Genomic DNA, 144,179 nt, shown 5'->3' on the forward strand with positions numbered 1-144,179 from the left:
AAGCAGCTCTGATTACTAAAAGCATCACAATGTACAGTTTCATCCCTTGTATATCACATTGGGATTATAATTAAATCGTTAAAATGCATTGCTAATCTGTAAATCTGGTCTCATTAGCATAAGTGTGCTTCATAATTGCAAAACACAGTGAACGCTTGTGACTTTGACTTCTGGACTAGTAATCCTGCGTGAATGCCCCTCCCCGCATCGTGGCCCAAGAGCTTCTGGGCCAGGCTTTCTCCAATTTTGTTCTATATGCCAGGCCAGTGGTCTTGGTTTTCCTTTCTTTTGAATCAACTTTCAAACATTATCAGACCTCCAACAAACTCTCAATCGGTTTTTTAATATATCTAGTCTGAGATAGTTCTTCCCCTTCTTTTGGAATAAAGTATAAAATATAGGCTTATTGATAGGATCAATCTCCTGGGGCCTTTGAGAAAAGTATAAGCTAATCTAGTCAGTTGACATCTTTACTTGCACTGATGTCCTCGAGATTTTTTCTTACCCAAGTATTTTTTGGGAAGTGACAGGCACTGCCTCGTTGCATTGGCTTTTTGTTTCCATCCATTAATTTTTAGCTTATCATTGCTGTCCTAGGCTGTAGCCATATCTGGGCATCCAAGGATATCTGTTTTTTTTAAGATATACATGCACACACACAAGTACTATGCACTGCTCAGCATCATTCTCAGTTAGGTGCCCATGTTCTCCCCAGGCTAGCCTTGGCTTACTCCTCCCCTGTATTACTGCACACATTCCTTTCTGGGATATCAGAGCTGTTCCCAGGCCATGGGGTCTGGATACAGATACCTACTCCCCTCTATCTCACCTAAAAAGTCGTATAGTCAAAGCTATGACCTTTCCAGTAGTCATGTATGGATGTGAGAGTTGGACAATAAAAAAGGCTGAGCATCGAAGAATTGATATCTTTGAAGTATGGTGATGCAGAAGACTCTTGATAGTCCCTTGGACAGCAAGGAGATCCAACCAGTCCATCCTAAATGAAATCAGTCCTGAATATTCATTGGAAGGACTGATGGTAAAGCTAAAGCTTCAGTACTTTGGCCACCTGATGCGAAGAACTGACTCACTGGAAAAGACGCTGATGCTGGGAAAGATTGAAGGCAGGAGGATAAGGGGATGACAGAGGATAAGATGGTTGGATGGCATCACCGACTTGAAGGACATAAGTTTGAGCAAGCTCCAGGAGTTGGTGATGGACAGGGAAGCCTGGCAGTCCATAGGGTCACAAAGAGTTGGACATGACTGAGCAACTGGAGACACCATCCACCGGCCTTTTGGGGCCTGATCGCAATGCTGAAAGAAAAGGTTTTCAGTAGGAAGGAAACTTTCTGTCTACCTTTCCTAGAGTGATACTTTTCTGTCTTCTCCCTGGGAACATATAATCTGACAGTGCATGTTGGGGCAACAGTAGGGGAGGAGAGAGGTCCTCACGACTCATGCTAGTTCATTCTCCTTTTCTGCAATGTCACTGGATGGGTGGGGTAAGATTCGAAAACTTGGCTTTTCTTTCAAATATTCCCTAATAGCTGGAGAATCCTCCTTCTCTTTTTCCAACAACTTCCTCAGATTGGGGGGGGGGTAGTAATCCGACAGGAGATAAATGGCCTTTTGGAGTAGTAAAATGTTAAATACAACTTCTAAATCTAGCAAGAAATCTTCCTGAATTCTCCCTATAATGGCCAGTTGATGTGCTTCTTGCTTTAAAAAAAAACAACTTACATCCACGGGACTTCTTCTCACACTGTTTTAATAGATGCAATCCCTCCTATAGGCCTTCATTTCCAAAGGGCCTGGGCTTGGATGTGGGACTGTGATGAATTATTATTATTATTATTATTAATCTAGGAGGTGGGGTAGACTCCCCTCTGGCATTTTGATCCTTCCTTTCCCTTTATTTAAGCAAGTTAATTGCTCTGTGCTTATGTCAAAAGAGGCATGTAGCAAAGGGTGCTCCCCACCTCACCTTCTGACCCTGCGCTAACCCTGACCCTCACCTCCTGACCCTGCCTGCTGCAAGATGCCAGTGGATGAGATGTGCAGGTCTTCAAAGTAGAGGCTGGAGACCTCAACTTTCCAGTTGCAGGCCAAGAAGCCAGCCAAGACTCCACAGAAGAAAAGGCAACACAGATCCACAATGACAGGTGGGGTGCATGGGTGGACACAGAGAAAGTACCTAGAAAGGCCTCTTCTTCCTCACTTCCCTTCTTATGCCTGGGAATCTTGACTATACCTGAGCCCTTTTCAGCTCAGAAAGGCTTTGCCGTTTCAAGTAGGAATCTAGGCTGCCAGTGTCATTTTGTTGTGAACATTCCCCATTAGGACCTCGAAGACTTGAGGTGGACTCTTCTGTCTCTTTATTGGATTAAATGGACTTCCTATGGGTACTCCTCAGGAAGAGAACAATGCCCCAATTTTCTGACAGAAAGTACCAAAAAAAAAAAAAAAAAGGCACAGATGGACTACAGGACATGGACAAAATCTTCTGAGCCAGTTTATCTTAAATCTCTTTTGGCATAAAATACTCATTTTGAATCCTGGTTTTTAATATGTGGGAATTTAGTATTGAATACCTTTTAAAAGCACATTGTACAACTGAAACATGTCTTTTGCTTACCTTAATATTAAAGAATGCAATTTTGTGCAGCACCTACAGAAAGCAAAATCAAGAATGGGGGAAATGGTGTATTTGCCCCCATGCAAGGATTAGTATTTCTGCACTGAAATGAAAATATCTAGAGCTTTGTATAAACATTAAGACTTGTGATCCCAGTGGAAATTGTTATAATTCTAAATTAGTCTCAAAATCTAGCAGACGCAGATAATCTGGAAAGGTTTCAAATCCAATCGAGGCTTCTGTATAAAGATATGCTTTCCAGTATTTTTATATACTAGTTGTATTTTCTGTTTTAACTGGCTTCTTGAAGTTTGAATTTATATAGCATTAAGATACTTATCCAAAAGCCTCTAAGAAATGAAAATTGTACAAAAGAAACATATACAATTAAATAAGAATACTGGCAACATAAAATAAGAAATCTGAATTATGACACATGGATCAAATGAGTTTAGGGCAAAACCTCCAGAACTTCTCTCTACTGGTATTTTTTTAAAAGTCATATGGAATTCTACTAGGTATCATCTTAAACCTCAATAGGAAAATTCAAGATAATGCTATCTCACTAAAATAATAGTAACTATTATTTTAATGGCATATAGTTGTTTACAGTGTTGTAATATGCCAATAAAAATAATAAAATAAAATAAAAAATAAATAAAAGTCTACAAATAACAAATGCTAGAGAGGTTGTGGAGAAAAGGGAACCCTCCTATACTGCTGGTGGGAATTTAAACTGGTAGGCACTATGGAAAATAATATTGAGATTCCTAAGAAGAAAAAAAAAAAAAAGAATAGAGTCACTATATGGTCCAGCAATCCCACTCCTGTGCATACATCTGGACAAAACTGTAATTTCAAAAAGATACATGCATGCCTATGTTCATAGCAGCAGTATTTTCACAATAGCCAAGACATAGAAACAACCTAAAAGTCCATCAACAGATGAGTGGATAAAGAAGATGTCGTTACATATATACAATGGAATACTACTCAGCCATAAGAGAAAATGAAATAATGCCATTTGTAGCAACGTGGATGCAACTAGAGATTATCATACTAAGTGAAGTAAGTCAGAAACAAAAGACAAATACCATATGATACCACTTATGTGGAATCTAAAATATAACACAAACTAACCTATGAAACAAAAATAGAATCACATACATAAAGAACAGATTGGTGGTTGCCAAAGAGGAGGGGGCTGGGGTTAGCAGATGTAAGCTATTATGTATGCAATGGATAAACAAGATCCTATCATATAGCACAGAGAGCTATATTCAATATCTTATAATAAATCATAATAGAAAAGAATATTTTTAAAAAGAACATATATAACTACTTTGCTATACAGCAGTAACTAATGCAACATTGTAAATTAACTACTTCAATAAAATAAAATAATAGCAATTGGAAAGATCATTTTATAAACTACAAACTTTGATTAAGATTACAGAGGATAATGTATGTAATTGTTAAGGAAATGTTGCAATGTTATGAAAATGGAAAGTTTGCAGCTCAGAAAAGAGCAAGAAATAAACTAGTTTCAAGATAAGGACAGAATTCAGTAGAGTTAAAAGATATTTGAAAATATGAAGTTCTAACATTACTTGAAATTAAACAGAAGTCAGAATTGGCTTATTCAGCCAGAAATCATATATGTGAATGTTGTACCATTGTATATGGAACAGAACCTTGTAAACAACATCTGAAATTTTCCAACATCTTCAGGTAGACAGGTGAGTGGACCCTCCCCTTCCTTTAATTTCTATCTTCACCAGCAAAAAAGAGTAGTAAGAACTTTCGTAAAGAACTATCAACTGCTAAAAGTCAAAGTCTTCATTTTGAAAGCAAACAAATAACAGAACAAAACTATCAGACTAATTCTTATTTAACCACACAGAATGAGGAGCTGAGTGATTTTAGAATAAAAAATCTACACGTTCTTAGTGGGATGCAGCTAATAACTAAAGGAATTGTACTGAATCTTGAACTTAATTCAATAATTTTATCATTTAATACTGTAATGTTATTTCGGAACTCTTGTTTTCCAAAATTAAGCCAAGAAGCAATTCTACTTACTGTGTCAGGAATCAAAAATTTATGAAGGAATTCTATACCATTAGAAGAGAATTGGAAATATCAATATGAAATAAGAAAAAGCACATGTCCTTTCTGGCTCTGTTCACTGAAATGACCCAAAAGCAATGAAATCCCCACAGTGCCCCCTAGTGCTCAGATTCTGGTCTCCCATACTGTTTTTACACTAAAAGGAACCAGGGCTCCTTGGAGAAGAGTTCTTTGGGGCAGAAAGGCACAAGATAAGCCTGGAAAATTTTATTGTGGCAGAAAGCAACAAAATTTTCAATGATTATTGGGTCATGTGAGGAGGACACAGGAGCAAATTTAGAAGACTTCACTGGCCAAAGTTGTTACAATTTTGTATGTCAATCATACCTCAATAAAGTGATTTTTAAAAGGAGAATAATGGCTATAGTTAATGTATGAGAAGCCGTATGTCCATAATGATTGACACAAAGAAAAAAGGTAACATGATTATAAAAGGAGGTTAACAGAATAGAATGCATTTCTCATTCATGAAGCAACATTGATTATTGTATCAGTGGAAAATATCAAAAGTAGAATGGTAAATGCATCAGTTGGAGGGCATCCTCTGACTCCAAAGGAATATCAGAATGACCATGAACTGTGGCCCCCAACTGGGCAAAGCTAAGTGATTTATGTAGAACTCAATCGGTATAAATTTTAGTATTCTTAAGATTTATATGGTTCTAAGATTGGGGGCAGGAGGAGAAGGGGACGACAGAGGGTAAGATGGCTGGATGGCATCACCGACTCGACGGACACGAGTTTGAGTAATCTCCGAGAGTTGGTGATGGACAGGGAGGCCTGGCGTGCTGCGATTCATGGGGTCACAAAGAGTCGGACACGACTGAGTGACTGAACTGAAATGAAGAATATCAATGAATGTTGGAGAGTATTAACATATCTCGGGATCCCAATTTCCAAGTTTTTTAGAGTAAAAACAATACATTAACATATCATAAGGTTTTATCAACCAGATAGAAGCTGCAGATTTATTACATAATGTGTAAAACTTTACTCAGTGGAGTAGGCTGAATGCTCACTGCTAAAGTATTGAATCACTCACAGAAGCACCACAAATAGGGTTCAATACGCCTTTCAGGGTCATGAATGAGAATCTAGCCTCCAGGCTTAAATCTCTATTGGTAAATACCCTAATTTATCTGGTATGGTGATTCTTTCTGTGGGATGATTCAGAAGTATGTACAGAAATATTTAAGACAAGTAACCCATTATAGTTTTATCTTTGTGTTAAGAAAGCTGTACATATTTGATTTTTTTTTATATATTTGTGATACATGAAAGAATTTAACCATCCCCTTCTAAGACAAGCTTCTTCGGGCTTCCCTGGTGGCTCAGATGGTAAAAAATCTCCCTGCAATGCAGGATCGACCTGGGTTTAATCCCTGGGTCAGGAAGATCCCCTGGAGAAGGGCATAGCAACACAATCCACAATTCTTGCCTGGAGAATCCCATGGACAGAGGAGCCTGGTAGGCTGCAGTCCATGAGGTTGCAAAGAGTTGGACATGACTGAGCGACTAACACTTTCACTTAAGAAAGCAGTGCATATTTGATATTTTTCCATATTTGTGATACATGAATTTACCCTGTTAGTGATAGCCTTATAAATCTAATTTTAAATGGATAATTTCAAGTTATGATTTGAAAGCAAACTCTTATTATTTTCAGTGTTGAAAATCTAAGACCCTTAGGCTTGTCATTTTTATATAAATCTAAGAAATTTTTTGTTCCCAGGTAGATTTGTTTGGTAGATCACACAGCTAAAATACTAAAAAGGGACATGCTTGAGGTGACACAGCTGTTAACACTGTTCTCCCTTCAGACTGTCAGCCCACAGCAGACACCCCACTGCTCTATCCCCAGGTCCTACCTGTCCCATCTATTCGAGGGGCCCTCACTGAGAGAACACCAGCTTTGATAGCAACCTGTCTCCTCTACCCCATTCACTATATCCTCACCAAAATTCTATGTCCTTCCTTCCTTCCATCCCAGCCCAGCTTCCCATTTAAAGTACACATAGGTGTAATGGGGGAAGGGGTATAATGGAATAAATTTAAAATGCTGCAATGATATTGAGATTTTCCAATATATCATTTTCTCAGTGTGTACGTGCTACCCTCTCTGTGCTGCTTATAATGTGAAGCTGCTAGAAATGTGATATAGAACCTTCACCTACCTGCAAATTGATTTTATTGACTGTTTCCAGGAAATGGGACACTCTCATGGCTTAGCTGTGTGACTTTTTTTTATGGATGGCTCGAAGCTTTCCTCTGCAGTAGGGAGGTGTTATTACCATTGTTTTTAAAAAGTGCTCCAGGAATTTCTTCTCTGTGGAATTCCTCTTAACATGAACTCAGACCTAGATTTTTGTTTTATGGTTCAAAATTTCCAACATGTACTTAGAGCTGTAAAAAAAAAAAAAATAACATTTCAAACACATTTTCTTTACCACTCTCAAAGCTCTGGCAAAATAGAAACAAAACAAATTGTGACATTAGGGACTAAGTACATTTAGCCATGAAACAGGCCTTAAGTGACCTAAGGCCCTTCAAATTATGATGAACCTGTGAGCTGCAAGTCACAACTCAGCCTACACATAATTGTCCTCCAGCTAACAGCCCAGCCTCTTACCCTCAAATGCCAAAGAATACGTTGCAGTCTTCTCATCAAAGGCAACTGTTTACATTTCCTTTCAGAACGTGTGCAGGCTGCCAAACCAACACTGAATTCCACAGCAAGGTATCCATGCCAACTAGGAGACTAGGTCCAAGCAAAGAAATTCCAGAAAAGAAACCACCTTAAACTCAGAGGTGAAATTCTTAAACTCAGAGGTGAAATTTCTGAACTATGAAATTCCCTAGTTCAGACAGCTACCACAGAATACTATACTCCAGGTGGCTTAAACACAGAGGCTGGGAAGCTCAAGGCTCCAGCAGATTTAGTGTCTGGTGAAGACCTGCATTCTGATACATAGATGGCCATCTCCTTGCTGTGTCCTCACAAGGTGGAAAGAGGTGAGGGAGCTCTCTGAAGTCTTTTATAAAGACACTAACCCCACTCATTGGGGGGGGGGGTCCACCCTCATTACTTAATTACCTTCCAAAGAGCCAAATACACGTAAAATATATCCTTCTGGTTCAGTTTCAATCTAAGGATTTGGAGGCAGAGACAAATACTCAGTCTGTAGCGAACAGACATAGCTTTATGGTCTCCAGACCACCAGACAGAAACATATCTAATTGCAAGCCTGCCTCATCTGTGAACCACAGCGCCAAGAACTCAAGCCACAAGCCCATAAAATGGAGCAAACCTAACTCCTCTGCAAAACACAGACACAACTAAAGATCTCAGGGCCCATATGGAAACCCCTAGGTGTCCAAAGCCAGTGGCACTATTAGCCTAGAAGGGAAAAGGGAGTCATTCTTGGCATCCACAGCTCACCGAAGTGAAGACTACAGTGAAGTCTCAGAAATGCATGGGCAGGTAACCTCAGGGCTCATTACACAAACTGGGAAACAACTAAGCTAATTAATACCAACCAAAGTCTTAACCTCATTCACCTAGCTCACCACTGTAGTTTGCCATCATACACCAGGAAGAGCTTCCATACCTACTTCCACCTTGTGCATCTCCCCTGAGCATCTCTTACAGTAAGGATGAACAAGGGTAATCCTTGATGAAGCATACTCATAGCCAAGTTCATGTACAAGTAAAAATATGTGAACTCAGGGCTTCCCTGGTGGCTCAGCGATAAAGAATCCACCTGCCAATGCAGGAGACAAAGGTTCAATCCCTGGTCAGGGAAGATCCCACATGCCACAGAGCATCTAAGCCCATGCACCACAACTATTGAGCCTGTGCTCTGCAATAAGAGAAACCACAACAAAGATTAGCCCCCCACTCTCCACAACTAGAGAAAAGCCCATGCAGCCGTAAAGAACCAGCACAGCCAAAATAAAGAAATAAATAAAATTATTTTTTAAAATGTGTGGACTCACAATCCACAGATGAGAGAATATGAGGAAGAAACTAGCTGCTCCATTAAAAGGCACTGTCCCTGTAATTGAGATCTAATCTTACTGCACTGTGGTCAGAAAAGATGACTGGAATGATTTCAATTTTTTTGAATTTTCCAAGACTAGATTTATGGCCCAGGATGTGATCTATTCTGGAGAAGGTTCCGTGTGCACTTGAGAAAAAGGTGTTGTTTTGGGTTCACATTTATACAACCTTTCTGCATTTCCCGTCTAGAGAAGATCCTTTAGCATTTGTTGAAGGGCTGGTTTGGTGGTGCTGAATTCTCTCAGCTTTTGCTTGTCTGTAAAGCTTTTGAATTCTCCTTCATATCTGAATGAGATCCTTGCTGGGTACAGTAATCTAGGTTGTAGGTTATTCTCTTTCATTACTTTAAGTATATCCTGCCATTCCCTTCTGGCCTGGAGGGTTTCTATTGACAGGTCAGCTGTTATCCTTATGGGAATCCCTTTGTGTGTTATTTGTTGTTTCTCCCTTGCTGCTTTTAATATTTGTTCTTTGTGTTTGATCTTTGTTAATTTGATTAATACGTGTCTTGGGGTGTTTCGCCTTGGGTTTATCCTGTTTGGGACTCTCTGGGTTTCTTGGACTTGGGTGGCTATTTCCTTCCCCATTTTAGGGAAGTTTTCAGCTATTATCTCCTCAAGTATTTTCTCATGGCCTTTCTTTTTGTCTTCTTCTTCTGGGACTCCTATGTTTCGAATGTTGGGGCGTTTCACATTGTCCCAGAGGTCCCTGAGGTTGTCCTCATTTCTTTTGATTCTTTTTTCTTTTTTCCTCTCTGCATCATTTATTTCCACCATTTTATCTTCTACCTCACTTATCCTATCTTCTGCCTCTGTTATTCTACTCTTGATTCCCTCCAGAGTGTTTTTGAGCTCATTTATTGCATTATTCATTTTTAATTGACTTTTTTATTTCTTCTAGGTCTTTATTAAACATTTCTTGCATCTTCTCAATTTTTGTCTCCAAGCTATTTATCTATAACTCCATTTTGTTTTCAAGATTTTGGATCATTATCATTATTCTAAATTCTTTTTCAGGTAGATTCCCTATCTCCTCCTCTTTTGTTTGACTTGGTGGGCATTTTTCATGTTCCTTTACCTGTTAGGTATTTCTCTGCCTTTTCATCTTGTTTAGATTGCTGTGTCTGGAGTGGGCTTTCTGTATTCTGGAGGTCTGTGGTTCCTTTTTATTGTGGAGGTTTTACCCAGTGTATTGGGTTGGATGATTGGTTTGTCAAGGTTTCCTGTTTAGGGAAGCTTGTGTCGGTGTTCTGGTGCATGGAACTAGATTTCTTCTCTCTGGAGTGCAATGGAGTGCCCAGTAATGAGTTTTGAGATGGGTCTATGTGTTAGGTGTGACCTTGGGCAGCCTGTATGTTGACGTTCAGTTTGTCCAACACTGAGGAAACCAGATCTGAAAGAGACACATGCACCCCAATGTTCATCGCAGCACTGTTTATGATAGCCAGGACATGGAAGCAGCCTAGATGTCCATCAGCAGATGAATGGATAAGGAAGCTGTGGTACATATACACCATGGAATATTACTAAGCCATTAAAAAGAATTCATTTGAATCAGTTCTAATGAGATGGATGAAACTGGAGCCCATTATACAGAGTGAAGTAAGCCAGAAAGATAAAGAACATTACAGTATACTAACACATATATATGGAATTTAGAAAGATGGTAATGATAACCCTATATGCAAAACAGAAAAAGAGACACAGGTGTACAGAACAGACTTTTGGACTCTGTGGGAGAAGGTGAGGGTGGGATGTTTAGAGAGAACAGCATGAACATTATCTATAGTGAAACAGATCCCCAGCCCAGGTGGGATGCATGAGACAAGTGCTCGGGCCTGGTGCACTGGGAAGACCCAGAGGAATCAGGTGGAGAGGGAGGTGGGAGGGGGGATCGGGATGGGGAACACATGTAACTCCATGGCTGATTCCTGTCAATGTATGACAAAACCCACTGCAATGTTGTGAAATGGTTAGCCTCCAACTAATAAAAATAAATGAAAAAAAAAAAAAAAAAAGGCACTGTCCCAAGTCAGCAATTAGAAGAGAAAGTGTGGGCAGAATGATCCCTAATATTTCACTAGACAAACAATGTTTCTTCCCTTTCAAATTCAGGTTAACAGCCTCTTTTAAATAGCCTTTTGGAAGTTCACTAACTTATGACTTCTTACGCCCTGCTGAATGTCACAAGGTCTCACCATCTCCATCCAAAGACCACAAGAACTTTCATCCCCTGCTACTACAAGACAATTCTTAGGAAGGACTCTTAGGCTGTACTCATATGTAAAACAAAGCCTGTGATTTGAATGTAAGGGCCAGGGATGGGCTTGAGTTTCTGGCTAATGAGTTACTTCTTCACTTCCTTCTTATAGTAGCAACACACTTCTTACAAATGACCAAGACTTAATTAAAAACTGAGACTGCACTCTTTTTCCCCACAACAACTTAAATCAAGAAAGCTATCTTTTATGCACACCTGAGTTTGGAACCGAGCTCCATTGCTGTTCTGGGTGCATGCCAGCAGAATTCCTGAAGGTGGGAGAGTGGGGCAATTCCTACTGGCAGCTTCTATGGGAACCAGGCTACCAAGTCTAAAGAAAGTAGTGTGAGAAGGGAGACTCAAGACAGGAACTCAAGGGTCGCTTAAAACACAGAGGCACGCAAAACAAGGCATGACGCAGGCACTGAGAAGGTAGAATGGGGCCAAAAGGCTTAATCCCCTGAGCAATGAATGCAATGCATTTTTAGGTGCTTCCTGTAAAATTGGTTCACAGGGATTCTTTGTGCACATTTTTAAAATATTTGTTTAATTTAGTGGAGGTGGGGCAAAACTGATTTGCTATTAATAAAAAAGAGTCACTGATTACGCCGGGGGCCAAGGCTATTATAGCAGCATGTTTTCTACTTCATTCTCACTCTCCATTTTTCCTTTTGCAAATTTCTGAACTAAACAAATTCTTAAAAGTCATATGAAAGGGATTCACGTTTGGTCAGTGCATCTTCTGTTGCTATTATCTGCACTGATTAGAAGTCAACATTTCCGCCGACTGACTGACTGTAAAGCAAGTTTGCGGCGGCGGTGTTTGGGTTTTTTCATTTTCTTTTTTCTTTTTTTTTGGGGGGGGTTCATTTTCATACAAGGATGTTGTCTACTTTGAAAGGAGCAGAACCAATTTTTATGTCCCTAGTTACAAGAAGCCAAGAATGAAAACCTTAAGAAATTAGCACTACACTGCTGGTTTATCCCAGTCATATTTTAGGGCCCGGCTAGATTGGCACCATGGAAAGTTCACAACTGGCTGCCTCTTCATTGGCCACCTGGCCTCAGTGTGGGGGAGAATGCCCTGTGGGCTTGTGGGTACTTCTAACAGGCAGATACTCCATCTCCCAGACTGGCCTTTGGAAAAAAGCAAAGTGTTCTGGCCCATTTCTGCAGTGGGAAGCAGGTTCTCATGACGGCCGCTCTGACTGGTGGATGCTGGAGCTGACAGTGGCATAACCATGCATCCAGTGCCTCTTTCAGTCTGCATTCTTGCCTGGAAAATCCCATGGACAGGAGTCCTGTGGGCTACAGTTCATGGAGTTGCAAAGAGTTGGACACAACTGAGCAACTAAACTTGCTTTCATGCTTCACGAGGAGTGGAAATGAAGTCATCCAGGTTAGGGGAGTGAAGACAGGCTTGCCATGGACCTGTTATGAAAGAGAGAAAGATTTGCAAAGAGGAAGGAAGTTGGAACAGAAAGGAAGACTTCTGTCCAGAGGTTAACTCATTCAGCCAAGACTGTTAACTCCAGGCCAAATTGTAAGTCCCTCTGTTCTCCTCGAAAGGGCACTTAGGTATTTAGGGTGCTCTTAGCAGGGAGGGGTAGGCAGCAGCTTCTGCTACTGCTCCCCTCCCCCATTCCCCTCCTGAGTGATGCCACTGTCTAAATCCCCCACCAACTCACTCTCTGGGAGACAGGAAAAATCAGATCACTCTTTGGAAAAGTTAGATTTTGTACCAAGGTCAGGAGCTGGAGCATTAATCCTGGGTGGCTAAACAAACTGTTAAAACAAATCAGGCGTTGAGCTTATTATCTGCCTAGCCCGAGACAGAATATTTGGGGATAGGAAATATACATATGAAACATTAAACGAGGCAGCATGCTAGAGGCCATGAGGTGCAGACTTACTCTTAGTTACTTTTATGTGATGTGTTAACCCCCAAGTGAAATAAAGAGACAGTTCTAGAGAGGGAAAGGTAAGCTATTTGAACCCTTAGCTCAGTGGTCCACAAATGGGAATGATTTGTCTCCCTGGTGACATCTGGCAGTGTCTGGAGACATTTTTAGTTGTTGCAACTAGGGGATGCCACTGGGGCATCCAGTGATCAGAGGCCAGTGGGCAGCTGAACAGCAGAGAATGCGCAGGACAGCCCCACAACAAAGAATCATTTGGCTCAAAATGTCAGTAGTGCCTCGCTTGAGAAACCCTGCCCTAGGGCCGTGGTTGTCCATTTCTAGTAGGTGTCAGAATCCCCTGAAGGACTTGTTAAAACACAGGTTGTTGGGCCCCACCCCCAGAGTTTCCAATTCGGTAGCTCTAAAATGGAGTCTAGGAATCTGCTTTTCTAACTAGTTCCCAGGTGGTTCTGGTCTGGGGACCACACTTTCAAGAGCCCCTGCCCTAATTCTCCACTCTAATTATCCTTTCAGCTATCCACCTGCTTGAGAATGTGGTGCGACTCACCTTAGCCTGGAGTCTTCAGATTGCTATTCATCCTCACAGAATGAGGAAGCAAGAGGCTCCTCTTTAAGCAAAAAGACTTCCCAGAGACTTAATTAAAGTTTGGGAAAGTATCCTGGGAGGCAGAGGAGGGGGGGGTCAATACAATCGATCCAAATAAATTCTTTGCACATGGAAAATAAAACTCACACACACAAAAAGAAATTTGATCAATAAATTAGTAAATTCAGAGTGAGGAGGGAGTAATTAACAGGCCCATTTAAAGCGCAGAATACATTAAATACAGAATGAGTGACTCCACCGGGACCACTGAAGCAGGAAACACCGATGTGTTAGAAGATTAGAAACATATTTCAGCAAGGAGAAAAGAGGAGAGAAAAGGGAGAGTCCCAAATGATGAGGATGCCAAGGGGGTGTACATGTCAGAGTCTTTGGAGCCTTGGATTTTTAAATCCTGCAAAAAGTTTAACAAAACTGCAGATGTGCACGTGTGCACTTCCCAGGCATAGTGAAGATTTAAGTAACTTGCTGTAAGAGCTCACGGGGCCACACCAGGCCCTGAGCAGGTATCTGTCAAGTCCCTTTATTTAGGAGTGAATAAAAGGGTTATCCCAAGTCAGCTGGAGCAGAGGCAGACCTCAGTGGTCCAGAACAATTCCAAAATGATCTTGGATGCCCTGGCAATTTATAACAAGGGTCCCCAACCTCCAGGCTTACCTGGTGGCTCAGATGGTAAAGAATCTGCCCACAATGCAGGAGACCCAAGTCTGGGGTTGGGAAGGGTTGGGAAGATCCCCTGGAAAAGGGCATGGCAACCCACTCCAGTCCTCTTGCCTGGAGAATTCCATGGACAGAAGAGCCTGGTAGGCTACAGTCCATGGGGTTGCAGAGAGCCGGACAAGACTGAGTGACTAACGCTTTCACTTTCACCCACCCTCCAGGCAGCGCACTAGCACCTGTCAGATCAGCAGTGGCATTAGGTTAGCAACAAAGTGCACAATAAATGTAACACACTTGAATCACACCCCCTTTCCTAGTCCATGGAAAAACTGTCTTCTGCGAAACTGGTCCTTGGTACCAAAAAGACTGGGGCCCGCTGATCTATAAGATCCTCTGCCAGAGAAACTGAGGCCAAAGCAGACACCATCGACTGTTCAAGCCAAAGCACTTGGTTGTTGGAAGTCAAGTTCTGGGGCAGTTAACTATTGAGGGCAAATAGAAGGCCATCGTACTTCAGACAGACACACACATACTAAACACATTCTCCCCAAGAGGTGGAGCATGAAGGAAAGCAAATGTGTGACAAATGGCAGAGCCAGAAAGGTATAAATTATTGCTCAGATGGGCCAGGATATACCCAACCTTTAAGTCAGATGTACAGCAGGGTCTTGATAGATGTCAGATCCCTTGCTTTCAGAGTGATTTCAGAGTCCGGTTCCCCACTTAAGCCCCAAGTGAGTCCCTTGAGGTTTCTGTCGGTGATGGAAATTTTAAATTGGACCAGCCATGGATATGAATCATTGGGATCATTCCTTTAGACCTGGTGCAGAACCAGACCTTGGCTAAAAACTGCATCAGCAGAAACAGACTTTTCTGGCTTCTCAGCCTCCTTACCATTCCTCTGGAGACCTCTAGGACACTTGAGTAAGAGCTTATCTTCCTTTAAGGGAGCTCAGACAGCCTAGTGCCATGAATTTCACTGCAGATTAGCAAAGGGCTGGGAAGTAGTTTTTGCTTTCCACAGACCCCTAGTCCCGGAAGACCATTAAGGAGAATCTTTCCAAGCCTGGGGCAGAGGCGCCCCGGATTTCAGTTCTGAAGACTCAATCCAGTGTTCTGAGTCTCCTTTTCCTCCCAGGAGTGTGGAGCCCAGGCCTCAGCTTTTACCAGAGTGGGTGGGAGGTTGCTAGGCTCTGAGCTGCCGCCTCTGTTTTTTTTAATTTCCCTCCACTGCTTTCCATCATGCCTTCCTCATTAGCTGGATGAGAATGTTTGCAGAGCCAAACCGGCAGCTGATTCCCTCAGGCTATGTTTTAGTTCTAGGGCTTCCTGGAGCTTTGGGCATAAAGGCACCTCCCAGGGTGAGCTGACTAGCCACACGATTGGCTGACACTTGCCTATGAAGGGCAGAGGCTGAAACCACTTTCCCAGAGCAGCCCTGAAGCATCCCAGACGGTGCCGCCTTTCTTCCTGACCAGACACAGGCCCTGCTGTGGAGCTGGGGGACTCATTCTGAGTTTACTGTGCCCTTCCAACCTGCTGCTCCAGCCTTGGCTGTCACGGCGGGTGGCTTACATGGTCCTCCAAGTGCAAGGTCATTAAAAAGGCACAGAGCTGCAAATTCCCGACTCAGGGAGGGAGGCAAAGGAGGTTTGCAGGCACACCGACTACACTGGATCGCAACATCCTGGCAGAGAGGCAACCCACCTTTGAACACCTCTAATGGGAGGAAGCTCTGCACACCATGACGTGGCAGGCCTTCTGCTGTTGAACAGCTCTCGTGGTTAAAAGGCCATCCTCTTACCCCATCCCCATCTGCCTCCCTAGATTTCCTATGGAGCTACACGGAATATGTCTGCTGCTCCTGCCATCTGATGCTGTTTCCATTTGTGCACTGACTTTGCAGCCACACTAACCAGATGGTTTGTGAGAGTGGGGACCACATCTCTGCTCCTTCTGCAGCCCCATGGTGTTGGTGCGGGCTCTAAGGCTTCTGGGTAGTGTTCTCAGTTGCTCTCCAAGTCTCTCTACCTGTGACTGTCCCCTCCCCAACCCCAACATGAATCATGTTCATTCCAACTCCACCCCTCTGCTCAGACCAGGGCCACTACTGAAGGATAAAGTTCATGGACATCCTTGGGAAACATCCACTGTGAAGAAAGTGATCTGCTTCAATGCCAAGCACATCTTTCCTCCAACACACACAACCCCAGCACCCATCCTTGTATCTAGATTAATGTCAGCACAAACTTTCAGGGCATCCATGAAGCGGGAAAGTTAAAAGTAAAAGTGTCAGTCGCTCAGTTGTGTCGGACTCTTTGCGACCCTCTGGACTGTAGACGCCAGGCTCCCCTGTCCATAGAATTCTCCAGGCAAGAACACAAGAGTGAGTTGCCATTCCCGACCCAGGGATCGAACTTGCGACTGCTGCATTGCAGGCGGATTCTTTACCATCTGAGCTACCAGGTAAGCCCCAAAAATACTGCAGTGGAAAAGGAAAGTCTCAAAATGCAATTTAGAACCTGAGGAGGATGAGTAAAATGGAAACCAAGAGCACTTCTCACTTCTTGCCTTGGGGCTCTCTCAGCACAACAGCAGGTACATCTCCCTCCTGCAACCATCTGTATCTGTGAGTTAGTCTGTACATGCAGCAACAAAGACCCCACATCCAAAGAGCCAACTGTAACTGGGGCACAGCAATGCTGGTCTCCTGGGATGTCCTTTGGTATTTGCTCTCTACAAATCCAACTCCTACCACTCATCAAACCTCTTGTCCAATCAGACAGCTTCCAGAAATGCCCTCTTCTTTCCTGAACTCCGACTGCACCTGTCCATGCCAACACCTCACATTTTAAAGGATATTTGACTTTTCTACTTGTCAAAAGTGTTTATATTTTGTCTACTTTAGACTACAGCCTCCTCAGAGGCAGGAACTACGATAGCGATACTTCTACATATACCACAAGGCCTGGCACAAGGAGGGACACACAGCCAAAGCTTAATTAAATGAGTGGTTTAGGGACTTCCCTTGAGGTCCAGTGGTTAAGACTCTGCACTTCTAATGCAGGGGACATGGGTTCGATCCCTGGTTGGGTAACTACGTTCCCACATGGTGTGCAGCCAAAACAATTTTTTGAATGTTAAAAATAAAAAATTTAAGTTTAACAAAAAATGTGGTTTAGAAATATCTGGAAAAAAAGGCTACCAGTGAGTGAGTCAGGGAGGCAGGTGACCTAATATCCATGCACTATCACCATATTGAGCACCTCCAAAGTATAAGGCACCCATCCATCTTAGTGGGATAGAATCCCATTGGCAAAAGATGGCCAAGTCCTCTCCTTACAAACCCAGAACACACAAATCTGTTTTTCACTATGCTGGTTTTCACACACAAAATTCCAGCTGGTCACGTCCTTCTGGGCCCCTGTCAGTGCAGCTTCATGAGCCGTGTCTCCAATAGTGAAGATGGGTTTGCCCGTGCCAACCACAATCTCATACTTGGGACACAGTATCTGTAAAAATGACAAGTGAGGCTAAAGATGCAGCTTGGGAGAAATGCCCAAATTCAACAGCAAACCTTGTGAAGTTTTAGTGAAGGAAAAAAAGTCAGCCTAGTTGCTAAAGCTCCTTCTTAAAGTAAAAAAGCAAATGAGCCCCCCGTGTGTAAGGGAATTGGTATATGTGGCATATGTTGGCATGATGGTGTTATAATGCCTGATGAGACTTCATCAAGCTCTAAATGCATGTACAAAATGTGGCTCCTGAGGACATGGAAGGGGTGCAGCCACCCTTTGTATGCTATGAATATGCCTCGAGGCCTCTTTACACATCCTCTGCCTGGATTCCACCCCTCCTTACTAGCTTTTTCTTGATCCCCAGGCCTCAGCCTAAATGTCACCTGACTCCAAAGAGACCTATGTAGAGAAGCTCCTCCACCGATATTCCTTACCTCTGACTTCTTTCATTTGCAACTTAAAAAATATATTTACCTGTATTTTGTCTGTTTCCATATACTTGAACATAATAAGCTCCAGTGAAGATATGACTATGTCTGTTTCATTCACTGTATCCCCAAAGGACCATGCAAAATTAGTTCTCAAAAATTGAGATAAATGATTGTGAGACAGTGTAGCAAAGCCAAAAACCCAGGAAATTTCACATCAAGTGATCTGGGTTCCAGTGTTAGCTTAGCCATTTACTAGCTGCATAACATCAGACAAACTGCCTAATCTCTGAGCCTCAGTTTCTTCATTTTTGATATGAAAAAATAACTTCACCTACCTCAAAATACTCTTTGGAAGAAAACACTAAAATGAATGTGAGAGTAATTGGTACAACATAGAGTCCTGTACAAACATGAATTATTATGTGAGGCACCTAAAGAAGTATCTCTGCTTTCTCTAGGACATCCACCACAAAATCTCCTGAAAAATCAAACCAGTCATACTCTTGGCTGAATGTTATCTCAGACACAAAATATATTGAAAACCATTATGAAACTTTACTGCAACATTTGACCCATGGTTACCTGGCAGACAGCAGGCTCCTTAAAAGGGTGGGCCCAGGATAGGTGATCTCAAGAAAAGGGGAGATGGAAGGAGAATCTTAGAATGTCCTGAAATGCTTTAAGCTCAAATGACATTTAGAGGGTGAGTGCAAGCCAAGGGGTGGGGGGCAACTGAAGTGGAGGCCCTGGTAGAGCCACTACACTGAGTCGTTAGGCAGAGAGAAGACAAAAGTAGGTAGAAGGGCCAGCTACAAACTTTCTCTCCTTGGCCCTGTGCATCTCAGGGACGTTTGACTTTACAGAGTCCATGTGTGTGTACTGCAGGGAAGGGAGGGAGGCCAGAGAGCAGGGAACTGACGCCAAGGGAGCTGTACTTAATCATAATAACCATTAGTATTGACTTTGGTGCCATCTTAAAGGAGCCATTTGTTATAAGAACCAATAGTCAAAACCCCCAGTCAGCCAGGCTTTGTCTTATGAGCTCTAAAAATAATGGTATTTTGCTGTTCATCTGTTTTAATTTTCCAAATTCAAATGCAATTTGAAATCAATTCAAAAATTGATTTCTTTCTTCTAAACAAAGAGATGTTAAAAGGAGAAAGGAAGGAAGGAAGAAGGAAGGACAGACAGATCTGGCTTTTCAATGAATCACACAATAATACCCCAAAAGCAGGAACCCAAGGCAGTAATTATTCCCCTAACTGAGAAGTATGAAAGGAAAATGGGTGAGAATTATGACCACATGAACAATATATAAAACCTCTCCAGAGCTGAGACCAGCAAATCACTTACCTACAGTTTCAGCAGTGACATATAAAAGCTGGAAGAAACACAGTTAAGGTCAATTGGCTTCTGGTTTATAAAGCACCACCTCATTTTAATCAGCTTCCCATGCCATGCTGCATCTCCAGCTGGCAAAAGGGCTAAGTGAAGTTAAGAGTTGTTTGCTCTTTTTCAAGCAGCTTGAAAACCAAGTGGAAACAACAGAATGATCTTGTTAAGAGTTTGGGAAAGGTCAGCAGACTATTTTCCAGCCAGGCCTTATGAGGGTGTCTGCACCTTGGTGTGGTCACCACAATCCAGGGTCTGGCACCCTACAGCACCTTTGTTTCGTCAACCTCCCCAGCCTCCAGGGACTGGTTCACAGTAGCCAAATTCAAACAAACAGACCAATAACCTGGACCACCAACTTAGAGGGACAGACAGTGGGATAGACCTAACAGCCAGAATACTTGGGCCCACAAGCCTGCTCTCCAGGAAGGAAACTGAACTCATTAAACAACTCAAAAGAAGAGAAAACAAAGATAAACTACATTCATTTAAATCTAGGTTCATGGCTTCATGTAACTTGATTCTTTGGGCCTGAGTTTTCTGATCTGTATAAAGAATAGTGTTCACCACTTATCATTATTTTATTTTTAGGATATCTGAAAAACATTTTGTGAACCACAGAACATGATACAATTGGCAATAAGATGGCAGTTTGGTGCACATAGAATTTAAAAAAAAAGAGCTAGAGAGTTCTACAGGCAGTTTTACCCCACTCCAGTGGAATCAAAAACAAATCCTTACTACACTACAGATACTCTCTAAGGACTCAGAGCCCCACACGTGGTCTCTGTGCCTTGGACACGTGGAGAAATCTCAGTCTCTAACACCTTTTTCAAAACTCCTTCTTAGACACCGAAAGCTTCCATCATCCTGCTGTCTCCTCATGAAACACAGGCTGAAATGATGGATGCTGTCTGCAGGGTCTGTGCTGTGAATTCCCTCCGAGGTGGACACCTTCCTGGGGACGCTGCCCTACCTGGCCTTGGACACAACCGCACCCATGGTTGTACCTTCGCTCCTGTCTTGAGATGCTGCTACAAGAGATGGCACTGATCCACTCTAGGAAGATTCCTGTTGTTTTCCATCTCAGAGGGGGTGCCTTTTTCTGATCTGATCCCCCAGTTCCAGCTGGGCCCCTCTGTTAAGAATGATGAGGGGTTCTCACTCAGAGCCAGGACAGAGGGAGGTGAAACTGGGGAGGGGCAGTGACAGCACAAAATGGATGGTTCTAGACCACCCGAGATCCAAGCATTCCTCTGGGACAGGGAAAACTGGGCGTCATTCACTCTAGAAAGAAGCAGGATGAGGGACACAGGGGGCCCAAAGGCAAACTGCAGGAGCCAACTGGTAAAGCCAGCAAGGACTTCCCACTGTTCTTGGAACACAATCCAAGCTGCATATCATGGCCCACGTCACCCCATACACTCACTGCCCCCACCCCATCACTAGCTTCATCCACAATGACCTTCTTTACGTTCTTTAGACTTGCCAACTCATTCCCAGTCCAGAGTCTGTGCACCTGCTCTTCCTCCCATCTGGGACCCTCTTCTCCTATTTCTTTGCCTTGCCACCACTCAGGTTTCAGCCCAAATGTCACCTCCTTTTCTAATGGCTTTTCTACCAATATTTCCCAATCCCTCAGCCATTCTCTCTCCCATTACCATGTTTTATTTTCTTCTTGGCACCTACTCAACATTACTTTCTTATTGTCTGGTTCTTCTTCTACAAGAGACAGGACAGAGAACCAAAATAGGAGAGGCTGAAGCACTGCAAATCAGAGTAGTTAACAAGCTGTGCTGAGAGAGAGATTCTGGAAGATGGAGGAGAAATACTTTGTCTTGTGCATTTAAATAGGCCACGGTCAACATGCCTGGGGTACCGACTCTGTAACATTCCCTTTGTATCGACTAGGTCCTGCCTCCTATCTCCCTGAAAGGGGTGGAGGGGAGGCTACTGCTCCTGTGCTAAAGAGGGAACAATATTAGAATCCCACATTTACTCCTCTTCAAAGTAGAAGTCACAAGCATTAATTGAGCAACATAAACCAAAAAGCTTAAGGTCACTTCATTGAAAAGATAATGTGGGCCTGTCTGCTTTTCTCTCAATCACTTGCCCAGCTTCTAGACTCCATTCTGTAAGCCTATTTGGCTGGGGACTCTCAACTGCAAAAGAAGTCTTCCATTCTTCAGCTTCAAAACCTATAGCTAATTTGGGACATTTGTAAGCCCCGTTCTTTCTCATGCCTAAACCATATCCCTTGGTCCATTCTTTAACAGATAATGTTGTTTTAGATACTGGCAGAGGTATAACAGAATATGTGGACTTAGGTCCTGAGGTTGTTACGTTGGCTCTGCCATCTACTGAGTAATCTTGGATAAGCTATTTAATATTTCTATCCCTTAATCTTTTCCTATATAACATGGGAATATTAATATCATCTTCATAGGGTTGCTATAAGGGACAGCATGACACAAAATATCTAGCAAAGCATTAATAAAATTTTTGTTATTATCACCAACAAGAAGTAGTAAAAGGTACAACATTGATCTCCAATTAATTCCTTATGTTTGTTGTCAATTGGTTAGAGATAAGCAGGGTATACGGGTAAACAGATTAGTCTCACCAATCTCCAACATGGCCTGGAAAACTTAGGGGATAAACACAGAAAGTGCTGTTTGTGGGGACTAAAACACTATTGGGTTGGCCAAAACTTTCATTTGGGTTTTCCCACAACATCTTGCAGAAAAAGCCAGATGAAACTTTTGGCCAATCCAGTATATCAAGAGGCCAGAGTTTTTGGTCGGCCTTATCAGCATTGGTCTTTGAAGCCTTACATGTGGCTTCATCTGGGATCCTCAGGTTTGGGTCTGGGGCCATGATTTGTACCTAAAGAGAATTGTTTTTGGTGTCTGGGGTCCTACAGGGAATTAGCCTTATGAAAGAGCAAGGTGAGCTCCAGAGTCAGGAGAAGCACTCTAAGAACACTTGGACTACAAAGGCAGTAGGATTCCATGAGCTTCAGAACTCCCAGAATACTGGAGTAGGATGCCTTTTCCTCCTCCAGGGGATCTTCCCGACCTGAGGGATAGAACCCACATCTCTTGCATCTCCTGCATTGGCAGACAGGTTCTTTACCACTAGCACCACCTTGAAAGCCCAGACTCAGGAATGGCTCACCTCAAAACAAGCTAGTATGAGCATTAACTGATCTCTAGCATATGACAGTAGTTAATAGGCTCAGCTTTGTTTTGTTTAGGAAGATTCCTCCTCTGTTATATGTCTTAGCTAGAACTGCAGTCCAAGGCTTGAAACCGAGTGACTAGATTCTTTGAGTTGTGATACAATAATATGAATCTTCCCTAGTAGCTCAATCGGTAAAGTATCCACCTGAAACGCAGATTCCTGGGTTGGGAAGATTCCCTGGAGTAGGAAATGACAACCCACTCCAATATTCTTGCCTGGAGAATCCGACAGATAGAGGCGGCTAACAGGCTACAGTCCATGGGGTCACAAGAGTTGGACACAACTTAGCATCTAAACCAACACCAATGTGAAATTCAGGGCTTTGAAGTTTTTAGTGTTGGGGATTGTTAGATAGAATTTGGGGCAGCTGACATAGTGCTATTAATATCTCCCTTGATCTTGTCTGAAGTTGCAGGCAGCACCAAGGGGGAAGCCTTAAAGGGACCAACCTTGGGTCTGTTTGGAAGGTCCACAGACTCCCTGAAGCTTCTTGTCTCCCTCCACTCAATTGATTCAGGAGGATCTGAGCTTTCTGTTTTGTAGTTACCTGGGAGTAAGCAGTCTGTTTCTGGTATGCCTGTCAGGAGGCCAAGCATCATAGTAAGTAAGGCATGGCCACTTACCGACACTGTCTCCTCCCCATTCTACTTTTCCCATCTTTCTTCTATGCCTCTGTCATCTTATAATTCTACAGACCTTAAACTGAATGTTCCAAGTATTTTGCCTTGATGACTTCACTCTTTTCCAGGCCACACTCCGTAGACCCCTCCACTGCCAAAATTTCACCTCCAAGGAGATGACTCACTCACTGCATCCTACCTACAAGGGTATCCCAGATTCCCACTTCACACCTCCTACATGCAGTGCTAAGCTGTGCTGGTAAGGGTGGAGAATCTCTTTTAGTTTTTGCCACTTTCACCTCCAGCTCCACCTTATCTCCAAAGATAAGGCTCTCTCCACAAACATTCTCTTCCAACTTACCTTCCAGTCTGTCAATGGTCCCCATCAGAAGAAGGAAGTGTCCCAGGTTTCAGTTTCGTTGTGGAAGTTTCCACAAGGGAAACCCATGTGGCCTCTCTGCAACCCTTCATTCCCCTTTCCAAGGCAAGACTTGGCTGATTGGTGAGACTGACAGAGAAACTCTTCAACTCAGTTCCTACTGTGCCAGGAGCTGGCAAACTCCAGCCCATGAACCAAATCCAGCCCACCACCTGGCTCTGTAGCTTTAGTTTTATGGGAACACGGCCATACTGGTTCCTTCACCTACGGTCTGTGGCTCTCTCACACCTCAAAAGCAGAGGCAAGGAGTAATGACAGACCAACCACACAGCCTGCAAAATATCAGCCAGTCTGGCCAGATCAACCCTCCGGGAACACCACTGTTATCCAGCTGCTTAAGGATTTGTAATGGCCACCTACAGACTGCTAAATAAAGCCTATTTCTGTGTAAACAAGGAAGGGAGGATTGGGGGGTGTTAAGACTTTGTTGCTATTTCTTAGAACTTGAAATTCTTATTGAGAACAGGGATACACTTAAGAATAGGATGTTTTTAGTCTTGACCTTTTCTGGGTGGGGGCCAACTTGGGGCAATGAATACATTGTTAAATCCTCTCTGCCAGTGGCCTGGAAACATACATTACCACGTGTAAAATAGCCAGTGGAAATTTGCTGTATGAGGCAGGTGCTCAACCCCATGCTCTGTGACAACCTAGAAGGGTGGGATGCGGTGGGAGGGAGGTTTAAGAGGTAGGGGACATGTGTATACCTATGGCTGATTCATGTTGATGTACGGCAGAAACCCACACACATCACAAAGCAATTATCTTCTAATGAAAAGTTTTTTTAAATCCTCTCTGCCAAGGATGTTCTAACATAGCTGTGTGGAAAAGAGGTGAGAGAGAAAATACAAGGCTGCTTTCTGCTGTAGTTTGGTAAATTCAATGGAAATAACTTCCTGTGTGAACCAGTTTCCGAATCTCGAGGGGAGGGGGCACATGTGAAAGAGACAGTCACAGAAGTTCTAAGAGCCTTAACTCCCATTTCACTGGGCCCAGCTGGCAAGGATCAGAAAGGCAGTTCCATGCAGATGCAGAGGTAGGACTGGGACTCTCCACTGAGTTCGTTAATGAAAGAAGAGCAATACTCCTGGATGACTACAGGCTGGACTGTTAACCCTCCAGGGTAAACAGAGCAACAGAGTCTTCCCTGATGGTCCAGCGGTTGAAACTCCGTGCTTCCAGTGCATGGGACGCTGGTTTGGTCCCTGGTCAGGGAGCTAGGATACCACATGCCGCATGGTGGGGAAAAACAAAACCAGAGCAACAAATTGTGGTGTAGTAATGGCTTTGCCCAACCACCAAAGGAAAGCACAAGCCTCTCTCTCCAAGTCTACAATAAAGAAGTTCTTGTGAAGGCTGAGGATAAAAACGGCCTCCAAGAACCCAATATGTACACCAGGTTAGGAGGTATAGCACCTGGTGGAGGATAAGAAAAAATTTTATATGTAAAAAATTCTATATATAATATAGACAAAGAAAAGTGCTCTTTCCATTACTTCTTTCTCTGAAAAATAAGTCTTCCTCTTCAAGCATCTAACAAGGACTCTATTACTTGTAAAGCCTAACAGGATCATGGTTGAGCCCAAGGTAAAGAAACCTAACAACAACAAATAACGCCAGACCTGCTCTAAACTTAAGGAGAGAGGGCCCTACTTTCTTTGGTCTTGCTTTTCTGTGCTGAATTTCAGAAGAGCAGGGATGACATTGAGGGTCAAAAACCAAGGTTTGGCCCTAGAGGGAAAAAATTCAGAGAGGCTACTTGGTCTGCTTCTGGCCTAGGTGATAGGCACCAAGGACAAAGGTAGTCCCTTCAAATAGTGAGTTGACCAGAAAGTTCGTTTGGGCTTTTCTGTATCATCTTACAAACCTGAAGGAACTTTTTGGCCAACACAAGGTCTGGCTTAACAAAGCAAGGGTAGGAGCTTACCAAGGGGTTACAAGAGGCTTGCCCAAAGTAGTACAGCCCAAACGGAGCAAGTATAGCTTTATGAGGAAGGTAACATTCTCAGGAGCCAGGCTCTCCAGGTTCATCTTCCAGACCTGCTTTTTACTAGCTTTGTGACCTTGGGCAAGCTTCTTAGCATGCCTGAACCTCTGTTTCCTCAGCTAAAGTGGGGAGACTAACACTTCCAAGTTTCATAAGGTTGTTTTGAGGATTAAACAGAGTAATTCTCATAAATGTTGTAGAGCCATGCACTCAACAGATGTTACCTATTATTATAAAACAATATGCCTTCTCTGCTAGAGATATTCCTTGGCAGATATAGCAGGAAGAGCTGTGGCCACAGGGTGTGGGAGCTTCTACTCCTAGTTACAGAGACTTGAAAACCACTGTGCTAGCCAAGTGCATCTCATTATTGCTCCCTTCTCACCTTCTTTTCAATCCTCTTCTTGCTGTTTTAATACCCCCTGCCAAAAATGCCTTCCCCCTCCTTTATCTTCACCTACTCAACCCTAGCACAGTTCCATCTCCTAAAATACTGGTGTACTTACAATCAATACTAGGCAATTTAACACTTAATTGTCCTTTAGTCCTTTCACGATGCCTATGTTCATCACTCCTAAGAATTAAGGTATTAAATGTCACTGTTAAGATGAAAATGTCATCATGCTCATAGTAGATGCTCAATAAATGTGCAAGCACTCTCGGAAAAGACTCAGAACATATACGAACATGTCTCCACAGTAGGTCATTATCAGTCATTAGTAAGATATACTGGGTCTTACAACTTGGTGATTCGGACAGCATGGGCTCCAGTGCCAGACAACCTAGATTAAAATAACAGCTACACTGATGGCTAGCTGTGGGATCTTAGACAAGTCACTTAACCTCTCTGGGCCTTAATTTATTCATCTGAGTAATGGCTACCATAAGAACAATCAACCTCACAGGGTTGTTGGATGGATTTCATGAATTGATATAAAGCAAGAGCTGACTCATTGAAAAGGACCCTGATGTTGGGAAAGAGTGAAGGCAGAAAGAGAAGAGAACGACAGAGGATGAGATGGTCGGCATCACTGACTCAATGGCCATGAGCTTGAGCAAACTCTGGCAGATAGTGAAGGACAGGGAAGCCTGGCATACTTCAGTCTATGGGGTCACAAAGTGTCGGACACGACTTAGTGACTGAACAGCAACAACAAAATTAGCAGAATGCCTCTAAGGATTGGATTCCATTGTGTTTGTTGTTAATGCTACTGTAAATTGCTTTATCAGAGTAAATGAACAGAACCTCCTAGAAATGAAACACAAAGCCTATTCTGATAGAAAGGACCACTAAAAAAGAGTCAAAGTGTAGGGTCAGGCATGGAAAGAGGGCCAGCCCTCAGGGAGGGGCCCTGGGGGTCTATGACAGGCCACACTATGAAAGAGGACTCCTAAGTGTGGCACACACCACACAGACTTCTCCAGCTGCCCATGTTTGCCTTAGGCTGGTTTTCATGGTGACTGGAGTATTCTAGCCTGGCCCAAGTTGTGCTCAAAGAATGAAAAGAACTAACACTGCACTTTTGAAAGACTCCCATTTGGTTTATTAAGTAATTAACTTCCTGATGCACAGAGGACAAAACACTGAGGGGACCTCTGAAGTCAATTAAAGCCCAAATGGCTGGATTGCTGCAAAGAATGCATTTACAGGGAAAAGCCTCCCCTTTCTGAGGCTACCTCCCACCAACCTACTAATTAGAGTGGGAAGAAAAAAAGTGGATGGTGAAGAAGCAAGGAAATACCAACCTGAATAGGGGGGTGTGGAGATCTGGGAGCCAAAAGGAAATGAGGAAAAGCTCAGACTGTCCCTCAGTGAGTGCTAAGCAGAAAGAAGGCAAGTACAAAGCACCATATCCAGCCTCTGCTGGACTGGGAGCACTAACCCTCTACAGAGGCCCAGAGCCAACTTGTAATAATCAATAATGTGGATGATCCACGGTGACTTTGGAATCCCAGCTTGGCCTCCTCTGTGTCTCAGAATATTCCCAAGATCCCCAGATCATTGGTAATCACCAGAGAGTCATGCTAGTGTGAAGATGAATCAAGCCTAGCACAGAAGATAAAGCCCCCAAAAGAGCAGGTGGGGCTTGTTAATAAGTCAGAATTGTATTTCCTTTCCATAGTACTCAAAATTGTATTTTAGATACACATTGTTCTTCCCCACCAAGCTGAAAGATCAAACGGTGGAACTATCCCTGACACATTTCTCTATTCCCTACTAGCGTCTAGCACAGTGCCTGTGCAAAGTGCTCAGTAGACAAACATATTTCAGTTCAACAAACATCTCAAAAATGGCTAAGGATGGGGGAGGAACAGAACTAGGAGAACAGTTTCTGGTCATCTGCAGTGTTCCTTCTCTTTGTGGATTTTTCTGCTCAATTACCTTGATTAAAGAGCATGGGTACAGCAAGAACTATTTAGAAAGATGTGGGACAAATTATACAAGAAATACAATGCATCAGTATCCATCCAGATTGCCTTATGCTTTACTATGGCCAACAATGGCTTAAATTCCTAAAAATTGTTCTCTAAAAAGAGAAAGACATAAAATTAATTATTTTTAATCATAAGTTTCAGGTTTAGGTACTATGTAACTTGAGGTAGTGTTGTATAATAGAAAGAGCACAGACTTTGAAGTGTATGACCTTGAACAAATTAACCCCTGAGCTTCTGTTTCCTACCTGTAAAACAGCAGGTTATTAACAGTTCACGCACCTCATAAGATGTTGAGGTTTAATCCAGTTAACACTTCCAATACTCCTAGAAAATGCCTGACAATAGAAAGTGCTTAATAAATTTTAGGAACTATTTGTATAAGAATTAAGTGAAGTTAAATGAGATGAAGCATGTAGAACTAGGGTCACAGCTTGTATCTAACTAGGACTCAAACATGTTTGGGTACATCTGGTACAATCTGTAAACAACACAAAAGAAAGCTATTTCTGCCTAAGGTGAAGAAGTGCCTGGAGAAGAGTTGCAGTACAGGAAAGAATAAGACACACAGACCTTGATCAGGAGATAGAGCAGGAGGGGGTAAAATAGCTTAGTCATCAGGGATCCTTAGTATAGTGTGATGTCTGCCACCTGGATCTGTTTCCTAGCCCAATCCCACGTCTTATGTCTGAAGAAGGAAGAATGAAATAAGGACCTTAAAGAGTGTTACTCAAAGCTGTAAGGGAAGGAAAAGTGTCAAGCTAAGTAACTTTGGAGGTGAGTGGAGACTGGACTACTAAAAACAATAGTAACTGTACCTAACCACCATAGTCTGAGAAAGTTGTTTCCCACAGGGCTGAAGGTTAATAATTCTGAAGCCACTCTACATGTATACTCAAATTGAACAATTAAGTACATGGATGACAGCTGATGAGAGCTAGGTTTTTTGCTGTTGAATAGGAGGTTATAGACAATTAAGGGAAGAGGCTCGAATGATCCATATGGTAATAGAGTTGAAGACATCAGTTTAAACTCATGTTTAGCTTCATATAGATTATGGTCACATATAGAAGTATTTATAGATATATGTATATCTGTACCAAGTCATGTTTATACACATATCTCCTTACTCTGTCAGCTAAGAGGGCCTAGAAGTGATGGCACCTCAATAGCAACAAACACACCTAGGGCCCAGATCTTGGTTTCCAAAACCATTCTCCAAGAAAAAGAACCAGGGCTCCTTGGAGATATGACCGATTCTAGGAATGGGACAAGAAATTAAGGAATTACCAGAAATTAACATGAAGAAAACATTACCAGAAAAAAACCTGACAGACTGATGACAGTATATCAAAAGGGACAAAAAGATGCAAGAGTCAAATGAAAGTGTTTCCAATGGCCAAAGTGAGAACCATTTTAGCAAGAAGTTTATAAAGAACAGACTACTCATTCAATCATGGTAGTTATGTTCTATAACGTCTCCACAAGCACCAAATTGGTGAATACTGAACCACTGCTCCTAGGGTAAATATAAGACTATTTTCCTGAAAGCCTCTGATCACAATGTTCTCTTTAACCAATAATCACATAAGCTTGTTTTATGTGGGTTTCTGTTTACAGACAACTTATTTATATATATTGAGTCATTAACATTAAACTCATGGCCTGTAATTCACATCAGAACAAAGCTTATCTAACACATGTATGTTCTCTCCATCACAGCCTTCTTGTACACAGGAACACACTAGGGAGTACTTCAGCACTAAGCTTGGAATGCATTTTAAACTTTGAAATTACCAACAAAAAAAACCCCACAAAAATAGGGAAAGTGTGACACTAAATAGACCATGAAAAGGCTACTTGTTTACTTATAAAATAAGAAGGCAGAGCATCACCTTGTTCAACTTCAGCTGGAAACATGCATGTCAGGCTGCACAAGTTTTTTTTTAATTTTCCTACATATCTGCAAATGAACATGACTGTGCCACAAGTATTGATTTTGGAGTTAAACATAAATTTTAGCAAGTAGGCGAATTCAAAAATACAGAACCCATGAATATTGAGGACTATACTAGGTTATAACCCAAAGTTGAAAATAAATATCCATGAGTCCACACTGATATTAATATAAATGATTAGATAATCAAATGAGTGAGGAGAGTCAAGTCTCCTGTGGAGAAGATTCCAAATAATTTATGTCGATACTCTATCCTCAAGACACTCCCCAATCCTTAAACACTGGCTGTGTATTGTGACTTCATTCCAAAGGGTACCATATAGAAAGGTGTTTTAAAAAAGAGGAACTTTATAGTGGAGACCCCTGAAAAACACTGTCTCAACCAAGTGATTGAGTTCAACATCAACTGTGATAAGTCACATTGACAGCAGGTACACTTGATATGAGAAGGGCACTCTACCTCTGTGGTCTTCGCCCTCAAAACTACAAACCCAAGTCTAAACATGAAACACGAAAAACGTTAGACAAATCTCGCTTGAGGGATATTACACAAAAAACCTGACCAGCAGTACTCCTCTGAACTGTCAAGGTCATCAAAAACAAAGTCTTAGAAGAAACTGTCACAGCCAAGAAGAATCCAAAGAGACATAACTATTAAATGCAATGTGGTATCCTGGATGGAACCCTTTAACAGGAAAGGAACATCAGGAAAAACAGGAAATCTGAATAAAGCATGTACTTTAGTTAATAATGATGCATTAATATTGATTCATTGATTGTGACAAGGGTACCACAATAATATAAAATATTAATAGGAGAAACTCCCTGTACTACCATCTCAAATTTTCTGTAAATCTAAAAACTGTTCTGAAATAAAATGATTATTTTTTTTAAAAAGTGCAAAAGTCTGTTCTATACATCTGTGTCTCTTTTTCTGTCTTGCATATAGGGTTATCGTTACCATCTTTCTAAATTCCATATATATGTGTTAGTATACTGTATTGGTGTTTATCTTTCTGGCTTACTTCACTCTGTATAATGGGCTCCAGTTTCATCCATCTCATTAGAACTGATTCAAAGTGGTAAGATTACCAGCAGCTCTGAAGACTCCTTCCAAAAAATTATAAAACAAATGAGAGGCATATTCTCCTCTACTTTGGGGACAAACTATTCAGGAGCTCTGGTACCATGAACACTTCTGCGCTTTGCTGTCAACACCCAGAAGAAGAGCAACAGAGTCAGGAGGATCCATGGCAGTTCAGGAAAGTAGTGGCAGCAAAAACAGCAGAGCGTTAAAGAGAGATAATAAGAACAGGTGGACACCCAGTTAACACCCAGGAAGGCAGCAACAATACATGGCAAGAGCAGACTTGTTCATAATCATATAAGAGATGCCCACTAAAGACTTCCTGAAGGATCTAAAAAGACACAAGAGGGGATTGAGACCTTGCCAGAAGCAGGTAGAACAAGAGCCAGTGGTATTGAATTATATACTGTTATTGTTAAGAGGAGTGATACATGCAGTGTCTAGCCCATATAGAAGTCCTGCAAAGTTTGTTTCCTTACCCATGTGCTGAAGTTGCCCTCCTCTAGCTCACAGGAGTCAATTATTAAATGTTCAGATAGTTTGTGATCCAGTTGTTAAAAAAAAGCCATTAATGTTATGTGCCCGCCTGAATTGGGGGGGGGCATGGTTTGAGGGCGAATGGATACATGTATATGTATGACTGGATCCCTTTGCAGTTCACCTGAACCTAGCACATTGTTAATCAGAAAACACCCCAATATAAAAAGCTTTTTTTTTAAACTTCAATGATGCATAGCTACACTATACAAATTATATTAAAAGAAAGGTAATACTCCAAACCCTTTTCCTAATTCCTGTACTACATCTTACTATTTTTTTCTATGCTGTCAAGGTTATTTGTGTCTGTCTATGCAATGGAAATACCTTGTAATAGCATGCTCTTGCCCATCACTTCTGACTCCTCGTTCAGTTACTTTACAATTACAGTTTGACAATTCAGTCCAGTTAGTCCCCAGTTGTAATGGGTGGGGCATGCCTTACAACATGGAAATTTGAATATGCTAGAAATCAAGACTTGATTTATCACATGGTTGGTTGTCTAGACTTTAAAAAAGTGACAGCAAAAGTGTTCATAACACGAATTAAATTTAAGAGCATTTTGTGTTGGAGCTGTAGCTATTACATTATGCCTAACACAAAATGGAAGGACATTTTCTTCCAGTATTTTGAAAACTGTCATCTAATTCAACAAGAAGTTTGCTCACATCACTAATGAATAAATGAAGTTCTGCCCTGCTATCTCTGTTGTCTCACTTTCATCTTCCTCATTAACAGATTTGAAAATATCAACCAACACCACCTCTGGACTATATTGGTTCATCACAACCATAGGTTGGATATGGATACAATTCTTCAAGAATAAAGAAAATATGCTGCTAGGAGATATTGGTTTTTACAGTGTCCAGTTTGGAAAAATAAGTTATCAAAACAATGTAGTGAATTTGTGTATAAAAATGTTGTTGAGAATGTATTTTTATTTAAATTTTATTTTCTTATCAAGAGTGTTATAAAATGCAAAACTTTTAGAGCTATTGCTTGGGAATAACAAAGAAATTACAAGAAGCCTGCGGGGGGGTGGGGAATAAGCATTCTGTGGGAATAAACTGGCTACAGGAAACTTAAAATAAGGAGTAATATATATTAATATCTTTTTAATTGTGTGCTACCCTTCCTATGTTAGTAAAATGTAGGAATACATCCATATATCCTTTTTTTTCTCTAGAAACCATTACCAGCACACCACAGGCTCCTTGTCACTGCTGACTATACACATATATACACACACACACAAATTGTCACTATACTTCTAGTGCATTTTGCTTAGGTGTCTCCAAGTGACTAGAAAACTTGTTGAGCAACAGCTCCAACCTGGAAACAGATAGGAAAGGAGGGACTGTCTGAGGCAGCTGCACAGAGGATGAAGAATGAGCAGGAGATGCCTCTGAAAATGGAAGGATTCAGGACCAAACCTTACAGGGGTTAAGCGGTTCCAGCCAAGCTCCACTCTAGCTGTCTCTCTGCTTCCCCCACCTGGACCAGTTGCAAGCAGCTACAGCTCTTTTCATTCATCCCTGTCTTCCAAGTTAAACACATTTAATTTGTAGAAGCTTCTACTGGCAGCAGAAATTGCTATATTAAAGGAGGGGGGAGCCTTTTTCAGAGGAATGTTGTGAAGGCCTGGGAAAAATGTGAAATACCAGAGTGAATAATGTTGTACCTGTGTATATGTTGTTAACACTGCTCCCTGTCAGCTTTACCATAACTAGTGGAGAGACAAGTCCATCATAAAAAGTGTCTCAGGGGATGTACCGCCAGCATACCTGACGCTTGATTTTGAGAGGCTTTTGTTAATTCACACAGACTATTAGAGAACCACAAAACCTAGTCTTTCCTGCTGCTTTGGTATGACTTAGTCACAAAGTCATGTCCAACTCTTTGCAACCCTATGGACTGTAACTCGCCAGGCTCCTCTGTCCATGGACTCTGTAGGTAAGAGTATTAGAGTGGGTTGCTATTTCCTCCTGCAGGGGATCTCCCAGACCCAGGGATCGAACCCAGGTCTCCTACTTGGTAAGCGAATTCTTTATGGCTGAGCCACCTGCTTTGGCCCTAATTATCACTGAAAATTAGCAGCCAGCACCCATCGTTGACACAATCTTGATATCATAATATATGTGTATTAAGTCTGCAAGGAATGCTTTCCTTTTTTGCTTTTTGAGTATGAGGAGCTTTATAGTCTAATTTTGGTATTGTAGATACTGCAAAAGGACTGTATGTGGAAATGGAGAGGAAAAGGGTTATGTTAAGAGTTCAAGGCAATGGGAGATCTAGTTTACTAGCACATCAGAAGCTCAAAGGGACCTTGAAAGTGAAGTCGCTCAGTCGTGTCCAACTCTTTGCGACCCCATGGACTGTAGCCCACCAGGCTCCTCCGTCCATGGAATTTTCCAGGCAAGAATACTGGAGTGGGTTGCCATTAGTCATCATCAAATGTAACCCCCTGGAGAATACTGTGTTGGCTACAAAGATTGTTCAGGTTTTTCCATGTTACATGAACTTTTTGGCCAACCCAATACCAAAGAGGATTAGACACTGAGAAAAAGAGAGGGAAAAAGTAAAAAGGAGTAAATTTGTGAGGGTAAGGGATGTGGAAGAAACCCTGCCCTCTTACCATCCCCTCGGTCTTGGCTCTTGTTCCCTTTTCTCAGTCCTACATCAGACAGAGCGTGCGAGAGGGGCCGAGATAGCAGTTGCCATGAATACTCCCAAGTGGAGAGCCACTCAGAGCTCAGCCTGCTTGCTCTGCCTTTAGTGTCAGATCCCTGAGGGACTAAAACAGCAAAGGGGTCACAGATCCCCACCTGGTTGCCAGGAAAGCAAAACTCCAGTACAGCTCAACACAATGGTCCCTAGTTACAGATTAGCTATACAGAATTCCCCAGCTGCTCAAATTGCTAGGCTGGACTCAAGTGGCAATTCCCCAAAAATAGAGGAATTAAAACACCACACTTAGCTTCCCTGGTGGCTCAGACAGTAAAGGATCTACCCATAATGCGGGAGGCCCGAGTTCGATCCCTGGGTTGGGAAGATCCTCTGGAGAAGGAAATGACAACCCACTCCAGTACTCTGGCCTGGAAAAATCCCATGGACGGAGGAGCATGGTAGGCTACAGTCTATGGGGTCACAAAGAGTAGGACACATGAGTGACTTCACTTTCTTTCTTCATACCCACCACTTCGGCCCCTTCTCATTTCCCCTGGGCCATTCAAATGCACACTCAGCAGGGGCACCCAGCATTCCCAAAAGCTCCTTCATTGCCCCTGCTGAGTGTGCATTTGAATGCATTGACGACAACGCAGAATTCCGAAACTGCTCAGGAAAAGCCGCTGTCAATGCTGGATCGTGGTGATCTAGCACTCACTGCGTGCAAATGGTTGTCGCCATCTAGCACTCACTGCATGCTCTGCGCTCACCAATCGGGCCTGGCTCTGTACACTTACTGAAGTCTTCCTTTTCAGGCAGACTTTCCAAACACAAGTATTTGGAGTGTTTACCATGTGCCAGTGATATATGGATGCATTTATCTAAAATGATACCTGGATGGATAAGGCATGGACTTTGCCCTGTCAGAGTTTATAACTAAACAAAGAAGACATACATATGTTACTCTAGTATTACACAAAATGAAATTTAGTGCTGACGGTGGCAGAGGTCCAGAGATATGTAAGTCCCTGGCATCTGGAACGATTATGGCCAAGGAGAGTTAAAGTGAAAAAGACTAGCTGATGTTTAACTTCACATGTGCCAGACTGCATGATAAGCTCTTTACATAAATCACCTCACCTAATCCTTGTGAGGAACAATCAAGATAGGTAGCATCATCCCCACTTTACAGTCTAAAAAAATTTAAAAATTAAAAATATTAAGGTATAAAGAGATTAAATAATTCACCCAAAATCATACACTAGTTAAAAGTTGGAATGGGGGTCTGCTATAGACTGAATGTATCTCCCCCCAAATTCCCAAGATAAAATTCTAACTGCAAAGTATTACAAGGTGGGGCATTTGGGGAGATGATTAGGTCACAAGGGAGGAATCCTCATGAGTGAGATTAGCACCCTCGTAAAAGCAACCTCAAAGAACTCCCTTGTCCCTTCTGCCATGAAACAATAGAAGTCACAGTCTGAAAGCCAGAAGCGGGCCTTCACCAGAACCCAACCATGCTGGCACCCTGATCTTAAGCTCCCCAGCCTCCAGAACTACAAGCAATATTTTTCTGTTGTTGATAAACCACTCAGTCTATAGTATTTTGTAATAGCAGCCTAAAGAAACTAAGACAAGGTCTATCCCAGGTCTTTCTGATTCCACAACTCGAGGCAGGACTCAAGGGAAGATAAAATGAGGTGTCATACTCTTTTATAAAATGATCTCCACATTCTTATATAACTGTAAGTGCTATTAACAGAATTCATTCATTCTGTCAACACGTCCCAAGTACTGTTCTATTGGAGTGAAGAAAACAGACAAAATTCCCTGCTTTTGTGAAAGTTTTAGTACAGTGAAAGATAGGTTCGTTTAGGAAGAAAATTGCACGTATAGAACAAATACTTTAATAAGTGCTTGGAGCAGTGGAGCAGATAAAGCAGTGGCTTTATCACCATAAAGCCCATTTGATAAAGATAGCCACCGACTCCCTGGTAGTCAGATATTAGCTTTATTAACTTGCTATAGCAAATGAGATTGCACACTAGAGAAACCATGATGTAACCTCACCAAACAAAGGAAGGGACAGCATTATTTTGGATCAGGCAAGCAGGATGTGGGAGAGAAGTGTGTAGGTACAATGTAAATGAAGCCATGGTTTGATGGTCTCAAAATAGAGCAGGGCTTGTGTATAAAAGGGTGAACCTTAGTCCTGAGCTGACAAGTGGACCCACGGTTTTACCTCCTTGGTAACTACAGAATTAAGATAAACGTGGACTGGTGTTCCCAAAATCCCATGAAGTTCTGCAACTGGACTGGAAATCATGGTGGTTTCCAGGTAAGAATGGGATATTCCATTATTCCTGGTCCAATTTCAAACAGCAAAATACTGTGAGTCTAAGATTTTAGGACAACAAGGTTTTTTAGCACTAGATACTTTTGTTAATGAACAAGAAGAATGTTTTTAACAAGTTCACAAAGATGATCCCAACCTGAACAACCCAAGTGTTAACCAGCAACAAGGACACAGAAAAGTGAAGTGGCTGCTCTGCCAGTATAGAGGAGAAATTTAACGTTGTCAGGACAAAATAGGAGGGAGGGAGGTGAGGAGCTGAGATGGGAAAGTAACAGGGCAAGTGACATGGAACAAGTCTGTGGGGGTGAGTGATGATGTGACTCTGCCCACATACATGCTGAAGAAAGTCTACTGAGCTCATGGGTGGTTTGGCCGGGAGACGCAGAGCCTGATGGGGAGAGAGGCAGAGCCTATGTTTCATGTGTTGTGTGAAACAGTTATGTTTGACTCTTTGCGACCCCATGGACTGTAGCCCACCAGGCTCCTCTGACCATGGGGATTCTTCAGGCAAGAATACCAGAGTGGGTTGCCAAGCCCTCCTCCAGGGGATCTTCTCAACTCAGGGATTGAACTCAGATCTCCCTCATTGAAGGCAGATTCTTTATCATCTGAGCCACCAGGGAAGCCCATACATACTCGGTATGTTTCAGACCAAGTAAATATAGTGTGTGACAGGGTCAGCAAGAATGACCAAGAAGTATATGAGGCTCTCCTGGAAGTCACCCAACATCTTTAGGATGTGTTTGAATTTCCACAGACCATGAAGTAATTTCACATCTTAGATCACAGGGGCAGGCCAGGCAAACACAAGACATATAGGCCTCTACGCATATCTAAGATATGTTACTTCAATCCACAAGGAATAAACTTAGAGAACACATTCCTTCAAGAATGGAGCCACCTAGATTCGAGCTCCACCTCTATTAGTCAACACCTGACAAATTCAGAAGTCAGTCAGGAGGATTCAAAAGGGCCAAGAAGCAAATAGTTGAGACAAGCAAGATGTGAAGAATTTTAAGAAAGCCAAGTTGCTTCCTCAGGAAGCAGAAAGTTCCCAGGGTTCTTGTGGCCTCACTCTAAAGGTAAAGGAAGAACAGTTAGCTGCATGTGCTAATGGAAATCAGGTGTCTACAGTTGGGTTCTGCCAGAAGGAGCTTAGTGAGTGCAGTGAGACAAAGATCATCATAAACCTGACTTTTGAAAATAAAATCTTAATATCTGGTTATCTTAAGAATATACAACCACATCTTGACTGGCAGAGTCATCAAATGTCACCAAGTGAATCAAGAGTTGTGGTCCTGGGACTTCCCTGACAGTCCAGTGGTTAAAACTTTGCCTTCTAATGCAGGGGGCACAGGTTCGATCCCCGGTTGGGGAGCTGAAGTCCCACATGCCTCCCAGTCAAAAAACAAAATAAAACAAAACAAAACATGAAACAGAAGCAAAGTTGTAACAAATTCAGTAAAGACTTTAAAAATGATCCACATCAAAAAAAAATTTGTTTTTAAAAAGTTGTGATCCTGAGCAAAGAGCTCATTAGAGTTGGCATTAGAGCTGGTATTAGAGTTTAAGACTTAGTGAGACAAATCTTTCCTTCTGGGATATTTTGTCCCTCATAGTAACTTAAAAAGTTTAACTTTCCAACATAAAAGGACAGAAATGTTGTGTTAGAGAAAAAATAATCATATACATCCTCTTGAAGAATCAAAAGATCTAACAAGATTTGGCCCATGTTCCCATGTGGCAAGAGGAGGCTGGTGTGGATGAGAAATGTTTCTTCTGCTTCCCAGAAGTCCCCACCCCTCAAGAATGTCTCCTACACAGCTAGTTTTGCTTATTCAATTACCTAGCAGACTCCTGGGGTCTTCCCTCATAACTCAGTTGGTAAAGAATCTGCCTGCAATGCCAAAGATGCTGGTTGGATTCCTGGGTCAGGAAGATCCACTGGAGAAGGGATAGGCTCCCCACTCCAGTACAGCAGACTCCTGGAGGAGTTTGTACTTCCTGAAGTACCAAAGTTCATAGTATTTTGCTTAAAAAAAGTGCACACACCCCATCTGTTCACTCACATACTCCACACTTGTTCTGTTGTTGTCAGTCATGTCCTATTCTTTGCAACCCCACACTTGTTTGGCTGGCTTTTTTTTTCCAGAATATTGTGCCTGTAAAGCTGCTTTTTCTGGACTGTGTGAAGGGAATCACTTCCCCTCATGCCAGTTTCCTCACTTCGTTCACTGCATGGCCAGCTTGGGGTCTGTTTGGTTACCAGTGTTTGTGAAGAAGGACAGCATGACCTCTGGGGCAGGAGGACCCTTGGAGTGAAGAAAGTCGTTAGCAAATCAATCCTAAAGTGATTTATTTCCAAGCAGAAGATAGCAAGGAGGCAGTGTATATTTATCATTTGGACAAGGCCTTAATAAAGATAAATTCAGAGTTTGAGTTCCTCTAAGGAAGTGGCTTTAACTTCTGACATATGCCAAAAATGCATGTCACAGCTAATTAGGTGCTATTCACGTACAACTTGCAAGTGGGTATTGTTAGGCAGCAGAGGAATAATGTGTTTGTCTGCACTGAGATGTGCCACTGATGGTCTGAAAATTCAAGGGTCTTTGAGACCAATGTCAAGAGTTAAATCCAAGGAGAGCCCCAAAACAGATAATGAATGTGTGCTTGTTAGAAGTCTCTGTCAAGACTTTCTTTAGCTACAGCATGGAGGGCAAGTGAAGAGAATGACAGTTACATTCATGTGATGAATAAAAACATGATTGCTGAGCTTTATTTTTAGTGTCTCCTGTCTGCATGTGGAGAATCCTTGCATTTACCAAAAACAAAGGGGGTTAAAGAATGGACTCTACTCTCCAAATAATCTCAGAAACACTGGTACTTCAGGGTCTCTGGTTTGAGAGCTAGGACCTGAACTAGAAGGCCAGACAGGCTCCTAAGCACAAGATTTCAGAAACTCTCACTCTCAGGGTCTGGCAAGAACAGGGTTATACTTGTCAAGTGAGCATCTCCTTAAATTTTCCTTCCTAGGGACCTGACATGTCTCACCATAGTCCCAGCCCTGTTAGGAACATTTTTATTTTTGTGATGCTATAAGGTCTCACCAAGGATGGAGAAAGGCTAAAACATGTAGAATACTTACAAAATCCTGTACAATAACATGCAATAACTTATCAAGACACGACATGCAGATAATATTGTAAACCCTTACATCATCACAGTAAGGAAAGTGAGGGGTCAGGAAAAATGAGTAGCGTGTCTGAATATTCCTTTTTCAATTCCAAAGCCTACTAATGGAATTAAGGGCTAAAAAGGTACTGCCAAGGAGCAGGCAAGCCTTGCAGGTGACAAGTGAGGACCCCCCACTGAAGTTCTGTGCTTTGTGATTGCTGCCTTAGTCAATTGTGGGGTGGGGTTAAGAGAGACTAAAACTCATTTCTTCAACTAGGCTAAGAATCTCTAAGATCTTGACAACGTGAATCATTTGCCTGTGAAATCTTTTTGCGTAAAGCCCCAAAGGGAAGCTTCAGTCCTGTCTCATGTACAGCAATTTCCAGGTAGAGGTTTCATCCTGCCTGCAAGAGAAGCAAGACAGGATACTTCAGGTCTTATTTCGCTCCATGTGGACCGAGTGAGATTACCAAATGGCCTCAGTCTTAAAACCCCAGCCTACCTCATGCCCTCTCTCTTCTTCTACTCCAACCCTCAAGGCCTAGAACATGAATACATATGTCAGGATTGAGAAAAGAACAAGCTAACATGGTGCCAAGCTGAGAAGGGTCATTCTCATCCAGTCTTCACTGGAGCCCAACTAGAGACTTTCCAAATGAAAGATCATTGAGTGCTTCCAGGTGGAAAAACTGCCAGTTCAACAAAATTTATCACACTGGCTTGTGAGGCCCTGTGGGAATGGGGATGTGCACACATGAGCACATGCACACACACACATGAAAACAAACAAATGAAAACAACCCACTCTTGTTAGAGAGAGACTCTGGAAATGAATTCTAAACACAGGTATTAGCATTTCCCTTGAAATGGTCGCAGCACACAGAGGGGGAAAGTCCTTGATAAAATGTGGTCTCCATTTGCTAAATTCCACTTAGTTCAGCTCTCTGGCAGCTTCTCCCTGGGTTTGGCTGGGCTACATGGGCGTGAGGGCTTCCAATAAAGCATTTCCAAACAAGTGATTGCACTAAGCATAGTCCAGAACTTGGCACAAACAATGCTGCTTTTTGAAAGTTTATGCTCAACATTCTGAATTACTTGACACTGCTCATCAATTATTCAAATATTTATTAAGTACCTCTAAATGTACAAGACTATTCTTGGTGCTGGAGGGAGGCATGGTGAGAAAGATGCTAACGAGATCTCAAGCCTACTATGAGAGTTAACTGTCTAGTAAGGAGGTTAAGATATGCACAGGAATAGCTAGTATGAAGCAGGAAAAGTTACATCCCACAGATGGGAAACAGAAAATAGGTTTGAACCTCCATACTCAAAGTATGTTCTGCTTACCAGTGTGTGGATATCACTGAGGAGCTTGTTAGCAGTGCAGACTCTCAGGCCCTGCTCTGATTCAGACTCATTTTTTCCCCTTCTATTTTCGATCTTAAATCTTTTTATTTTATCATAATCTACAATGTTGTTAAAGTACACAGCTAAGTGATTCAGTTATATATATATATACTTTTAGATTCTTTTCCATTATAGGTTATTACAAAATATTGAGCACAGTTCCCTGTACTATACAGTGGGTCCTTATTTATCTATTATAAATAGTAGTGTATATGCTAATATCAAGACTATAGTTTAACAAGAACCATGGGAGATTCTGATACACTTGACAGTCAAAAGCTCCAGGCTAGAGTAGTTCAAAAGATAAATGGTTTACAGCTGAGGGGCTCAAAATAAATCTGAAGGAGACAGCATGTGAGTCAGATTTCAACAATGTGACAAGCTTCTAGCTGGCCGCCAAAATTTGCCCTCCATTTCTTCCACATGTGTGGCTAGACTACATTGCCTAGCCTCTCTCGGAGTGTGTGGCTAATTTCTGATGGAATCTGAGAAGTGGCATGTACCACTTCCAGGCCTCCACCTTGACAGAATGGACATGCCTTATTCACTTTCCTCTTCCTCCAGCTAGATCCTGGATGTGTGTGGGGGGGTAAGTGGGGCAACCTCGACCACTCAAATGAGAATCACATCTTAGGGAATGCTAGAGCAGTAACTTGTTGAATTGACAACTTGTAAAGAAGCCTAAATTCTGGAATGAAGATGCAAAGCAGAGCCACTATCGTTCTGAAACACAACAGAACTTTCACGTGAGAGAAAAGTGAACTTCTGAATTTGTAAAGCCATTTTACTCTATGGTCACTTTTTTTTTTAAACGGGGGGAGGGGAGGAGGCCCTCTGTTTACCCTAACAAATGCAGATGCATAAAATGCAGATGGAGAAAGGCGGTGAAAAGAGTATTATTGGAGATTGAAGGAGCAGCCAAAGTAGACACAGGGGTACGTATGAACGTGCATGGACAATTCCTATTGTCAAGAAATCACAATAGTTAGGCTGGCTGGAGCATATGGTATGTGAAGTCATAATAGCAAATAGAGTTGGAAAGGTAAATTTTAAATTCAGATTATGGGATCTGGCATTCCAGGCCAGTGGTAACAGGGAGCCATTGCAGACCTAACAAAGGAAAGCAATGTTTGGGTGAGATTATTCTGGCAATAGTGTGTGTGATAACTTGACGTGGGGAGACGAGAGGAAGACCAGTTAAGCTTTTGTAATAGTCCAGCTGAAGGATGGCAGTAAGAACCTCAATGAGGTTAACAGTAGTACAAATATAGTGATGAAAGCAGCTATCCTCAATTTAGGTATTCCTCCCAAAAATATCTGATAAGCTTTGAGCTCTTAGAGACTGAACTAATGATAGAGTATCTAGTGTAGGGTAAAATTAGCTGTTCCAAATTACATAGAAAAATAGTAAATCACCATAGATCTTTGAACATGCACTTGAGGGGGGAAAAAGGAAAAAATTTAGGATAGGGGGAAATTTTTCAAAACTAGAAAAAGGCATTATATGGAACTGTATCCAAATATATTTATTATCTGCATTTCTAGAATTTAAACTAAAACTGGATTTTTGTAAATGAATTATTGTCTTCCCAATGAGCTTATTTCTGAGTTGTGTCCTCTTTGACTAATTGTCCACAGTAAACACCTAACATGTACTTTTAGTTTCTTCACCCCAGACTATTATACAGCTAATGGCATGGGGAACATTTCAATAAACTCTTCACTAAAGCCAAGTAGATTGTTTGTTGTTTAAATTTAAAAGTGCTCTTGTAATTTGGCTTTTCAGAAAATTTAGAGGTCATATATGAGTTATGCCTTAAAGCATGGCCCAGCTATACTAAACAATAAATGAGTTTAATGATAAATATACTCCAAGTTGGTGACTGGTTAGAATCCCGGGATTAAAACAGGATATAACCGAAGCAGTCCTGAGGGTGTGAGCACACAAATATTGAACTTGAAAATCACAGGCTTCAACAGTGTAGAGAGTGTGCTGAAGAAGTTGATTGAAATCAATTATCCTCCTGAAAACTGGGAGGTATTCAGAGAACAATTAGGAGGAGTCCAATCCATATTCATTAATACAGAGTGGGTCCCCAAATGACAGAGATATCTGCTGTGATTAACAACGAAGTTAAAAAAAAAAAAGATAGCTTCATAAGAAACAGGCGTGGGAAAGGCTTACAGAACACAATAGACAGTAACTTTCTTAAATTCTGTTAGAAAGAAGCCGCAATCTAGTTCATGATGAAATATATTTATTAGTAATAGGAGCCAAAGTGAGGGGGCTCTGATTCACATGTGTTACCCAACACAGAGAAGAAGTGACGAAGTCTCGTTTGCCCTTGCCCGTGGCTTATTTGATAACTTGATAATAATTCATATGGTAGGTCAGGCTTCAAACATAGGCAGAGGAGGGAGGCTTTGACATTAAGAAGGAATCCAGAGCTCTGGGTTCCAAAACAAAGGCCTTTCACCATTGCTGAGGATCCCTGAGGGGCTCATCAACCCCCACATAAAATGATGATAATATCTGTCCTGCCAACCTCACAACAAAGGTATTTAACAATCAAACATGACTGTATGGAAGTTGATCATTGCTGCACACTGCAAGGAATTGGTTACTGTTTCACTACTTTGTTCATAATAGCAGCTGACTGTGTGCTAGGTCCTGTGCTAAGCACTGAGCATTCATTAATAACTTACTCTTTGTAACTACCCTATGGCAACGGGTTCCATTATTATCCCACTTTACAGGTAAGGAAACTGAGCCTCAGAGAGTTTAACATACAAAATGACACAGCTAGTAAATGGTAACACCATCATGTGAGGCCAAGCTGTTTGATGACAGAGCCTATTCTGTAATCCAGGGGTCCCCAACCTCTGGGCATGGACTGGTACCTCCTGTCAGATAAGAGGTGGCATTAGATTAGAAGTGCACAATAAACGTAATGTGCTTAAATCATCCCCAAACCATCCCCCCTCCCCTGGTCCATGATAAAAATGGTCTTCCATGAAACCCATCCCGGGTGCCAGGAAGGTTGGGAACCACTGCAAACCACTGGATTGCAATACCTCTTGACATTAATACCTGATATTTGCATATTATTTTGCCTCTTCCAGGCTGTTATCCCTCTGATGAACTCCTTCTGCAATTCATATATGTTCTCATTTACTTTCAAACACCTTCCCATTTAATCAACACCACAGTCCTATGAAGTAGGGAAATCATTCCCTGTATCATGGAAGGGAAACCAGACTCAAGGGAAAGTGACTTGACCAAGGTCACACCACTGGTAAGTGTTAAGTGTTCTTGACAATACACTGAAGCTGCCCTACCAATTTGGTTTACTGGGTACATGGAGATCAGGAAACATTTCCTCGGTCATCCAATGTGAGTACTCTATTCCCTGGAAATACCTTTAAATTTTTTTTTTATCTAAATTGCCTAAAATTTAGAAATAGCAAGACTCATGAGGTGTCAGAGCACAAGACAAGCACAGCTAAAACTAGGGTCTGGGCCAAGCTCTACAGAGGTGCCATGATGGGGACTCCGACCATCCAAATACATTCATCAATGACAATCCTAGAGGCAGGATGAGGATCTAAGCCACTTTTGATAGACTGCATCTCTAAGCCCTTCAAGGGTAAATCCATAGATAAGCATGATTCATGAGCATGTTCAGTGTGGCTTACAAAAAGGACTCATTTGTGGAGATTAACTGCAAAGAGTAACTAGTTTGAATGCAAAATTCAAAATCAATGTCTGAAGGTCAGTATTAGGTGACCTGTCCTCTGCAGATTTCAAGTCAACCCTGAATTTCAGCCATCAATATATTCCCCCTTCCCGCCCCCAAAGGCAAATGAAGTACACCTGAAAGGCAGAGGACACTTGCTCGGGGCATTCCTCTTCTTTTTGCAGCTCTCCAGCTGCCCAGGGCCCTCCTGCTGCCTTCCATTGCCGAGTACCATCTGCTGTTGACCTCCCTGTAGAATCTCCCGTCTCTCACCTATACTTTCCTGTCTAAGTGACCCCTTTCCTTAGGGTAACACATGGGATTGCAAGTGCCTCTGAGAAATTAATTACAACTAATTTGTTAATGGTTGAAAAGGAGTTTTGTTATTCAGCCCCACATCTATCCCACTATAGAAAACAGGAGACAGCATGGTTCAGTAAAGGAAAAGAAAGTGCTAGTCACTCAGTCGTGTCTGACTCTTAGCGACCCCATGGACTGTAGGCTGCCCAGCTCCTCTATCCATGGGATTCTCGAGGCAAGGATACTGGAGCGGGTAGCCATTTCCTTCTCCAGTCAGTAGAGGAAAAGTGGCCTCAAAATCCACCAGACTGAAAGCCAGGACAATAGGGTCATAGTTCAAGGTCTCTGTGCCTGAGCTGTGTGGTTTATTTTCTTCAGCATCAGTTTAATTGAGACTAGAACCCGTTCACAGAGAACCAGCATGCCCTGCATGCTTCTGGGATCTATCCAAGCCCTGCCCAAAGTGAAGAGGACTTAGGTCAGATTTTTGCATGATTTCCTATAGAATAGGACTGGTTTACCTATGCTTATACACATTGGAAGGATTGATGCTGAAGCTGAAACTCCAATACTTTGGCCACCTGATGCGAAGAACTGACTCATTTGAAAAGACCCTGAAGCTGGGAAAGATTGAAGGCGGGAGGAGAAGGGGACAACAGAGGATGAGACGGTTGGATGGCATCACCAACTCAATGGACATGGATTTGGGTAGACTCCGGGAGTTGGTGATGGACAGGGAGGCCTGCCATGCTGCAGTCCATGGGGTCGCAAAGAGTCGGACATGACTGAGCCACTGAACTGAACTGAATATACATTTCACTGCTCTCCAGGAAAAGCTCTCTCTCCTTCAATCAAGTCTGACTCCATGGTCAAAGATGATGGAAAGAGACTGTCCAAAGCATTCTTAAAGAGTATTTTATTTTTTGGTCCAATCTTAGAGGTGGAAACACCAAGGTTTAGGACTTGGTTCTCTAGGACAGCAGGAAATCATGGAAGCCTTCTGAGCAGAGAAGTGACATAAATAGGGTGGCATTTGGAATACTAAACACTTAAATGATCATTCTATGGGATAAAGCCCATACCAAGAGCCTTACCACATCCCCAAATCCATAAAATAACCCTATGAACCAGGTGTTTTCACCCACATTCAGGAGGAAATTGAGACACAGATTGGTTACAAACATGTTATAGAACTTGTTGAAAGCCACACAACTATTAAACAATGAATCCAGGGTATAATCCAGGTCAGTCTGGTCTTTTTACCACTATACTAAGCAACAAGTCCACTTTCCTGTTGAGATTTAGACTCAGGGAACATCAGGAAGGAAACAAAATGCCTCCATCCCATCTCACCCGTGTCTTCAGCCACTTCCAACTGCCAAAAATTTCATATAGAGATTTACCCCACCAACTGAATCCCTTTCTATGCAGTGGCTCTTGGGACTGCCATCAATCATTGCTCCTTTATGAAGGAGCAGTTCTCCATGCTCTCATAGGACAGGATTTTAGATAGGACAGAAGAAAGGTTGTGGGCTCTGGGAATCTAGGATGGAAGGAAAAAGGAAGGAAAAAAACCATCACAGGGATAAGGAGGAGGAAATAGCCCAGGAAGGGAGTGAAGATGAGGAACTACCAAAGACCAATTTTCCTGACTTCATAATTTTGCCAGGGGTTGGTTTATATATCACAACAAGTGAGCTGAGCAATGTTCCTTCTGAACTGGAATTAAAAGAGAAAGAATGTTTCTCAATATTCCAACCTGTCAAACTAGTTCAAAGATTCCATTTTACTACTAACAGAAACTGATCCAACCGGCCAAGAAGATGGATTTCTCAAATCTGGTGCCTTGGCTAACTGTATCTCTACGTCTGTTGTCATTTCTTCCTCATGCCTCGCTCCTGACTCATATATACCACCTTCAACTTCTGAGCAGATTAGGGCCAAGTGTGGCTGCCCTCCTGACTTTGTGCATTTCTTCGGAAAAGCAGTGAGCGCTACTGGTCCTAAGTAGAAGTGGCAGCCATGAGGATGAGAGAGTCCGAGAGCTGCCTCACCTGTTTAGTGCATCCAGGCTCAAATAACCTGTGAGATGGATCTTAACAGACCTCAGCTGAGCACAGACCCTCACAAGGTAAGGAAATGACAAGGAGAGAGTCAGCAGCATCCGCAGAAAAGACTCCGAGCTCATTCATCAAAGAGGTGAGACCTTGTTGCAGAAAAGACTCTGGCTGCTATGACTCGCTTCAGTGGCTGGACCTTATGCACACTCTGGACTCCAGCAGATTTGTGTAAAATTTCCCTCTTACTATTGTAAATTCAAAAATCTTTTCACCTCTATTTGTCAAGCAGGCACTGGGAGAGGCATGAGATCAGAGATGAAGTGAACGCAATCCCCAGTCACTCCACCTTGGCTGCCATTCGCTCCTCCATACATCTGTTACTGGACTCACCATTTCCTTGCAAACCAGAAGGGAAGATCCTTGAGGACTGGGAATATCCTTGTTTCTCGAGTGCCTATTACAATGCCTGGTCCATTGAAGATGCTCGATGTGTGATCTGGAAGAACAAACCCAACTCCGTAAGTGATCAGATTCTTTTACTTTAGCCTTTGTATTCAATTGCTTTTGTTTAGTTTTATTAGGTCAAGCAGGCATGAAACTGAGCAGGGCCCTGTGGGGCCCTTCTGGGCACAAAAGCCTTTCTGGGTCCCTTGTTTTTCATTTGTAGGTAATAGGCTTCATTCAGCCTCCTAGATCTTCCCTGAGTTCAAACAGCTGCTCATCAAGGAAGGGAGGGGATGCAGAAACAAAGGAGAAGCAGTCAAGAAACAATACTGCAGCCATCGGACAAGTTCCTCATTTCTCTGGAAAGGATATACAAAACAATATCTTTGAGTTTTTCTGCAGGAACTAAAGGCATCCACCCAGGTGGATGCAGTAACTCCAGGCTGTGCACAAGATTTGTGGACCTCCGCCCTGTTACCTCATCACCTATCAGTCAGAAGAAAGCCACACACCTTGCGGCCCTCACCCCAAATTTTGCCTCTAAAAACTTGTCCCCTGAGGAGGAGCCAAGATGGCGGAGGAGTAGGACAGGGAGACCACTTTCTCTCCTACAAATTCATCGAAAGAATAACTGAACGCAGAGCAAACTTCACAGAACAACTTCTGATCGCTAGCTGAGGTCATCAGGCGCCCAGAAAAGCAGCCCATTGTCTTTGAAAGGAGGTAGGACAAAATATAAAAGATAAAAAGTGAGACAAAAGAGCTGAGGACGGAGATTCGTCCTGGGAAGGGAGTCTTGGGCGGCATTGCTTGGGGTAGGGTCCGGGCCTGAGTGCCCTGAGGACAATCGGAGGGAGCTTCTGTGAGGTGCCAACTTGAACTGTGGGAGACCAAAAGAGAGAGAGTACATTAACCGGCCCGAACACACTGCCGGCGGTTCGCAGAACAAAGAGACCGAGAAAGTCCCGAGAAGAGCTCGCAGGCTGCGGACTGGCCCAGCCCCGCCGGAGGCAGGAGGCAGGGGGGAGGGGAAGGTCGCGGCGAGACACAGGGCGCAGGCACCCGACCGGCGCGGGCGGGGACTGGGGCTGGGGACGCAGAGGGCGGAAGGCGCGCGCACCCGACTGGCGCCAGCGGAAACTGAGTCTGGGTCCGTGGAGGGGAGTGGGTGCGCCACACCTGGGGAGAGAGCACCCACCAAGCCCCTGGCTGCCTGGACCGCTCTGACCGGGAAGGCACAGAGAGCAGGCGCAGCTTTTCCTTCCGCGCTGTAGTAGAACACCCGAGGGCTGGAACCTCGCGCAGCGCGGGGCGCGCTCCATATAGAGCAGCCGGGAGCCTGAGCAGCGCAGACGGAGAAAGCAGCGTCAGCCCCTCCCGGCAGCGCCAGCCCATCCCCGCAGCGTCAGCCCCTCCCCGCAGAGCGACGGAACTAGCTACCTGAATAAGAGTCCGCCTCCGCCCGCCTGTGTCAGGGCGGAAATGAGGCTCTGAAGAGACCGGCAAACAGAAGTCGAATAAACAAAGGGAACCGCTTCAGAAGGGACTGGTGCAACAGATTAAAATCCCTCTAGAAAACACCGACTATACCGTAAGGGGCCTGTAGATACGGAGAAGTGTAAGCTGGAACGAGGAGCTATCTGAAACTGAGCCGAACCCACACTGACCGCAACAGCTCTAGAGAAACTCCTAGATATAATTTTACTTTTTTCTCTTTTTTTTTTTCTTTTTTTTTTCTTTTTTTTATTTTTTCTCTTTTATTTTCCTTTAAAACCCCCTATTACTCCCCCATTACTCCTTAACTTTCATTTTCATAGATTTTTATGATTTTTTTAATTAGGGGAAAAAAATTTTTTTCTTTTTTTTTCTTCTTTTTTTTTTCTTTTTCTTTCCTTTTTCTCTTCTATTTTCTATTTTTCTTTTCCTCTTATTTCTTTTAAAGTCCTCTAGTACTCCTCTACTACTCCTTAATTTTCATTTTCAACACACTATAACCTTACAAAAAAAAAAAAAAAAGAAGAGAAGCCCTATTTTTAAATGGAAGATTATTCTCTCCCAATCTTGACTCTCTGTTTTCTACCTCAGAACACCTCTATTTCCTCCTTTCCCCTTCTCTTCCCAATCCAATTCTGTGAATCTTTGTAGGTGACTGGGCTACGGAGAACACTCTGGGAACAGACAGCTGCGTAGATCTGTCTCTCTCCTCTTGAGTCCCCCTTTTTCTCCTCCTGCTCATCTCTATCTCCCTCCTCCCTCTCCTCTTCTTCATGTAACTCTGTGAACCTCTCTGGGTATGCCTAACAGGGGAGAATCTTTTCGCCATTAACCTAGAAGTTTTCTTATCAGTGCTGTATAGCTGGAGAAGTCCTGAGACTACAGGAAGAATAAAACTGAAATCCAGAGGCAGGAGACTTAAGCCCAAAACCTGAGAACACCAGAAAACTCCTGACTACATGGAACTTTAAGCAATAAGTGACTGTCCAAAAGCCTCCATACCTACACTGAAACCAACCACCACCCAAGAGCCAATAAGTTATAGAGCAAGACATACCACGCAAATTCTCCAGCAACACAGGAACATAGCCCTGAAAGTCAACATACAGGCTGCCCAAGGTCACACCTAACACATACACCCATCTCAAAACTCATTACTGGGCACTCCATTACTCTCCAAAGAGAAGAAATCAAGTTCCACGCACCAGAACACTGACCCAAGCTTCCCTAACCAGGAAACCTTGACAAGCCAATCGTCTAACCCCACCCACTGGGTAAATCTTCCACAATAAAAAGGAACCACAGACCTCCAGAATACAGAAAGCCCACTCCAGACACAGCAATCTAAACAAGATGAAAAGGCAGAGAAATACCCAACAGGTAAAGGAACATGAAAAATGCCCACCAAGTCAAACAAAAGAGGAGGAGATAGGGAATCTACCTGAAAAAGAATTTAGAATAATGATAATAAAAATGATCCAAAATCTTGAAAACAAAATGGAGTTACAGATAAATAGCCTGGAAACAAAAATTGAAAAGATACAAGAAATGTTTAATAAAGACCTAGAAGAAATAAAAAAGACTCAATTAAAAATGAGTAATGCAATGAATGAGATCAAAAACACTTTGGAGGGAACCAAGAGTAGAATAACGGAGGCAGAAGATAGGATAAGTGAGGTAGAAGATAAAATGGTGGAAATAAATGAAGCAGAGAGGAAAAAAGAAAAAGGGATCAAAAGAAATGAGGACAACCTCAGGGACCTCTGGGACACTGTGAAACGCCCCAACATTCGAATCATAGGAGTCCCAGAAGAAGAAGACAAAAAGAAAGGCCATGAGAAAATACTTGAGGAGATAATAGCTGAAAACTTCCCTAAAATGGGGAAGGAACTAGCCACCCAAGTCCAAGAAACCCAGAGAGTCCCAAACAGGATAAACCCAAGGCGAAACACCCCAAGACACATATTAATCAAATTAACAAAGATCAAACACAAAGAACAAATATTAAAAGCAGCAAGGGAGAAACAACAAATAACACACAAAGGGATTCCCATAAGGATAACAGCTGACCTATCAATAGAAACCCTCCAGGCCAGAAGGGAATGGCAGGACATACTTAAAGTAATGAAAGAGAATAACCTACAACCTAGATTACTGTACCCAGCAAGGATCTCATTCAGATATGAAGGAGAATTTAAAAGCTTTACAGATAAGCAAAAGCTGAGAGAATTCAGCACCACCAAACCAGCTCTTCAACAAATGCTAAAGGATCTTCTCTAGACAGGAAATGCACAAAGGTTGTATAAACGTGAACCCAAAACAACAAAGTAAATGGCAACAGGACCACACCTATCAATAATTACCCTAAATGTAAATGGGTTGAATGCCCCAACCAAAAGACAAAGATTGGCTGAATGGATACAAAAACATGACCCCTATATATGCTGTCTACAAGAGACCCACCTCAAAACAAGAGACACATACAGACTGAAAGTGAAGGGCTGGAAAAAAATATTTCATGCAAACGGAGACCAAAAGAAAGCAGGAGTCGCAATACTCATATCAGATAAAATAGACTTTCAAATAAAGGATGTGAAAAGAGACAAAGAAGGACACTACATAATGATCAAAGGATCAATCCAAGAAGAAGATATAACAATTATAAATATATATGCACCCAACATAGGAGCACCGCAATATGTACGGCAAACACTAACGAGTATGAAAGAGGAAATTAATAGTAACACAATAATAGTGGGAGACTTTAATACCCCACTCACAACTATGGATAGATCAACTAAACAGAAAATTAACAAGGAAACACAAACCTTAAATGACACAATGGACCAGCTAGACCTAATTGATATCTATAGGACATTTCACCCCAAAACAAGCAACTTCACCTTTTTCTCAAGTGCACACGGAACCTTCTCCAGAATAGATCACATCCTGGGCCATAAATCTGGTCTTGGAAAATTCAAAAATTGAAATCATTCCAGTCATCTTTTCTGACCACAGTGCAGTAAGATTAGATCTCAATTACAGGGAAAAAATTGTTAAAAATTCAAACATATGGAGGGTAAATAACACGTTTCTGAATAACCAACAAATCAGAAGAAATCAAAAAAGAAATCAAAATATGTATAGAAATGAATGAAAATGAAAACACAACAACCCAAAACCTATGGGACACTGTAAAAGCAGTGCTTAGGGGAAGGTTCATAGCATTACAGGCTTATATCAAGAAACAAGAAAAAAACCAAATAAATAACCTAACTCTACACCTAAAGCAATTAGAGAAGGAAGAAATGAAGAACCCCAGGGTTAGCAGAAGGAAAGAAATCTTAAAAATCAGGGCAGAAATAAATGCAAAAGAAACTAAAGAGACCATAGCAAAAATCAACAAAGCTAAAAGCTGGTTTTTTGAAAAAATAAACAAAATTGACAAACCATTAGCAAGACTCATTAAGAAGCAAAGAGAGAAGAACCAAATTAACAAAATTAGAAATGAAAATGGAGAGATCACAACAGACAACACTGAAATCCAAAGGATCATAAGAGACTACTACCAGCAGCTCTATGCCAATAAAATGGACAACTTGGATGAAATGGACAAATTCTTAGAAAAGTATAACCTTGCAAAACTGAACCAGGAAGAAATAGAAGATCTTAACAGACCCATCACAAGCAAGGAAATCGAAACTGTAATCAAAAATCTTCCAGCAAACAAAAGCCCAGGACCAGATGGCTTCACAGCTGAATTCTACCAAAAATTTAGAGAAGAGCTAACACCTATCTTACTCAAACTCTTCCAGAAAATTGCAGATGAAGGTAAGCTTCCAAACTCATTCTATGAGGCCACCATCACCCTAATTCCAAAACCAGACAAAGATGCCACAAAAAAAGAAAACTACAGGCCAATAGCACTGATGAACATAGATGCAAAAATCCTTAACAAAATTCTAGCAAACAGAACCCAACAACATATTAAAAAAATCATACACCACGACCAAGTGGGCTTTATCCCAGGAATGCAAGGATTCTTTAATATCTGCAAATCAATCAATGTAATACACCACATTAGCAAATTGAAAGATAAAAACCATATGATTATCTCAATAGATGCAGAGAAAGCCTTTGACAAAATTCAACACTCATTTATGATTAAAACTCTCCAAAAAGCAGGAATAGATGGTGAAAAATTGAAAGCATTTCCCCTGAAATCAGGAACAAGACAAGGGTGCCCACTCTCACCACTACTATTCAACATAGTGTTGGAAGTTTTGGCCACAGCAATCAGAGCAGAAAAAGAAGTAAAAGGAATCCAGATAGGAAAAGAAGAAGTGAAACTCTCACTGTTTGCAGATGACATGATCCTCTACATAGAAAACCCTAAAGACTCTACCAGAAAATTACTAGAGCTAATCAATGAATATAGTAAAGTTGCAGGATATAAAATTAACACACAGAAATCCCTTGCATTCCTATATACTAAAAATGAAAAAACAGAAAGAGAAATTAAGGAAACAATACCATTCACCATTGCAACAAAAAGAATAAAATACTTAGGAGTATATCTACCTAAAGAAACAAAAGACCTATACATAGAAAACTATAAAACACTGATGAAAGAAATCAAAGAGGACACAAACAGATGGAGAAACATACCGTGTTCATGGATTGGAAGAATCAATATTGTCAAAATGGCTATTCTACCCAAAGCAGTCTATAGATTCAATGCAATCCCTATCAAGCTACCAATGGTATTTTTCACAGAACTAGAACAAATAATTTCACAATTTGTATGGAAATACAAAAAACCTCGAATAGCCAAAGTAATCCTGAGAAAGAAGAATGGAACTGGAGGAATCAACCTGCCTGACTTCAGACTCTACTACAAAGCCACAGTCATCAAGACAGTATGGTACTGGCACAAAGACAGAAATATAGATCAATGGAACAGAATTAAAAGCCCAGAGATAAATCCACGAACCTATGGACACCTTATCTTTGACAAAGGAGGCAAGGATATACAATGGAAAAAAGACAACCTCTTTAACAAGTGGTGCTGGGAAAACTGGTCAACCACTTGTAAAAGAATGAAACTAGAACACTTTCTAACACCATACACAAAAATAAACTCAAAATGGATTAAAGATCTAAATGTAAGACCAGAAACTATAAAACTCCTAGAGGAGAACATAGGCAAAACACTCTCCAACATAAATCACAGCAAGATCCTCTATGACCCGCCTCCCAGAATATTGGAAATAAAAGCAAAACTAAACAAATGGGATCTAATGAAATTTAAAAGCTTTTGCACTACAAAGGAAACGATAAGTAAGGTGAAAAGACAGCCCTCAGATTGGGAGAAAATAATAGCAAATGAAGAAACAGACAAAGGATTAATCTCAAAAATATACAAGCAACTCCTGAAGCTCAATTCCAGAAAAATAAATGACCCAATTCAAAAATGGGCCAAAGAACTAAATAGACATTTCTCCAAAGAAGACATACAGGTGGCTAACAAGCACATGAAAAGATGCTCAACATCACTCATTATTAGAGAAATGCAAATCAAAACCACAATGAGGTACCATTACACGCCAGTCAGGATGGCTGCTATCCAAAAGTCTATAAGCAATAAATGCTGGAGAGGGTGTGGAGAAAAGGGAACCCTCTTACACTGTTGGTGGGAATGCAAGCTAGTACAGCCGCTATGGAAAACAGTGTGGAGATTTCTTAAAAAACTGGAAATAGAACTGCCATATGACCCAGCAATCCCACTTCTGGGCATACACACTGAGGAAACCAGATCTGAAAGAGACACATGCACCCCAATGTTCATTGCAGCACTGTTTATAATAGCCAGGACATGGAAGCAACCTAGATGCCCATCAGCAGACGAATGGATAAGGAAGCTGTGGTACATATACACCATGGAATATTACTCAGCCGTTAAAAAGAATTCATTTGAATCAGTCCTAATGAGATGGATGAAACTGGAGCCCCTTATACAGACTGAACTAAGCCAGAAAGATAAAGAACATTACAGCATACTAACGCATATATATGGAATTTAGAAAGATGGTAACGATAACCCTATATGCAAAACAGAAAAAGAGACACAGAAATACAGAACAGACTATTGAACTCTTTGGGAGAATGTGAGGGTGGGATATTTCAAAAGAACAGCATGTATACTATCTATGGTGAAACAGATCCCCAGCCCAGGTGGGATGCATGAGACAAGTGCTCGGGCCTGGTGCACTGGGAAGACCCAGAGGAATCGGGTGGAGAGGGAGGTGGGAGGGGGGATCGGGATGGGGAATATGTGTAAATCTATGGCTGAATCATATCAATGTATGACAAAACCCACTGCAATGTTGTGAAGTAATTAGCCTCCAACTAATAAAAAATTAAAAAAAAAAAACAAAAAAACTTGTCCCCTGCCCCAAACCACCCAAGAGTTTGGGGGTTTTGCACACAAACCATCTACTCTCCTGGCTTGGCCCTGCAATAAACCTTTCTCTGCTCCAAATTCTGGCATTTCAATTCAGCCTCACTGTGCAGCGGACATTTGAACTGGCTTTTACTAACAGGCAGGCAAGTTAAGCACTAAAGGGATGTGGCCTTTAGCTTAAAAGATACACCATTTTGGTGAACCTGACCTCCCACTCTGGAGCATAAAATATATTTGTTTAGTTCAAGGCAACATCTCAACCAGGCCCAAGTTCGAACAGGTGCTGGACGAACAATGTAACAAATCCCCTTCGGGGCTGGCCAGTATCAAAACATTTGTAAGACCTATTGTCTTTTGACCTTACCTCCAGCCACACCCACCCCACTCTTGGTAGCACAAAAGAAACTAATGTCCAAACCCCAGGCAGGATGATTCTTTAGCCCACCATCTTCTCATTTGCTGGCTTTCCCAAACAAAGTCACTATTCCTCGCCCCAACACCCCATCTCTTGATTTATCAGCCTGTTATGGGGTGAGCAGTACGAGTCTGGACAAAGTAACAAATATAGGTGGCAAACAAACAGGGATTATAAATCAAGCAAATCTGACTTTTATACTAACCCCAACTCTCAAGTCATATGGATCTTCAAAGACCCATAGCTGCAAAGGCTTTCATTTTGACTCCTGTCAACAGCCTATTATATGTTAACAAGGCATAAACACACTCAGGAAGCACCTTCAATTTTTAGGAATGCTTTTGTACCCTAAAAAATAAATAAATAAACGTAGTTGACCTTTTAAGTAAGCTTGACAAACCTGGTCTTCCTAAAACTGGGAAGCCTGCAGCAGCAACTTCTTCCAGCCCTTCTTTCACAAAGCAACTTCCCAGATTTAAAACCTCCCCCACCCCAGGAGGAAAACACGCTCCCTCCCAGTAATCCTGGCGTGAACCCACAGCTGCTCTGCCTATTGTTAGGCACCAAAGCAAAGCAATCAGACTTTCTTTGTATCAGCTGAAAAAAAGAAAATCTCGCACATCCACGCCTAACTGCCTCACACCTGTGCTCACAAAGGTGTCAGCAGCTCTGAGCATCCTGTAACTAAATCTGGAAAATTGTCTACTTCAAGCAAAGTGATGCACAGTAAGCTTCAAACCTCTTTGCCAGCTACATACGATTTGGAATACACATGTGTTCCTTTTTCCTGGTAACCTTTCAAGCCTAAACTCTTCCCAGTATAAGACTATGGGCAGAGAGCTCAGATCTAGAATTTCAGTGGTCAGTCTGCAAATTGGTCCATGCTGCTGCTGCTGCTAAGTTGCTTCAGTCGTGTCTGACTCTGTGTGACTCCATAGACGGTAGCCCACCAGGCTCCGCTGTCCCTGGGATTTTCCAGGCAAGAGTACTGGAGTGGGTTGCCATTGCCTTCTCCGATTGGCCCATGGGACCTCCGTAAGTGCAAAGAGACTTCAAGAAACAATCTCAGTCTATAAGCCGACTCTGTTTTGAAAAAATAATAGCAACAATTTATTGTGTCCTTGGGCTTCCCCAGGTAGAGCTAGTGGTAAAGAATCCACCCGTCAATGCAGGAGACACAAGATAAGCGGGTTCAATCCCTGGATTGGCAAGATCCCCAGGAGGAGAAAATGGCAACCCACTCCAATATTCTTGCCTGGAAAATTTCATGGGCAGAGGAGCGGGCTACAGTCCACGGGATCGCAAAGAGTCAGACACAACTGAGCACACACACAGAGGGTGTGTTCTAATTTCTAATGTTAAGACATGCCAGGCACTGCTTTAACCATTATTTCAGTTTTAACAGGTAAGGGAACTGAGGCATAGATCTGCTAAGTAACCTGCCAAAGATTGCATAGCCAACAGATGTGAACCCATTAACTCCATGTGTTTTTATAAATTAATTTATTAACTCATTACTCTTAACAAGATGAAAATACTTATGTTAAGCCAATTATAATTTGCTGAGTTTAAATCAACATAACCTTTAAATTGGTAGCATTTTTATTTATTTACCTTTGCCATAGACTCCAAATTCTGTGTGAACAATCATCAGTGTTGTGGAATCCAGAGTTGAAAAACACACCTTGGAGGACACTCAAGACAATGGAGTACAGTTTATTACACCAGCAGGTCCAAGGGGAATCAGTTCCCAACAAGGACCCTGATGTTTCTGAGAGGCCCAGTTTTATACCCCCAACTACTTGTCTGGTTACATGTTAGCAACCTCTTTGTTGTATATGATTGAGTTTTACAACAAGCAGATGCTAGGAGAACAAACAATTAAGGTTAAAGGTGGGGGGGGGGGAGCAATGCTTAACAAGTGGTGGGGGGGATGTCTCCATGGTTAATCTAACAGGGGCAGCCTGACCTCAGCTACAATCTGCGTTTGCCATCTCTAGGGAGGACAGACTCCACAAGACCTGGTTTTCACTAGCAACAGTTTCCTTACTCTTGGTCAGGGTTCAGGCCCGGTTCACATCCTGTCTTTAGGATGGATGACAAGCTTCAAGATGGAGTCTCTCCTGCTTTCCTCACACTGGCCCCAACATCAGGAATCATTTCAACTCTCTTCATCCCTGCCTATCAAAATCCTATACACCTTCAAGATCCAATTCAAATACCCACAACTCTCTAAACCTTTTTCTAGTCACTTCTCTAGATACACTCTCTTCCTCATATTTCTCCTCTGGGAAACTAGCTTTTAGTAGATATTTTTGATCCAGCTCTTAGTAGACATTGGGGTGATTATTTTATCACCATCTACTCAACCATTAATTCCTTAGAGGCAAAAATTGAGCCATACTCAACTCTGAATTCTCCATAGAGCCTAACACAGTGCCTTGCAATAGTAGCTCCACATATATCTTTACTGAATTTCCAGTTGAGAACTACATTTACATCTTGCTGGGTAACAAATAAGTGAGAATACTGAAAGATATGGGAAAATAATGTCAAGTGGAAGAGATGTTGGAATTGTCCCAGCATAAGAAATAAGCCAGAAGGAAATATGTGTAAGTACCACAAGTCTACATGGTAAAGGAAGCTAGGAAGAGTGTGAACCATTTGGCATGAGAATGTGCCAGGATGCAAACCACAAGGTCATAAAAAGGACAACTATTATTTGTTAATACCCTGATCACAGGGTCAAGGGAACAATAGGAATCTGGCATAAGTCACAATGATCAAATATAAAGTCAAAAAGAATCAACTAATGGAAAGCAGATAGTCAAAACAATACAGAAAGTCTAAATACCTAATGCAATATAATAAGTGATCAGCTGGTTTAACATCAAATTATTTCAGTAGAATTTGGGGTAAAGAGTATAATTTTAAAAGACTTACCATTAGTGGCTAGCTCTTCCAAGATACAAACGGAGTAGCTTCATTTTTTAATATGCTAACATTTTTTTTGGATCAATCAGATTTTCACATCCCATTGATCATCCTATTGTTTGTTTGTTTGTTTGTTTTTGGACTATCCCTCACTGAATATTCAGCAGACCAGAGAATCCAAGTTACACCTAGATCTTTTTTTTTAATGCTTAGAAACCTTGTCTAAATCCTGTGATAAAGAGGGCATTGTCTAGTTAGAGGGAAGGTTCACATTTGGAACAAAGCTTCATGAAAGGACCTGATTCAGAATCATAGTCCCTAGCCCATTTCTTATATTAATAGTTGGGATCTGCCCAAACTCTCAATCAGTTGTTTCCATATGGCAGCTCATGGAACTGTGCCAGTCCGTGATAGAGTTTACCCCTGCTGGGGATGAAGTAAAACAAAAACAAAGATAGCAAAGACTAAATTTAATTATGTTTTTGCTTTTATCTTTTGATTTGCCTATTTTTCAGTTTTGTTTTTCACAGAGACTAAGTTAGTCCTATTAATTTAATCTAGTCAACTGAATTGGCTGTTTTTATTTTAATACTCTGGCCTTCATGCTTGCTTATTTTTAAACTGCCTTTTCTTTCATAAAATAACAATAATAGTAGTTGGTAATTGTGTGTGTGTGTGTGTGTGTGTGTTCCTACATGGCAAAATAAATTTCTGGCAATTTAATGTTAGTCTTCCAGGTATGTATCTACATTTATCCCAATACACACAGACACACAATTTTATTTTGAACTGGCCTGGGCCTCTCAGAAAGATATTGATAAGTTTAATAAAGGTATGGAAGGATTAATGCAAACCAATTTCAATTAACAGCTAAACTCAGCAGACTTATCCTGCTGGTGGTAGGTAGCCATTTTCTTCGAGTACAAAGGTAGTAAATTTTATTTAGTTTAGTTCCACAATTAATTTCTTACAAGTCTATCATAGGGAAATCTATGAATTAGTATTATTAAGCTTATGTTATTAAGGCACATTACTTATAATAATTTCCATTTACTGTGTAGAGCGTGTAAATTGTGCTTCTGAATCTTCTAAAGAGAGATGCATTCATATATTTACCCTTGAATCAGACACTCCCATATTGCAGCATATTTGTATTTATAGATTTTTTTTTTCCTTGGAACTCAGCCTCACAGACACTTCAGTGCAGTCTCTCGCCATCCTTTTGCAGCTTCCTGGTGGAGATGACATTTGCTCAGCTAGAGAATAGACACTTTCTGGCTGAGTTGCTCATCACACTGATACCCCAAGGCCTCGCTGATTTGCTGTCAGAGGACTCCAGCTGTTTAGCTGCCATGATGTGTCTTTCATAGGAAAAGACATTTCCTGGAACATCAACAGCTTGTTAAGGACCAGGGAGTGCAGGGGAGAAAACTTGAAATTTTGGAGGAACAGAGTGATTTGAACTTGGCAGAGGCATGAAGATGAAACAGACAAAGGAATGATCGGGAGAATTTTCCCCCATCTGTGTCTGAAAGACTCATTTTCAGAGCTAACCTTACAATTTGTGATGAGCAACCCTCTACAGCTTAGAAGGTCAAGTGTTGGTAGAAGAAACAGTTGTGACTATTACTCACCCTAGGGATGAACAGATCAGATGAGGATATAAAAACTCATCAAAGAAGCTGGGAAACTCATGAAATGGTCAGCACCATCAGTTCAGTCTGCTTTTCCTTGTTCCTTGATTCCTGAAAATCAAGGACAAAGAATACTCTCGGGCATGTTTATAAGACCCAGAGAGAAAAATACCTGACCAAGGATCCTTGGATTCCAAAGGTCCCTTTGGGAAACAGAATTGGTAGCCAGAACACGCAGGAGGGAGGAGAGAACACAGGGCGAACGAGGCCGTGTTTGCCAATCTGAAGCCCAGGTGGCCCAATTAGCTCAACTTTCTTCCATGGCCATAGACTGACCCCTGAACTCTGGCCAGTCATCTCACAGTTCTGTGCCATTGGTCACAGGGGTCCCTGAGAGAAGGTGGTTGCCTCAGTGTAGACTAGCAGAGACATGGCTTTGAGTGTCACCTCTATGAATGAGGAAAAGCATGACACTTCGGGTCACCAAGCTCAATTTAATGGCCTACAGGAGGAAATGGCAACCTACTCCAGTATTCTTGCCTGGGAAATCCCATGGACAGAGGAGTCTGGTGGGCTACAGTCCATGGGGTCACAAAGAGTCAGACATGACTGAGCGACTAAATGGCAGCAGCAGCAGGAGTCCTGTTACCTGTCCTTTCCACCCTCACAGCTCTTCTCATTCTATGTTGTCTTTGTTATCATGCCTATTTGTCTTCCCACTAAACTGTGGGCTCTTGGAGAACAGAAATTGTGTTTTACTCAACTCTTTAACCCTGGAGCCTCACACAGTGTTGGCATACAGTAAGTACTCAATAAATCTTTGCTTGTCGAATGAATGATGGAATACGAAGGGCTTCAGGGTTCCCAACCATTATTTGCAACAATTCGCTGGGTCATCAATCTATAGGATTCTTGTGTGTGTGTGTGTGTGTGTGTGTGTGTGTGTGTGTGTGTTTGTGTGTGTGTATACACCAAAAAGGAAATGAATGTAATTCACTCTGAAAATTTTAATGGATAAAAGTCTTACCTATGCAAAAATATTACCTATGTATCAAGGGACAGATGTCGATAATAACAAAATTACTTTGTCAACAAAGTCAAGGCTATGGTTTCTCCAGTAGTCATGTATGGATGTGAGAGTTGAACTATAAAGAAAGCTGAGTGCAGAAGAATCGATGCTTTTGAACTGTGGTGTTGGAGAAGATTCTTCAGAGTCCCTTGGACTGCAAGGAGATCCAACCAGTCCATCCTAAAGGAGATCAGTCCTGGGTGTTCATTGGAAGGACTGATGTTGAAGCTGAAACTCCAATACTTTGGCCACCTGATGCAAAGAACTGACTCATTTGAAAAGACCCTGATGCTGGGAAAGATTGAGGGCAGGAGGAGAAGGGGACGACAAAGGATGAGATGGTTGGATGGCATCACCGACTCAATGGACATGAGTTTGGGTAAACTCCGGGAGTTGGTGATGGACAGGGAGGCCTGGCATGCTGCGGTTCATGAGGTCACAAACAGTCAGATACGACTGAATGACTGAACTGAACCAGGGTAATATCATCAGTCTCTAAAGGTTGCTGGCCTAACCCTGGCTCATGCAACCCCATATGCAACAAAACAAATCTTTTTGAATAAAAAAGTCATAATCTACATTCACAATGTTGATATTTGGTCTCAAGTATCAGTTGATGAAATGCTGGTAGCTACCTCATTGGGTATCCCTCCTCCTATTAGCATGTCCATTTTACAGAGAGAGAAAAACTGAAAGAGTGTTCATGTAATTTTCCCAGTCACTTGCTCTAAGTGCCAGAGAGCCAGGCTTCAAACCCAGGTCTTGTTTCTTTCCAAAATTTTTATTTGGAAAATTTTTTAAAATATAGAAAATTTGGAGGAATGTGAAAACCATATACTCCCAACCTAAATTCTGTCATTAACATTTTTCTATACTTGTTTTATCCATCTATCCATCTCTCTATTCATCAATAAATCCATCTTAATTTTGGTGCATGTCAGAGTAATTGCAGACATCAATATACTTCAACCTACATGCTATATGATTATAGCATGCATATCATCAACTAGCATTTAATATTTGCACATCTTTCTAAAATGTACTTATGAAACGCACAAATCTTACATGTGTATATGCTGGGTTTTAACACATGTACACACCTTTAGTTACCCAAATCCTTATGAAGATTTATAATATTACCATTGCCTCTAGAAAGTTCCCTCATGCCACTTCCCAGTCAAGTATGTACTCTTTTGTGTAACAATTTGTCCATGTCATTTTTGTTAATCAGTATTTTGTTCCATTTTATTCTCAAGTGGTTATAGATATACCCCAGTTTATTTATCTGTTCTCTTATTAATGAATACTATTTCCTCTTTCTATTATAAATACTGCTGCTATGAACTTTTGTGTGCAAGTCTTTGTGTGAACATATATTTTCACGTCCCACTTCCTTGATGGCTCAGATGGTAAAGAATAAGCCTGCAGTGCAGGGGACACAGGAGACATGGGTTTGATCCCCGAATCGAGAAGATCCCCTAGAGAAGGAAATGGCAATCCACTCCAGTATTCTTGCCTGGAAAGTTGGACACGACTGAATGACTAACACTTTCACTTTCACTTTCTTAGGTACATGCCTAGGAATGGAATTGAATGGTCATAGGGTAGGTATATTTTTAGTTTTATAAGTGCCAGAACCTCTTCCCAAATTGGTTGTACCATTTTAGTAACCCCACCAACAATGTTTGCCGCTTCCAATTCCTCCACATCTTCACTAACATGTTGGCTTTGTCACTCTTTTAAATTTTAGTCATAGTGGTGGATATGTGGTAACATCTAATTGTCCAACTCAGATATTTCTATTTCAAAATGAATGTTTTTCCACCCTCACTACACAGATTTATGTAGGTATATAAAAAAATAACCAGATATTCACAATACAAGGCACAATATGAGAAGTGCAATATAAACAAAGTACCAAAACATCACAGAGGAGGGAGTTAAAACTTCCAACTGAGATATTCAATTGGTTTTCATGATAAATGATATTTATGTATTCATTAAAAAATATTAAGAACTAATTAAGTACTGGTAGTTATGTGTATATGTATGTGTATGTGTTTATGTATGTATATGTATACATATATATACATATATGTATATGTGTATATGTATATATAAAATAGTGTGTATATACACCAGTAATGAGTATAACAGTAACCAAACAACAAAGGTCCCTGTCACCATGGAATATAAATTCTATTGAGGTGAGGGGACACAATAACCAAACAAACAAGTAAAATGCATTTCAAATGGTGATATGACACAGGGGAAAAATAATATGGGGTGGGAGGGTCGGAAGGGATGATAACAGGTGGTTATTTTATATAAGATGGTCAAGGCATTTGAGACAGACATTGAAGACTTATTGGGATTCAGTGTGAAGGAGGTAAGTGGAGGAACCTGAAGTAAGGTGGAGGTGTACCACAGAAAGCACTGACTATTGGAAAGAACAAAGGCTAAGTTATGTATGCCAGGAACCTCCAGTCCATCTTGGAGCACCAGGGGAGAAGAAGCTGGAAAAAGACTGGGGAGGACCATTTATGGATCCTGCACCTATTTCAGCAGGCAACAGAGAGCTAAAGAATGGGTTTGAGCAAGAAAAGACCTCATCATCATCTGAAACCAATTATATATGTCAATTCTAGCTTAGTAAAAAAAAAATAATAGCTCGATCACAACCACACTATAGTAAAATTGAATTTGTGGCATTCTATTTAGTTGAGTAAACATTTTGCAACATTGAATTTGCAAATTTGCAAATTTGTGGCATCCTATTTAGTTGAGTAAACATTTTGTGGTGGGGAGTAGGGGGAGTCATGAATTGTCTGCTATCATTGTCCATGCTTAGGGCAATGAACATCATAACTAAGGCTGTGGAAATGGTAATTGAAAGATGGAAAACATTGAGGAAGCAGAATTGAAAGCCCTGGTGACTGAAGGTGGTGATGGGAAGGGTGGTAATCCCTCTTTTGTTTATAGCATATAGCCACCTTCCAGTAGCAGCAAATTTGAATATTGGCAGTAGTTCCCATATAGAAGGGGGTTTGCCTCTTATAGAACTGGGTCTTTTTCCATTGCCTTTGCTAGAGCATGGCCCTCGAGCCACTATTCTGGAGTAACTGTGTCTATTTGAACCTGTGTGCTTCTATGCAGTATTATTGGAATCACAATCACTTAGGTCATGGAATCCAAGTGTATGGAAAATGCTCACTGGGATTTTTGCATGTGGTTTAAAAAGGTGGTTGGGTTTCTCAAGTGGTTCAGTGGTAAAGAATCCACCTGCCAATGCAGGAGATGCAGGTTCTATCCCTGGGTCAGGAAGATACCCTGGAGAAGCAAATGGTAACCCACCCCAGTATTCTTGCCTGGGAAATCCCATGGACAGAGAGCCTGGTGGGCTATAGTCCATGGGGTCCCAAGAGTCGGACAGGATTTAGCAACTGAACAACAACAAAAAGGTGGTTATTTCCAAGGATAGCAAAAGGAAATACCAAGGAACATTGCCACCACCACCATCAAAAATCCTTCTTCTGCTGACTTGTCAAATGCCTGACAATTTCACCATTCAGTGAGAGAGTTCAGTGACAAACAACTAACATTTAGGCCCTTTTGGTATCATGAGCACTGAAATTATATGGATAAATTTTTGCTTGAGAGAAGCAAGAGATTGGCACAGGCATGGGTTCATGTATGTGGTTCCTCAATTACACTTTTTGATTGAGTAGAATAAGGCTCTCAAAGGACAGGACTCTTTAGGTAAAGTAAAGATGGGTGGTGGGGATATTAACAGAATCTACAACAGCAAACAAGCCCAGATAGAGCTCCAATTTATGGGTGTCTGGGTACCTATGTCAGTCACTCAAGGCTACGAATGAATGGGAGAATGGGCCACTAGAACACAATCTTAGCAAGATATCTTCTTCAAATATTTTCCTTTCATCCAAGTGCTGGGATATGGAAAGCCTGAAAGGGCAGGAGTCACTATTGTTCAGTCATTAAGTCTTGTCCAACTCTGGCCAAACTAATAAAGCTTTATTTGCAATAAATCAAAGCTCTGAAACTTAAAAATGCCAGTGTCATAACTTAGGTTCCTGGCCCAGGACACCTGACCATCCTCTTCATCCATCTCAAATATTTCCTCCATCAAGGCCCTTCTCTCTCTCAGAATATGGTACTTAACAGAATCACTAAGGAGCACTTCTGCGCTCAGCTCTCATTCAGCATCTGGTGCAACCATGTCGGTGTACACAGTGAACACTGGCTACTTTGCTAAAGAGGCTGCAGGCTTTCTGCACAGTGTGGAGAGGGTAGATCTCAACTCACCAAATGTCAGAGTAACGAACAGGGGAACTGAAGTAAAGTGAAGCCAATGATCTGCAACAGCAGGAGCTACTAAAAAGCCGTTGACCATCTTTACACTGCTCACTTTAAAGAGCCACTGAACAAAAGGGCCTTTGTGAAGTATAGGACAAAAGGTAGCACCTGGACAGAGTGTGCATTGGATCCATGTGTGTTGAGTAAAAAAGTCAGAAAAGTAGCATGAGGCCAGGTAGAAGTGCCCAGTGACCAGAGGTAGATATTTCCTTTTGGAGGGGGAAAAAAAATCCTGTGCCTCCCCCTCCATTCTGTAGCATCTGGATTTTCTTTTAAATGCATGAAACTATCTTCTCTTCCTTTATTACTACTTAAGTGATTTATCTGTTTCCATGCAATCTGACTGTGGGTGTACCTGCTGGTGACTATAGCATAATTTCTTGTAATCCAAAGAATAAGCACCTGGTTTATATGGGAGACCCACTGATTAGGACCTTACACACATAGAATTGGTGATAACTTAATGGTGATTTCTATAAACAAGCTAGAGGGCTACTTAATCTAATCAAAGAAATATTCAGCTAACCATTTATGGAAAATCCAACAAACTCGTGTTTAAACATTTAAGTGGCTCCTCTAAGGACCCATATCCCAGGCAACAGAAGATTAAAATGCCTCATTAATTCAGACTGGTCTGTGCTCAACATCTCCATCATTGGTTCCCAGTCACTGATGATGTATCTTAGCCTACAAAATATGGAGCGTGATTTGGCTACACAGGTATAGCTAATGTTAAGTGGTCCCTGAAAAGCTTGGAATTTGAGCTGAGAGATGAAAAGCCCTAAGAGACCATCTTAAACATAGAGAGTTCTCTGAATTCAACCAAGGATATTTTCATGAGCCTAAAAAAAGAAAGAATCTTTATCCACTCCAGTTAAACTCTATCACTCTGCACACAGTTTCCACTTGTTAAATCCCACTAGAATCTTCTCTACCTTGGAAAAAAAATTCTTTCAGGTCTCTAGAGACATGAAAAAATGAACCAAGTAGCCTCTAAAATGAAGTGGACACTTCAGATAGTTTATTTTTCCATTTATGGAGACAGAAGACTTTCCTAAGAACTTTCACAGAAGTCTTTAAAACGTATTCCTGAGGGGAGAGGGAGAGAAGGAAAGAGAGACAGAGAGGCTGAGATTAAGGAAGATCTGGGTGGAACTTCCCTGGTGGTCCAGTGGCTAAGACTCCTCACTTCCAGTGCAGTGGGCCTGAGTTCAATCCCTGGTCAGGAAACTAGGTCTCATGCTGCAACTAAAGAACCTGCATCCCACAATGAAGTAAAGATCCCACACGCAACAGTCAAGACCTGGTGCAGTCAAATAAATAAATAAATATTTTTTAAAAAGAAGGTCTGGGAGTCAAGACCAAAAAATGAAGCCTAGAAATCTCAGCCCCTGCTTGCCAAAGTATACCTAGGTTGAGACTAGCAGAACTAGGGACTTCTCTGTCTTAAAGGTAACCCATTAAATCATTATATCCCAGATGAGGTTGAAAGTGATGAAACAGTTGGGAAGAAAAAAGAACAGAGTCTGTCTCTAAATAACCAACAATAGCTTTAGTTTCAAAAATAATAATATGGGCAGTCATAGCAATCCAGGGACAAGTAAGAATAAAAGGCTAAAACTGAATGGAATATTTTCCCTTACTGTGGAGTATGGAGAGAGAAACTGGACAGGCCCAACCTGAATGCTAAGGAAGAGAGCATGAACTAGAACGCCAGTCTCTGCCTTTACATTTCCTTTCCAACCCACCTTGCTTTTAGCACCTCAGAGAAAAGAAGGGAAAGTGCTGTATTTTTTGATAATGAAATGACAGTCAGGAGACCTAGCCTCTAGTCCAGCTCTGTCCCTTCCTGGCTGTGTGATCCTGGACATTTCACTAAACTTCTTATGACAAGTTTTCTGGTGTGTAAAATAAGAACCTTAGTTTAATTGTGTATACAATGCAATGGTGTAAAATATTTTGAAGCTCCTTATATAGTACAAAAATATTACATGATATTATTGCTTTAATAGTCTATGATTCAGTGATCCTATGTACCCAAGAAATAATTTCCAGACCACAGAGATTCAGCTGAAGGGAGCATGTACATATGTGTGTTCACACAGAGGAAAGGGTAGGGGAAGAGCCAAACAAAGAAATAATACATCATGAGCATACAAGTAAACCAACCAGAAGAAAATAGACGGTTTAAAAACAAACTGATGTCTAGTTACTTGTATTTACTCTAAACAAGCCTGCAACCTGGATGGGTCACAGTCTAAAAAGGCTTTCTTGGACACGCACTTAGATTTTCAATACAATCCTGCCTCACAGTCATGCAAAGGAAATTCTCTGGTGAGCTTTTAAATCTCCATTAGGTGCTACATTGAAAACAAAGGTTAGATGAACTACATGGTGGGGAATAAACCAACAATCTATTCCTATACCATATTTACACTGTATCAGAATGTGATAGGCATCTTGCTTTGCTATTGGCAAGATAAGTATGATGTTTAGAAAACAACGAATTCATACTCAGAAGAGGGGTTGACAAACATTTTCTACAAAAATTAGATAGTAAATATTTTAGGCTTTATGGGTCATATACTGCCTCTGTCACATCTTCTTTGAGTTTGTTTGTTGTTTTATATAATTGTTTCAAAACCTCAGTAGAAAAACAGGCTGTAGGCTGGATTTGACCTGCTGACAGTAGTTTGCCAAGCCCTGCCCTAGAAGAATTCTAAGCAATCAAGCAGTAGTAGTAGTGAGACCACAAATTTACCAAGTGTTTAAGTGGCCAAAGTTAACTGAACTTAGAGCAGGTAAATCTATCAAGCTACGTTGCAAAAGAACTGTGTAAGAATGTATAAGCTAGGCAATACATTGAGGCCCTTAGAAAATAGCCATAGCATGTCTTAAAAGTATTACTACTGATCTTATTTACAGCTAGGATCTGAACCCAAACAGACTGACTCCACAGTACTGTCACATATTCTGGAATAGCATGCTGTGAATGATTTCACGGACACATCTCACATTTTAGATTAACAAGGGGTTCCTTTTTCTGTAAATCAATTGCTATTTTTCACTGATTTACAATGAAAATGTCAGATGGACTGTCAAGATTTACTTGTTCTTAACAAATTACTCTTAAGCTTCACTGCCTCCTTCCCTCTTGCCCCTATCTTCTCTGCCAAGTACTTAATGATGTATAAACAACACAAATACAAAAGGCAGCCCAATATTTATTTATTTTTATTAAATTAATTAATTTATTTTATTGGAGACTAATTACTTTACAATATTGTAGTGGTTTTTGTCAAACATCGACATGAATCAGCCATGGGCGCACATGTGTTCCCCATCCAGAATCCCCCTCCCACCTCCCTCCCCATCCCATCCCCCAGGGTCATCACAGTGCACCAGCCCTGAGCACCCTGTCTCATGCATAGAACCTGGAGCAGCGACCTGCTTCACATATGATAATATACACATTTCAATGCTACCCTCTCAAATCATCCCACCCTCACCTTCTCCCACAGAGTCCAAAAGTCTGTTCTTTATCTCTGTGTCTCTTTTTGCTGTCTCACATCTAGGGTCATCATTACCATCTTTCTAAATTCCATATATGCATTAGTATACTGTATTGGTGTTTCTCTTTCTGACTTACTTTACTCTGTATAACAGGCTCCAGTTTCATCCATCTCATTAGAACTGATTCAAATGCATTCTTTTTAATTGCTGAGTAATATTCCATTGTGTATATGTACCACAGTTTTCTTATCCATTCATCTGCCAATGGACATCTAGGTTGCTTCCATTTCCTGGCTATTAAAAACAGTGCTGTAATGAACATTGGGGTACATGTGTTTCTTTCAATTCTGGTTTCCTCAGTGTGTATGCCCAGCAGTGGGATTGCTGGGGCATATGGCAGTTCTATTTCTAGTTTTTTAAGGAATCTCCACACTCTTCTCCATGATGGCTGTACTAGTTTGCATTCCCAGCCACAGCGTGAGAGGGTTCCCTTTTCTCCATGCCCTCTCCAGCATTTATTTTTTGTAGACTTTTTGATAGCAGCCATTCTGACTGGCATGAGCTGGTACCTCATTGTGGTTTTGATTTGCATTTCTCTGATAATGAGTGACGTTGAACATCTTTTCATGTCTTTGTTAGCCATTGGTATGTCTTCTTTGGAGAAATGTCTGTTTAGTTCTTTGGCCCATTTTTTGATTAGGTCGTTTATTTTTCTGGAATTGAGCTGCAGGAGCTGCTTGTATATTTCTGAGATTAAATCTTTGTCAGCTGCTTCATTTGCTGTTATTTTCTCCCATTCTGAATGCTGTCTTTTCACCTTGCTTACAGTTTCCTTCGTTGTGAAAAAGCTTTTAAGTTTAATCAGGTCCAATTTGTTTATTTTTGCTTTTATTTCCATTCCTCTGGGAGGTGGGTCATAGAGAATCCTGCTGTGATTAATGTCAGAAAGTGTTTTGCCTATGTTTTCCTCTAGGAGTTTTATAATTTATGGTCTTACATTTAGATTTTTAATCCATTTTGTGTTTATTTTTGTGTATGGTGTTAGAAAGTGTTCTAGTTTCATTCTCTTACACGCGGTTGACCAGTTTTCCCAGCACCACTTGGTAAAGAGATTGTCTTTTCTCCATTGTATATTCTTGCCTCCTTTGCCAAAGATAAAGTGTCCACAGGTGCATGGATTTATCTCTGGGCTTTCTATTTTGTTCCATTGATCTATATTTCTGTCTTTGTGCTAGTACCATACTGTCTTGATGACTGTAGCTTTGTAGTATAGTCTGAGGTCAGGCAGGTTCCAGTCTTCTTTCTCAAGATTGCTTTTTTTTTTTTTTTCTCAAGATTGCTTTAGCTATTCAAGGTTTTTGTATTTCCATACAAATTGTGAAATTATTTGTTCTAGTTCTCTGAAAAATACCATCGGTAGCTTGAAAGGGATTGCATTGGATCTATTAATTGCTTTGCTCATTAATTTGCTCATTTTCACTGTATTGATTCTTCTGATCCATGAACATGGTATATTTCTCCATCTATTTGTGTCCTCTTTGATTTCTTTCATCAGTGTTTTACGGTTTTCTATATATAGGTCTTTTGTTTCTTTAGGTATGTTTATTCCTAAGTATTTTATTCTTTTCTTTGCAATGGTGAATGGAATTGTTTCCTTAATTTCTGTTTCCTCATTGTTAGTGCATATGAATGCAAGGGATTTCTGTGTGTTGATTTTATACTCTGCAACTTTACTATATTCATTGATTAGCTCTAGTAGTTTTCTGATGGAGTTTTTAGGGTTTTCTATGTAAATGATCATGTCATCTGCAAATAGTGAGAGTTTTACTTCTTCTTTTCCAATCTGGATTCCTTTAATTTCTTTTTCTTCTCTGTTTGCTGTGGCTAAAACCTCCAAAACTATGTTGAATAGTAGTGATGAGAGTGGGCACCCTTCTCTTGTTCCTGACTTTAGGTGAAATGCTTTCAATGTTTCACCATTGAGTATAATGTTTGCTGTGGGTTTATCATATATGGCTTTTATTTGGTTGATGTCTGTTCCTTCTATTCCTGCTTTCTGGAGGGTTTTAATCATAAATGGATGTTGAATTTTGTCAAAGGCTTTCTCTGCATATATTGAGATAATCATATGGTCTTTATCTTTCAATTTGTTAATGTGGTGTACCACATTGATTGCTTTGTGGATATTAAAGAATCCTTGCATCCCTGGGATAAAACCCACTTGGTCATGATGTATGATCTTTTTTTTTTTTTTTTTTAGAAAACTAACACAGTAGTTTTTATTTTCATCCATAATACAAGCATGTGTCAGTAGTTAGCTCATTTTTGTTGCTGAATATTGTTTTATTTTTATTATTTTTTTTTATTAGTTGGAGGCTAATTACTTCACAACATTTCAGTGGGTTTTGTCATACATTGATATGAATCAGCCATAGATTTACACTTATTCCCCATCCCGATCCCCCCTCCCACCTCCCTCTCCACCCGATTCCTCTGGGTCTTCCCAGTGCACCAGGCCCGAGCACTTGTCTCATGCATCCCACCTGGGCTGGTGATCTGTTTCACCATAGATAGTATACATGCTGTTCTTTTGAAACATCCCACCCTCACCTTCTCCCACAGAGTTCAAAAGTCTGTTCTGTATTTCTGTGTCTCTTTTTCTGTTTTGCATATAGGGTTATCGTTACCATCTTTCTAAATTCCATATATATGTGTTAGTATGCTGTAATGTTCTTTATCTTTCTGGCTTAGTTCAGTCTGTATAAGGGGCTCCAGTTTCATCCATCTCATTAGGACTGGTTCAAATGAATTCTTTTTGACGGCTGAGTAAAATTCCATGGTGTATATGTACCACAGCTTCCTTATCCATTCATCTGCTGATGGGCATCTAGGTTGCTTCCATGTCCTGGCTATTATAAACAGTGCTGCAATGAACATTGGGGTGCATGTGTCTCTTTCAGATCTGGTTTCCTCAGTGTGTATGCCCAGAAGTGGGATTGCTGGGTCATATGGCAGTTCTATTTCCAGTTTTTTAAGGAATCTCCACACTGTTTTCCATAGTGGCTGTACTAGTTTGCATTCCCACCAACAGTGTAAGAGGGTTCCCTTTTCTCCACAGCCTCTCCAGCATTTATTGCTTATAGACTTTTGGATAGCAGCCATCCTGACTGGTGTGTAATGGTACCTCATTGTGGTTTTGATTTGCATTTCTCTAATAATGAGTGATGTTGAGCACCTTTTCATGTGTTTGTTAGCCATCTGTATGTCTTCTTTGGAGAAATGTCTGTTTAGTTCTCTGGCCCATTTTTTGATTGGGTCATTTATTTTTCTGGAATTGAGCTTCAGGAGTTGCTTGTATATTTTTGAGATTAATCCTTTGTCTGTTTCTTCATTTGCTATTATTTTCTCCCAATCTGAGGGCTGTCTTTTCACCTTACTTATAGTTTCTTTTGTAGTGCAAAAGCTTTTAAGTTTCATTAGATCCCATTTGTTTAGTTTTGCTTTTATTTCCAATATTCTGGGAGGTGGGTCATAGAGGATCTTGCTGTGATTTATGTTGGAGAGTGTTTTGCCTATATTCTCCTCTAGGAGTTTTATAGTTTCTGGTCTTACATTTAGATCTTTAATCCATTTTGAGTTTATTTTTGTGTATGGTGTTAGAAAGTGTTCTAGTTTCATTCTTTTGCAAGTGGTTGACCAGTTTTCCCAGCACCACTTGTTAAAGAGGTTGTCTTTTTTCCATTGTATATCCTTGCCTCCTTTGTCAAAGATAAGGTGTCCATAGGTTCGTGGATTTATCTCTGGGCTTTCTATTCTGTTCCATTGGTCTATATTTCTGTCTTTGTGCCAGTACCATACTGTCTTGATGACTGTGGCTTTGTAGTAGAGTCTGAAGTCAGGCAGGTTGATTCCTCCAGTTTCATTCTTCTTTTTCAAGATTACTTTGGCTATTCGAGGTTTTTTGTATTTCCATACAAATTGTGAAATTCTTTGGTCTAGTTCTGTGAAAAATACCGTTGGTAGCTTGATAGGGATTGCATTGAATCTATAGACTGCTTTGGGTAGAATAGCCATTTTGACAATATTGATTCTTCCAATCCATGAACACGGTATGTTTCTCCATCTGTTTGTGTCCTCTTTGATATCTTTCATCAGTGTTTTATAGTTTTCTATGTATAGGTCTTTTGTTTCTTTAGGTAGATATACTCCTAAGTATTTTATTCTTTTTGTTGCAATGGTGAATGGTATTGTTTCCTTAATTTCTCTTTCTGTTTTTTCATTTTTAGTATATAGGAATGCAAGGGATTTCTGTGTGTTAATTTTATATCCTGCAACTTTACTATATTCATTGATTAGTTCTAGTAATTTTCTGGTAGAGTCTTTAGGGTTTTCTATATAGAGGATCATGTCATCTGCAAACAGTGAGAGTTTCACTTCTTCTTTTCCTATCTGGATTCCTTTTACTTCTTTTTCTGCTCTGATTGCTGTGGCCAAAACTTCCAACACTATGTTGAACAGTAGTGGTGAGAGTGGGCACCCTTGTCTTGTTCCTGATTTCAGGGGAAATGCTTTCAATTTTTCACCATTGAGGGTGATGCTTGCTGTGGGTTTGTCATATATAGCTTTTATTATGTTGAGGTATGTTCCTTCTATTCCTGCTTTTTGGAGAGTTTTAATCATAAATGAGTGTTGAATTTTGTCAAAGGCTTTCTCTGCATCTATTGAGATAATCATATGGTTTTTATCTTTCAATTTGTTAATGTGGTGTATTACATTGATTGATTTGCGGATATTGAAGAATCCTTGCATTCCTGGGATAAAGCCCACTTGGTCATGGTGTATGATTTTTTTAATATGTTGTTGGATTCTGTTTGCTAGAATTTTGTTAAGGATTTTTGCATCTATGTTCATCAGTGATATTGGCCTGTAGTTTTCTTTTTTTGTGGCATCTTTGTCTGGTTTTGGTATTAGGGTGATGGTGGCCTCATAGAATGAGTTTGGAAGTTTAGCTTCCTCTGAAATTTTCTGGAAGAGTTTGAGTAGTATAGGTGTTAGCTCTTCTTTAAATTTTTGGTAGAATTCAACTGTGAAGCCATCTGGTCCTGGGCTTTTGTTTGCTGGAATATTTCTGACTACAGTTTTGATTTCTGTGCTTGTGATGGGTTTGTTAAGGTTTTCTATTTCTTCCTGGTTCAGTTTTGGAAAGTTATACTTTTCTAAGAATTTGTCCATTTCTTTCAAGTTGTCCATTTTATTGGCATATAGTTGCTCATAGTAATCTCTTGTGATTCTTTGTATTTCTGTGCTGTCTGTTGTTATTTCTCCATTTTCATTTCTAATTTTGTTGATTTGATTCTTCTCCCTTTGTTTCTTGATGATTCTGGCTAATGGTTTGTCAATTTTATTTATCTTCTCAAAGAACCAGCTTTTAGCTTTGTTGATTTTGGCTGTGGTCTCCTTTGTTTCTTTTTCATTTATTTCTGCCCTAATTTTTATGATTTCTTTCCTTCTACTAATCCTGGGGTTCTTCATTTCTTCCTTTTCTAGTTGCTTTAGGTGTAAAGTTAGGGGTTTTTGTTTGTTTGTTTGTTTTTTACTTTTCTCTTTTCTTGAGGTAAGCTTGTATTGCTATGAACCTTCCCCTTAGCACTGCTTTTACTGAGGTTTTGGGTTGTTGTGTTTTCATTTTCATTAGTTTCTATGCATATTTTTATTTCTTCTGTGATTTGTTGGTTATTCAGAAGCGGGTTTTTTAGCTTCCATATGTTTGTATTTTTAACAGTTTTTTTTTCTGTAGTTAGCATCTAATCTTACCACATTGTGATCAGAAAAGGTGCTTGGAATGATTTCAATTTTTTGAATTTACCAAGGCTAGAGTTAAAAGGCAGCCGAATATTTAGAGGACTCCTTTGGGAATCTTTTAATAAGCTGAAGAGTCCTTTCAAAAAATGAGGGATCCCTCAATAGAACAGACTAGAAAGTACAGAAATAAACCCAAACACAGACATGTCCTAAATTCTTCTATGTTTGGGTTTATTATTCCTCTTTGTTTGGGCTTTCCTGGTGGCTCAGATAGTAAAGAATCTGCCTGCAATGAGGGAGACTGGGTTTGATCCCTGGGTAGGGAAGATCCCCTGGAGGAGGGCATGGCAATCCACTCCTGTATTCTTGCCTGGAGAATCCCCATGGACAGAGGAGCCTGGTGGGCTACAGACCATGCAGTCAAAAAGAGTGGGACATGACTAAGCACAAAAGTGGTATTTGGATCCATGAGGAACAGATAGTTGAATGAGTGGTGTTGAGACAATTGTGGAGAAATCCAGGCAAATGTGGTCCATAACTCACACCTGAGCCAAATAAATTCCAAATAGATCAGAGTTTTAACATGAAAAATAAAACCATGAGAAACACTAGAAAATGAAATAATTTTTAAAATAATTTTTGAGTCCAAAGTCCTTTCTAAGTATGACACAAAACCCAGAAGCCAAAAAAAAAAAAAAAAAGTTCAACACAGTTGACTCCATAAAAATGGAAATTCCTTCATGGCAAAAACTTCCATAAGGTTAAAAAATGGCAAACAGAAAATATTGCAATTTATATCACTGAAATGGGCTTTCTTAATATAACAAAAGACTTCTCATAAATCAATTTTGAAAGACCAACAACCAAATAGAAAATGGTCAAAGGATAATAAACAGATTATTTATAGGAAATAAAACAGTAAATTAAACGTATGACAGTTGCTCAACTTCATGCATAATAAGAGAAATACAAATGAAAACCTCACTGAGATAGTATTTTCCACCCATCAAACAGGTGACGATGAAAAATTTTGCTAACACACTGTGCTAGTGAAAATGTAGGGAAATAGTCACTCCCCCAAGCTGTTGAAAGGAAAATAATTGGCACAACCTGTACGGAGATCAATTTGCCCATATCTATCAAATTTAAAATGCACTTCCTTTGGACCTAGAAATTCCATTTTTAGGAATTAACCCTACAGGTATGTACATGTATAATAAATGACAAACATAAAGATATTAATTCGAGTATTTTTGCAGTAGCTACAGATTATAAATACTTTAAATATTTATCAATAGGAAACTTGTTTATCAATTTTGGTAGAACCCAGTGAACATCTATATGTTAATAGTAGAAAATGCCCTCCAAAATATATTCATTCGTGTCCTTTAGGCAGCTATAACTTCCTATGTTACCTCCCAAGTATATTCTCTGCATATGTCTTTATTTAAGTTAAAGTCACTCAGTCGTGTCTGACTCTTTGCAACCTCTTGGACTGTAGCCCACCAGGGTCCTCTGCCCATGGGATTTCCCAGGCAATAATACTGAAGCTGTTAGCCATTCCCTTCTCCAGAGGATCTTCCCAACCCAGGGATTGAACCCAGGTCTCCTGAATTGCAGGCAGATTCTTTACTGTCTGAGCCAGCACTGTTTGAAGACTTTTACAAACATTAAGTAATTTAACTCTCAAAAAGAAAATCCCAACAAGGTAGGTAATATAATTATCCCCATTTTACAGATGAAATTGAAGCACATAGTTATAAAATGATAGAGCCAAGATTTAAATCCAAACTGGTTGACTTCAGAATCCATACTCTCAACCATTATTCTCTGCTTACTTTCACATACATATATTTTCCCCCAGATTTTAGACAAATTGTAGCATGCTCTAAGCCTTGTGTAAAAGAACATAACAAGGTTTAGAGTTATAAAGTGGCTCTACGTGCTTCAATACCCTCATCTGTATCACCTACCTTGTTGGGCTCTTTTTTGAGGATTAAATTACTTAATGTTTCTAAAAGTCTTTGAACAGTGCCTAATACATAGTAAGTACTATTTAAGACTATGTTAAATAAAGAAATATGCAGAGAATATACTTGGGAGGTTACATAGGAAGTTATATCTGGCAAAAGGACAAGAATGAAAGAAATTTATACCTTTTGAATATTGTATCAAAAGCTTAAATAATATCTATTTTAAAAATTAAATAATTTTAAGCATAAATGATTTCTGTTCCCCAGCATCTTAATACTTAATACTTGGCCTCATCTCCTCCCACTTACCCTTTTCTTTGTTCCATAATTTCCACTTTCCATGCCTTGCACTGTAGCTTCTTACTAATTTTAGTATGGGCTTCCCTGGTGGCACAGATGGTAATAATTCCACCTGCAATGTGGAGCTTGTCCTTTCCATCATCTCAGTCTCCTCATTTGTCTTGAACTTTCTATGCTCATTCATGATTTCACTACCTTTCTGCTCCTGACTCCCTGGGGCACCTTTCACCAAAATGGAAGCTTCACATCCTTAGAGTTTCAAATCTAGATATTTCATCATCTCAAATTCAACATGTCAAAGTGAGCATGTCATCCACCTCTCATCTCAACCTCCCTACTTTTTAGTTCCCAAGTTAGAAACTGGATTCTTTACTTTGACTCATCTCTGTACTTCATTCCCTAGATCCAGTAAATGCATCAATTTATCCTTTCACATCTGTCTTCCTCACTTTTGCTATTGCAGGATTATTACCCTAGGCTAATGTGAATAGTGTGCATACTTATTACCTGGAGAGCTTGTTAAAATGCAGATACTGCATCAGTAGGTATGGTAGCAACCTACAAGATGGCCTCTAATGAGCCCCATCTCTCAGTATTAACTCCCTGGATTGTTTCCTCCTATATTATATCAGGGTTGGTCTGTATGACCAAAAAATGGGACAGAGGTAATGGTATATAATGTCTCAGATTAGACTATAAGACAATGTCGCTTTTGTCTTGGTTGGCCTCTATCTCTCTTAGATCACTCACTCTGGGGAAAGCCAACTACCTTGTGGAGAAGTCACAAAGGCAGTGTATGGTGAGGCCAATATAGTGACAAGTTGAGACGTCCAGCCAAAGGCTAGTGAAAGCTGAAACCTGCCAATAGCCACATGAGTGAGGTTGGGAAAAGGCCCTTCAGCTCCAGTCAAACCTTCAGATGACTATAACTCCAGCTGAAATCTTGACTACAACCTCATGAGAGACTCTAACCTAGAACCATCTAGCTAAGCCACTCCTAGATTCTTCACCACAAAAATGTGAGTTAAATATTTGTTGTTTTAAACTAACAGATTTTGAGGTAATTTGTTATTTAGCAGTAGATAACTTACACAGTAGATCTGGTGTGAGGCCTGAAAAATTCTGCATTTCTAACAAGCTCCCAGGGGACACTAATGTTGATGCTGATGGACCCTGCTTTAGTAGCTGGCCACATACCACTGCAACAGCGTCTCACCTAATCTCTACCTCAATTATCTCTCTGCTTCAAGCCCATTACATCCCTCCTTCCCAATGTAGAACAGTTCCCTATTACCTACCATGTAAAGTCAAAGTCCACAGCCTATTATCAAAATGACAAGTGTTGGCGAGAATGTGGGGGAAAGGGAACCCTTGTGCACCGTTGGCAGGAATGTAATTTGGTGCAGCCACTATGGAAAACAATATGGAGACTCTTCAAAAAAATAAAATACAGAACTACCATATGACCCAGCAATCCCACTCCTGGGTACAGAACCAAAGGAGTTGAAATCAGTATCTCCAAGAGATAGCCACAATCCCACGTTCATTGCAGCATTACTAACATTAGCCAAAATAAGAAGACAATCTGAATGTCCTTTATCAGATGAATGGATAACAAAAGTCACATTTTCCTATCTAGTCATTGGATATTCATTGAAATGGAATATTACTTAGCCATAAAAGAAGGAAATCCTGCCATTTTCAACAACTTGGCTGAATCTGGAGGGCATTATACTAAGTGAAATAAACTAGACAAAGACAAATACTATATGTCATCATTTACATACGGAATCATTCTTACAAAAATTTTTAATTTTTTTACTTTTTGGCCACACTGTATGGCATGTGGGATCTTAGTTCCCCAACCAGGGATGGAACCCATGTCCCCTGCATTGGAAGGCAGATTCTTAACCACTGGACCACCAGGGAAGTCCCTGGAATATTTTTTTTTTTTAAATCTGATTTCATAGAGACAGAGAATGCAATGGTGGTTGCCAGAGCCTTGCAGGAGGAGGAAAACAGGGTGATACAAGTCAAAGGATACATATTTTCAGTTTTAAGAAAAATACATTCTAAGGATCTAATATAGAGCATTGTAACTACAGTTAATAATACAGTATTGTGGGACTTCCCTGTTGGTCCAGTGGTTAGGAATCCACCTTTGAATGCAGGGGATGCAGGTTCAATCCCTGGCCTGGATGCCTCAGGGCAACTAAGCCTGCACACCACAACTAGAGAGCCCGTACGCACTGCAAATCTAGAGAAAGCCTGCATGCCACAATGAAGAGCCCATACACTGGGTCTTTCTGTGTGCCACAAAGACCCAGCACAGTCAAAAATAATAAATTAATTTAAAAAATAATAATGCAATATTGTATACTTGAAAGACACTGAGAGAATTCTCACCACACACACAAAAAGTAACCATGTTAACTATGTGAAGTGAAGGGATGTGTTAATTATCTTGATCTTGGTATCATTCTACAATCATCACATTGTGCACTTTAAACATATACAATTATGTTTTTCAATTATTCCTCAGTAAAGTTGTTTTTTTTTTTTAAAGTCCTCAGCCTGCCTTTCGAGATCCCTTAGGACCTGGCTATTTACATGCTTTACAGTCATTTTTTCCCACCACTCTCTGCCAGGCACTTTCTGGTCCTGTTCACCTGATTTCCTCATTGTCTCCTGCAGATATCACATTTGTTCCTGGTCCAAAGCTTTCTATTAGCAGCATCTCTCCTATTCCCTACCATCTCCCAACATGTATAACTGGCATGTCTTCTATTCTCCTCTGCTATCCAAGGTCAACCTTCAAGGCCTAGCTCAAGTCCCATTTCCTCCACTTCATATTTTTTAAGTATTTATTGAATTTGTTACAATATTGCTTCTGTTTTATGTTTTGGTTTTTTGGCCACAAGACATATGGGATCTTAGCTCCCTGATCAGGGATCGAACCTGCACTCCCTGCATTAGAAGATGAAGTCTTCACTACTGGACTGCCAGGGAAGTCCCTCCCCACTTCATTTTTATCTAATAGCTTTATGAACTATTATTTGAAAGTGAAAGTAAAAGTGTTAGTCACTCAGTCATGTCTGACTCTTTGTAATCCCATGGACTGTAGCCTGCCAGGCTCCTCTGTCCATGGGATTCTCCAGGCAAGAATACTGCAGTGGGTAGCCATTCCCTTCTCCAGGGGACCTTCCAGACCCAGGAATTTAAACCTGGGTCTCCCTCATTGTGGGCAGATTATTTACTGTCTAAGCCATGAGGGAAGCCCATGCACTATTATTTAACTATTTACTAAATAAAGAATCTCAACTTCCAGGCTAGATTTTCAGCAACTTGAGATCAGGAATAGTATCTTGTAAGTCTTAATAGCTCCAGGGTACCTGGCATCTGACTGGACACAGAAAAAGTAAGTAGGTGTCAGTTGACTGAATCTGCCTGTCACGTTCAGTGTGGCTGTATGCCTGCAAGCAGTGCCAAAATGTACTCCCAGATTTTAGGGCAACAGAGAGAAATCTCTGAAAAGTCCACCCCCTCTCTTCCCTACCTCCTTCCTATATGCCAAATTATTGTCTCCTTTATTTGTTCCACATCACTGGCAGGTAAGAAGGTAACATTTTGAGAGAACAACTTATATTATGGGCAGCAATGAAAGAGGAAATAATGTCACAGTTAACCCAAAAGTCATTTCATTTTGGATTTGAAATCCTTTCTATGATTTTGAAGGCAGATGTGCTGTGAACTCATTAGGGTTTCCTGAATAGTGTTGAAATCATCTACAAGAACACAATGAGAAAGGGGCCAGGGGAGACCTGAGAACCCAGTGACTGATGAAGGAAGACTATCTAAGGAAGATAAATATTGCATAGATTGCCATGACAAAGGTAATGAAAAAAGCAAGTAATACAGGGATTTCCTGGTGGTCCCGTGGCTAAGATTTCATGCTCCCAATGCAGGGGGCCCAGGTTCCATCCCTGGTTAGGGAACTAGATCCCACATGCAATAACTAAGAATTTACATGCCACAGCTAAAGATCCCACATGCTGCGATGAAGATCCTGCATGCTGCAACTAAGCCCTGGCACAGCCAAATAAATAAATAGATTAAAAATAAATATTAAAAAAAACAAGTAATACAGAGACAGAGACCAAGGGAGGAAGAGAGAGAGAGAGACCTCCTAGTTATTGCATATTGCATGGTACTCATCAGACCATGAAGATCATTTTACAAAAGGACAACATCCACTATTTTTTTAGTGTTTATTGTCAGCCATTTTGCTAAGCTCTTTGCACAAATCAACTGATGTTAATCCACACAATCCCTGTGAGATCGATGCTGCTATGGGCAGACCCATTTCCCTGATAAGGAAGCCGTGGCTCAGAAAAAGTTAAGGGATTTCTCCCAAGATTACACAGCTAGGAGCTGTTTGAGCTGGGATTTGAACCTACTATCTGAAGGCCATATTCTTAACTTCTACCCTTTAGACCCTTTAGATCCAGCCCTTCTCCTTGTTTTGGTAAATCTTGGATATAAAGATCTGTAGCAGATCCTGGAAATTTGGAAAGCCAGAAAGTTACTATTCAGTGCTCATCCACATTCAGACACCTGGTGACCTCCTGCCGTGTGACTTCCCTCTGGCTACCAGAGCACCTCATCAGACTGGGAAAAAAAATCCCAGCCTTGTTCTTCCAACAAAGTACATGTACTCGTTCTATATTTTGGGCCCTTAATTCCACAGCCTGCAGGATGGCAATGAATGTAATGAAATAATCAAATCCTGTTACCAGGTAACTAATGGGTTACCCCTCCCTGGTAATATAAAGCTTTAGCTCCATTAAAAGAGAAAACCCCTAAAGAGGAAATCTAATGACAAGAATTTGGACACCTTGGCAGGCCCACCGGGAAAAAGGTTTGAAGCCAAAAGACCTTTACCTGCCCCTCCTCTCATGTCTGTTTTTCCTTCTGGGTTTGACGTGTGCCTTAAACACATCATTGCTCGCACTTATTCAACTACCATCGGTAGAACAAAATGTGGCTTTAAAAAAAATCTAATGAAGTTTCCAAATCTCAATTAAAAGCAACATCTCTCCATCCATCTATTTATCCCTGCCAAGCGTTTGTGTTTTGAAGCTGGAAGTTCCATTATCTGAAATTTGCAGGCAATTACTAGGTCTAGTAATTCCCAAGATGTGAGCATTTTTCCAAGTCTAAAGTGAAAAGTGGTTTTCAGTAAACGTGTGTGTGTGTGCATGCATGCTTTAAGAAGTCTGTTTAGAAAAGAAAGGTGTGATGAAGACAGGTGGGGGAAGGGCCAGAGGGAATCATATCGGGTCATTTATTTGTCTTATTTGACATTGGGAACTCCGGAAGTGTTAATAAGCAGCGCCTCCATGTCCCAGGGGAAGCTTTCGGATTTACAGCTTTAAACAACCATTCATCCTCATTTTGGCACAAAGTCAAACCAAAATTTGTTGCAGTTTATAATGCTTGTTAACGAAGAACATCAAAAATTAATGCTCATTAGGGTGCTCATTAATATGCACGGTGCTCACCAGTTTGACTTAATTAAGCAAAGCACCACTTGACGATAATAGTGTGGTCCAGCCTAGAGAGAAGACTGTTCGGGGCTGAAGGGCATTCCCGTGGGACAGCATTAGCAGCACTGCAGGGCGAGGTGCCTGCCTGCCTCCTCCTGAGATTATTCCTGTTAGAAAACAGGAAGCTCTAAAAGAGCAAGTGACTGTAGCCCCTGCTGGGCTGTCTGATTCCACACTTTAGTTTTCCTGATCCAAGACGTTATTTGCAGAGATGACTGGAATTGACGTCAATGGTACAATCAGATCTTGGTCAAGAAAAAGACCCCTAAAGAGAGAAAGAGGCTCAAGAACTTAGGCTCAAGACACAAGATTGGGGGCAGGGAGGGGGAGGGGGAAAAGGAGAATAGTAAGAGAAGGTAACCCTCCAAAAAGACAGCAAAGTAAACAAAAGAAAGTAGTGAGCAAGGGAGCGAGTGAGACCAATATCCAGATACTGTCATATTCCAAAGCAGAGGACACACAGGTGGGGAATTACTATTTGTGTGAGGTTTTGCTGATTTTTTTTTCCTTAGTCAATTTGAGGTTTCTGAGTCTGTTCTGTTCGGGGTCATTTCAAAATCATTAATTCCAATGGGTCACTGTAGATAAAAACAAATAATTGAGCTCTAGAACATATAGCCAGAGCTTTTCCAGAAAATCTTGAACCTAAAACAGAAGTAGGAAGCAATGGAGCAAATGAGAGTGAGACAGGGGAATTTGAATCCCAGCTCTACTACTTAGGATGTAAATGGAGGAACTTGGAGAAGCCACTTCATGTTGCCAAGGCTCAGTTTCCTCATCTGTAAACTATGAGGGTGAACTATATGAAATTGCCATTTCATTTTTGAAGATCAGAATGTTCAAATATCAACAATTTCATATGGTTCAATGTAATAAAAAGATTAAGCCAAATAGTATATTTTAAGACAAGTTTAAACTGTAAAATGCCAAAGATCATTTATGATCAGTCGTTAACTGTTGCTACTTTAAAAATATGCATATAGATTATATTATGCTTCACCAATAAGAGTGGCTAAATCAAATCAAACTTCTTTCCCAAACGTGGCCAAAGGCCTTCCTGACTCAAGATTCAAGATTAGGATAGCCACAGCCCAGGTCTATCACTGTGAACCAATATTATTGACACAGTTTAAGATAATTTTTAAATGTCCTGCTTTACTCTGATAGATATTTAACAGAAAGTGACCAAATTACTTCCCAAGTGGGTCGATACATGTGTATAGGTGCCTATACACACCCGTCAGCCATCTTCCTATCTCTGTTCAAATTGACCCAAAGCTGTATTGCGGAAAAATTAGTACAGAGTTGTACAAGAAGTATTCATAATGGCATCATGTCAGAGAATTAATTATACCAAGTCCAAGTACTCCGTAAGAGAGAAGGCAGGACAGTGAAGCAAGGAATTTTACTAGCAATTATGCAGGTTCTAGAAATCACAGCAGGCAATGGATCTGGGTCAAGCAGCCCAGGCAAGAGAGCGTCAGAGCAAAAGGGAACAGAGAAGGTGGGGGAAACTAGTGGGGCAGAAGCCTAATAAGCAAGCAATAACCAAGAGGTCACAGATGATTGAAGCCAGAATAAAACAGAAACTGGGGGCTCTGTAAAAGGGAGAAATTGGAAGGAAGACAAGTAACCAAATATCTAGAAACTGAGAGATACAGTATGACAAAGTACAACTCAAACAAAATAGGAATGTCAATTTGGGGGGAGGATCTAATTTAATGGGACAAAACAGTGTCTTGTCTCTCATCTCAGGAGACTGTTGGGCTTACTGTGGAGGCAGGCATTACCACACTGGGGCTTACACGGTGAAACAGTCAAAATATGAGACTGGAGTCAAGACAGAGAGGGTTAAACAAAGGACCATTTCTGATAAAGGGAGGGAGGTTATTGATGGGCGAGAGGGCTCTCTTGCAGTGAAAGGAAAGCATCTGCATTAGAGGAAGTACACAGAAAGCCTGCACCTATACACACATCTCTGCCAATCAAACTGTGAAGATTTGGAATCTCTCTGAAGAGCAGAGTATGATTGTATTGTATTAGAATAATTTACCATTCAACCCAGATAAGAAGCAAATGGCATATTGTACTGGGCACACATCTCTCAGAGAGATAACGCCGCCACCTTTGATGGGGGCATTGTATTGTGTCTGTCCAGCAGGCAATCTGGGTCTTTTTCTTCCTTCCTAAGTCTGAGCTTCATTCTCAAACAAACTGACGGCAGGGAATTTCAGTAATGACTTGACACCCTGCTCTATCTAGCCTTTTACTGCTCTGAAACAATTCCCTCTTTGGGCTCTTTGTTCCGACACGTATTAGCCTGAGTCTACATTTGCAGGTTTGCGTTGTTTCTTCATTCGTACACAGCATTCTCCAAACTTGGGATTTTTGTTCACTGCATCGTCTTCCGGCTCATTAATGTAAATAATAAAGAACCTGGTTTCCGATGCCGTTCCCGTTCAGAGCTATATTAATAATTCATTGCCAGCTTGACAGAGTCCTTTTGGCAGCTGCTTTGTTCAAGGCTTGGCTCCTCACAGTGGCGATAGGTCAATTGTCTTCTGGTGAAATTGAACCAGAGGGCCTGAGAAGGGCATTCGTATTCCCCACGTGTGACCATGGGGGATTAATGGGGTGGGGGGAAATGCACCGAGTCCACTTCTAAAGTCCCCTCTGGAGACTGAGCCTCTTATTCCCGTGTTCTTTCAGAATCTGTTCTTTTTAGCATGAATTATGAAGACAATGAGCTCAGTGCCAAAGTGTAGGAGCTGAATTCCCAGTTACACACAGAGAATGAAGTCTGTTTGTCAGTCAAGATACCTTTTCTTTTTCTTGGAGCAGAGAAGCCATGATCTAGTGAGGTCATCTCAGAGCAGCACTTGAGGCATGCAATAGCTTACGTAGCATCTTGTGCATAGTAGGTGTTTGCATTTCTGACTTTATTATAGTATCTGGCTGGGGCCAACATTCCAGGGACAAGGATCGGTGGGGTAATACCCATCCAAATCTTCACCAGCCCCCTTTTCCATCTGATAGTCCTCTTGAATATTGAGGGAAACATGTTAGTCTAATATAGAAAATTGAAGTTTTGAAAAACCATAGACAGGGGCATGTAAGAGAATCAGTTATAGACTGAAAATAATGGGCTATGTGACACCAGGTGACAACCCTCTGGACAGACAGAAGTGACCCTTTGCCACGTGATGCCAACCAAGGAGGCGGTCAATCACCTGTGAAGTACAGTGTGAGGAAGAAGCAGGATGGGGAAAAGCTAATGGGGGTTTTGAGTGATCAGAGAGCAGCATCCAGTCCCAAAGTGTTCAGGGAGGGACTTCCTTGTGGTCCAGTGGTTAAGACTCTACCCTTCCACTGTAGAGGGTGTGGGTTCGATCCCTGGTGGGGGAACTAGGGTCTCTCACGCTGTGCAGTGTGCCCCCAAGTTAAAAACAACAACAACAACAAAGTATTCAGGGAAGAGGAAGTCATCCTGTCAGGGCAGTCTCCAGGAGCTGTCCTGGAAAAGCAACGTGCACTGACTCTGAATACAGAACTGGGAATTGGTTTTAAGATGGCCACCCAAGGCTTTCCAGTCAGCCCAAACCATTCTTTGTTACCTGGGTGAATGAGAATCCACCTCTGAGTATATAAAATAGAAACAAGAAGTAAAAAAAAAAAAAAAAAAAACAAGAAGTAAGACTGAGTGCTAACCACTAGAATCAAATTCATACAAACTAGAAGATAGAGGTGAAAACGCAGTTCCTTGAATGATGTGTGTTTAGGGAGAAGAGGTGCTGCAGGATCTAGCCCTGTAACAAGGTTCTCATCCTGACAGCATCATTTCCCCAACAGTCTCATCAGTCCCTTTTATGCCCCTTCCCTTCAAAGCATTCCAAATCCTGCTCTCTACTAGGTGGAGGGGATGATAGTATGATTAGGTTAAAAAAGTTCACTAGAAAGAGTCACACATCCCCCAAATAAATGGAACACCCTTTGCTATGAGAGTCAGCATAATTTAACGGTTAAGAGCACAGACTCTGGAGCCAGCCTGCCTGGGTTTGCAGTCCTGGCTCTGTCATTCATTGGCTGTGAGTTTTTGGACCTCTCTCTCTCTCTCTCTGTTTCCTCATCTCTAAAATTGGGAGACTAAAATTAGTGCCTGCCTCATAGGGTTGTTACAAGGAATAACTATAGTAGTTAACATCTCTAAGGCCCTCAGTGCCTAGCATACAGTCAATGCCACATAAGTGCCTATTAAATAAAGTTAATTTATTAAACATTTCTTTGGGGACTTCTCTGGTAGTCGAGTGGCTAAGACTCTGTCCTTCCACTTTAGAAAGTGCAGGTTCAATCCCCAGTCAGGGAAGTTCTGCATACTTCGAGGTGTGCCCCCCCAAAAAAATTGCTTTTGAAAATTCTTAAAGGATGATCTTTAATGATGGGATTTAAGTAACTATAAGAAAAACATTTTGGAAGTACTTCTCATATCACATTGCAAGGATAAACATCTACCACTAACAAGACCTTAAAATCCTTAGAAACCTATTCATCCAGGATAGATTGACTGCCCATCACAGTCCACTTTCAATGATTCTTTTGTCATCCAGTGAACACATCCAGGACACAAGCTAAAAAGCAAAATCTATGGCTTCTATGCCTCCACATCTCCAGACCTTTGCCTCTTGTCTGCCTTTGCAATGTGCTTTCAAGCTAAACACAGAGCAGATTCAGCCCCATTAACAGTGCTGCAGACAACAGCTGAGGCTCATTGCTTGGCAACCTCCAGCCTTCTACTCACCTTCCTGCTTCCTGCTGAATCAACTCATGCTCCAACCCAGGTGGTTAAGGATGTGTCAGTAGGTCACCAGCATGGATCAATCTTTCACAGTGTAGGGCTGTGAAAGAAGGGAGGATGTAAATGAACTAGACATCAGTCCTTGTTTGTAGAAAGTGACCAGTCCAACAGGAAACAAAACCCAATCCTACATGAAAAGATTTTGCCTCATACATAATGAGGCTCCCAGTGGGCAGCCTGAAACCAAATGGATAGCTATAAGAAGCTATTGCTTCATTGTGACCTGAGCAAAGATCAAAGAATGATGAAATTGATGGGATTTTAATACTTCTGGTTCAGTCCTAAGTTGAAAAATCTTATGAGAAGCAGGAACCTAGTAGAGCACTCTGGGAATCAGGACTTTAGAAATATTTTGCTCCCACCCCTCGACAAAAACAGATGACTGGCAGAAACAGGCACAAAACTAGATTATTCACATTTTGAAGACCTTCATTTGGCAAGCATTTTGGATATAGATATTAAATCAGGTTTAACGTGAAACAAAATTGAGTCACCCTTTTCATCTTTACTTTGTTTCCATACCTTTGTTTGTCATATTTCTAGTACCCTCATATTGATCCCTGGCTAAGAGTCCTATTCACCTAAATTTGTCATCTCAGAGAAACCTGACTTTTCCCATCACTGACCCATGTATTGAGTCAATGCATTCCCCTACTCTCCCCATTTACTCCCCCTAATCTAGCCTATATCTTATTCTTTTGTAATCTGCTTCCTAAAGTATTAGCAATTTAATAAACAAAACTTTGTTGCAGTATCCCAGGCTGAAAATCAATGTGTTATCCTATTTGGTATGGTGGAGACTGTTAACTGTCGTCCAAAATCTGCCATTTTTTTTTCCCGGTAACATGACTAGACTGCATTTCCCAGCCTTGCTTACAATTAAATGTGACCATGTGATTGAATCTGACCAATGACATGTGAGAATCACTTCTAGGTGTCACCTCCAGGCCAAAGCTTTTAAGAAAAGAGTTTGACTCTTCAGGTGCACTTTTTTATTGCACCAGCTGAGAGTAGGTACTAGTGAGGCCTTGGGGGATTGAGGGGCCACAAGATGGGAAAAAGTCTCTAAACAACTGTGAGGAGAAACATTTTACCTTCCTGAAAATTCATACAGAGTGCTGTGTTGAGATATTACATATTTGGTTTTAGTCATTACCACAGAATAGCCTAACCTAGCCTTACTAAGATACCTGAAATATATGCATTTTTACAGATGTCTGCTATACACAAAATCCCCTAACTCGTAGATCTGAATCTCTGATAGCAAGAGATTTCACAAATCACTGATAGAGATTTGGGGGTTGGAGCTTCTGGCAGTACTCATCATATCATCTACAAAGACAAATCATAGATGGATTCAACCACAGAGGATGATGAAAGAGGAAGCTGGATCAAAGGTACTAAAGGAATGTGACCGGAATGCAGAGACTGGCCTCAGCGAAGACAGTTGGGATTTCCAGGGTGGGGTCTGCAGCTGTAAACAATGGTTAGAAGGAGGAGATCGAACCCAGCAACAAGAAATTCTAGAAAGGTTCTAACCCAGAAGTCAACCACCATAGTGTCTGTCAACATGATGACTTGTCCATATCTTGCCAATTGATAGAATATCAAGGAGTGGGCTGGAGCAAAGTCTAGGGAGAGAAGATGGGCAGGAGATAGGCAAGGTTCAGGGTGGGGGCCCATCTCTAGAGGGGGATGAGGGAGAATCACTGGATAAACTGTAGAATGAGAGATGAAACCAAAAATGAGGAGCACTGCAATCTGGGGGTGGACTGAATGCATAAAACTCAGTGCTTCAAGCTCCATTAAAGAGGTCTGAGGTTGGTGGTACATCATTTTCTGACATTTTAAAAACTGATCTAGGAATAGGATTGGGAATGTCTGGGCTGCAAGTGGGACCCATCAATGAGGACCACAGCACTACAGAAAGCAAAGACAAAGGGAATGAGGGAGGAACTGACAGTTCGAAGATCCAGGTTTTACCTAATATCAGTGCTGGCCAAAAAGTCTTCATATTCATCACAAAGGTATGGCTAATGTCAAATCATGGGTGACCAATTAAAATTGCGTAACATCGTCTTCATTAAATCGGTACCACTAAAGACAGAATTATTAGCACATGTAAGTATGCATGACCAGTACCTCTCTCACTGATCAGTGAGCAAATCCTCTTTGTCCTTGCAAGATTCCACATGAGCCAGATTCAGGGAATTATCCAGCTAATATTGACCATAGCCAGAGTTGGGTAGAAACTTCAAAAAAAAAAAAAAAAAAAGGCTTTTGGTCTCATTTTGCAATAGTGATCATTTTCTGACATTGGACTGTTTGTTGTACATTTATTATCTATCTCCCTCTGAGCCCTTTCACAGCAGCTAAAGTACTCCCTCTGATGGTCTCTAGGATTCACTCACAACTAACAACAGGGCATTGTTCTGTTGGATTTTTCCTTGCAACGGCTTCTAACAATCCCCAAAGCCAGGACCCTGACAGCATTTAGTTCAAGCTTTGATTTAGCCCTGTGGGTCCTTTTTTTGAGAAAAAAAAAAAAAGAAAGATACTGGTATGATCTGTATTAGAAGTTGGAAAACATACACATATACAAATGTATGATGTACATATAACATGCATAATTTAGCAACTTCGCTCTCCGTGATTCTAAAAGAACTTTGCTTACAGAACACTTTGCAAAATTCAAATCAATTTTAAAATGCTGTCTTGCCAATTTGGAGTGGGGTAATATCAGCAGTGCCTTAAGGAGGAAAGGGAATTGCAGTATCCAATCATCTTAATAAGGACGTGGACTGCACAGGGTGAAGTGGACAGCAAAGGCCAGACCCATTACGCAGAGCCCTAAGTTCCAGTCATTCACATCAAAGAGGTTGTGAGTGCCAGGAAAAGAACTTATGGGCGTCTCCCCTCGAGCAGTCAGAATTGTAAAGCTTCTTTGATTCCCACCCCCAACAACCCTTCCCCACTCATCAGGGCTTATTCATCTTTGCTCTATGCCATGCCTTCTTTCTACCTTACCCCTGAGCTTGTGGTTCCTGTCCGATCCCTAAGCTGAGCCCCATAGTCTCTTCCTGCTTTGATCCATAACCATACTTCACTCCACCACAGAAAACTAGCAACAAGAACAATAGCCCTCCCCCTGGACACTGCAGCAATGCTCTAAGTTTAAAACAACAATTTTCAAAAACCAGTTTACAAAATAGTCCTGGGCTGTGCTGAAGTCTCACTGATGTATATATACATATACATATATATATATGTGTGTTTGTATACATACATATATGTGTGTACATATATGTATCCATGTGCACATGTGTGTATATGTGTGTATGTATACATATATGTATATATATATGTGTGTGTATATATTTTTTTTATAAAATTAGAAAAATAAGGTCAGTGTAATGAGAGGTCCTCATAAGCTAAATGTATGCAAATAAAAGGACTTTCCTTTATTCCATGATCGCTCCTTCTTATTTTCACTGTGTGGGGAGGGGAACATTAAACTGTCCGTTCTTTAATTTCCCTAAATATCATGGTGATATTAATTGGTGGTTGAAATTCAGCTTGGAATTTTTATTTTGGTTGTGTGTTGGTGTGTTGTTGTTTTTGCTATTGTTGTTTTTATTTCACAAAAATAAACTACATAGGAGAGAGAGATAAGAGATAAAGACAAAAACAATAACTAGTTTAGCAAATTAGCTCCTTGTTCAAACTACTGCACAACTGCACTCATTTCACATGCTAGCAAGGTAATGCTCAAAATCCTTCAAACTAGGCTTCAACAGTACACAAACTGAGAAATTCCAGATGTACAAGTTGGATTTAGAAAAGGAAGAGGAACCAGAAATCAAATTGCCAACATCCGTTGGATCATAGTAAAAGCAAAGGAATTCCAGAAAAACATCTACTTCTGCTTAATTAATTACGCTAAAGACTTTGTGTGGATCACACCAAACTGTGGAAAAGTCTTAAAGAGATGGGATACCAGACCACCTTACCTGCCTCCTGAGATATCTGTATGCAGGTCAAGAAACAAGTTAAAACCAAATATGGAACAACAGACTGGTTCCAAATTGGGAAAGGAGTATGTCAAGGCTGTATATTGTCACCCTGCTTGTTTAACTTATATGCAGAGTACATCATGCAAGATGCTGAGCTGGATGAAGCTCAAGCTGGAATCAAGATTGCCAGGAGAAATATAAAAACCCTCAGATATGCAGATGACAGCACCTTTATGGCAGAAAGCAAAAAGGCACTGAAGAGCCTCTTGATGAAAATGAAAGAGGAGAGTGAAAAAGCTGGCTTAAAACTCAACATTCATAGAACTAGGATCATGGCATCCAGTCACATCACTTCATGGAAAATAGATGGGGAAAAAATGGAAACAGTGACAGACTTTATTTTCTTGGGCTCCAAAATCACTGCAGATGGTGACTACAGCCATGAAATTAAAAGATGCTTGCTCCTTGGAAGAAAAGCTATGACAAACCTAGACAGCATATTAAAAAGCAGCGACATCACTTTGCCAGCAAAGATCCATATAGTCAAAGCTATGATTTTTCTAATAGTCATGTGGGGATGTGAGAGTTGTAACATAATGAAGGCTGAGCGCTGAAGAATTGATGCTTTCAAACTGTGGTGCTGGAGAAAACTCGAGAGTCCCTTGTACTGCAAGGAGAACAAACCAGTCAATCCTAAAGGAAATCAACCCTGAATATTCATTGGAAGGACTGATGCTGAAGCTCCAATACTTTTACCACCTGATGCAAAGAGACCCTGATTCTGGGAAAGATTGAGGGCAGGAGGAGAAGGGAAAGACAGAGGATGAGATGGTTGAATGGCATCATTGACTCAATGGACATGAGTTTGGGTAGACTCTGGGAGTTGGTGATGAACAGGGAGGCCTGGCGTGCTAAAGTCCAAGGGGTCGCAGAGTCAGACAGGACTTAGTGACTCAGCAATGAAACATTCTGGAAATGAAATTAGAAGGGGGTGGGGGAGATAGAATGCATCTATTTCAGTGGGAGGATAAACAGAGGATCACAAAGGACAGAAGTAGCTTAAACACCACAGGTGAGGGTTTTTTAAAAAATTGTATCCTGGGAGGCTTCCCTGGTTGTCCCTGGCTAAGACTCAGAGCTCCCAATTCAGAGGGCCCGGGTGACATCCCTAGTCAGGGGACTAGGTCCTGCATGCCACAACTAAGAGTTAAACAAATAAATAAAAATAAATAAGTATTAAAAAAGAAACTGCACACTGGAAGGCGGTGAAAGGAGAACATGTATAGTTGCAGAAGAGCACTTGGGGTATACTGAAGATAAACCCTTTTTGATTTTATATTAAAGCCCAGCTTCCACTACAGCCCTCTCATTTGCCCGATTTATAGTGACTTTCAAAACTGCACATTGGGATACATTGCACCAACATCATTTGAAAATAAGACTCAAACTTTATTCTGATAGCAATTAAATTCCCAATTACCTGGAAGGCAAACACAGTTATGCAAATTACAGATGCGGACTGACTAATATTAGAACTCAAATGGTGATCACTTCAAAGCTAGGCATTCTGCATCTCCTTTCCTTTTTTAAAGGCGGCAGTGAAATTTAGTTGAACTGGACTTTGTGAGTCACTGGACTAAACTCCATTAATTTTCTGAATATAAAATGTTAGTTTAGCTTATCTAAAAATTGATCTTCTCCCAAAACTATCCCCCTTAATCTTTTTTTCCCTCTACTTCTTCATAAATGTACTATCTAATTCAGTCACTATATTATTTATCATCTATTATTATTTATTAATTCACTAGCACTATCATATAATTCAGCAATGGAATTTTTGCCATAAAGCTTTTCAGTACATTTGCATACTGAATAAAACCATATTGATTCTTAAGGATTTTTATGTTCTAGAAATGCTTGCTGCAGACAAATTTGCAAACAAATTTTTATTTGGTTTCTGAAGACATTATTTTGACATGATTTCAACTGATGCCAACAAATCAAACCAAGTTCTGCAACAAATGTCTTCTTAATGGGTTTTGTGCTATTTGTTTTAGTTGACACCATTTATTATAATTTAACAGCATTTCCTTCCTAGGAAAGTCCAAAATCAATAAAAAATGGTGACATATGTTTGTATTTATTTGGAAATACAAATGCAACCAAAGGGCTCTGCCAGTGTACGATTAATAGAGTACAAAATACTGTGGTTTGGGGGCATCTGATTGTCTGTCTTGTAATGTGAATTTTGAAATAACTTGGGATTCCTGCCCCTTGACTTTGAGGTTAGGACAGAACTTCACATTAACAATAAATTACCTTGGATATGTGGTTTTCTATTTCAATTTGTTGCAATGTAGCTTTGTCAGTCCATGAGGGGAGGAGAGGGACCACAGGTAGGATATGGAGAAAAACAAACTGATAATAAAATATTAAGACAAAGAAATAAACACATTTGAAATGATATTACTGTAAGAGATGCTGAAACTGACATATCTATATTTTCTTCCAAATATCATGGCTCACAGTCTGGCAATGGAAATCCCAAAGCCCAAGATGGGGCTCTGAGGTTCATCATCAAGTTCTCCTCACAACAACCCTCTGGTCTTTTTAGATAAATTCTTCTTCTTATTGACAGTAGGGAAATATGATTAAGAATTCTAAGGAGAGAAAATACCCTGCCCTGGGCCTGACTGCCAACCTTTTCACAAACACATTTTCAGGCTCTGCCTGTCCCTTGACCCAGGTTCAGTCCCTTGGTTCTCTTCTATGGGCTAGGTACAAATGAAATCCTACTGTAGAATTATAACATCTCATGGTTAGAAGGATCTTAAAAGTCATCTATTACAGTGGTTCCCAAAGGTTAGTTCAGAGACTAGTGCCAAATCCTAATGAAATTTTGCAGGTCTGTGAAAAATCGAGGCATTGTAGTAGAAAGCGACATTGATTAATGGACTTCGTTTCCTTCTATTTTTGAGGTATGAGACGATGTTCAAAATGGTAGGACTTTTTTCCCCTTAGTGTCCTCATTAGAGTGTGAGCCTTCATTTCTTGTCTTAAGATCTCCACGGGGAAACAGCTCCACTAAAATAATATTCCTCCCTCTCTCACCCCTCATTTACTTTTCTCCATGGGAGAAGGAGTGAATTATTTGATTTAGTAAGTTTGAAAGAAAGAACTGAGAATCTTTACCTTGGCCCCTTCTGAGATTCCACTTTCTGGAGCCATCTTGTCCATGGATGTTCACATTTTGTGTCAAACAGTTGTCCAGCTGGAACAATGGCTAGGTGAATAAGTCAAGCAGGGCTGAAGTATCACCATAGCCACTTGGCTGCAGATATAGAGCCACAGCCTCCATTTTTGCTTTATCAGTGCTATTAATAGCTGGCTGTGATATTTTATTATTGGAGAATAGTTGCTTTGGGCTTGCCTGGTGGCTCAGAGGGTAAAGAATCTGCTAGCCAATGCAGGAGATGCAGGTTCGATCCCTGAGTTGGGAAGATCCCCTGGAGGAGGGCATGGAAACCCACTGCAGTATTTTTGCCTGGAGGATCCCCATGGACAGAGGAGCCTGGAGGGCTACAGTCCATGAGGTCACAAAGAGTCGGACATGACTGAACAACTAAGTACACACAGCATAGTTGTTTTACACTGCTGTGTCAGTTTCTGCTGTAGAGCAGAGTGAATCAGCTGTCAGTTCATTTCAGTTCAGTTCAGTCACTCAGTTGTGTCCAACTCTTTGCCACCCCTTGGACTGCAGCACACCAGGCTTCCCTGTCCTTAAACAACTTCCAGAGCTTGCTCAAACTCATGTCCATTGAGTCAGGGATGCCATCCAACCATCTCATCCTCTGCCGTCACCTTCTCCTCCTGCCTTCAATCTTTCCCAGCATCAGGGTCTTTTCCAGTGAGTCAGTTCTTCACATCAGGTGGCCAAAGTATTGGAGTTTCAGCTCTAGCATCAGTACTTCCAATGAATATTCAGGACTGATCTCCTTTAGGATAGACTGGTTGGATCTCCTTGTAGTCCAAGGGACTCTCAAGAGTCTTCTTCAACACCACAGTTCAGAAGCATCAATTCTTCAGTGCTCAGCTTTCTTTAGGGTCCAACTCTCGCATCCATATGTGACTACTGGAAAAAACCATAGATTTGACTAGATGGACCTTTGTTGGCAAAGTAATGTCTCTGCTTTTTAATATGCTGTCTAGGTTGGTAATAGCTTTTCTTCCAAGGAGCAAATGTCTTTTAATCTCATGACAGTAGTTACCATCTGCAGTGATTTTGGAGCACTGGAAAATAAAGTCTCTCACTGTTTCCACTGTTTCCCCATCTATTTGCCATGAAGTGATGGGACCAGATGCCATGATCTTAGTTTTTTGAATCAGCTATACATATACATATATCCCCTCTTTTTTGGATTTCCTTCCCATTCAGGTCACCACGGAGCACTGAGTAAAGTTCATTGTGCCATGCAGTAGGTTCACATTAGTTATCAATTTTATACTTAGTATCAACAGTGTATATATGTCAATCCCAATCTTGCAATTCATCCCACCACCAACCCCTTTCCCCCTTGTTATCTGTATGTTTGTTACCTACATCTGTGTCTCTATTTCTGCTTTGCAAATAAGATCATTTATACCATTTCCCAGATTCCACATATATGCATTAATATATGATATTTTTTTTTCTGACTTCACTCTGTACAACAGTCTCTAGGTCCATCCACGTTTCTGCAAATGGCACAGTTTCACTCCTTTTTATGGGTGAATATTATGCCATTGTATATATATACCACATCTTCTTTATCCATTCCTCTGTTGATGGACACTTTGATTATTTCCATGTCCTGGTTATTGTAAATAGTGCTGCAAGGAACATTGGGGTACATATATCTTTTGCAATTATGGTTTTCTCTGGGTATATCCCCAGAAGTGGGATTGCTGGGTTAATGGTGATCTTTTTATCTTCTAGTTAACTCATTTATATATACCTCAATTAAGATCTAATTGCTAAAACTTATAGAACACTTACTATGAACAAGGAACTGTTCATATGCTTACACTTAAGTATTATCCTATTTTACAGATAAGGAAACTGACACACACGAAGTTTAAAGAATTTTACCAAGGTTATTCAGCTAGTAAGTACCACAGTCTATATTCAGACTCAAGTAGCCTGGCTCCAATTTCCAATGGGTTTCAGACTCAGGAAGAGAAGAAAAGTGTTATCTATTGCCAAAAAAACTGTTATCCCCAAAATCTTATCAGGCCTTACATGGTTAAAAAAATCAAAAGCTGTAAACCTGTATCAGTACTTTGAATTTTTTGTTTAATCTTCACTAGTCATACAGATCCCATACTGTACCAACAAGTGACTGGCTCCAAGCATTTGGGCACTTTAAGAATCCCTTCTCCCTCTTCCTGTCCATTATTCAACCTTCATCTCTATACCTGAAGACCTAGAATAATAGGAAACATTATCTAGGCTTCCCTTTTCTTGCTAGAGCAGCTCCAACTGATAGAAAAGTTTTCCTTGTATTCAGCTACAATCTGTTCCAAGATTTGTCATAAGGATCCACACAACAAACTTAATCCCTTGTGGATAAAGCAGCCCTCTCTAAACATTTTTTTCACTCCTAATTAAATATCCTGGGTTCCTTATGTCATGGCTTGGAGTCTGTTCATCTTACTAGCAATCCTCTTCTGAAAAAACACTAGTCTAATTATATCTCTTTAAAGGATGATGTCCAAAAAGTATTCTAATACTCCAGGTGAAACCTGGTCAGGAATGATTAGAACAGGCCCATTTCCTTGCTGGCTTGGGATTTCGCACTTCTGTAAATATCCCCTCCTTCTCTCGTCCTCCAATTTAAATAAGTGATTTTATCAGTAACTGCATCATCTGGAAGGGCATGACCCAGGCCATAGGATTTTCCAATCTTAACTATCAATATTATTTTGAAATCAATAACCAAGCAGTTCACATGACATTTATACTCACATATATGTCTGATAACACCTGGCACTTGGCTCCTGACCCAGGTCTGCCACCAGTCCTTCCATTTTTCTATGGTTACTGATATTTGATGCTGACCTGATCTGACAATTGGTCTTGTCATGTCCTTTGTTTTCCCTGAAAAGGGATCTTATCAAATAGCAGGGGAGCCTGACAATGCCCTCAGGCCTATCAACAAGCATTTTCTCTATTCAGTTTGCTTATTTGGTGTGTGCCTATGGCAGGATCTATAAAATACAAAAATATTCAATTTATTTTGTCATTAAATCAGGCCATTTGATGCACAAAGATTAGTAAAAGCAGTTGTTGATCACATAGAAAAGCATTGTAGTCCAACTGTAAAATAGTTAATAACGATGTTAAAGTAAATAAGATAGATCCTTAATGAACTGGGGAACAGTCAAGATTATTATGGGCATTAAGATTGTAGGCACTGTTCCTAAACTTTGAAGGTTGATATCATGAAAAGCAAATATATCCATCTTCCCACAAAATTTCTCTTACTGCCATAGTTGAAGGTAGACTCTTAGGCCATAGGGAATACTGATATGACCCAATCTGGCAGGTCTTAAATTCTTATAAAAACATGAGAAAGGGGCAAAATAATTCAGAGAAAGGCTATGAAAATTCATAAGCTAGTTATATCATTGAATGCCTGTGACACACCTTTAAAAAGTCAGATGCATCCATGAATCTCAAAGTATTTTCTAGTTCTTAATTCATATAATGCTATAAGGAAACAGGCCAATGATAAATTATTATTTTACATATAACAATGCTGAGGTTATGCAGCTTTTCTATGGATAACAAATAGGACATTTAGAAACTGAAACACATGAAAGAAATTCTCAGTCCTGCCTTTTATCGATTTATAAAGACTGCATGGCCTCAGTTGCCTCAAAAATAAATCAGTAGCTATTTAGAACTGAGAACTCCCAGATGTTCAAGCTGGATTTAGAAAAGGCAGAAGAACCAGAGATCAAATTGCCAACATCCACTGGATCATGGCAAAAGCAAGAGAATTCCAGAAAAACATGTACTTCTGCTTCATTGGTTACGCTAAAGCCTTTGACTGTGTGGATCACAACAAACTGTGGAAAAGTCTTCAAGAGATGGGAATATCAGACCTCCTTACCTGCCTCCTGAGATACCTGTATGCAGGTCAAGAAGCAACAGTTAGAACCGGATATGGAACAATGGACTGGTTCCAAATGGGGAAAGGAGTACGTCAAGGCTGTATATTGTCACCCTGCTTATTTAACTTATATGCAGAGTACATCATGAGAAATGCTGGGCTGGATGAAACACAAGCTGAAGTCAAGATTGCCGGGAGAAATATCAAAAACCTCAGATATGCAGATGATACCAACTTTATGGCAGAAAGCAAAGAAGAACTAAAGAGCATCTTGATGAAAGTGAAACAGGAGAGTAAAAAAGCTAGCTTAAAACTCAACATTCAAAAAACTAGGATCATGGCATCTGGTCCCAAATAGATGGGGAAACAGTGGAAACAGTGACTGACTTTATTTTCTTGGGCTCTAAAACCACTGCAGATTGTGACTACAGCCATGAAATTAAAAGACACTTGCTACTTGGAAGAAAAACTATGACAAAACTAGACAGCATATTAAAAAGCAGAAACATTACTTTGCCAACAAAGGTCCATCTAGTCAAATCTATGGTTTTTCCAGTAGTCACATATGGATGCGAGAGTTGGACTATAATGAAGGCTGAGCACTGAGGAATTGATGCTTCTGAACTGTGGTGTTGGAGAAGACTCTTGAGAGTCCCTTGGAATGCAAGGAGACCCAACCAGTCCATCCTAAAGGAAATCAGTCCTGAATATTCATTGGAAGGACCAATGCTGAAGCTGAAACTCCAATATTTTGGCCACCTGATGCAAACAGCCAACTCATTGGAAAAGACCCTGATGCTGGGAAAGATTGAAGGCAGGAGGAGAAGGGGATGACAGAGGATGAGATGGTTGGATGGCATCATGGACTCAGTGGACATGAGTTTAAAAGCTCCGGGAGTTGTTGAAGGACAGGGAAGCCTGGTGTGCTGCAGTCCGTGGGGTTGCAAAGGGTTAGATATGACTGAGAGACTTAAAACAATTTAGATTTAAATATTTGGCATTTTTTCACTAACTAGTTTATAAATTGAATGATAAACCACATGAAAGCACTTGTTTTTTTTTTCATTTATTTTTATTAGTTGGAGGCTAATTACTTTACAATATTGTAGTGGTTTTTGTCATACATTGACGTGAATCAGCCATGGAGTTACACGTATTCCGCATCCCGATCCCCTCTCCCATCTCCCTCTCCACCCGATTCCTCTGGGTCTTCCCAGTGCACCAGGCCCGAGCACTTGTCTCATGCATCCAGCCTGGGCTGGTGAGATGTGGTACATATACACCATGGAATATTACTCAGCCATTAAAAAGAATTCATTTGAATCAGTTCTAATGAGATGGATGAAACTGGAGCCCAGTATACAGAGTGAAGTAAGCCAGAAAGATAAAGACCAATACGGCACTTGTTTTTAAGAAAGGGCAATAGGAACCTGAACATTAACTAAAATATTTCTTTATTTTAAATAAATTCAGTTAAGCCTGAGTTCTAATTTAGATAATTGATTTTTTAAATATTTAACTTACTTTTTGAAGAATCTAAATTTTATTCTGGAGAACCTTGTGTTAAAACATAGTAGTTAGTGGTGAGATACAGTATCACACTATACTTTCTAGATACTATTTGACTCATAGAAAGAGTAAAGATATATGCCAAAGAAATCACCCATACTTAAGATAAACACATTTTCTGAAGAAGGCTAAGACGAACAGTGGACCTATGGCAGAAGAGAGATCCCTAACAAAACACTTGCCCTCCCCCAAATAATCATGGCATCAATGCCATCTAGGAAATGTCTTCTTGACACCTATGTCTCTCAGTATTTTTAACATGTTCTATTTGGCAGTGGGGTGGTACACATGGGAACACATCTTCAGTGTTCTAATGTGAGGCAACAGTAAAACAGGATTTGTCTCATAGTCAGTATTGTTGGAATACATCAATTAGGTCAAGTAACAGCCACTGATGGGCTTCCCTGTTGGCTCAGTGGTAAAGAGTCTGCCTGCCAATGCAGGAGACACAGATTTGATCCCTGGGTCAGGAAGATCCCCTGGAGAAGGAAATGGCAATCCACTCCAGTATTCCTGCCTGGAGAATTCCACAGACAGAGGAGCATGGCGGGCTACAGTCCATGAGGGCAGCTTATAGTCCATGGTGTTGCAAAAGAGTTGGTCACGACTTAGCAACTAAAACAACAACAGATACTGATAGAATGTTGAGATTAAAGAAATTCGCTGCTCTGATGTCTTTCATGTACTTAATAAGAGCTTATTCCCAAAAGGAATGCTTAGTTTGAAACCTGAAGAGAAAATAAATGGGGGACTTCTCTAGTGTTATTGTTGTTCAGTTGCTCAGTCATGTACAATTCTTTGTGATCCCATGGACTGCAGCACGTCAGGCTCCCCCGTCCTTCACCATCTCCCGGAGCTTGCTCAAACTCATGTCCATTATGTCGGTGATGCCATCCAACCATCTCATCCTCTGCCATCCCCTTCTTCACTCTCCTGCCTTCAATCTTTCCCAGCATCAGGATCTTTTCCAATGAGTCAGTTCTTCACATCAGGTGGCCAAAGTATTGGAGTTTCAGCTTCAGCATCAGCCTTTCCAATGAATATTCAGGGTTGATTTCCTTAGGATTGACTGGTTTGACCTCCTTGCAGTCCAAGGGATTTTCAAGAGTCTTCTCCAACACCACAGTTCAGAAGCATCAATTCCCTGGTGATACAGTGGCTAAGACTCTGCACTCCCAATGCAGGGGTTGTGAGTCACAGAACTGTTAATAGATCGCACATGCCAACTAACAGTTCACAACTAAAGGTCACGCATGCCACAACTAAGACCCAACACAGCCAAACCAATAAATAGATAAAAATAAGTATTTTCTTTAAAATGGTTTAAAAAGTTGGAGGAGAGGATAAAAATGAAAGCAATAAAAATATGCTCAACCAAACTGAGTTTAAAAATATTTTTTCAGTAATTATTTTACTCTCTCAATTTGCTTAGAATTTTCATGGCTGAGCTTTCTATGAAAATCGTAGCTTTGGGGTTCTAATTCAAACTAATTGTCTGTTTACCAGACCTGTGGATCAGTCAACAGGCCCTTTTAATTTCAGTACAAGTTATATGGGAATTAAGGTTTGGGATTACCAAAAGCTTTTCCCTTCCCCCCCTGGAAACCACTGAAACTCAGTGAGGTCAGTTTTTCTCACCACAAGACCTTATGGATCTTCCCCAAGACTAGTTTGGCCTGAGGTCCCTCCCACATTGCTATCGTGGCTCTACTCCTTTGTTCCTTCTAAGAACTTTTGCTCCTTGCCCTCAAGCTTGTGCTTCTACCAGGTTGCTCCAGGGCTTCACCTTCCCTTTTAACTTAATCACCTCAATAACTCTTTCCTCTGTTTTTTATGTTTTAAAGTTTTTATTCTGTATTGGGTTAAGACTAAGACTTCATGCTCAGTTGTGTCCAACTCTTTGCAACCCATTGGACTGTAGCCCATCAGGTTCCTCTGTCCATGGGATTTCCCAGGCAAGAATACTGAAGTTGGTTACCATTTCCTCCTCTAGGGGATCTTCCTGACCCAGGGATTGAACCCATGTCTTTTATGTCTCCTGCATTGGCAGATGGGTTCTTTACCTGCTGAACAACCAGGGAAGCCCGTATTGGGGTATAGTCGATTAACAATGTTGTGATAGTTTCAGGTGAACAATGAAAGGACTCAATCATAAATATATATGTATCCATTCTTCCCCAAACTCCCCTCCCATCCAAGCTGCCACATAACATTGAGCAGAGTTCCACATGCTGTACAGTAGGTCCTTGTTGGTTATCCATTTTAAATATAGCAGTGTGTACATGTCCATCCCACACTCCCTCCTCTTTTCTTTTAAATTGAAGTATAGTTAATTTATAATATTTTGTTCATTTGAAGTATACAGCAAAGTGATTCAGTTACACATATACATATATTCTTTTTCATATTCTTTTCCATTATAGGTTATTACAAGACATTGAGTATAGTTCAGTACTATACAGTAGGTTATTGTAAACTCTTTCCCTTGAGTGCTCTCATCCTTCAGGGTCTTGCCTCTGATTTTCAAGATGAAGACAAAATATCCTATAATAGAATCCTCTAATAAGGGGAAATTAACATAGTCAAGAGTTTCAGCTCCAAAGTCAGCCTGAAATGCATTAGAATCTGCCATATGGTCACTGAGGGATTGGTGGGCACACTGCTTAACCATCGTAAGCCTCAGTTTTCTTGTATCTAAATGGGGATAATACTTACGTGATATGGTTGTTGAAAGGAATCACTATAGAAAGGTAAGAAAGTGCCTGATTCTCAGACTTTTGGCTTGAGCATCTGAGTTGGAGGGGAGGGTAATGAGTTTTGAGGATATATGGTTTATGGTGCCTATGAGTCACCAAGCGAAAGCTGACCCTGTGTCAGTTGAAAATATTGGTTTGAAGCTTAAAATAGAGAAGTCAGAGCTGGTGATACAGACACAAAAGTCATCAGATTACGCTGGTAACTGTGGAAATGGGTGGGATTACCCAGGGCAAAAGTAGAAAGTGAGAAGTGCAGAGGACTTTGAAGAACAAAAGTCAAAAGGTGATTAGAGGAAAAGGTCCCAATACAGGAGACTAGCAAATGGCCATAGATAAGGAAAAGAACCAGCAGGGATGTGGTGTCAGTAACCAAAGGAGAAAAGAATTTTCTAAGTGGGTGAGTCATCAGTGTCAAATACCACAGAGATGTGTCAGCTGAGAGGAAACATTAGTTTACTGCATTGGACAGGCAGGACTCAGTGACTTTTGCCAGTTTTGTTCTGGTGGAGTGTAAGGGGAGCAGCATAACTCTTAGACACTTATTTTGAAAGACTGTAAAGTTTTTTTAATGCATATTGATAGCAGTTTCTCAGTAGACTACTTGAGTAGGTTTCCATTCGAAGTGATTGACAGGCGCTAAGCAGACAGTCCTGGAGATGAGAGCCCAGGCATCTGGAAGGGCTACCTCCACAGAAAACACGCAGGAAGGGAGCTTTGTTTAAGCAGATTAAGCAACAGCTAATCACTCTGGGAACATTGCCTCTTACTATGTGAAAGGAGAAGCTGGTTTGTGTACAGTGTGGTTAATAATGAATTAAAACTTTAAGTCTCTTGCCACACACACTGATTATAATATAGTAGAGGATTAAATGATCATGTTTGTTTTAACCCAGATTTTAGCTCACCCAAAACAGTGAGGTCCATTATGTAAACTGAAGCGTGTTAATTTGGCATCGAGTGAGTAAAAAAGTATCTTTTCTTTAATTCAGTGTAATCTGTTAAATAAACAGGGCTGCAGGCAACACAGCTGAATTTTCTAGCCCGGAGGTCTTTCCCATAAGCGTTTGTGGAGCAAACTTACACTAAGCTAAGCTTGTTGAAATGAAGAAGCCATGTCTTTGGAGGAGGAATGGAGAGAACTTGGCATATTTAGCCTTGAGATGAGTCAAGTCAGAGGAACAGGAGCACTTCTTCAGACACGTGACACATGGGAAAAAATGAGATAGGTGTGACCCCCAAAGCCATTCTAGGACTTATGGGAGAATGCTACATAAAGAGAAATTTGCACTCTGTAGAGAAAAGTTCCCATTAATAACAGCTGTCCCAAGATAGATAGGCCACCTCAAGGGTTAGTCACTTCCTCACCACTGGAAGTGTCCAAGCCACAGTTAAATGGCCATTTGTCCCAAATGCAATGAAAATAATATGGCTGGACTAGTTCAGATTCTATTCAGTTTTATATATAACAGAAAGAAAGTAATATATATATATATATCAGACAGTAAAATAATGGCTTAAATAATATAGAGAGATATATTTCTCTTTCCTGTGAGAGAGGTTTGGAGGAAAGCAGTGCAAAGCTACAGGGTAACTTCATGGTGTCCTCACACACCTAGGTTCCTATCCTTCCGTTGCATCACCTTATCACTTGTCTTCCTCCCTTAAGGATTCCTCATGGTCCCTTGGAGTTCCAAACATCACATCCTCAGTGTAAGCCTGAAATAGGAGGAAATGCACAAAAAAAGGGGGGGGCCCTCTTAAATGTGACAATTTGCTAAAATGTCCCTTCTAGAAACATTCCTGGAAGTCCCAGATGAAACCATTGCTTCCACATCACTGCCTAAAAGTTAGTCTCATGGCCTTGGCCAGCTGCAAAGAAGGCAGGGATGTAGGATCTTTAGGTAGAAAGGTGTCAATCTGAAAGTTAGCATTTTGGACTTAAGATGAAAGAGGAGAAAAGAGATTGGTGTAGGCAATTGACATCTGTGACATAACAACTATCTGATGAGTCTGAGTTGAATGAAGTTTAAGATTCTTCCCATCCCTTAGATTGTGTGAGCACATATAGAATTATGTTTCAGGAGAGCTACTGTTGTAGCCATGCGTTCCGGGAAACAAACTCACTCAGAAGGACAATGCAGAGAGTGAAGTGCAGTTTATTACACTGGCAGGCCCAAGTCAGAGTCTCCTCTTAGCCAAGGACCCCGACCAGCATTTGTGAAAATCTTTTATACCCCATGTGTACGTGTCCGAACCCACCACCCCAAATTCCTTGAGACTTATATAAACTAAGGGAGGATAAATACAATCCCAATAACCCCATCACTCATGTGCCATGTGCTCAGACAGTTAAACAATTAGCCAATAATCAATAAGCACAAGGTTACACTCTGACAGGTACAGAAAAATTTATGGCCTATCTGGAGAAAGGGGTGATTAGTGTATGTGTTCTCTTAGGCGAGGAGTAACCTGGATATGATCTTCAAGATTCCCCTGTCCAGAGGGGGTCTTATCCTTCTGTTGTCATTTCCATAGGCACTAAACACAGAGTTCAGAGTCCATTGGAGAGGTGGCTGAGCATGATCAGCATGAACAGGCCTAAGATGGAGTCCAGGCCCTATGAATTCCTTCTTCACTACTTTCGATGTACTCAATCTGGGAGATAAAACTGCCCTTATACATACCTCATCATCTGTGTAACTGGTTCCCCACATGACATCACCTCTGTTTTTGTTTCTTTTTAATTTATTTGGCTGCACTGGGTCTTAGTTTGTGGCCTGTGAACTCTTAGTTGAGGCATATGGGATCTAGTTCCCTGGCCAGGGATCAAACCCAGTCTCCCTGCATTGGGAGCACAGAGTCTTAGTCACTGAACCACCAGGGAAGTCCCAAACACCTCTGGTTTAACCACTCAGAATGGTTGTCTTCTTTCTGGTTGCTGCTGCTGCTAAGTCACTTCAGTCGTGTCTGACTCTGTGTGACCCCATAGACAGCAGCCCGCCAGACTCCCCCGTCCCTGGGATTCTCCAGGCAAGAACACTGGAGTGGGTTGCCATTTCCTTCTCCAACGCATGAAAGTGAAAAGTGAAAGTGAAGGCGCTCAGTCGTGTCCAACTCTTAGAGACCCCATGGACTGCAGCCTACCAGGCTCCTCCGTCCATGGGATTTTCCAGGCAAGAGTACTGGAGTGGGGTGCCATTGCCTTCTCTTTCCGGTTGGACCTGGATTAATGTGCCTGCGACGACTAATCTCACTGGTTAAAATCTTCTCTCTTTTGAAAGTCCCTGAGAGAATAAAATATAGAATAAGGGGGTTTTAGTGAAAACAACTGGGTAAGGAGAGATGCAGAGAATCCATAGGGCCTTTTGTCAGTAGGAGAGGAAAGCCATGGGAACAAATGTTCATTCAAATGCCAAATACTTATCGAGCATGCAGTACATGCCAGGCATGGTTAGCTGTTAGAAATACAGTTGTGAACAAGACAGAGACATGGTTTCTGGCCCCATGGAGCTTAGGGTGGGTAGAAGAATGAGAGATCAAAGAAGCATAAGAAAAGTAAGTAATTAGAAATGAGGTTGGGGACCTCAGTCCAAAAGTAACTTCAGTAGCCTGATAATTTGGTCTGTGCCTTGATTCATGAAAGACAATGGGAGTATGAGGGCTATTTTAGAAATGTCCAAGGAACTCTGACCTTGAAACTATTCCTCCCTCTTCGTGCCTTCCTTTGTGATTCCTTAAAAGGCAGTGTTGCTCTGTGCTCACAATTTTCCAGTCCTGCTTTCCATAATCCTTCCCTTGCCTTGTCCTGGGTTATGTGGCACTGTGTCAACCCATTGTAAATATTGCTGCATTTGCAAGTATAATAACAAATTCCATGCAACTTCTCCTTTCCATATTGTCTGACAAGAGGCTATTATTGTTTTAAATTTGTACTCACAAGCTGTAATATTTGCATTTTGCATTTAATCACTGTCACATTTTAGTGATGGGAAGTGGAGCTGGGGACAACAACTGGTATTTTGTATTTTGACCTGGAATAGTACCCACAGCTGGGATATCGCCTGAACCCATAGAACCTTCAGGGATTCATAACTCAGTGATCTTAATGTGTCTGTTGGCCTTCCAGACTGTTCAGTCACCATTGTTTTGTACCTAACTGGCTTGAAATTTAAAACTACTTTATCCAAGCAAAGGAAAGCAAGCAGGGTATTTTTCCAGAGTCTCTCTTTTAGATGGCTTTGACAAACTCCTCCCCATCACCTTTTTAAAGTGTCTTGACTTCTCTCATCCATGCTCCTTGCTTATCTTCTTCAAGAATAATGCAGTTTGGACTTGACTTTTAGTGTCGCTTACAACAGTCCCCCTTTCTCAAGAGTTCGTCATCTTTCTTCAGCTGAATTGTAAGCAGTTCAAACACAGGATCAGGGCTTTTCATTGATTTTTGGTCCATGACACTATGTCCCTTCTCCCTTTTTTGGCTTCTGTTACTCCTTTGGTGAGTCTGAGATTGTTCCCAAGCCCCCCACCACACCCCAGCCTTCCTACTCCTAGGCTAGGCCAACAACCAACCTTGTGACCTTGGTCAGGTTGCTTAGCCTTTCAGAATCTGTTTTCTCTTCCCTAGAGTAGATCTGACACCCACCTCATAGTATTGCAATTAGAATGAAAAAATAATAACCTTTCAAACAGGAGCGCCTGGTCCAGAGCCTCGCATATAGAAGGGATTTTACTTAGTTTACTTTTCCTCTCTCTAAGCCACACACCATCCAAAGAAGCTGTTTGTTCTGAGACCCACACCCTCAGAGTCTTATCCTCTGTTAATGTGACCATACTAGTGTGTTTAATGCTTTGTGCTGCTACATAATGTATTTATATTTTAAATGGAGTTCCCTCTAAGAAAGTGGCTTCAGTCTCCATGGAACTGACACCTGAACACACTAATTAATTCCCTTTGTGGTATTTTCTATCATTGCTCCCTGCTGCATTCACAGTCATCATAGCACTTAGTGCAATTTGAAGTGAATTACTTCATTCCTTTACTGTTTACCATCTATCTTCCCCAATAGGTTGTAAGCCAAGGGTAAAAACCATGTCTCTGTTAATCGCCACACAATTTCTGGAGCCCAGCAGAGTGCCTAGCACGGAGCAGACAATAAATATTTTGAGGATAGATTGTTGGATAGAGGGATGAATATATATAGACAGATATCAGTGGAAAAATTAACTGAATAAGTGGAACACTATGGTAGAAATTTCAGGCTCATGGGAAGGATGATAAGAGTAATATTGGGGGGCAGAAAGGTTATTGGTCACCTCGAATTGTATGAAGATAGACTTCCTTGAAGAGGAAGGGTTAAGAAAAGGCTTGACTGAGTGGAGCAAATGGATTTGTACAGATGGCAAGCAAGATACACGCTGAGAATTTGCAAAGAGGATTTTGTGTCTAAAGGTAACAGGAACTCCTAAACCATAATGCTTATCATCAAACACTTTTCATACAAAACACCAGAAGAGGCCTGACATATAATTTATTGTGCTCTTTCCTTTGTCTCTCCTGCCCAGAATTTAGCACAAAAACCAGCTGCTTGGACTCCCAGATTCTAGCAGAGTCCTTAGCTTCTGAAGTGAAAAATACACCACCACCAACCTGTCACAGTTGAGGGATCAGAAAACAAGTTAGGTTTTTGAGCTGTCAGGTTGAAAAGGATTTGCAAGCCCCTTCCCACCTACTCTGTGCTATGAAGACGGATTTCCAAAGGTTTGAGAGAGATTTGTACTGTGGCTTCGAGGTATACAAAATGCCACCATTCGAGGCGTTTGAATTATTCCTCCCCTGTATTTCATTTGTAATGTACCTTTGCCAGCATAGAAAGTATTAAAAGGGCATTTGGAAAAAAGAAAAGGGCATTTGAACAGTAATAAGGCCCTTAACACTTATGAGCAGCTATTTCCCTTGCAAGGCAGTTGTTGTGCTGAAGGGAAATAACCATTAACAAACTGGGTTAACCCCGTGGCTTCCAAAATTGAATGCCACTTCGTCTGTAACTAGGAACCAGTACCCAGAATGATTAATTCCTGAAGGACGAAGACAATGTGGATTTCCAGTTAAACATTTTTGATCTACTCCTTCTCTCCCCTACTCCCCTAGCTCCTCTTCATTCCAAGGGAAAAATAATTCACTCAAGAATCCCCTCAATTGGAGAACCCATCCAATTTAGGGTCAAGTGCCTATGACTTTAAACATTTGGGTGAGTCCGTTCACAATTAAGAAAATACATGAACTGCATTATAGTATTTTCCTGGTCTTTTTTTAAAACTTTGAAGTATAGTTGATTTACAGTGTTGTGTTACTTTTCAGGTGCACATCAAAGTGATTCAGTTATACATGCACATGTATCTATTTTTAGCATAATATTTTAATGTAAAGTTGTTTTTTTTTACTCTCAAGTAAGGGGCAATAGGGGTTTTGCAGGTGGCCCTAGTGGTAAAGAACATGCCTGCCAATGCGGGAGATGTAAGAGGCATGGGTTTGATACCTAGGTCGGGAAGATCTCCTGGAGGAGGGCATGGCAACCCACTCCAGTATTCTTGCCTGGAGAGTCCATGGACAGAGGAGCTTGGCGGGCTACAGTCCATAGGGCCGCAGAGTCAGACACAACTGAGGTGACTTAGCACAACACAGCAGAAGGGGCAATAGAGGGCAGTAGCTAAGAACATACACTTTGGAGTAAGAAAGAGTTAGTTTTAGTCCTAGCTCCATGTATTAGCTTGGGACCTCTGGCAAATCACTTAGCCTCTCGGAATCTCAGTTTTCTCAAGTGTGAAAAGAGAATATATCAATACCTACTTAATAGAACTTTTCTAAAGGTTTTAAAAATCATCAGTGAAAGTATGTAGCATACTCCTGACCTATTCTAAGTGGTTCCTATATGCTGTCTAACTTACTCCTAATCTAACCAAGTATGTCCATGTAGATTTACTTAGGAGAGCACTTTCAAATGGTTACTCTTAGATGATCTGCTTTAACATCCTGTCTTATTAAGTGAAGACTTCCAATCGGTACCCTAATATTTGTTTATAAATGAGTATTTCTAAAGTGCCTGAAATTTTGTCTTGTTAACATTATTCTCATTTGTTTTCTTTACAGATAGTATATTTTTAAAAACTTCATTCAGCCAACAATCTTAGAATCACCACAAACACCAGTTAATAAGATATTACCATATTTTGATTTTACAAAGTACTTCACATTTAAACTAAAAAAAGAAACATTCTTATCATAATCTTTGCTCAAATGCAAACAAAAATTGTCCTGCAAGGAGGTCTACAGATTGTAGGTGAAAACTTGACATTCAGCCAAGACTTAATTCAGTCAATAAAGTAATACTCCTATGCCTAGGTAGATGTGTAAATTTTCTCCACATGATAAATAAGCAGGCTGTGATTTCTATCAAATCAATCTTGGCTTGAGTCAGTCCTGCTCTAATCAATAAATCTGGATGTGCACTGAAATATGAAGTCAATATATGCAGTGTTACATTCACTTCAAACTCCTCATCAAAAATACCTAGCAATTTTTCTATTATTGCCATAAATTCAAAATACCAGGCTTATTTCTTTTTCTTTCAACTACCACTTTAAAGGGACAATAAGTTTCAGGGTCCTGGAAAGCTCATACTTGGATCTGGTTAGAAATTCACATAGATGCTCTGAGCCAATCAATGCAGTAGCTACAATTACAGTGGAATGCACTATAAAGCGGAATTGGGTATGAGGCAGTATTAATGAAAATGGAGGTGTTTGAAAGTTATTGCTGGGATATTTGGAGTTTTTATTAGCAATTCTAAGAAATGGGAGGCTTTTGGGTAATGCGTGAATCACAGAAAAGATATCAACCATTTTCTGGCCAAGGTTATGGGCCTTTCACTGCTTCCCTTAACAATATTCCTTTTCATCTTGTGTATGTGTACAACACGGCCAGCCTCATTGAAGCCCTCTGATCTTGGCAATGCAATAAGTTTATGCAACTTTCTCAGAATTTTAAGATTGCTGGAAGATCCCAGCCTGCTCATTCCTTCTCTGTCCTCAAACAAACTGTAGTCAGCCCTCCTTGCTTCCTTCCAGACTTGTTTCCTTCTAGTAACTGCCCCTGACACTCTTCATATGGACTGTGGGATATTTGGGGGATCGGTTCTTGCCATCACCCCCACATCACCACCTCAGAGCTACATGTGACTAGGATCTGTGTCTATCCCAAGCTTACTCAACTCAGAAGGGGTTGTCATTCATTTCGAATTGTTTTTTTTTTTTTCATTTTGAATTGTTTAGTCCCTTGTTAACAGGTGCATTTTGACTACTGATCAAGATTCCTAGCTCATGGGTTCTTCTATAAAAAAAATATTTGGCCATGCCACAGAGCATGTGGGATCTTCCCTAACCAGGGTTTGAACCTGTGCCCCTACAGTGGGAGCACAGAGTCTTAACCACTGGACCACCAGGGAAATCTGTTTAGGGGGTCTTATTCTGGGGCCCATGAGTAAAATTAACAAGTCCTGTGAATTTGGATGGGTAAACTTAAATATGTATTGATACTTTCACTAACCTCTAATTTAACATTTCCTTCAACTATGAATGTACAAATCACAGTTAATATCAGCAGTAGCTATGAGTTTGTCACCAGTTAAAAAAATCAGAGATGCTTTCATATCATGTTACAGGTGCTATAGATATCTCAAAATACGACTTATGCTTTTTGCTACTTCAAAATTATGATAATTATTATTAGACCCATCAGTAGATCTTATAATTTGGCAAACTATGCCTGTGGTCCACTTTGGTAAGTGTGGAAGACAGCCACATTAATTCATATACATACTGTCTGTGGTTGCTTTCCCACTACAAATGGCAGAGTTGAGTAGTTTCAACAGCCTATATGATCCACAAAGTCTAAAGTATTTATTATCTAGTCCTTTATAGAAAAAGTTTACCAATCCTTGACTGAATACCTTAATATGGAGGTACATATACTATTACTATACTACAATTTTAAATAATTATTCTAACTGTAAAGTCTCAACACCAGGTTTAGTAAATACTCATTCAACCAATCTCTTGACACTTAATGGATACATATCCACATGGTCATGTGGACGTTTGCTCCTGTTTTCCCTTTTTATGTAGAGGAACCAGAGATCAAATTGCCAACATCCATTGGATCATCGAAAAAGCAAGAGAGTTCCAGAAAAACATCTACTTCTGCTTTATTGACTATGCCAAAGCCTTTGACTGTGTAGCCCACAACAAAATGTGGGAAATTCTTCAAGAGATGGGAATACCAAACCACCTGCCCTGCCTCCTGAGAAATCTGTATGCAGGTCAAGAAGTAACAGTTAGAACTGGAAATGAAACAACAGACTGGTTCCAAATCGGGAAAGAAGTACGTCAAGGCTGCATATTGTCACCTTGTTTATTTAACTTATATGCAAAGTACATCATGAGAAATGCCAGGCTGGATGAAGCACAAGCTGGAATCAAGATTGCCGGGAGAAATATCAATAACCTCAGATATGCAGATGACACCACCCTTATGGCAGAAAGTGAAGAAGAACTAAAGAGCCCCTTGATGAAAGTGAAAGAGGAGAGTGAAAAAGCTGGCTTAAAACCCAACATTCAGAAAACTAAGATCATGACATCTGGTCCCATCACTTCATGGCAAATAGATGGGAAAACAATGGAAACAATGAGAGGCTTTATTTTTTTTTGTTCTCCAAAATCACTGCAAATGGTGACTGCAGTCATGAAATTAAAAGACACTTGCTCCTTGGAAGAAAAGCTATGACCAATCTAGACAGCATATTAAAAAGCAGAGACATTACTTTACCAGCAAAGGTCCATCTAGTCAAAGCTAGATGACTAGTCCATCTAGTCAAAACAGTAATCATGTATGGATGTGAGTGCTGGACTGTAAAGAAAGCTGAGCGCCAAAGAATCGATGCTTTTGAACTGTAGTGTTGGAAAAGACTCTGGAGAGTCCCTTGGACTGCAAGGAGTTCAAACCAATCCATCCTGAAGGAAATCAGTCCTGAGTGTTCATTGGAAGGACTGATGCTGAAGCTGAAACTCCAATACTTTGGCCACCTGATGTGAAGAGCTGACTCATTTGAAAAGATCGTGATGCTGGGAAAGATTGAAAGCAGGAGGAGAAGGGGATGACAGGGTATGAGATCATCTGATGGTATCACCAACTTGATGGACATGAGTTTGTGTAAGCTCCAGGAGTTGGTGATGGACAGGGAGGCCTGGTGTGCTGCAGTCCGTGTGGGTCTCAAAGTGTTGGACACGACTGAGCAACTGAACTGAACTCCCTTTTTATGTGTCACTTGCATACATTGTGTACATTCCTACAAGGTCCCTCTTTCCCCAAAGGGTCAGTACTTGTGATAGAAGTTAAGAGCACACAGGCTTTCAAGTCAAACTGTCTTACTTCAGATTCCAGCTCTGCCACTTGCTGACTGACTTTATACAATGCTATTTAACATTTGTATCCCACTTTTCCTATCTCTAAAATAAAAATAATAGCATTACCTATCTTATGGGTCATTGAAAGGATTAAGGAGTTAATATACAAAAAGTGCTAAGAACAGTACCTGGCTCATAATAAATTCACAACATATTTTTTGCTGCTATTATTATTCCTACAAACCATAAACTACATCTTCCAAACATTTGGTACCACCATCTACCCAGCATATTACCATGACCACAACACCACAATACAGCCCCGCATCTCTTCTCTAAATCAGAGCTTTATATTCTAGGGCACTTTCAGTATTTGTATGTTTTCAAACCACGAGCCTAACCACTGAAGTCATATGTACAAAATGTAATGAAAGCTCTTTTTTTCCTCCAGGTGACCTAAAAGAGGTCTATCAGTAGACCATTTATTCTTCTCACACTTGTGCAACTACATCTAAAAAAATTTTTTTAAATAAACAAGACTGGCTATATTTATATGCCCAAATTTGTTTTATTAATATTAATGCTTAAGTCAATTGAATTCATTAAAACAAGATCTCATTTTTTATTCTTCTCTCCTTCCTTTCTGTGGAGTATAAGAGGGACTCTATATAACTAACTTCTATTTACCCTTCAGATCTCTTGTTAGGCAGCACTTACTCCAGGGAGCCTTTATTCCCTGCTCTGTGATCCCTAAGTCCGTCTGTGTTTGTGCTCATCTTGACATCAATCACACTAAATTAGAATCACCTAGTCACTTGTCAGTCTTTCCCACTCCAGGAACATAAGTATGGTGTACATCTCATTGCCTAGTGATTACAACACTTGATGCACAGTAGGTACACAAGAACTATTCATTTATGTGTTATTATAGCTGACAGAGGCTGAGATGGTTGGATGGCATCACCAATGCGATGGACATGAGTTTGAGTAGGCTCCGGGAGTTGGTGATGGACAGGGAAGCCTGGCATGCTACAGTCCATACAGTCGCAAAGAGTTGAACAGAACTGAGTGACTGAACTGAACTGAACTGATAGCTGAGTTATTCCCAGTAGTTAGTTTGGTAGGATTTTTCTTCCTTTTCAACCAGGAACTTTAGTGTTGTGTAGGTAGAATTACAGTCCAAAACAAAATGCAATGATACTGGGGGAACCCGATTGATCATCAGAATAAAAACTATATCTACAGTGGGATTTGAAGGAAAACTAGAAAGCTCCTACACAAATATCTCCTCAACCAGACCATCTACTTCAAGACCAGATTGCCACAGGTTCACAGTTTGTAGGATGATAGCAAAAGAAAAGCAACATTTCTTGAATGCCTTCTATGTGATAGGCTTATTATATATGCTATCTCCTTTCATCTTCACAATGACTCTATGATATGGGTATGACTACTCACATTTTATAGATGAAGAAACAAAGTCATAACGCTTGAATAATTTTCCCAAGGAAACGTAGAGAAAAATAAAGAGACAGGGTTTAAACACAGGTCAGCCTGACTCCACATTTATGCGTTTTCTATTATTCCATAGCGATACCCAGGAGACAGATCCTAGACAATTAAGACAGAATGAAAGCAAAATACAAAAAAAAAAAAAAAAGTTTTCGAGGTGGCTCCACATGTGGTTGGCATGGTCAAAAATGGTTTCAGGGATGAACAATCTCATTGCATACTATGGTTAACAGAATAATGCCCCCCTAATCATGTCCTAATCCCTACAACCTGTGAATATACTACTTACCTGGGAAAACGGATTTCACACATGTGAATAAGGTTAAGGAAATTGAGATGGGAACATTATCTTGGATTATCCTGGAGGACTCTGTGAAATCAGATGGGCCCTGTATTAGTTTCCTGCGGCTACTGTAACAAATGGCAACCCACTCCAGTATTCTTGCTCGGAGAATCCTATGGACAGAGAAGGCTGGTAGGCTACCGTCTATGGGGTCTCAAGAGTTGGACATGACTTAGCGACTAAACCATCAACCACCACCACGACTGTAACAAATTACCACAAAGTGAGTGGCTTAAAACAACAGGAATTCTACTTTAGGAATGACATATACACACCATTGATACTATGTATAAAATAGATAACTAACGAGAATCTACTGTATAGAACAGGGAACTACTCAATGCTCTGTGGTGAGCTAAATGGGAAGGAAATCCAAAAACAGGGAACATACATATAGTATAGCTGATTCACTTTGCTGTACAGTAGAAACTAACACAACATTGTAAAGCAACTCTGCTGTGCTTAGTCGCTCAGTCATGTCCAACTCTTCGCAACCCCATGGACAGTAGCCTGCCAGGTTCCTCTGTCCATGGGGATTCTCCAGGCAAGAATACTGGAGTGGGTTTCCATGCCCTCCTACAAGGGATCTTCCCAACCCAGGGATGGAACTCAGGTCTCCCACATTGCAGGCAGATTCTTTACCAACTGAGCCACCAGGGAAGCCCAAGAATATTGGAGTGGGTAGCCTATCCCTCCTCCAGGGGATCTTCTCAACCCAGGAACCAAACTGGGGTCTTCTGCATTGCAGGTGGATTCTTCGCCAGCTGAGCTACCAGGGAAGACCAAAGCAACTATACTCCAATAAAAATTAATTAAAAAAAAAAAACCAGGAATGTATTCTCTTACAGTTCTGGAACTTGAAGTCTAAAATCAAAGTGTCAACTGGCACACACTCCTTCTCTTCAGAATGAAGTGGTTGAGCGTGGTTTAGTATCCCCAGGGATACTCCTACCTTGCCTTGTCCAGCTCTGGCGGCTCCAGGCGTCCCGTAACTTGTAGCTGTATCACTCCAGTCTCTGCTGCTGTAATAACACTGCCCCCCCACCATGTGTCTCTTTGCCTCCATCAAATTTGCCTCTGCCTTTGTCTTCTAAAGACACTATCATTAGATTTAGAGCCCAGCCAAGTAACCCAGGATGAACTTTTGTCTCAAGATCTGTAATGATATCTTGAAAAAAGCTTTTTCAAAAAATGTAGCATTCACAGGCTCTGGGAATTATGATGTAGACATATATTTGGGGAGACGGCAAAGATCAACCCACAGGTCTTTAGCAGTGGAGAACCTTTTCCAACTTTGGTCAGAGGGAGATGTGACTACAGACAAAAGTAGATGCAGTGTTGCTAGCTTTGGAGACAGTAGAACAGGGCCACAAGCCAAGGAATGAAAGTGGCTTCTAGAAACTGAAAAAGGCAAGGAAACAGATTTTCCCCTAGAGCCTCTGGAAAAAAGATGCAGTCTTACCCACACCCTGATTTTAGCCCAGTGAAATCATTTTGGACTTTGAACTACCACCAACCCCACCCCCTCCAGAACTGTAAGATGTTAATTTGTGTTGTTTTAAGCCACTAAGTTTGTGGGAATTTGTTACAGCCATAATAGAAAATTAAGGGCTTCCCTGATACCTCAGTTGGTAAAGAATCCACCTGCAATGCAGAAGAGCCCAGTTCAATTCCCGGGTCGGGAAGATCCGCTGGAGAAGGGATAGGCTATCCACTCTGGTGTTCTTGGGCTTCCCTTGTGGCTCAGCTGGTAAAGAATCTGCCTACAATGCGGGAGACCTGGGTTCAATCCCTGGGTTGGGAAGATCCCCAAGAGCTTCCCTTGCAGTTCAGACAGTAAGGAGTCTGCCTGCAATGCAGGAGACCCAGGTTCAATCTCTGGATTGGGAAGATCCCCTGGAGAAGGAAATGTCAACCCACTCCAATGCTCTTGCCTAGAAAATCCCATGGATGGAGGAGTCTGGCAGGTACAGTCCATGGGGTTGTAAAGACTCAGACACAACTGAATGACTTCACTTTGACTTTTTTCAATAGAAAATTCATGATGGGATTGAAGAAAGTTAGAGGAAATGTTTGGATCAAAACAAGTGTGGAAGTCAGAATCAAGAGGGCAGGTGGTGGAATAGGAGATGTAAATGCCACAAGGCAGAGAAGGGCAGATGGCAAGAACTCGGAAAGCACAGAAGGAACATGAGGACAAAGAAAATAGGAGACCTGATAGGCATTACTAATACCCAGAAACACCACTGACAATGGAGCATCAGGCCAGGGGATGAATCCTAAAATAGGGAGCCCAGACCTGGTGGAGTGAATACAGTTGGAAGCTTGTCGTCCAGTTAGAATATGTGTGGGCAGGAGAGAGTGGTATCATCTGGCAAGCCTATCCACATAGAGTTGTCTGCAACTTTCACATTACTCACTCTTTGGGTTAAGGCATTGAAGGTCCTCGTTAAAGCTCAAGTGTCATACTAACATCACCTATTTAATACAGAGAGAACTTTTAAAAAGATTTCCTAGTCAGTCACTTAACAAGGTCTGAGAGAAAGTCTCCAAGACTGATAAGTAAATGCCAATAAGAAACAACTAGGAAATTGTTTACCACATAGAGCTCAAATCAGGGACAAGTACTGAGTTTGCCATATGGTATAAACGCAACAAACATCTGTTGAATGGATGAGTGAATACCTGAATGAATGAAAACACTGAAGACTTGAGAAGTTTGTAGGACATGATGACTTAAAGAAAGATGCACAAAAACAGCAGTGGGACTCTAAAGGCAATCTTGGTCTATGTATCCATTGTCCTGGTCATGGATAATATTTCCCTGTGACTGGGCTGGTGTGTCTTTTTGTAGCATTTAGCTCTTTTCATAAATAACTTTATTGTTTCTAATTCCTAATTTCAAAAGTAATATATCTCGAAAGACAAGGAAAAAGTGCATGTGATCTCACCACCACAAGATAAAAAGAGTTATTTACTTGGAGCATTTACTTCTTGTCCTATGTCTTTTTTTAAATTAGAGGATAATTGCTTTACAATGTTGTGTTAGTTGCGGCTGTACAACAGTGTAAATTAGCAATACGTATACATAAATGCCCTTCCTCTTGAGCCTCCCACCCTCCGACCCCACCCCACTAGGCTTCACAGAGCACCAAGCTAAGTTCCCTGTGCTACACAGCTGCTTGTCTTATGTCTTTCTCTATAACTCTGCCTATGTCTTTGTCTCAGTCTCTGTCTCTGCACATGCATATGTGTGTGTAGTATTAAAAAAGCATGGTATGTTACTCTATTTACTGTTTCATAAATTGCTTTTTTAAAATAAACATACCACATATTGTGGTTGCTTTTCCAGGTCAGTAAAGACTCTATTACAACATGATTTTATATGACTACATAATATCTCGACTTATGAGCATACACAGCTTATTTAGCCAATCTCCTACAGTCTTCTTCATATAGTTTTCTGCTATTATTGCTTTCCATGGACAGAGGAGCCTGGCAGGCTACAGTCCATGGGGTCACAGAGTCAGATACAACTTAGTGACTGAGTGTACATGCACACATCTCTAATTATTTCCTTAAGGAAAATTCCTACAAATAGAATTGCATAATTAGTGTATTTAGATACATATTTTCATGTTACCCCATAAAGATATTTACCTATTTACATTCTGACTTCAGCATATGAAAGTTCAATTTCCTGAAATCTTTGTCAGCACAAATTATTATCAATTTTTTAATTTGCTAATGTGATGGATGGATGGATTTAGCTTGCATCTATTTGATTGCTAATGAAGGTCAATATTTTGCCATTTATTTATTGGCCATTTTCTGTTTCCTCCTTTATGAATTACCTTTTATGCCCTTTGTCCATTTTCCTATTTATGATTTTATCTTTTAAAAATTAACTTATAAGAACTGTTTAAGTAAACCAATTATACTTAATATCACTGCAAACATTTTTCCATTTGTTATTTTCCTTTAATTTGTGTTTATTATGGATTTTTAACCTACAAAGGGGGCTTAATATGTTTGTTTTTGTAGCATTAATTCAATCAGTTTCTCAATCTCTTCCTTCCTGATTTTATGACTTTGCTGCTATGCTTAGACGGAGAAGGCAATGGCACCCCACTCCAGTACTCTTGCCTGGAAAATCCCGTGGACGGAGGGGCCTGGTAGGCTGCAGTCCATGGGGTAGCAAAGAGTCAGACATGACTGAGCGACTTCACTTTCACTTTTCACTTTCATGCATTGGAGAAGGAAATGGCAACCCACTCCAGTGTTCTTGCCTGGAGAATCCCAGGGACGGCGGAGCCTGGTGGGCTGCCGGCTATGGGGTCGCACAGAGTCGGACTCAACTGAAGCGACTTAGCAGCAGCAGCAGCAGCTATGTTTAGAAAGATACGCTACTACAAGAATATACAAATACAACAAATAACTATATTTTCTTCTTTTATTTTATAGTTTTACTTTCACATTTAAATTTTTAAACCATTTAGCAAATTTCTACTGAAAGGCATGAGGTAAGAGTCTGATTTTAGTTCATTCTTAGTATATAACCATTTATGGGGTAATGAATATTCACTAGAAATTCACTGAAATAAATCCAGGAAAGGGTATACTGACTCTCAAACTAGTGAAAAAAAAATTCAAAACCTACATTTTCCATACTGCACCTTAGGTCTCAGCAAGTAATGAATTCTGATCTGCAAACACAACCCAGCATGCCAGCATTTGCAGATGTACCCACGAGACAACGAAATAGCAAATCTCCTTTCCAAGCAAAAGGTCAGCTTCCCAGTGTGAAGTCTCCAGTTACAGACACACATTCATTCTCAAACCGTCCTAACACACTGAAAACAGACATATTTACTTTTCACACAATTCAAGGGTGAATTTTGCTCTGAAACCAAGTCAACAACCAAATCTCTCTTCAACAAGCTGAAGCACATTTTACACTGGTCTCTGGATGAAAGACCCTCTGATAAACTTGGTGAGAGCAACAAGAGAAAAAGGGATTTTTCGATTAGAAGACAATGCTTCTATTTCACTACAGGCAGTGTCTTTTGGACCTAAATACTCTTAGTTTTGAGTTATATTTTCTATAAGATGTTACCAAGACAAATGCTAAGGGAAATAGCAGCTGGAGTCATTTGAGGATTACTAATTACAGGGCATCACAGGTACAATTTATAATCCTCCTTGACAGATGTGACCCATTACACTAAGCATTGTTGGCATCCTCTACAAGCCAGATGCAGGCCAGGAAGAGGTCGGTCTTTGAGTAACACAGCTTTCCAGCAAGCTTCTCCATTATAAACAACTGCTGACATGAAACAATAGGAAGATTTTTTTAAGACCAACTGGTTTTAAAATATTTCACTCCACTTCATGCAGTATTGATGTTGCCAAACTCAAGTTCCTATGCTTGATGCACAGTGAGACCAAACTGCAAAATTGGAGTTTGGAGTAGAGAAGGATTTATTTCAGGGCCGAGCAAGGAGAACAGGCAGCTCATGCTCAAAAAACCCAAGCTCCTTGATCATTTTCAGGAAGAGTTTTTACATACAAAACTTGGGGGGAGGGTTGCAACCTTCCTCTGATTGTCTGGTGGTGAGGTAACAGGGTAATGTTCCAGGAATCTCAAGCAAGCCTTCTGATTCCAACCAGTCTGGGGTCCATGTGCTATGCACAGCCTGAAGTTACCGTCCTCCAGCTGGGTCAGGGTCTTAGTATCTTTAGAACTATCAGATTGCTCAGTATATCCTTTGAGGAAGAACGAGGACCCTGCCCCATGGCTTCAGTATCGTTTCTTCACTGCCTTCCCTTTGTTTCTACGTTCCCTCACTCTTCTAATTAGTAGCTGCTTGAATCTGCCCTGTGGAACTCGGGGAAGGTCTAGAAGGCTGAAACCTTTTTCCTACAAATAAGAAATAATGGATTCGGAAAGGCTTTTGTATTCAGGAGGATCCCACAGGGTCCTGCTCAGATTCACTGATGTGCAAAGAAATGCCCAGACAATTCTGTTAGATTTCTAACTCTGCCTATATTGTACATTGCCACTGATGTGAACATTTGTGTCAAAAAGATTTTTCTGGGTATGAGCCACAAAGTTCCAATTAAAATATTTTTAAAATTAAAAAACATTTCCAGTGATTTTTCTCCAGCCCATGATGCAGCTAAGTAACATCTATACTGTACACAAATGAAAACTCAATTCAAAGTATATCAGGAAGAAAAAAAATGTTAAAACTATCATCATCTTTGTAGGCAAAACAGATAGCTGATTGATCGGCTTTTAGACTTTCCAGTCTTCCTGAGATAGCCTAGAAATATGGCCAGAGGGTTCCTCAGCCAGAAATACAGAGAACCATTGTCCCCTCCACACAAGCAACAAAAAGACTCAAAGAAAAATCACATACACCTTTAATCATTATTATTTTTCTAAACTCTCCCTTAAAGATAAAGAAAACAAAAATGTAATTTATGTTTACAGTTCTGTGACACATAAAAATATAATTAAAGTACTAAATCTCTCCAAAGAAATGTGATGTACAGAATTAAATTCAGCATTTAGCTGGAAAAGAATCCCCTAGGAGAGATCAGGTTGATATGTGAGGGATTAGTTTTGAAGTGCTGTTGCTGATTTTTTTCCAAGGGATAGTATTTTGGTCAGCCTTACTCTGATTTCTCCTCAAAACTGTCAGTCAGAATGAATTACAGGACATATTACCTGAATCCCAAGATCTAGCTACATTAATAGCCCTTGATTTTTGTTCTTTTGAATGCCATTTAGATATATGGAAGTTGTCTTTCCTATCATATTTCCAGCACTCTCTGACAAAGCAGCATTTAACATTTCTCACACAACAGGGCTCCTTTTTTATTTTATTATTATTATTTTTTGGTAATGGATTTCAGAATACAGAAAGTTATAGAGTTTATTTTTTAATCTTCTTTATTGGTCACATAAAACTATCAACAGCTTAGGCTAGTCTTGAAAATATCAAGCTGATTTAAGAGAAGTTTTCCTGAACTGGGTGGAGAGTGGGGAGAGGAGACAAGAAAATGGAAGAATACAGAGAGAGACCATATTTTTTTTTCCTAAAAGATTTTTATCTAAATTTTTTTCTATAAAAGCATAGTCCATCTCTAACATGTTATTAGCCCTAATAAGGACATCACAAACTTCAAAGGATCGGAGTGTAAGCTTGAAAGACTGGATATGTTATTTACAGTCTTGGGCACTGATCACACTTGTTTGCATGAATCTTGAGGAAGCATTTTTGGCTCATCTCATGAAAAATCTATTGGGAGGCCATATATCTGAAAGTACTATCTTCCTTCTTTGTAGGATGGGAGCCCCAATCAATCTTTTGTGTTATGACCAGGTGTAAGTCATAAAACAGCAGTTATTGCAGGTTTTATGGAGCTGAGAGCTGGGACATTCACGAGGAGAAGAAGTTCATAATAGCCTTAAAGAGCAAACTATACTTCAAAGTCCTAGGTTCCCATAGAGAGGCTGCTCCAGTGATCAGCAGCCTTGCTTTTTACTGACATTTCTTAGCATTAGAAAACACTTCTACATTCTCCAACTCCGTTACATACCAAGTGTTTATTGTACTCAGAGCCTTGCATCCTGGAAGATGAATAGTAGAAGAATCTGGTTGTTTCCCTCAAACTGTAACCAGTCAGCTTCACAGGTAAAGATGTATGAGGCTCCTCAAGTATTCAAATGTGCCTCATTAACTCAGTGTGGGTCTTTATTCATGGCTTTGAACCTTCCTAAAAACTATATTCTTGGGAAAGATTGAGGGCAGAAGGAGAAAGGAGCAACAGAGGCTGAGATGGTTGGATGGCATCACCGACTCAATGGACATGAGTTTGAGCAGACTCCAGGAGATATAGAAGGACAGGGAAGCCTGGTGTGCCACAGTCCATGGGGTCACAAAGAGTAGAACATGACTGAGTGACTGAACAACAATGTTCTTGGAAGCCTGAACCATACCTTTTGAGGTTAAAAGTCTTTTCTTTGTCCAAAATTTGCCTTTTGCAAACATTCAAAAATGATCCTTTGCTATCATATAATTAAAGTTATCTTTACCATCAACTCCACCACCCTAAGAAGCCCAATTCTTCCCTTGGCCTGTGGTCTCTAGCCTAACACCTTAACACCCCACCACTCTAAACCAGTGAGCAGAAATGTGTAAAGACCAGAACAGTCTTCACTTCCTATAGTTCATACTGTCTGCTCTCCATGTACCAGCTAACTCAATTTTACTGCTAACCCATATGGGTATAATAATGGAAGGGGGCTAAAGGAGTCTACAGGAAACTAGCATGGATGCACTTATTCTAAAGCCTTCTAGAAAAAGTGGTGTCCCCACTTTTGCTGTCTGATTTTACTCATGATAGAGAGGTCCAAGTCAGGTTGGACAGTTGGGCCATAGGGTAATAAGAGTAATACAGAATGGGGGGACTTCCCTGAGGTTTAGTGATTAAGACTCCGTGCTTCCACTGCAAGGGGTATGGGTTCCATCCCTGGTTGGGGAACTAAGATCCCACATGCCATGTGGCATGGCAAAAAAAAAGGGGGAATGGAAAGGATATTTTTTAAAAAACAGTAATACAAGGGCTAAGATGTAGCCTCTTAAGATCTACAGCAAATTATAACATGTGAGGCATCACCTACCCAGATGTCTTTTTTGTGAGCTCTTAGAAAACAGAGACCATCCACTGAATCAATTATTTATTTAAACACACCGGTCTCCCTTTGTATAATGATCAGTTTGTTTCAGGAGTGTAGCCTCAGTTCCTCACCCTGTGGGCCAGGCCCTTTGCTGGATGCTGGAATTCAGCAAGAAATCAGACACAGGCCCAGCTTCCAGGTACACTTTCTGGCAGCAGAGACAGTCAAAAGAGAGAAGCCCAAGATCTCAAGGGCACCATATCCCTGCTGAGAAGTAGCAGAAGGAAAGGCTTGTGGAAGGAATAAATTCCAAATGGGGTGACATTTATGACTGAATAGCTCTGATTTGAAGAAATATGTCACTTAAAAAATAAAATTATGCCACAAACATGAAGAGAGCTGACCTCTTGTTTGGTTTTGCTGAAGAGAGTTTTATATGTAAAGGAAGTTTTTCCTGGAACCCCTAACAAATCCATGACAAATGGTTCCAAACGGAAGTAGCTGAACTTTGAAATAGCCAGAACATCAGGGCCTCTCAGTATTCTTGTGATCTAGAAATACTTCTTTTTCTGCATTTTCAGTTTTTGTTGCGGGAGAATTCATATACAATAAAATGCACAGATTTTAAGTTTTCTGCTTGATATATTTTGACAAATGTATATATCCCTGTAACCGTCAGTTAAAACAAGATATAGGATATCCACATCACCCCCTCTTTCTAGTAATTTTCATGTAATGTACACTCAGAGACAATCCCTGCTGTAAATTCTCTCAGTATAGATTATCTTTGCCTGCTCTGGAAATTCACATGCAGGGAATCATACGGTATTTACTCTTTTCACGTCTGGGCAGACATACTAGCATTGGGAACAGCACACTCAAAGGGATTAAAAGACTCAAAGCAACATTAAACAAGTGACCAACAAGTACAAAACAATCCCTGCGGCAGTGTTTCAGTATCTCAGTACGTTTGTCAAAATATCCACAGTTATATATTCATTTCACTGCCCTTCAGCCTTTAACCATGTAAGTCAAACTGAGTTCCACAAGAAAAATTCTCAGACATTCCAGGACACACAATCTTTCCTTGATGTGGCCTGACATACCATGCCTATTATCTCTTCCTCAAGCAGGTGGTTCTTGGCTCTACTTCCATGCAGCACACATCACTCTCAAAGTCTGATTTCTCAACTGTGACGTGCTTGCAGTTTACATGATGATCACAATTTCCCTGTGCAACTGGGAAGACTTGAAGGACACCACCATCCTATATTGTGTGTGAGAGTCGCTCAGTTGTGTCTGACTCTTTGCAACCCCATGGACTGTAGCCCACCAGGCTCCTCTGTCCATGGAGTTCTCCAGACAAGAATACTGGAGTGGGTTGCCATTTCCTTCTCCAGAGGATCTTCCCAACTGAGGGAGCAGGCCCAGGTCTCCTGCATTGCAGGCAGATTCTTTACTGTCTGAGTGTGAAAACCACTGCAGAGAGAGATTCATGCCAAATGGAACAAGTGTAATTGCCTCCTTATGCCAGGTTTTGTTCTACATCTCCTCACTAGGTCATTGAATAACACTGCCCATCATAACAGGTTGAACCAGTTGGATTTTCCCTGCCCCATTCAGCCCAGATGCTGCTGTTGTTTTCCACTCTTTAATCAGAACACAGAAGGCCACATGCTGTGTGCATCAGAGAGAAAATAGAGCAGAAAAGACAGTTCAATATTGGAGTTAACTGGGTAGGGAAAAAAATGATGTCTTATATCCAATGACTCAAGTCTTAAATATTTCCTTCTTCCAACACTGGGAAATGGTTATGATTATACGATATTCTGTGTATGTAGGAAAGTGTAGACCTGTCATGTACTGATGCTTAAATGTGCACATGCTAGCTAGAAACCAAAAACTGGTTCAAGATCACAAGAAAGGAGAATAATTCTCAGATATATGACTGTCTTTTTCATTTATATATTTGTCCTCAGGGGATTATTTTTTAACAAGAACCTTCGGCCTCAATTTCTACCACCCCCTTAATGGACTACTGAGTAATTTACCTGTCTGTGGGTAAAGGGGACTACTGACAGGCAAACACACTTTCAAACATTGTTTAGAAATCCAGACACACTTCCATTTCTGCTGGGTTACATTCCTCTGAGGGAGAAAGTTTCAATTTAACCCCAGTTTAGCAATTTGCTTTGTCCTCCTCTCTGCTAAATATTGGGCACTGTGAGGTCTTTGGTTTCCATGGACACACAGGAATGATGGGGATGTCTCAAGCCAGCCTGGTTAAGAAACACAGTTCACAGAATCTGGAAAAGTAAAGCCAAGAGTGGCTTTTGCCTTGAAGGTGACAAAAGACTACGCTTTAAGGCAGAATTGTCCTGGACCTTGAATTGGAGGCAAGACCTGAGAATTAGTATAATTTTAATATATATTTTGTGTAGTAGCAATTTCCTACAGATAGGAGTTACTGGATTCAGTCATAGAAGAAAGAACCTCATGATAATCTCAACACCAACCCAGTCCCACTTGGGCCTATGGGAACAAGGACACCATTGCTGACAATACTCTCCTTGTGGACTGGAGGTCAGTTTGCCCAGTTAGCTTGGGCTAGAAGCTAGGGCCAAGCTAGTTCCGAGGGGGTCCCTCCTCCGTCCCACCATCGGTACTCAAAGGGAACTTCAAGCCAGGAGATCCAGGGTCACGGAATAGAGCTTTTCAGGGGTCCAGCCCCGTTACTGAGTCTCTTAGTGATGCCCTCCTGAATTGAGTTTCTAGGAGCAGAGCGAAGAGTGGCAGGTGACTGCTGGCTGAGTCCAGGGATTACCACAAGGCAAGCAAAATTCTCCCCCTGCTCCAGGCTCAGGCAGCCCTTTTCTGAGTTTGGTCTCGGAGGGGAATGTAGCTGTATGTACAAATTGAAAGAAATCTGGGAGAAGGCAGGAGAGAAGAAACCTGCTGCCATTTACCATTATCTTGATAAAATGGCAGTGACACACACTCCGCCTGCCACAATTAGGGTGATAAATGCCCGTCTCTTTGAGGCTTGTTTGAAAGTCAATTATGTAGATTATTTGGAGAATACTGACAGATGGCTTTCTTCCCCAGATGAGACAATCAAGCTGAACTTTGATATGTGCATAAAAAACACTGTCATTTCTCAAACAGAGGAGGCCTCCCTAAGAGGCCAACCAGAGAACTGGGATGAAATTTTGCCATTGGCCACTTCTGATGAACCCTGCCCTTAGGTCTTTCTTCCCCCCCCTCCACCCCCGTGGCTCCCTCTTTCCTCACCCTTAATGGAAGTTTTGATTCTTTCCATCTTGTAGTCAAATATTGATCCTCCGACCTGTCCTCAAGGTTTTGATTAACACAGAAGATTGCCACGTAAGCAGCTTTTTGTTTGTTTTCAGCTAATTCGTTTTTTATTATTCACTGGCTGCAGTAAATCTTACTTTTATTGTCCAACCACAGAAGAGAGAAAAATGGATTGATTTGAGTAACTAAATAATTCAAGCTGCAATGTGTAGTGGAGGGTGGCGGGAGAGAGAAAGGGTTAGGGGGAGCCTGAGAAAGCTTGATGGAACATTGCCCTTCAGGTTTCTTAGTTCTTCCCTGATCCCCAGCCCAGGTTACAATGATTTTGACTAGATTGTGAGGGGGTTCATGGAGATGGCAGTGTGGTACTATTGGAGTGATTTAAAGCAATAAAAGTTTAGAAAATGATTCTTTAAAACGTCTTCCTTAACCAAAAAACAATACAGATTCATCAAATGAGATCTTTTGCCTGTTACTTTTCATTATATGAGGTAATTCATTTGGCACAATTATTTCAGTCCTGAGGTATATATATTTCTTTGTTTATTCATAAAGGAAGAAACCAGTCTTCACTGCATTTACTGGTAGCACAAAGTAGATGGAAAAGTTTTGAAGAAAGTAGCAAAACAGAGCCAGATATATCTAGACACAAAATTGAACAAATCAGAGCGTCAGAGCAGCCTAACTTGTATGTTAGACACATCGATTTCAGGATAAGAAAAAACGGAGAAATAATAGAAGAAAAAGGAGAATAACAAGAATGAAAGGGATATCTGTTTCTACCCTCTATCGTCTGCCCTTCCAGTCTTGTGTTCCCTCAGATATTCAGGGTGCTCAGGCTTCTTTAAGTAAAACACAAACACGCAAGCTATGGGGGAAAAAAGTGGATAATGCATTTTCACTACATGAAAATGCAAAACTTCTATACTTCTGTGGTTTTCCAGTGGCTAAGCCCCTGTGCTTCCAGTGCAGGGGGTCCAGGTTTGATCCTTGGTCAGGGAACTAGATCCCACATGCCGTAACTAGGAATATGCATACCACAACTAAAGATCCCACATAAAGTAATTAGCCTCCAACTAATAAAAATAATTGGGAAAAAAATAAAGATCCCACAAAGCCACAACAAAGACTGATGATCCGCATGCAACAACTAAGAGCTGGTACAGCCAGATACATAAATATTTAAAAAATACATCATGAACACATTAAAAAACAAACCACAGACTGGATTTACAGAGCATATAACTGGCGTAAGATAGAGATCCAGAATATGTAATGAATTTTTGCAAATCTATACGACAAACAAGACAATAGGAAAATGGGCAAAAGCGAACAGGCATTTCAGAGATGAGGGAATTCAAATGCCCAATACACATATAAAAATATGTTCAACCTCAATAGCTATCAAGATAATACAAATTAAAACAGTAAGGTACCATTTGTGCTACCAGAGAAGTGCAAAGTCTGACAACACCAAACATTGTCAAGAAAATGAAAAGGAACTGCATATACATACATACCTCATTTTTACTATGTTTCAGTTTATTATGCTTCACAGATCCTGCATTTTTTACAAGTTGAAGGTTTGTGCTAACTCTGTGTCAAGCAAGTCTTTGGCACCATTTTTCCAGCACTTGCTTGCTTTGTGTTTCTGTATCACATTTTGACACTCTTCATGGTATCTCGAACTTTTTCATCACTGTTATATTGTTATGGTGATCTGTGATCAGTGATCTCCCACGTTACTATTGTAATTGTTTGGGGGGCTCCATGAACCATATCCATATAAAGGGCAGATGTAATTGATAATGTTAAGTGTGTTTTGACTGCTCCACCAACCAGCCACTGGCCCATCGCATGTCTCACTCTTTAAACCAAATGCTAGAAATACTTAAGCTTAGTGAGGGAGGCATGTCAAAAGCTGAGACAGTCAAAAAGCTAGTCCTCTTGAGCCAAACAGTTAGCTAAGGTGTGCATGCAAAGGAAAAGTTATTGACGGGAAATAAAAGTGCTCATCCAGTGAACACACAAATGATCAGACACCAAAACAGCCTTATCGCCAATGTGGAGAAAGTTTTAGTGATCTGGATAGAAGATTAATCCAGAAGATTAATCCAGAATTAACATTCCTGAAGCCAAAGCCTAATCCAGAGAAAGGTCCTAACTCTCTTCAGTTCCATGAAGGCTGAAAGAGGCGAGGAAGCTGCAGAAGAAAAGTTTGAAGCCAGCAGGGGTTGATTTATGAGGTTTAAGAAAAGAAGCCATCTCCATCACATAAAAGTACAAGGTGAAGCAGAAAGTGCTAAGATAACCCATGAAGGCAGCTACACTAAACAACAGATTTTTCAGTGTACACAAAACAGCCTTCTATTGCAAGAAGATGTCATTTAGAACTTTCATGGCTGGAGAGAAGGTGTCAATGCCTGACTTCAAAGCTCTGAAGGACAGGCTGACTCTCCTCTTAGGGGCAAATGCAGTTGAAGCCAAGGCCCATTGGCCATTCTGAAAATCTTAGGCCCCTTCAGAATTATGCTAAATCTACTCTGTCTGTGCAGAGTAGATTTGGAAGAATAAAGCCTGGATGACAGCATATCTGTTTACAACATATTACAACATACCAAATATTTTAAGCCCACTGTTGAGACTTGAAGTGAAAGTCGCTCAGTGGTGTATGACTCTTTGCAACCCCATGGACTATATATGGAATTCTCCAGGCCAGAATACTGGAGTGGGTAGCTGTTCCCTTCTCCAGGGGATCTTCCCAACCCAGGAATTGAACCCAGGTCTCCCACATTGCAGGCGGATTCTTTACCAGCTGAGCCATCGGGAAAGCCCAAAATACTGGAGTGGGCAGCCTATCCCTTCTCCAGAGGATCTTCCCAACCCAGGAATCGAACCAGGGTCTCCTGCATTGCAGGCAGATTCTTTACCAGCTGAGCCTACTCCTCAGAAAACAATTCCTTTCAAAATATTACTGCTCATTGACAATGCACCTGGTCACCCAAAAGCTCTGATTGAGATAGACTATGAGATTAGTGTTGTTTTCATCCTGCTAACACAGCATCCATCCTGCAGCCCATTGATCAAGGAGTCATTTTGACTTTCAAGCCTTGTTCATTGTCATTGTTTAGTGGTCAAGTCATGCCTGACTCTTTGTGACCCCGTGGACTGCAGCACCATAGGCTTCCTTGTCCCTCACCATCTCCCAGAGTTTGCCCAAGTTCATGTCAATTGATTGCATCAGTGATGCCATCCAGCCATCTCATCCTCTGTTGCCCTTTCAAGTCATTATTTAAGAAATACATTTCATACAGCTATAGTGCCATAGATAGTGAGTGATTCCTCTATGGATATGAGAAAATTACATTGAAAACCTTCTGGAAAAGATTCACCATTCTAAATGCTATTAAGTATATTGTGATTCATGGGAGGAGGTCAAAATAAAACATTAACACGAGTTTAGAAGAAGTTGATTCCAACTCTCATGGATGACTTTGAGGGGCTCAAGATTCCAATGGAGGAAGTAACTGCAGATGCTGTAGAAATAGCAAGAGAATTAGCAGTGGAGCTTGAAGATGTGACTGAATTGCTGCAATCTCATGATAAAGCCTTAGTGGATGAGGAGTGGCTTCTTATGGATGAGCAACGCAAGTGGTTTTTTGAGACGGAAACTACTCCTGGTGAAGATACTTTGAAGATGGTTGAAATGACGACAAAGAATTTAGAATATTATATGAACAGTTGACAAAGCAAGGGCAGAGTTTGACAAGATTGACTCAAATTTTGAAAGAATTCTACTGCGGGTAAATGCCATCAAACAGTGTTGCATGTGACAGAGAAATTTGAGAAAAGAAGAGCCAACTGGCATAGCAAAGTTCACTGTTGTCTTATTTTGAGAAATTGTCACAGCCACCCCAACCTTCAGCAAGTACTACCCTGATCCATCAGCAGCCATGAACATCAAGGCAAGACCTTTCACCAGCCACAAGATCATAACTCACTGAAGGCTCAGATGATGGTTAGTACTTTTTAGCAATAAAGCATTTTTAAATTAAGGTTTGTACATCACTTCTTTCAACAATGCTATTGCATACTTAATAGACTATAGTATAGTGGAAAAATAACTTTTATTTGCACTGGGAAAATGAAAAATTCATGTGACTCTATTGCAATATTTGCTTCGTAGCAGCAGTTTGGAACCAAAATCACATTATCTGCAAGGCTTGCCTGTACTTTGGGATATCACATACGAGAGTAATTTGGCAATATCTAGTCAATCTGAATATACACATTCCCTAATGCCCAGTAGTTCCACCTTTAGTCATTTATCTTTGAAAAACTCTTGCACACCCGAAAAAGTAACCTGTTCAAGGTGTTTGGCACAGCATTGTAATAGGAATCAATCTAGGTATTCATCAAAAGAGAAATGAATCATTTGTGTTATAGTCATACTTTGTAATACAAGGCAGCAGATACAATGAATGATCTAGATACACGTATTAACATGGATAAATACAATCATAATGTTAAATGAAAAATGCAAGTTGCAAAATAATATGTATACAGGAAATCATTTATATGAAGTTCAGAAAACAATAATACTGTATCCTATCTTTGAACACAAATATACACAATATACTAACACACGTGGGAAGCATACACACAAACTACAGTCTACAGGGTACCTGTGAGGAGAGCGGGGAGAGCAGTGTAATCAGGGGGCAACAACTCCACCCATAACACTTCTGTTTTTCTTTTTAATTTTTTATTTTGTCTTGGGGTATAGCCAATTAATAAGCAATGTGATAGTTTCAGGTGAACAGTGAAGGGACTTCAGCCATACATATACATGTATCCATTCTCCACCAACACGTTTTTTTTTTTTTTCTTACAAAAGGCAAGGCATTAGCATTTATTCAGTATATTAATCTTTATATTTTTCTGTTTGAAATAGTTTATAATCTAAAAATAAATAAGACAACAGAAAATAACAGGATTCCCAGATGGCGCTAGTGGTAAAGAACCCACCTGCCAACGCTTCTTAAGTAAGAAATGTGGGTTTGATCCCTGGGTTGGGAAGATCCCCTGGAGAAGAGAATGGCTACCCACTCCAGTATTCTTGCCTGGAGAATCCCATGGACAGAGGAGCCTGGCTGGCTACAGTCCATGGGGTCACAAAGAGTCGGACACCATTGAGCAATGTGGCACTCACACACTACCCCCCATCAAAATGCCCACTCCAATGCATTTCTCTTATAAGCAAATTCCTACTAAAGTGTTTATCCATTCAGCAAATGTTTATTGAGTAGGCGTTATATACCCATCATTTGCTTTTAAAAACAAATGATACCCGAATCTAGATGAATGAATCTCTAATATTCGAGTTTCAATTACCAAGACAGACCAGTAGTTAAGATTTAGGAACCAGGAGGAGGAGCCTTCATGGTATCTCTCAAATGATAACCCATATCTGGACAGAAAAGAGAAAGGAGTAAAAGAAAGGCAAAAAGCAAGTTGGGAAGAGTAGGCAGTGAATTTTAAAAGGAATACCTGGGAGCACCTAGAGCTCACAAAGCTGTTACCATGTTTTAGAAGAACCACTTTCTACCTGTGAGTGGTCCCACTTCCTTTCAGATCTATCCCAGTGCTTTAACACTTTAGCAGTTCAAACATAGGTTTTAAACCCAGGCCTATGGTGAGTCTCAGATGCTCTCCACATCAACACCAAAGGAGGAGTCAGAACTACACCACATCAAAAGAAAAACCCTCTGTCAAGTAGTAGTGGATGGTGTAGGTTTTACCGGAGACTTTGTGGTGAGGAAGAGGCCAAGGTTTACATCAAAGAGCAAATGATTCATCAAAATCCTCAATTCCTGGTATGTCATGTTTCTGAAAGGACAAAATCTTAGAAATGGAGAACATATTAGTGGTTGTTAGGGGGTAGGAAGGGTGAACAGGAAGGAGTAGCTGTGGTTATGAAAGGCAGCATGAACAATCATTATAGTGATGGCAATGTTCTTGATATGGTGGTAGACACACAAGCCTGGTGGTGGTTTAGTCACTAAGTTATGTCCGACTCTTTATGACCCCATGGACTATAGCCCACCAGGCTCCTCTGTCCATGGGATTCTCCAGGCAAGCATACTGGAGTGGGTTGCCATTTCCTTCTCCAGGGGATCTTTCCCACCCAGGAATCAAACCTGGGTCTCCTGCACTGTAGGCAGATTCTTTACCAACTAAGCTACACACAAGCCTACACAAGCCTACACATATTCTTTACCACTGAGCCACCTGGAAAACACCTTGTGGTACTGTACTATTGTTTTATAAGATATTGTCTATCATAGGGGGCTTCCCTGGTGGCGCAATGGTAAAGAATCCACCTGCCAATGCAGGAGACACAGGTCTAATCCCTGGGTCAGGAATGCCTCCAGGAGGAGGAAATGGCAACCCACTCCAGTATTCTTGCCTGGGAAATCCCATGGACAGAGGAGCCTGGAGGGCTACAGTCCAAGGGGTTGCAAAGAGTCCGACATGACTAAGCACACACACACACACACATCTATCATAGGGGGAAACTGCATAAGGAGTAAATCAGATCTCTGTATTATTTCTTATGGCATTTGGACTTAGATTATCTTAATAAAAATTCAGTTAAAGAAATATAATTAGTCCTCTTTATTGCTCAGTCCACATTCAATCTTCTTCTCATTTCTTGTCCTATCAATTTAGCTCTATCACACCTCTCAGTTTCAGGCAGTAGTCGAATCGATAAACTTCCAGGTATCTTACTACAACCTTCAAAAATGGATCTCTCCCTAGACTAGAAAGGCATTAGCAAACATTATCGTAAAGAGACCATAGTGAAGTTCCTTAAAGAAACCTGAAATGCCTTAATAAAATTAACAGATTGACCAGAGGTCAATCATCACCTATTGCTAGTAAAAGTTTATAATAGCCAGGACATGGAAGCAACCTAGATGCCCATCAGCAGATGAATGGATAAGGAAGCTGTGGTACATATACACCATGGAATATTACTCAGCCGTTAAAAAGAATTCATTTGAATCAGTTCTAATGAGATGGATGAGACTGGAGCCCATTATACAGAGTGAAGTAAGCCAGAAAGATAAAGAACATTACAGCATACTAACACATATATATGGAATTTAGAAAGATGGTAATGATAACCCTATATGCAAAACAGAAAAAGAGACACAGATGTACAGAACAGACTTTTGGACTCTGTGGGAGAAGGTGAGGGTGGGATGTTTTGAGAGAACAGCATGTATATTACCTATAGTGAAACAGATCACCAGCCCAGGTGGGATGCATGAGACAAGTGCTCGGGCCTGGTGCACTGGGAAGACCCAGAGGAATCGGGTGGAGAGGGAGGTGGGAGGGGGGATCGGGATGGGGAATACATGTAACTCCATAGCTGATTCATGTCAATGTATGACAAAACCCACTGCAATGTTGTGAAGTAATTAGCCTCCAACTAATAAAAATAAATGAAAAAAAAATTAAATTAAAAAAAAAAGAAAGAAACCTGAAATGCCTTGATAAAATTAACAGATTGACCAGAGGTCAATCATCACCTATTGCTAGTAAAAGCAAAAAAAAAAAGGAGAAAAAAGTTAAACAAAAAGCACCTCAAACTCAATGACTTTAAAGAACAACCATTTCAGACTGCCCTGGGGGCACAGTGGATAAAATCTACCTGTCAATGCAGGGGACACAGGTTTGACCTCTTGTCCGGGAAGATTCCACAAGCCCTGGAGCAACTAGGCTTGCGCACCAAAACTACTGAGTCCTCAAGCTGCAACTCCTGAGCCTGAAGGCTGCAACTAGTGAAGCTCACACGCCATAGAGTCTGTGCTCCTCAACGAGTGAAGTCATGGCAATGAGAAGCCCGCACACCACGAGGAAGAGTAGCCCTCACTGGCCACAATGAGAGAAAGCCCGCATAAAGCAACAAAGACCCGTCACAGCCAAAAATAAATAAATGAATATATTTTTTTAAGAAAACTGTACCAGAAAAACCCCATATCTTCTCATTCATGAGTCTGTAGATTGACAGTGATTGGCTGATCAAGACTGAGTTCAAAGGAGCGGCTCTGTGTCAAGCTGCAGTTCCAGCTTGCAGGTCCAGCTGAGCTTGCTGCTTAGAAGCTCAACTCCACTTATGTCTATTTATTCTGGGACCCAGACTGCAGATACAGCTCTTCTTACGTGATGACAGAGGCACAAGAAATGCATATATATTTCTTGTCTCTGTTTACATCATGTCTACTAATATCCCACTGACCAAAGCAAATCACATGATTGAGTTCAAAGTCAACAGGTGAAAATGTGTATCCCTCCCATGGATTTGGGAGGAAGAAGTAGATGTTTTTGAACAGGTATGTAATCTATCAGATCAATCAATGTGTATCATGTCTGTGCTAGAGACCTGTCACTCTTCTGTTACCTTCCTGGCAGAGGCTAAGTCTCCTCCACTAAACTTCTAGAAATCCTAAAATGCTCTCTTTAGGGAATATTGAATCACATATTTACTGGAGTGAAGGAGATAAATGATGTTATTTGACTTGAATAGAAATGGGTCTGGGGGCAACATGTACAGACAAATTGCATCTCATTGATAGGTTCGGAATTCCACAAATTACCCAGTCACTCACCCAATGGGAAAAAAATGTCATAAAGAACCCAGAGTGTCAGGGAAGGGGCAGAGAGGCATTCTGATCAAATAGAAATTGTTAACAGAGACAGTTTTTGTTCTTTGTTTTAGTCATTCCTTCAGTAAATATTTCTTGACTCTCTACTATGGGCCAGGCACTGTGCTGAGGGCACATGGCGAGCAAAACAGCTGACATACCTAAGACTGTAAAGTAGCATAAAAGAAAGATGGTTCTGGATACATGTATATGTATGGCTGAATCCCTTCACTGTTCACCTCAAACGATCACAACACTGTTAATTGGCTATACCCCAATACAAAATGCTTTTGCTGTTAAAAAATAAAAATTAAATTAAAAGAAAAGAAAGACAGTGCTGTGATAGTGAATAATCATTGTAGGAGGGGAAAGCACAACTTAGGTAGAATGGTTGGGGACACCTTACTAAACAGGTAGTATTTAGGCTGAGACTTGAAGAGTGATAAAGATCTAGCCATGTGAAGAACTAGAGAAATCACATAATCAAGAGGTATAGATCAGAGTTTATTGTCTATAACATTGATGAGAAAAGTTAAAAGACCAAAAGACATTATAAGATAGATATCATTGATGCCAGGAGAAATAAGTCTATGGCATATAAAATGGGAAGTAAAAGAGATACAATAGCTCTTTGTCCTGTCCTTGGTGGTGGTGGTCAGTCGTTAAGTCATGTACAACTCTTGCAACCCCACAGACTGTAGCCCGCCAGGCTCCTCCGTCCATGGGATTTCCCAGGCAAGAATACTGGAGTGGGTTGCCATTTCCTTCTTAAGGGGATCTTCCTGACCCAGGGACCAAACATGGGCCTCTTGCACTGCAGGCAATCTCCTGCATTGCAGGCAGATTCTTTACTGACTGAGCTATCAGGGAGGCCCCAGCGTCATATCCTCCACTAAAAGGTGCCAAAGTATATTGTACTTAGTAATGAAAGATTCATTAATGCACTACCCCAGGTCTGCCACTACAGAGTTAGCAGCCTTGAGTAAGCCAGTTTCCCTTGCAGATCCTCAATTTTCTCATCAGTGAGATTTCCTAAACCAGTTTTTCCCCCTCAAAAATATTGTTTGTCAGAATGTTAGCAGATGCTATGCACAAAAGACTGTAACACTGGCTAGAGTTAGGCAGGTTTCTTTACCATGCTGCTTCTCAGGGCCTTGAAATGTTTTCATATAGATTGAGAACCTCTAAGAAGGAAGCAGACTGAACTGTGTGTTTCCAAAACTCAAGTGATCAAGGAACCCCCTACGCCGGTCACATTCCAGAGGGAACATTCCGCAGAACACACTTTGACACTCAGAACTGCTTCCCTGGCTGTTCTCAGGTCCAGTCCAGCTCCAAAGGGCTCTGTGGTGAGCAAACTCACCTCAGAGTGAGGCTCTCTTGGTACCAGATTTTCTCTCAAAAGAATGTAATCATACCCCAGTGAACCAAGAAGAATTAAGATAAGGTTCAATCCTAGTCCTTTTTATGCCAAAAGTTACTCTTTCTTCAGTACTATAACAGCAAGACTGTGGAGTACAGGATACATTTAGAACACAGGCTGCAATTAAAAAGGAAAATAATTATCAACCAGATAATAAAGACAAAATTACTTTTCTACTGAGTTTGGGAGGGATGAAGTAAAAAAAAGAAAAGAAAGAAAGAAAGAAACAGATGGAAACATACCTATGCTGAAAACCAGAAGAATGGCATAGTTTCTTACTTAAAATCGCTTCCTTGTTTAATGTATTCTGAGATCTTCTCAGAAGTTTAGGAAATAATCCATGATTAAGTGTGATTAAGTGAGAAGTATGGAACTAACTAGCTAGCCTTTTGTCTTCTTCAGGAGACCATCATGACATCAATCATTTCAGGATTATTTATTATCTTTCCTCATTTTGCGCCATTTGGCCAGAAAAATGGTTAGCAATTCCTTTAAGCCACTTATAATTTACCATGTCGATGAGTGTGTCAGCTTTGTCATTTTGCAGGTTATTTCCCAGGTAATAGATATGCATTCATTCTATCTTTCTATGCTTCTGCCATTCTTAACAAATAAAATCCAGAGTACTAGAGCCATCCATGTGCATCCAGATAACTGAGAACATTCATTTTGTCCCCAGACTGTGTGACCTTGAGCAAGTCCTCACCCTCACTGGACCTCAATTTCCTCACTTACAAAATAAGTGATTTGGACTAGATACGAGCTAAAGTTTCTTTTGGCTGTCAAAGTCTCTGATTCTATTTTGCATTCAAATGCAAAGGACTAGAAAATTATATATTTAATTTAAAAATCCCCCTTCCATCTACACATATCCTATTTTCTAAATATATTTTTTACGATTCTTAAACTAGCAAATTTCAGATACATAAAAAGAGAAGCAATTAAACACCTTAGAACATTCAGATTTACAATCATTTCAGTAATTAATTTAATTTCAGGTAGAAACAAAATGAAATAAAAGCCACAGTGATAACAACTTAATAGTTTATAATTTTAATTGGATGGTATAAATATCAGCTTCTCATGTGTACTGCAATTTTCCCAATATATTGTCTCGCATTAATAATATTTTAACCAATTGCTAGTATTTATTAAGCATCTATCTATGGAATGCCTATTCTGGTACTAGTTGCTACAGAGGATTCAAGTAAACTTCACTGATTTCAGAAAGCTTCAGTTGGTGTTGGGGAAGCAAAACTTATTCTCAAGAAACAATTAGAGACTAATATCAGACAATATATAATTAGGTGCCAAATTGTGTGGTATGAGTGAGCAGTTCTCAAATTTTTACTCTCTACAACATATACAATGAATAATATTCCCTATACTTGGATAAATAAATATTTATTGATATTTATAAATAAATAAATATCAATAAATATTTATTCAATAAATATATGAATTAATCTTACATGCTTAGCATAATCATATACATTTGAATAAAAGTGATTGAAAGGGATGTCCATTGTAGGACTAATCCACGTGAGTACACACACATATACATATACCCATATGTGTGTGTGTGTGCGTGTGTGTGTTAGTCACTGTGACTCTTTGTGACCCCATGGACTGTAGCCCGCCAGACTCCTCTGTCTATAGAATTCTCCAGGCAAGACTACTAGAGTGGGTTGCCATTCCCTTCTCCGAGGGATCTTCCTGACCCAGGGATCAAACCCAGGTCTCTTGCATTGCAGGCATGTTCTTTGTCATGGAGCAAGAGGAGACAGGTTTGGATAGATAAGGTAGAACCAGTTTATGGCAGGCCATAAAAACCAGACTGAAGCACTCAGAGTTGATCCCAGTGGCAACAGGGAGCTATTGGAGAGACTCAAGCAAAATTCAGCAGAAAAGGGACTTATGAGCTCTGTGTGTATCTATGTTTAAATGTAAAAGAGATGGGGTGGAAAAGATGAGCAAGGCGAGATTTATCCTTTTTATAGGCCTTTCCTAAAGGGGTGGCAACTGAAGCCTAACATTTTAATTCCATTTTATGTGGTTTCATATATTTTAATTAATGTTAAACTGATTTATACCCCGAGGGGTTATATGCAAATGGCACAAGCAAATAAAATAAAGGAAGACACATGTGCACAAGTTTGTGTGCGTCTGTACGTATTTATAGACAAATCCTTCAGCTACATTTGACTGTGCTTCTTGTAGGAGTGCCAGTTTCCACCCACACCCCAGTCTTCCTGGATTCAGTCAGGAAGGCAGAATTAACAGCACACAACAATTTGGGGGGGTTGATTGCCCATTATTTGATCTAAAACAACTTGAACAGTATAAAAAAGGGCAGCTCTAAGAAGAAAAGTGAGATTAGTCACGTAGCCACTTTGCTGGCTCCCATGCTGTGCTTTCAACTATAGACTGTATTTATTTTTTTCCATCCTAAAATCAAGTTTCTTAAAAGCTTGCCATTGTATCTTAATGGAATCTCTTGTATTCTCCCTTTGGGAAGGAAGAAGACTTTACAGGGACTTTCCTTACCCTGTAACAGAGAAACAGAAAGCATTCTTCAGCTGGAGTGTGTGTGTGTGTGTTGGGAGGGGGTGACATACAGGGGGTGATAAGAGAATGAAGTGTTGGCCTTTCTTACCTCATGATCCCAACCCTAACTATACACAGACCACCTAGATTCTGTTGGGGTTAGGTGGCAGAGGCACTTGGTCATAAGTGCAGGAGAGGAATTAGAAGAAAAAAGAAATAAGCCTTTGAATTTATAAGGCATTTTATGCTTTATATCTTTTATCCCATTTAATCTTCATCCTACTCACACATGAGAGAAAGGTCAGGGACTGTTTTCTCCTTTCTTTGACAAAGGAAGAAACTGAGATAAAGAAAGCTTGAGTGACTTATCTAAGATCTCACAGACAGGTCATATACATACTTTTAAAAACAACTTGATTGAGATATAATTCACTACCATAAAATTCACCATTTTAAAGTGTACCCTTCAGTGTTTTTTTCGTGTATCAAAAAATTTTCCAAGCATCACTGCTATCTAATTCCAAAATATTTTATCATCTTAAAAAGAAACCTATACCCATTAGCAATCACTTTCTACCTCCTATCTCCTCCCAAGCCCTGGGAAAGACTACCCAACTTTTGGTCTCTATAGATTGGTGTATTCTAGACATTTCATTGGAGAAGGAAATGGCAACCCACTCCAGTATTCTTGTCTGGAGAATCCCGGGGACAGAGGGGCCTGGTGGGCTACTGTCCATGGGATTACACAGTTAGACACGACTGAAGTGACTTAGCAGCAGCAGACATTTCATATGAATGGAATAATACAATGCATGATGGCCTTTTGTGTCAGGTGTCCTTCACTTAATGTTTTCAAGGTTCATCCATGTAGTAACAAGCATCATGTTTTTCTGTGTCCAAATAATAATAATATTAAATATATATATGCATATATATATACGGTGGTGGTGATTTAGTTGCTAAGTCGTGTCCAACTCTTGCGACCCCATGGGCTGAAGCCTGCCAGGCTCCTCTGTCCATGGGATTCTCCAGGCAAGAATTTTGGGGTGGGTTGTCATTTCCTTCTCCAGGGGATCTTCCTAACCCAGGAATCGAACCCAGGTCTCCTGCATTGCAGGCAGATTAAGATGAAAGCAAATGGCATTCAGAACTTCCTCAACCAGGGATCAAACCTGTGGCCCCTGCAGTGGAACCATGGAGTCTCAACCACTGGAACATCAGGGAAGTACACACACACACACACATATATATATGTAACACTTTTTTTATCCTTTCATCAGTTGATGGAAAACATACTTCTCCAAGATTTTAACCACATGTAGAACCTAATTTCAGATTCTAGGTTAGAGAATATACCTTTAAGACAGAGTGAAAAGCATCTATGATGATTACTTTTGTGTCAACCTGACTGTCCAAGGGGTGCCCAGATGAAACATTTTTTCAGAGTGTGTCTATAAGGATGCTTCCAGGTGAGATTAGCATTTTGAATCAGTGGACTCTGTAAAGTAGATCACCCTCCTCAATGTCCGTGGACATCATCCAGTCTCCTGAGGTCCTGAATAGAACAAAAGGGTCTCGTAAGGAGGAATCCACCCTTTTTGTTTTTGCCGGCCTCCTGAGCTGGGACACCAGTCTTGTTCTGTCCTTGGACTGGGATTTATACCATTGACTCCCCTGGTTCTCAGGCCTTCAGATTCAGACTAGAATGACACCACCTGCTTTCTTGGGCCTCCAGCTTATAGATGGCAGATTGTGGGACTTCTCAGCCTCCATAATTGTGTGAGGCAATTCCTCACAGTAGCGAGGATATACCAGGTCCTATTGCATGTGCATGCTAAGTTGCTTCAGCTGTGTCTGACTCTTTGCAACCCTATGGACCATAGCCCTCCAGGCTTCTCTGTCCATGGGATTCTCCCAGCAAGAATACTGAAGTGGGTTGCCATTTCCTATTCCAGGGGATCATCCCAACCCAGGGTTTGAACCTGCATCTCTTACATCTCCTGCATTGGCAGGCAGGTTCTTTACTACTAGCGCCATCTACTAGTTCATGTCAAATTTTGACATATATGAACCAATAAGAGATACACACACACACACACACACACACACACATATATGAGATACATATTTCCTATAGGTTCTCTGGACAACACTGACTAATACTCCATCCAAAGGAGAATGATGGTCCTAGGCCCTCAATTGAAACATCTCTTGAGCCAAGACTCAGATTCTGACTCAGATCTTGTGAAAAGAAAAAGTAGACAGGAGTATTAGTCAGTGTAACCAGATTCTAAGCTTCACAAAGTTATTTAGAGGTATTCAGGATATGCAGAGGGACATTATTTTTTAATTTATTTATTTATAATTGGAGGATAATGGCTCAGAGGGACACTATTAATAAACACCCTGACTCGGATGAAATTGGCTCAGTACTACAGTGGTCCTGATAAAGCCATATGTCCCATTAGGAAGGGCTGGGAGAGAGAGGCATGTGGCTAATAATCTTTACTTATTTCAAAAGAACACATCATTGAGAAAATAGTTTCTACTGGGCTCCATGGCTTCAAATAGATATTTCTACATATATGTACATTTCCCTTCTGCTCCTATCCCTCAAGCACCTCCCACTTTCAGTTCTCAACCTGTAGATGGCACACTTCACTACACCATCCAACTCACACTCACATACCCTACAGCTGTCAGATTGGGAGGGAAAGAGTTTGAATCTTGGAGCTACAGAATCTAAGAGTTTGAATCTTGGAGTAAGCTGAAGCATTGCAGCAGCAGCAGAGAGCTGAGAGGCCTTCTGGGATTCTCTTGGTCCAAGGATCCACCTTAATGGAACCCTTACTACTTAAAGTATCCTGTATTGACAGGGTAATCATATCATTTCTGAGGTTTGAGACCTCTAGGTCTTTCCAGGGTTGAAGAACACATTTTTAAGAAATTTTTGAAAAGATTAAGACCATCAGCAGATCCAAAATAGGACCAACATCTACTTTAACAGAGACTAGTATGAATCTCTGTGGCTAAACACATCCTGCTAAGACACACGTGGAAGGGTTGAAGTAAAGCATCTCCTGAGATGCAAAGGACCAAAAGGAAACTTCTACAGGTCATTGTGTTGTCCAGGAAGCCTTGGGAAAGCAAAGGGGAAAATATGGTATAAGAAAATCAAATCCCTTTAGCATGAGT

General features: G+C 40.8%; 1 long non-coding RNA gene and 1 pseudogene across 1 annotated transcript; one reads left to right on the forward strand and one right to left on the reverse strand.

The window, feature by feature from the left end:
* Window positions 1-6,948: 6,948 nt before the first annotated feature.
* LOC122690062 lies at window positions 6,949-90,740 on the reverse strand. The gene is made up of 4 exons (XR_006339966.1): window positions 90,634-90,740; window positions 88,435-88,531; window positions 48,006-48,111; window positions 6,949-7,171 (listed from the first exon to the last, which is right to left on the reverse strand). It is a non-coding gene; the product is annotated as an uncharacterized LOC122690062 (long non-coding RNA).
* Window positions 90,741-130,157: 39,417 nt separating this feature from the next.
* Window positions 130,158-132,317, forward strand: LOC122690308 (annotated as a pseudogene).
* The last annotated feature ends 11,862 nt before the right edge of the window (window positions 132,318-144,179 follow it).

The sequence above is a fragment of the Cervus elaphus genome, chromosome X, assembly GCF_910594005.1.
Source record: "Cervus elaphus chromosome X, mCerEla1.1, whole genome shotgun sequence".
Lineage (NCBI taxonomy): Eukaryota > Metazoa > Chordata > Mammalia > Artiodactyla > Cervidae > Cervus > Cervus elaphus.